Raw genomic sequence first — 133,280 nt, 5'->3', positions numbered from 1 at the left:
AAGGCTCGAGCTAGTTACAGTATACAGTGGCTAGAAAAAGTATGTGAACCCTTTGGAATTACCTGGATTTCTGTATAAATTGGTCATAAAATTCGATCTGATCTTCATCTAAATCACAACAATAGACAAACACAGTCTGCTTAAACTAATAATACACAAATCATTGTATTTGTCTTGTCTATATTGAATACATAATTTAAACATTCACAGTGCAAAGTGGAATATGTATGTGAATCCCTAGGCTAATGACTTCTCCAAAAGCTAATTGGAGTCAGGAGTCAGATAATGAGACAAGATTGGAGGTGTTGGTTAGAGCTGCACTGTCCTATAAAAAACAATCACAAATTTTGAGTTTGCTATTCTCAAGAAGCATTGCCTCTGGCACCAAGACGTTAGCAGCAGATCCTTTAAGTCCTGTAAGTTGCGAGGTGGGGCCTCCATGGATCGGACTTGTTTGTCCAGCACATCCCACAGATGCTCGATTGGATTGAGATCTTGAGGAATTTGGAGGACAAGTCAACACCTTGAACTCATTGTTGTGTTCCTCAAACCATTCCTGAACCATTTTTGCTTTGTGGCAGGGCGTTTATCCTGCTGAAAGGGGCCAATGCCATCAGGGAATAACGTTTCCATGAAAGGGTGTTCATGGTCTACAACAATGCTTAGGTAGGTGGTACATGTCAAAGTAACATCCACATGGATGGCAGGACCCAAGGTTTCCCAGCAGAACATTGCCCAAAGCATCACACTGCCCTTCTTGCCTTCTTCCCATAGTGCATCCTGGTGCCATGTGTTCTCCAGGTAAGCGACGCACACACACTTGGCCATTCACACGATGTAAAAGAAAACATGATTTATCAGACCAGGCCACCTTCTTCCATTGCTCCGTGGTCCAGTTTTGATGCTCACATGCCCATTGTAGGCGCTTTCGGCAGTGGACAGGGGTCAGCATGGGCACCCTGACTGGTCTGTGGCTACGCAGCCCCATACGCAACAAACTGCGATGCACTGTGTGTTCCGACACCTTTCTATCAGAACCAGCATTCACTTTTTCAGCAATTTGAGCTACAGTAGCTCGTCTGTCGGATTGGACCAGACGGGCCAGCCATCGCTCCCCACGTGCATCAATGAGCCTTGGCCGCCCATGACCCTGTCGCCGGTTCACCGCTTTTCCTTCCTTGGACAACTTTTGATAGGTACTGACCACTGCAGACCGGGAACACCCCACAAGAGCTGAAGTTTTGGAGATGCTCTGACCCAGTCGTCTAGCCATCACACTTTGGCCCTTACACTTGCCCATTTTTCCTGCTTCTAACACATCAACTTTGAGTACAAAATGTTCACTTGCTGCCTAATATATCCCACCCACTGACAGGTGCCATGATAACAAGATTATCAGTGTCATTCACTTCACCTGTCAGTGGTCATAATGTTATGGCTGATCGGTGTAAGTTATGCTCTAGAAACCTGCCATCAATCAAACCTGCCTTGGGTGTAGTAGAAAAAAATTGAATAACAAAATTAGGATTGCAACGCAACCAAATTATACTAGCGAAAAAAAAAAAAACAAGAACGCACCAATATGGCACACAAAAACAAGCACAAGAGAAAGGTATTGTAATATTATATTATTATTTTTATTGCTGTACAACAATATGTCGATGACATTAGGTGTGTAGATAAACCTAGCTGGCTGTATGTTTTTTTTTTCTTTCTTTTTACTTTAATTGAACTGGACAGTCCAAGTTCACCTAAATGAAATCTCCAAATGATTTGCAGATATCTCAAAATGATTTATAGATATCTCAAAATGATTTAGAGATATCTGGAAATAATTTAGAGATATCTGGAAATCATTTGGAGATATCTCTAAATGTACTTTTAAATAAGATATCTCTAATTGATTTGCAGATATCTCTAATTGATTTGCAGATATCTTTAAAAGTTTTTGATGTATCTTGAAATATTTGAAGATATCTTTAAATGATTTAGAGATATCTCTAAATGATAATTTGGCTTGCCATACACGTTGTGCTTAAAGAGAAGTTGTTGTGAGAAATGTATTGTTTTGTGAGAAAGGGAGAATTGCATCCAATACATCAGTGGAGGTTCCGGCAAAACGCAAAAGCTGAAAATTTGACAAAGCTTATTTAAAACTGGGATTTACATGTAGCGGCTTCTCGACATTAACTGCAATTATAACTAAATATCACTTAATTCGGAAGATGACTTATGTGTCTAAAATTGCAACCCCAAATCCCATTACTTTGGCCATTGAGGAAACAAACACACCCCTCCCACTGATCAGGTAGGAAAAATGAATATTATATGGAATTAATCTATCATTGGTTTGTGTCATGTTTCTTAAATTGTTGTAAAGTTTTATTTTAGCGGTTTCCATTTCTACTGTTTTTGATCTCAAAATGTATAGCCTATTTCTGCAACTCATACGGATCTCTATATTGATCAAATCCCTACTTTTTTATTCATGATTTTCCAAATATTGCTGTATTGTTCTTATAAACTATGAGGAGGCGCAGTAATTTTTTGTCATTGATCAGAGAGGCTCAAGATAAAGTCTGAGAACCCCTGGTCGAGATACACTTATTTAAATCTGCAATATCTGTCAGGACCTTTATTGACTGACAGACTTCAGACTACAGGTGCTGCTGACTATGACTGAGCCTGGGGCAAAAATGTGTAAGACACTAAACCTATGTCATTGAAAAAAATGGGATGAGGAAAAAAAGTGAGGGGGGGGCAAATCAAATCCTGCTTAGGGCCCCCAAAAGGCTAGAAATGACCCTTGGGACAGACCATACACAACATTCAAACGAGTATTAGATTACTGAATGGTAAGTGATATACCAACAGATGTAATTCCAGCCTGCAGACGCTAGAGTGCGATAGCGATGTCACAGTGATTTTGCATTTTAGGTTTTTCTCACAGACAGAAAATAGAGAATGACATCGTTTCCCGTTTTCAGTTTGGATATTACTGCTCCTGGTGAAACCTCAGAAATCTCATCCCTGCTGAAAAAGGAATAGGGACGCTTTGCTTTCTAGGCAGTTTCGGTCCACAGTCCAGTTAACATCCAGCTGTGTATATGGTCCGTGTTTTGGTCATTCAATTTTCGTTCCACAATAAGCAATTGGAAAACTAAAATATTTGGGGGTTTTGGGCCACTCATGAACCCTACCGAGTTTTATAAACACTTCTGGCAAACAATCTCACCATTATTTACCAAAATGGCATCCAAATTAAAACAATCTTCTACAGTTCCTCCACATATGAACACAGCCCTTCTCAGTATTACTTAAACCAGACAAGGACCCAACACTATGCTCTAGCTATCGCCCCCTATATCTAATAAATACAGACCTTCAGATAATCAGTGAAGCTCTAGCCACCTGATTAGAATCGGTAACTCCACTGCTTATCTACCCCGACCAAACTGGTTTCTTCAGAGGTAGACGCTCTTCAAACAACATGCGTCGCCTACTCAATTTAATTAACATAACAAAACACAATACAGTAAAAACAATAATTGTATCATTAGCTAAAGAAAAAGCCTTTGACACAGTGAACTGGAAATTTCTACTTTGGTAATTGGTTTTTGAATCGTTCATTCACTGGATAAAGACATTATACACTTCACCTATGGCAGCAGTCACTAAGAATGGGATAACATCACAAAGCTTCACATTGAGCACCAGACAAGGATCTCTCTCCCTCCCCTCTCTCTCTCTTTCTCTCTCTCTCTCTCTCTCTGTCTCTCTCTCTCTCTCTTTCTGCTCTATTTCTTGAACCACTAGCTGCTGCAATAAGACAGAATTCAAAGTCTCAGTACAAACCACAAGATCAGCGTTTATGCAGATGATGTATTGTTCCTCCAAAATCCCTCAGATTCAATACAAAAAGCGATTGAAGTCATAAATGCATTCTCTATTATGGACTACTCCATAAACTGGACTAAATCTCCAATGCTTCCCTGATGCGGAGACTCCCAGAATGCTGCAGGCCAGACACCTGCTCTCCCTTTCAGCACTGGATTATCAAATACCTAGACATCAATATCTCAACAAATCTGTCAGTTATTCCATCTACATTTTACTCCACTCATACAAATCATACAAGATGATCTGAACCGATGGATGAACCCACCACTGTCCATCACTGACAGAATGGGAACAATTAAAATGTCCATTCTGCCCTAAATTAACTACCTTCTCGCCATGGGTCCAGTACAACCTACAACCACATGGTTCCCGACATTAGACTCAATAATTACAAAACTGTACTGGAAAAATAATCAACCTCGGATTAAGTTAACCACATTACAGGAAAGCAAAGTCCAAGGAGCCCTAGAGGCACCAATGTTGTTCAATACTACCTGGCTAATCAACTACAATATATTAGAAAATGGCTACACTCAAATAAACACATCAACCTATGGATACAAATCAAACAGGCTGTATGTAAAGACATTTCAGTTAATGACTTACCCTTCATAACCCCAACTGTAAAACATCATAACACTGTAATCTCCTCAACTTTGTGGAAAATTAACAGAATCACTCAGTTTACAATGACGCCCAATATGGTCGAATCCTGACTTCCTTATTATAAAAATGCCAATATTGTTTAGCACATGGAAAAGGAAAGGTATTACACATTTATATCACATATTTGAAAACAATCTCCTCAGCTTCACTGATTTGGAACAGAATTTAGTTTCCAGACCACTGCGGTCTTCCAGTGCCAGAAGACTAACTCGGCCTCCTCTCCACTCTCCTTCCTCCAGAGCTGCTCCTTCTCATCCCTGGCCCCTAAATGGTGGAACAACCTTCCCACCGAAGTCAAAACAGCAGAGTCCTGCGCCTCATTCCAGCGCTTACTCAAGACACATCTTTTCAGACAGTACTTGTAATATTAGTCCTGTTTAATCCCCGTTAGATAGCACTTCATAGCATTTTATCATGCTTCTTGCGTTATTGATTGATTTCCTCCTTGCTCCCTTTCCCGTAACCCTTGACTGTGACCTTACATCTTGACGGCACTTAGCTTTACTTTCCAGTATGTATGTCCGCACTTACAGTACTTAACTGTATAAATTGGAAATTGTGAAATGTATCTTGAATTGCTTCTTTTAATGTAAATTTGAATTTGCAGTGTTTGATGCCTTGTACTTAACTGTATTGTTGCATTTTGTATTGCACTTATGTTGTAAGTCGCCCTGGATAAGGGCGTCTGCCAAGAAATAAAAATAATAATAATAATAATATAATATGGGCAGTAGGGATGTGCTCTCCTATCTGCTCCACTGATGTGAAGGCTGTTTGTCTGCCGCCTGCCTTTAAAACACACGTCACTGCAGTGCATGCTGGGACTGGAGTTGGTCAAGCGTTTCACTGCCAGATCAAATGTACCGATGTGTCTGATCCGGATCAGAGATGGCCGTGTAAATGTGCCTAATGTCTCAGAGAGGAGAGAGAGACGGTGGTACTCTCACACACAGACAGTGTCTCAGAGAGGAGAGAGAGACGGTGGTACTCTCACACACAGACAGTGTCTCAGAGAGGACAGAGAGACGGTGGTACTCACACACACACACAGTGTCTCAGAGAGGAGAGAGAGACGGTGGTACTCACACACACACACAGACAGTGTCTCAGAGAGGAGAGAGAGACGGTGGTACTCTCACACACAGACAGTGTCTCAGAGATGAGAGACAGACGGTGGTACTCACACACACAGTGTCTCAGAGAGGAGAGAGAGACAGTGGTACTCACACACACAGTGTCTCAGAGAGGAGAGACAGACGGTGGTACTCACACACACAGTGTCTCAGAGAGGAGAGAGAGATGGTGGTACTCACACACACAGACTCTCAGAGAGTAGAGAGAGACGGTGGTACTCTCACACACAGACAGTGTCTCAGAGAGGAGAGAGACGGTGGTACTCTCACACACAGACAGTGTCTCAGAGAGGAGAGAGAGACGGTGGTACTCTCACACACACACAGTGTCTCAGAGAGGAGAGAGAGACGGTGGTACTCTCACACAGACAGTGTCTCAGAGAGGAGAGAGAGAGACGGTGGTACTCACACACACAGTGTCTCAGAGAGGTGTGAGACGGTGGTACTCTCACACACACAGTGTCTCAGAGAGTAGAGATAGACGGTGGTACTCTCACACACAGACAGTGTCTCAGAGAGGAGAGAGAGACAGTGGTACTCACACACACACAGACAGTGTCTCAGAGAGTAGAGAAAGACGGTGGTACTCACACAGCACAGCGCACAGAGTAGCGGCTCCCATACTGCCTGCAGGAGAGTGACACTAAGAGACACAGGACATTGGCTTACACAGACACACACACACACACATTCACACATACAGAGACTCACACACACCTCAGCTTCCTCAACTGTGCCAGCTCAGCCCCGCCTTCAATTGCCTCTCAAGATAAAACTGACACACAAACTACCACACACACTCACACAAGCCCTTGAAACATCACCCTTAAAAATAATGTTCCTGTCTTTCCGAGCCAGGCCGCTTCTTTGCAAGAAGTTCTTGTTTCTGTGTGCGTGAGTCAGAGGGAGAGAATATTTCATGCAATCATACACACACAGATACACACACTCCAACAATCACACACACACACTGGGAGATGTGGGACTCGAAGCATGTTTTGAGTAAAGTGTAAAGTGTACATACATTTCAATAATGATAATAATTACAACAATCTACTATTAATAATAATAGAAAAATACTAATGATAATAACAATCTGAGGGGAGTCTGGCACAGAGCTCACAGGGGTAGACATGGACAGGGGCCACTGCGGCCGGCTGGCTGCAAACAGCCACGGCCTTCAAATCTAACAATAGCGATGCAGCTCTGTGGGCCCGGTGCACAGGTCACTGCCGAAACTGAAACAAACCGACTGAGGAGGAAGAAAGAGGAAGGGCAGTTGAGGTTTTCCTGGCTAATTAAAGCTGACCCCTGACCCCTGCAGTTTCCATCACTTGAGAATCAGGTGCTACACTATCTGAGGAGGGTAGGCGGGAGAGAGAGAGACAGAGGATGAGGGAGAGGCGAGAGGTGAAAGGTGCAGAGAGAGAGAGAGAGAGAGAGAGAGAGAGAGAGAGAGAGAGAGAGAGGTGAAAGGTGTATGTGGGGAAGCGCAAGAGAGAGAGAGAATGAGATCAAAGAGGCAGAGGGCAGTGTTGTGGGAGGTGGGGCACCACCGCATCAGAGAGGAAGTAACTGAGGCTCGAGAGAATAAAGACAGTAGAGGCACTTTCTGTCACAGGCCTGTAGTCACTGGGGCTCTGAGTTTGTCACTTCCCTGAAGAGACAGTTGAGCTGTGAAGAGCAGAGCTTCAACAGGAAGACACTCCCACACACACACACACACACACACACAAACGAGTGTATAGAGCTCAGGGCAGTGTGTGTGAGTGAGAGTGAGGTTAGTGACAATAGTACCACTATACATGACTGACTGAATGAACGCAACACAGCCACGCACTTTGAAAAGTGATAAAATTGCTTTAGCTCAAACAGGAGTGAGTGAGAGTGAAAGAGAAAGTAAAATGTGTGTGTGTATGTGTGTGTGTGAGAGAGAGAGAGAGAGAGAGAGAGAGAGAGAGAGAGACAGAGAGAGAAAAAAGAGTCCCCTTAAGCTCATTCTGACCCCCACTAACACTGCGAACACTGACCAGCTTCAGGTCAGCACTCCTTTCCTGCCTCCAATCAGAGTCAACCAGATTATAAAGATCAAACCTCCTGTCTGGATCATTGGGACACAGAATCTAAATCCCACAGTGAACTGGATCAATTTTGGACCCTAAACAGCGAGTCCACCCTGCAGAGTCTCTTCACTGTCAGAGATACGAAGCAGAGACAGATCTGACCCAGTACCGGCTCAGTGACCACAGCCTGGACAGACAGACGGGCCGACACAGGCAGAGCTGGCTGCCCAGAGAGACAGGAGAGGTGGACACAGAGAGGACCGGCACTGTGGTCACTGAGAGACAGGAGAGGTGGACACAGAGAGGACTGGCGCTGCGGTCACTGAGAGACAGGAGAGGTGGACACAGAGAGGACTGGCGCTGCGGTCACTGAGAGACAGGAGAGGTGGACACAGAGAGGACCGGCGCTGCGGTCACTGAGAGACTTCATTTTTGCAGGGGAAGCTAGAGAAATGAGCGGGAAAGTGCAGAAGGAGCAGCGGTATGAGCTGCTCATTTAAGAGGTTTCTTTCTGCAGGTTTAGGATAAAAGCTAAGCGTTATTGTAAAGACAAGTACAGGATGTGAAGAGTGTTTCGTGAATGTAAACAACTAGAAAACACATTTGAGGAATAGGTTGTGTAGGACACAGTTAACCTGCGTTAACCTGTTTGAGAGACTGTGTCCCGGTGCAGGAGGACTGGAGACCGGAGGTGCGCCGGATCCATCCTGGGCTCTTTCAAGAGGAGTATGTTCCGGTACTACAGAGGAGGAAGCTCATCCTGCTCGTCGAGGGATCATCATTTTTTTGGTTCCCCCCACCAACAGTAGGCGCTGTCGGTGATTGGATCAGATGTACCTCTTATACCTCTTATGTCCGCAGTTATGCGCAGATCTGCGCTGTGCCACCAATGGGATCAGAAGATTTCTGCAGATCTGTGCAAGATGCGGAGCGGAGCTGGAGCTGGCATTGCTGGAGCCGGAGCTGAGGTCATGGAGCTGCTCCACTCATTCCCCCATCATTAAACTCACCAAGATATTAAGTCCAGATTTCTTAAATTAACAAAATATGTAACTTCATAGGTATTGTTGTGTGTTGGGGGTTATAAAATTAGATCAGTTCCCACTCCAGCTATTAGTACATAATACATTATTTTGTATTAATTGTAATTATATGACACCTTCACTTTCTCACACCTCTCACTTTCTAGAAGTGATTCTATAATCTCAGGGCATCTCTCATAAACCTCTTGCAAAAGAAGTAAAGTCCACTTTAACTGTAAAGTTTTAAGTATTTCCAAATTATTTTATTCCAACCAAATTCTTCATCTACCTAAATGAACCTCATTTTATAGCCATCTGTTATCTGAAATGACCAAAAGATGGTTGCCAGGGAGTTAAGGTCACATGCAGGAGTCATGCCCCCTGCACCTTGTTTGCCACTTTTGAGATATGAAAATAACGGACCCCTGGTGGGGGGGTTTGCGAAATGTCAACCTAGAGGGGGTGCTGGCAATTAGACGTTGATGGTTGTGGGGTTGAGGGCAAATTGTAGACTGATACAATTCTTAACGACATATTCAAAATACTGGACAGGGGGTCAAAGTACATACACTACATTGTCAAAAGTATGTGGACACCTGCTCGTCAAACATCTCATTCCAAAATCATGGGCATTAATATGGAGTTGGTCCCCCCTTTGATACAATAACAGCCTCCACTCTTCTGGGAAAGCTTTCCACTAGATGTTGGAACATTGTTGAGGGGATTTCAGCCACAAGAGCATTAGTGAGCTCTGATGTTGGGTGATCAGCCCTGGATCACAGTCAGCGTTCCAATTCATCCCAACGGTATTTGATGGGGTTGAGGTCAGGGTCAGGTACAAGCCACTCAAGTTCTTCCACACCAATCTTGACAAACTATTTCTGTATAGACCTCACTTTGTGCTGAAACAGAAAAGGGCCTTCCCCAAACTGTTGCCACAAATTTGGAAGTGCAAAATCATCTAGAATGTCATTGTAGGCTGTAGCATTAAGATTTCCCTTCAGTGGGAGTAAGTGGCCGAGCCCTGAGACCATTATTCCTCCTCCAAAATAAGTTGGTCTATGCATTTGTGCAGGTAGCGTTCTCCTGGCATCCGCCAAACCCAGATTCCTCTGTCGGACTGCCAGATGGTGAAGCGTGATTCGTCACTCCAGAGATCGCATTTACACTGCTCCCGGGTCAAATGGTGGCGAGCTTAACACCACTCCAGCCGACGCTTGGCATTGCGCATGAAGATCTTAGGCTTGTGCAACTGCTCGGTAGAGGTCTTCACGGGTCCACACGAACCCGAGGACCCGGGACCCGACCCAGGACCTGTATGGGTTTGGGTCCATATTTTATACGGTCAGCCGAGTCCGGCTCAGGTCCCATTCTTGTACTTCGGGTCCCGGGTCTGTTTAACATTGTGTGTAATACCCGAGTGACGCAATGACTTTACCAATTGACGATTCGCTCTTTTATTCAGAAGCCCGGACTTATTCCGGCATATTCCGGCATATGTCCGAAGTGCATTATTGGCGTCGGCACGATTTTTGAGATTTCGTGAATTGGAGTTCTTTCGCTTTGTATCTAAAAAAAACTATTTTTATGAGCTACATACTTCAGCACTCAACAGTCCCGTTCTGTGAGCTTGTGTTGCCGACCACGTGGCAGCTGAGCTGTTGTTGCTCCTAGATGTTTCCTGTTAACAATAACAGCACTTACAGCTCACCAGGGCAGCTCTAGCAGGGCATCCTATGACGATGCCATGTTGAAAGTCATTGAGCTCTCAGTAAAGTTCATTCTACTGCCAATGCTTGTGTAAGGAGATTGCTGTGTGGTTTCATTTTAGTGGCTCTCAAAAGTATTCACCCCTCTTGGTCTTTTCCACATGTCATTGTGTTACAACTTGAAATCAGAATAGATTTAATCAGTCAACATGTAATCAACGCCGAAAATGTCCATAATGTCAAAGTGAAAAATATGATCTGCATTTTTTTCTAAATTAATTACAAATACAAAACAGAAAATAATTGAATGCATAAGTGATCACCCCTTCAGTCAATATTTGGTAGAGGCACCTTTGGTAGCAATTACAGCCATGAGTCTACGTGGAAAAGTCTCTATCAGCTTTGCACATCTGGACACAGCAATGTTTGCCCATTCGTCTTTGCAAAATTGCTCAAGCTCCATCAAGTTGGATGGGGCCATTGGTGAACAGCAATGTTCAACTCTTTCCACATATTCTCAATTAGATTGAGGTCCGAGCTTTGACTCGGCCACTCCAGGACATTGGCCTTTTTATTTTTAAGGCACTCCAGTGTGGCTTTGGCTGTATGTTTGGGGTTTCTGCCCTGCTGGAAGATAAATCTTCTCCCAAGTCCCAGGTCTCTTGCAGACTTCGTGTTAAGGTACAACGCTTCAGTTGAAGCAAGCCTTCAGGTCCCAGTGAATCAGGCACCCCAGTTTGCGGTTCCAGGAACAGTGTAGACTCTCAGCAGGAGACAGGCCCAGGAAGTAAAGTCACTGACACAATGTCTGTTCGTTTATCTTCATTTATTGAACATTTCACAACAGCCTTTTATACATCTACAAGCAATATTTCAAAGGAGGTTCGGGGCAGTCCCAAACCTGGATGATATTTTCTTGGCATATGTCCTGGGGCAGTTCCGAGACACGGGAAGCAATAATTCATTAGGTATTCTTTATAATTCGGAAAACACTATTTCATCCAGACATGGAAGCACTGGTACCAAGGACACAGCACACACTATAATGATAAGAACGTGATATATATATTTTCAGTTCGTTACCTAAGGCCAGAAAGCTCTATTTTGGTCTCATCAGACCATAGAATCTTCCTCTACTTGGTCTCAGAGTCTCCCACATGCCATATACACTAGTTAGAAGGGGTGTCCACATACTCTTGGCCATGTAGTGTACAAATGCCGGACAGTCCGCTAGAATACTGGCCGGCTAGCAACCCTAATTGCCACAGACATCTTTACAAGTTTCTACTTTTTCATGTTTGAATGGTTAAAAAGATGTTTGTTATTCATATTTTGGTTTTGTTAAACAGTTATTTACATAAAAAAGTAAAAAATGAATCATTATTTATAACATTCGCATCCTAGTTTGCACTGTTTTTTGTGGCTGGTGGAAACCTCTGTGTTCTAAAGGACTTATGTAATGCATGCATCTAATCAGGGCCGGCCCTAGCCTTTTGGGGGCCATAGGTGAGGTCTGAATGTGGGAGCCCCCACCTCGCTGCAAAACATTTTAGTGCTGCCCATCTTTATGTTTAGGTAAAACTAAGAGAGACACAAACATTTTCATAGTGCACATTACAGAACATGTATTGCACTTTAACATACACTGAAATGGATTTAGTAATACATACAAATGTAAATAGTGCACTGTGCACATTAAAATAACAGCAACAACTAATAAAGTGTTTATGTAAAAAACACCCACGCCATAAATACACAGTACTGAAAATTCTACATTACACAGTGTACATTAAAAAATAAAATGTATTGAAAATACAATACTATCAAAAATCATTAGCTGACAACGGGCAAACTATTGTAGAGGAAAGCTCTGCGGTTTCTAACTGCACCAGTGAAGTCCAGAACCATTCGGCCGCACAGGGTCGCCTTGCAAAGCTCGGTGTCCCACAACTCTGCTGCGCCCCGAGAAATGGTGAACCCTACAGAGGTGACCGGAGGGGATCAAGGACAATAGCCTATCTGTAATAATTAAAATATTTAAATCCCATTAGTGCACGGCAAATCATGCTGAAGCGCCCGAGAAAACCAGACCAGATTGTATCAAGCAGCAAATATGGAAATATGTGTTTTTATTTGTTCACAGGTTTTGATGTGTTGCATAATTTTTTTCCTATAAAAAACTCAACTTATTTGAATAATAATAATAATAATAATAATAATAATAATAATAATAATGTTTTTATTCCAATACTATACGCGGTTTGATTGCATTGTGTATTGATATGTCCTTGATCGTGTCTGCTCATCTCCTGGCTTAATCATGTTTTGCTGTCGCCAACTGGACTTTTTTGTCTTTGATCTCTGGGCGTCAGCTAGTGCCAGCGGGCAGGTTTAGTATGTGATCTCCGGGCGCTTTCGGGCGCTTTTGGACAGGTTTTAGGAGCCGATTCTGCCTGAAAATGAGGTCGAGAATAGATGGCTTGTTGCATTGAGGTCACACACAAGCATCACTCGACACAACTAGTGAGGTGAAATGATGAACAGCGGCTGATCCAGGCCTCTATCTTGCGCCTGCTAGTCCTCGTCCTTTTTTCCACCCTCTCTTTTAAAGGATGCCGTCTTTCTTCCTCCTCCTCAGCAGCCCCGCTGTGGCCGCGCCTCACCTGCCCCTCCCCACTAGCTCACTACATCTCTGTCACTGCGCTCATGTTGAATTTTTTATTTTAAATAATATCTATGTCATATTTTAGTGGCCCGTTGATATTCTGGGGCACTAGGCACCCGCCTAGTTCGCTTGTACATCGGGCCGGCCCTGCGAGGGGGAGGCGCGGCCCTTGCGTAATTTGTGGGGCCCTACGCAACTTGCGTAGTGAGCGTATAGGGCCACCCGACTCTGCATGTAATTAATGTTGGACTTGGTGCTGGTGCGCAAGCGAAACCCCTGTGGCGGCTGAAAGCTGATCCTGTTTAAATGGCAGTATAAACGCAACACCACTGATCCTGATCAAATGGCAGTGTAAACGCAACACCACTGATCCTGATTAAATGTTCCGATGCACTTGATCTGGATTAGAATTGGCCGTGTAAATGCACTACTGCTGCACTGCTCAGTCATGCCAGAGCGACTGGAGACCGAAGCCGAGGCCCGGGGCCCCATCGCTCCCAGCGCTGCTCTGCACCGGAGACTTAAACAACGCAGTGAGGCGCTTCTCCCGCTCCCTCTCTGAGTGCCGGGTCAGAGCCACAGAGCCACAGACTCTTGAGCTTTGTGTTGCTGTTCATCTGCAGCTCCGGTTCCTCATTTCTGTCCTCCTGAGTGTGACTCCATTCCTGTACTGCTTCCCTTCCTGCTCACATTGCTCTCTTTCTTTATTACTTCTTTCTCTCTTTTTCCTTCTTTTTCTTAATTGTTTCCTTCTTTCTAACTTTACTTTTCTTTCTTTTCCTTCTTTCTGTCTTTATTTATCTTTCTTTGTTTCTTCCATATTTCCTTTGTTTCTATTCTTTCTTTCTCGCTCTTCCTTCCTTTCATTCTGTCTGTCTTTCTTTTCACTCACAACCACTCACAGAGTGATAATAGAGCTCAGGGCAGTTTTAGTGTACAACACCCAGAGGTGTACAGACACACACAGACAGACACAGAGACACACCCCAAGGTGTACAGAGACACAGATGCAGGACACACTGCGCTGGACAGACTGGACTGCAGGATGCACTGCGCTGGACAGACTCCATTAAGAGCCTCAGGAGAATGAAATGGTTTTAAATTGAAGAAGTGGTTTGATGCTCAAGAGGGCTGTGAGAAGAGGAGGTCGATGCCTGAGCGCGGGGCCGAGGAGCTTGATCTATATTAATAGATGTCGTTACCCATCCTGTGCAGCTGAGGGTTTATACTGTGGGTTTGTGCCAGAGCAGCCAATGAGACAGAGAGAGAGAATGAGAGAGAGACAGAAAGAGGCTGAGAGAGAGAAAGAGAGACTGAGAGAACCAGCAACAGAGTGACAGGCAGCAGAATGCAAGTGTGGGGAGTTGCCGTGGCGCTGTGTGAGTATCTTTGGTTCAGCTTTACTATGTTTTGATTGGCCACACAGGTGTTCTGTCCTACTCTGCCTTCAGGCCACACATACTACAGGTGGAGCTGTTTGGGGGGCAGTGTGACTGACAGACAGACACTGCACTGTAGACAGTGGGAGACAGACAGACAGACAGACACAGCACTGTATTTTATTGGTACACATTTGAGATTGGTGTCTTCAACAAGACTGGATTTTTCTGTCATTCTGCCCTCCCTTTTGCTGACACTTCCTGCTGTATCATTGCTGTGAGAGACAGACAGACAGACAGAGAGACAGATGGACAGAGAGAGAGATAGAGAACAGGAAGTACAGAGCAGTGTGGGTTTGGATGATGTCTCTTATTGAGGTGTTGATGCTCTGGAGTACATTCTGTATAGAGCCAGTGGGAGCCTGTAGCTTTAGAGATGTGTGTGTGTGTGTGTGTGTGTGTGTGTGTGTGTGTGTGTGTGTGTGTGTGTGTGTGTGTGTGTATGTGTGTGTGTATGTGTGTGTGTGTGTGTGTGTGTGTGTGTATGTGTGTGTGTGTGTGTATGTGTGTGTGTGTGTGTGTGTCTGTATGTGTGTGTGTGTGAGTCTCTCTGTGTGTGTGGGTGTCTGTGTGTGTGTGTGTCTGTGTATGTGTGTGGGTGTCTGTATGTGTGTGTGTCTGTGTGTGTGTGGGTGTCTGTATGTGTGTGTGTCTGTGTGTGTGTGTGGTTGTCTGTGTGTGTTTGTGTCTGTGTGTGTGTGAGTCTGTGTGTGTGTGTGTGTGTGTGTGTGTGTGTGGGTGTCTGTATGTGTGTGTGTCTGTCTGTGTGTGTGGTTGTCTGTGTGTGTTTGTGTCTGTGTGTGTGTGAGTCTGTGTGTGTGTGTGTGTGTGTGTGTGTGTGTGTGTGTGTGTGTGTGTGTGTATGTGTGTGTGTGTGAGTCTCTCTGTGTGTGTGGGTGTCTGGGTGTGTCTGTAGGTGCTTTTACACGGCCATTTCTGATCCGGATCAAATGCACTCGATCAGGATCAGTGGTGTTGCGTTTACACTGCCATTTGATCAGGATCAACTTTCAGCACCACAGGGGTCTCGCATGCGCACCAGCACAAAGTCCAACATGAATGATAAGCATGAATTAAATTAGTCCCTTAGAACACAGAGCTATATCAAAAACTGTTGTTTTATCTCATTATGAATTATTATAACAAGTAAAACCAACGCACTTGAATATTTTTTGTCGGGGTGTCTGTGTGTGTGTGTCTGTGTGTCTGTGTGTGGGGGGTGTCTGGGGGTGTCTATGTGTGTGTGTCTGTGTGTGTGTGTGTGGGGGGTGTCTGGGGGTGTCTATGTGTGTCTGTGTGTGTGTGTCTGTGTGGGGGGGGTTTCTGGGGGTGTCTGTGTGTGTGTGTGTGTGTGTCTGTGTGTGTGTGTGTGTGGGGGGGGGGTGTCTGGGGGTGTCTGCTATAGACAGTAGCTGCCGGCCTCCTCACTCTACAGCCTCTCTGATTCAGTGAATGGCTGCTGTGGAAACAGAGGACTGAGCACAGGCTGCGTGAGAGAGCAGACTGTCACTGACGAACTGGGCCTCAGACCCGGGACCGGCCCATCAGTGCCTCTGTGTGTCTGTTGGAAGTGGATACGTGTGTGTGTGTTGAACGGCACCTGTTCCCCAGTGTGATGGGGGCGGTTTGTGTTTTCATGTCTTCGGTGAGTTCAGTGTGTTTGGTCAACAGCCACAGAGGATATTATTGCGCTTCCCGGCTACAGTGGGATCCACAGTTCACAGCCATTAGGGGTTTGTTTCGGGGTTTCTTTTAAGCTGGCTTTTGATACTTTTTGGATTTTTTATGGTTCGTACACGTTTGTTTATAATGTGTAATTGATGTTCTTAATTACATTGTATGAGTTTGGGCTCCTCTATATTTAGTGAGTGTTCTCCTGTGGCTTGTTACAGGCGGGTCCCACACAGAGATTAGTTTGTATAGGCAGGGTAGGCTAGGGATTGTGTATTTTACTAGTGGCTGTTTCAAATCTGAACAAACTGTTCATTTAGCTTCTGTCTCCTTATGTCTGATTGACCTGCTGTCCGTTGCTCTCTCTCTCCTCTTCCCCCCAGACTCCCAGAGGTGGAGGCAGCAACCTGTTACCCTGCTGATGAAATTGTCTTTCAGATTAATTCACTTCTGATGTGAATGGCGGTCGATGGGGCCGATAATCATTTTAGTTGCCCAATCTGTTCTTTGTTCTGGAAGTTGTGAGATAAGAGTGTCAAGAAGTGCAGCGTGAATTGAAAATGCACAGTGATACGTCTTGAGTGTGCGAGAGAGAGCTGTCATCTGAGAAGGATATCGAAGGAGTGCAGAATGGAATTGAAAGCGTAAAATAAAAACCACAAGTGTAGACAAGTCTGTGTACGCTTACAATTAGTATTGCTGCACTCTCTCATTTTGAAAGTGAATTCACTCCATAACTTCCTTCCACTGTCTCTGTCCCTCACACACAGCCACTTCCTCCCTCTATCTCTGACACACAGTCACACAGTCACACACACAATCGCACATAGTCAAACACACACACTCACACACACACTCGCAAATAGTCAAATACACACACACACACACTCGGACATAGTCAAACACACACACACACACACACACTCGGACATAGTCAAACACACACACACACACACTCGCACATAGTCAAACACACACACACACACACACGGACATAGTCAAACACACACACTCACACACAGACTCGCAAATAGTCAAACACACACACACACACTCGGACATAGTCAAACACACACACACACACACTTGCACATAGTCAAACACACTCACACACACTCGCACATAGTCAAACACACACACACACTCGCACATAGTCAAACACACACACACACACACACACACACACACACACACACACACACTCACATATAGTCAAACACACACACTCACACAGCCACTTCCTCCCTGTGTCTCTGACACTCACAGAGTCTCACACACACACACGCACACAGGGACCCTGGCCAATAGCATTTCTGCTGCCCAGCTCTGTTCACAGTGATTGATGTCACTCTGCTGCGAGAAAATAGGAAGTGCTGCACAGACACTGAGCGGATATCTGATAAAACACAGCGACACGCACCTACACTGTGTCTATACTATTATAATGTACAGTATTAACACACTGAGCTCTACACTGTCTATACTATTAGAATGTACAGTATAAACACACATCCCTGCTAACCCAAAATGTTGTGGCAACGTTGTGTGTTAGCTGGGATTCTCCCAGTGGAAATGTCCTGTTTGCCAAAGTAAATATGGAATCTGAGCAGGAGATCAGCTGGTATCCCTGTGTCTGCAGCAGTGAGGGCAGATTCCCCACATGCAGTTGAGGATAATTCTGCCGGCAACTCGGATTCTGATGTAGAGAGGATGGCATGAGCAATCTACAAATGTAAAATAAATATACAGACAATTAATGGAGCAAGACTTATAGAACCTACAGCCAGTGATTTATTTGAGATGACGGAGTCAGTTGTGTATTAGACGTCTCCATAGTAAAACACATCTCCTTTGATTACACTTGTACATGTTTTCATGGGTTCAACGCAACGATTTTAGACCTAATGTTATTGTGTGTATCTCATAATCGTATTGTATGTCAGGGCTTGTATAACCTTGTAGATAAAGGCACCCTCTAACTTAAATAATAATAATAATTTTCATTAGCAGCATTATAACCATAATAATAATCATAATATTGTGATACAAAAGTCGTTTGTCTGGTAATGTAATCATTCTTAGGTCAAGGATGTTGTTATAGTTAAGGAATTTAATCATTTTAATAGAAATTATCAAATATCATTAAGAGCAGACTAGTAAATGTTTTTGATGTTAGTAAAGGTGTTTTTAAAATCAGGAAGAAAGAAAACCTGTATACATATCAATGGAGTGGAGTTTCTTTGACTTCAAAACAGACAGTTCAAACATGAGCATGTTCACACGCACACACACCTACACATACACATCAATGTACACCACAGTTATGTGGGTGAAGCACCGTGCCTTACACGTTATAACGCACACAGCGTTCTCTCTAAGATTCGTTCCTCTTTCCTGGGATGTGTGCCTCTCTGAAACACGGGGCTCAGCTCAGTGTCTACAGGCACAGCACTGCTCTCTATCAGTTTTCAATCCTCTTGAATAAATCGGTCACTGCACTGAAGCTGGTCTGATGTCAGAGCTGGTGTCTGTGGGAGGCCGTGTGTGGTAAAGTGTCAGTCTGTGATTGTGTAGCAGGCCTGAATACACGTGTCTCCCATGGCTGTGAGGCAAGAGCAGGGACTGGCCAGGGCTCAATCGCAGACCCAACATGGTGGTGCTGAGTGTTGCAATGGCAGTATAGTGGATGGCCTTCCCTGGCGGTCACAGTCCGGCCTGCTGCCCCCTCCCGCCTGCTCTCAGCAGAGGAGACTGTGATCTGAGCGCTGTGTCCCCACAGCCCTACCTTGGGGTTGTGACTGAGTGCAGTCCCACAGGGGGCGCCAGGGGGCTCTGTGTGAGTGAGTGTCCCCTCAGACATTTGCTCTGTCCGTGATCACAGTCCGGGTGTCCACCTCATGTGTGGCCTACTTCTATTCACTGATTGATTGATTGTCTTGTGTATTGATGTGTTTTAATTGCTGGTCTGTGTTCTTCTCTCTGTGTCTCAGGGCTCAGCACAGCGGTCACATCTGGACAGTTTCAAGGTAAGAGTTCACACACCACTGACCGTCAGCCTTGAGACAACCTAATTCTCTGTGTGTCTGTGTTGCGTTTTTAGAATAAAGAAAACCAAGACCATCCCTGTGCAACATATTTATTGTTTCTGTAAACACAGTCAAAGGGTATTATTTTATGGTTTCATCTCACATCTTCTATTGACTTAGTTCTGCATCACTCACGCTTTCCAGTGAAAGAAGACTAAAACTATTGGCAGCGATAGTCAGAAGCTGAAACAACACAGTCAATTGTATTATACAAATGTTAAGTGCTGTACCATGAGGGTGCAATGTTTTCCATAATGTTCAGCACACACAGTGCCACATCTGTGTCTGTGTTGATCTGTGTGTTGTAAGAAAATGGAACCTCCTGTAGCAGTGACTGGAACTAAGACAGTTCGGGTTCAATGTGATTTATTACAGAGTCCAAAATATAGCTCACAGTATACAAGTACACTAGGTAGGCAAAATGGATACCCAGACCTTATGGAAAAGTCAGCATTTATGAGTTGAACCTCTGTCCAACTCCACCTTCCAGTGACCACCCCACCCACCAAACTCACTCCTCCCAACAGAGATGGACTGTCTCCTTACTCGTCCTTATCAATAGCTTTTGATATGCTATTGATACAAGACTAGTAAGCAAACTGTGTCCTTTTCAACCTTCTGTTCCCATTGATACCCGGGACCCCACCTTTGGTCAGCCATCTGCGTTTACCTTCTGTGAATTAGGACAATACCCAAGAACATTTAGGGAGTCGACTTTAAACTGTTGAATTTTATCATGGTGGGATTTGCCCAGCTTCAGCAATTACATTATTCCTTACATTGTGTGTGTCTGTACAGCTTTGTATCCTTAGATGAATATGTTTGCTGGCCTTAGACCTATAGGATGACCGCTATAAAAATATGGGTCACATTTTATAATAAGGTGCCGTGATTCCTCATGAAGTAATATAATGTGACCCCATTGTGTTGTGTAAGTGTGGAGCCTTGTGCCTTTGTAATGAAGGGGAGATTTTATTTTATACTAACAAGACACAGACAGACTGCACTGATACTGTCATTGTGATCCAGTTGAAGGAATACTTGTACATGATGTTTGTTCCTCTATTAATTATCATTATTGCTGTGTGTGTGTGTCTGTGCAGTGAGACCCTGGGCTGTGCTGACCCTGCAGCCTGACTGGACATCTGTCTTTACTGGAGAGACGGTCACTCTGCGCTGTCAGGTCCAGGGGGCAGGAGACACTGACCGGAGGTACAGATGGTACAGAGGAGAGACACAGGTCCACCAGACTGACTCCTCCACTCAAGATGAAGGCAGATACACCATCAGCTCTGTCAGTTATTACCACAGTGGAGACTATACCTGTGAGGGAGTGAGGAGTGGAAACCCATCACACTCTGACCTCAGCAGCCCAGTGACTCTGACAGTGTCAGGTGAGTCGACTCAGCTCAGCCTGTCCTGACTGTGTGCTCTGTGTTACAGGAGCTCAGCCTGTCCTGACTGTGTGCTCTGTGTTACAGGAGCTCAGCCTGTCCTGACTGTGTGCTCTGTGTTACAGGAGCTCAACCTGTCCTGACTGTGTGCTCTGTGTTACAGGAGCTCAGCCTGTCCTGATTGTGTGCTCTGTGTTACAGGAGCTCAGCCTGTCCTGACCGTGTGCTCTGTGTTATAGGAGCCCAGCCTGTCCTGATTGTGTGCTCTGTGTTATAGGAGCTCAGCCTGTCCTGACCGTGTGCTCTGTGTTATAGGAGCTCAGCCTGTCCTGACCGTGTGCTCTGTGTTATAGGAGCTCAGCCTGTCCTGACTGTGTGCTCTGTGTTACAGGAGTTCGGCCCCAGCCTGTCCTGACTGTCTCTCCACTGGGACAGATATTCGAGGGAGACTCAGTGACTCTGCGCTGTGAGGTCACAGGGTCGTCTACAGGCTGGAGGTATTAATGGTACAGAGCTGGACAGAGCTGGGCTGGACTGGACTATGTGAGGTACAATGGCAGATTGATCTATCTGCAGCCCCTCTCTGACAGCAGCAGCGGAACTGGAGGCAACTTCACCACCAGCGCTGACTGGGACACACACAATGTCAGGTGAGTGATGCAGTGTGTTAATAGGACACACTCTGGACAGTACTGGTGTGTAGCTGGGAGAGGAGACGCACCCAGGGGGTGGGTCAGGGGGGCAAATCGGTCAAATCACACACCACCCACACACAGTTCTGAAACGAATCCTTGACACGCATTAATGGGGTATTCCACCGAAAATCCATACTTCCTCAGGTTATTCTATAAGTAGAAACACATTGTGTGGAGTGAGTTTCTTATGTCCAGCTCATTCTATTTACCAGAAATCAGAGATCGAATGATTGTGTCTTTCAAAAAGTTTGTGTGTGGGGGCAATTTGACATGCCCCCCACCCCTTAAATTATGCCTATGCCTCATATAACTATGTTATCTATCATGTTTGGATTTATTCTTCTCAATCCAAAGAGAAACAGGATCAAACTGTTTCTTTGTGTGAAATGCCTAATTTGGCGTAGTCTAATAACTGATTGCTTGGCACATGTAGTTCTGTACTTGCATCGTGGGCACTGCCACATTTAGATATATTGTGTGTCAATGAGAAACAAAGTCCCAGTCAAACACGTATATTATGTATTTTCAAAAACCACCTTCAATCATTTAAAACAGAGAGGCTTGGTGAGAATGCTTTTGAATTATTTTGGTCATAGTTGTAGACAATGTAAAGTTACTACATTATGTGTGTATTTGATGTAATTGTGTTTACATACATTACCAGCCTAAATGTTTCCAGTTTGTATTGAAATGTACACAGTTTAATGTCTCCATGGAACTCAAATATTGTTCAGAAAGTTCTTCCCAACACTGTTGCTGAAGTTCCCACAAATGTTTTTCACTTGTAGGTTGCTTTGCGTTCACCCTTCTGTCCAGTTCATCCCATGTTTTGGGTCATTATCTTGCTGTAGGATGAACCCCTGACCAGCTAGGCGCATACCAGAGGGTATTGCATGGCGCTGCAAAATGCTGGGGTAGCCGTTTTGGTTCAGGGTGCCACTCACTCTGTGCAAGTCGCCGACCTTGCAGTGTAAACGCAGTGTCACACATACACAGTGCTTTAGACCCAGTGAGTCATACATACAGACACACACACACACACACACACACACACACACACACACACACACACACACACACACAGACCCACCAGGACAGTGTGGCTCAGACATTCACACATACAGAGACCCTCCAGGGATGGTGTGGGGCGCCCCCTGCTGGCTGTGTAGCTACTCCCTGTCTCTCAGTCCCACCTGTTAAAGGACAGCTGAGTCACATAGGGAATTGCACACATAATGATACACACAGAGACACACACATACTCACACACAGACTCACACAAACACACAGACACACACACTCTAAAACACACAGACCCACCTATACACACACTCACAGACACTGACACAGTCACAGACACAATTAGCAGATCATCTGTCCGTGCAACAGTGACGCAATGACTGACAGCACTGTGCTGGATGCTGTGTACAGTGACTGGTCAGGGAATGTGTGTCCAGACTCACGGGGACAGTGTGCAGCTCTTCAGCACTGAGGGAGTGTCCAGATGGAGCCGGAGAGACAGCAGTCTCTAACACACATCCCAGAGACAGATACAGATGGACAGAGAGAGACAGACAGACAGAGAGAGAGATATAGCTGGCAGGGAGGGCTGGGGGCTGGGTGCCTGTATGTCTTTCAGCCCAGTCCAGCACAGGGGCGTCTCACCTCTCACTGACACCCAGCTCTCTGGTGACTCTCCCCAGTCGGAGTGTTTACAGCTGTAGGAGCCCTGGTCTGTCACAGACACGCTGGCGATGGTCGTCTCTCTAACCGTCTGCGGCTGTAGCTCCACACCGTCCTTATAGAAGACTGCACTGTAGATCTGTAGCCACGGAGACCACAGCGCAGAGTCAGAGTGTCATCAGTGCTGTCAGTGTGTCAGTGTGGTGCAGTGTGTTACTCACTCTGTGCTGGTAGTGTGTCAGTGTGGTGCACTGTGTTACGCAGTGTGTGCTGTCAGTGTGGTGCAGTGTGTTACTCACTGTGTACTGGTAGTGTGTCAGTGTGGTGCAGTGTGTTACTCAATGTGTGCTTCAGTGTGTCAGTGTGGTGCAGTGTGTTACTCATCGGTTACTCTCAGTGTGACAGCGCTGCTGCGTTCTGCTCCAGACTGACACCAGTACACTCCACTGTCAGACTCTGAGGTGTATCTGATGACGCAGCCGTCTGCAGTTGTTTCTCCCCTGTGAGACGAGCAGCTTGGCTCCACCTGCCCCTTTGTGTAGCGCTTCACTGTCCACCCAGCAGAGCCCCCCGGCCCCCCACACTTCAGAGTGACCTTACTGCCTGTAAAGTGCTGAACTCTGGGGGGATCCACAGACAGACTGACCCGAGGCAGCAGCTCTGAGAGAGAGAGAGAGACAGACACAGTGAGGACAGTCCTCTCTCGGGACGCAGCCCTGATACTGACCACTGACACACAGCAGCCTGACAGCAGCGCTGCCTGACACTGACACACTGTAACACAGTAGCTGAGCGGCGCTGGTCCAGGACTGACCTGAGATGGAGAGATTGAGACCATCAGAGCGCTGAGAGACAAATGACTTGCTCCCCCTCATGCCCTCACACTGATACTGCCCCCCATCAGACACAGACACTGCAGTGATGGAGAGCCTGTCCCCGGTCATAGTGTGTCCATCAGTCTGGGACACCGCAGTGGGAGAGCCATCTCTGTACCAGCGGTATGTCCAGCCTGTAGGGGCCCCTGACAGCCCACACCTCAGAGACACTGGCTCCAGGGCGTACAGCTGCGTCCAGGGCAGCTCCAGGGTCAGTGTGGCTGCAGGCCGGCCCTCTGGAGGACAAGGGACAGGAGGTGTGATTAGAGACAGAGGTCACTGCAACTCATTCACACACACACACACACACACACACACACACACACCTCTCAAACAGACACAGACAACGACAAACTCTCACATACACATCTGCAGACAAGCTATCTGTGTAAGATCTGATCTTGCCTGAAAACATTTATCTGATTTTGTGTGCGTTTAAAACTACACTGGCCAATGAAACCAGACTAGGAAGACGCTGGACTGATGCAGTGCCTGTGTGTCCTTCATGGACACAAAGAACAGCACGATAAAGCAGCTGAGAACAACAAGGACACCAACAACAAAGACAATATATGCAGAGCTGTTGCCCTGGAGCTGGGCATGAAAGCTACAGATTCATTTGAATCCCCACAGTTAGAGGACCCAGCTCCAGTCTGTTAAGTGCTGCTGTGTGTTGATCACGCTGTGTATCTGGTGTGGCTTTAACACATCCACTGTGCAATGCACAGGACAGACCAGCTCTCTGATGAGGGACTAAATGGTGTATCGGACACAGAGATGCAGTGACGGCCTTAACAGTGATGCAGTGACAGGCAGCACTGTGCCGGATGCTGGGCTGGACACTGGGCACAGACTGCAGAGACTGGGCAGGGATTGAGTGTCCAGACTCATAGGGACAGTGTGCAGCACTTCAGCACTGAGGGAACGTCCAGACGGAGCCAGAGACACAGCAGCTTCAGACACACATGCAGCTGGAAGAGACGCAACACCTGACACAGCCCCTCAAAGCAGCCCACCTGACACAGTCACCCTCACAGCGTCACTCCTTCTCTTCATACTCGTCCCCTCAGCCTGCGCCTGTACACTGTACACTGTACACTGGTACAGTCCAGAGTCCCCTCTCGTCACGGACGCTGTGCTGACTCTGTGCAGTCTCTGCTCTCAGGGTCTCGGTGTCTCTGGTGAATGTGTAGCTCAGCTGTGTGTCAGCTCTCAGTACCTCAGTGTCGCACTGCAGAGTCACTGTCTCTCCCTCCCACACTGACCCTGCAGGGCTGACTGTCAGAGCGGGCCTGGAGAACATCTCTAGAGAGAGAGAGAAAGAGGGAGAGAGAGAGAGAGAGAGAGAGAGAGAGAGAGAGAGAGATGGGGAATTATTCATAAATAATATAGTGCTGCAGTCACAGAGATGAACACAGTCCAGAGTGTGTCCTATTAACACACTGCATCACTCACCTGACACTGTCAGAGTCACAGCCCCGCTGTACTGAGTGTAATAGGGTGCGTCTCCTCTCTCAGCTCTGCACCAGTACTGTCCAGAGTGTGTCCCAGTCACAGCGCTGATGGTGAAGTTGCCTCCAGCTCCGCTGCTGCTGTCAGAGAGGGGCTGCAGATAGACCCATCTGGCATTGTACAACACATATTCCAGTCCAGCCCTGCTCTGTCCAGCTCTGTACCAGTAATACCTCCAGCCTGTAGATGCCCCTGTAACCTCACAGCGCAGAGTCACTGAGTCTCCCTCGAATATCTGTCCCAGTGGAGAGACAAACAGGACAGGCCGGGGCCGAACTCCTGTAACACAGAGCACACAGTCAGGACAGGCTGAGCGCCTGTAACACAGAGCACACAGTCAGGACAGGCTGAGCGCCTGTAACACAGAGCACACAGTCAGGACAGGCTGAGCTCCTGTAACACAGAGCACACAGTCATGACAGGCTGAGCTCCTGTAACACAGAGCACACAGTCAGGACAGGCTGGGCTGAGTCGACTCACCTGACACTGTCAGAGTCACTGGGCTGCTGAGGTCAGAGTGTGATGGGTTTCCACTCCTCACTCCCTCACAGGTATAGTCTCCACTGTGGTAATAACTGTCAGAGCTGATGGTGTATCTGCCTTCATCTCCAGTGTACAAGTAAGTCGGGTAGACCTGTGTCTCTCCTCTGTACCATCTGTACCTCCAGTCAGTGTCTCCTGCCCCCTGGACCTGACAGTGCAGAGTGACCGTCTCTCCAGTGAAGACAGATGTCCAGTCAGGCTGCAGGGTCAGCACAGCCCAGGGTCTCACTTCACTGCACACACACACACACACACACACACACACACACACACACATGTTGGTGCTGCTATCATTATGAGGACTCTCCATAGACATAATGACTTTTATACTGTACAAACTATATTATATCCCCTAACCCTAACCCTAAACCTAACCCCCATAAAAAACTTTCTGCATTTTTACATTTTCAAAAAAACATAATTTAGTATGTTTTTTAAGTGTTTTCAATGATGGAGACATTGGCAATGTCCTCATAAACCATTTTTGCATAATAACCTTGTAATTACCAGTTTGTAAATTAAAAAGTCCTCGTAAACCACATAAACCAACACCCCCCCCCCACACACACACACGTCATTAGTAACCATTGGATGACTTAGTTATAAAGTGAAGCAGGAACAACAGTCACACACAAAGGGCAGCAATAATAATATGTCTCTTAAAGCCACGTACTGTTTGTTGTGCAGCATGTTTACCATGGTTGGATCCGCCGACCATCATTATAATTTTACTGCACAAAATGGGAGTTGGCAAACGAGTGCGCGTGTTGGAGGAGCACGTAGATACTCTTACAAAGACAAAAGAGTCCACAAATTGGCTGGACTCAGTCTGCACAAACCCAGATTCAGAATTAATAAATTCCTCCTCTAGTTCTCCTGGCCCCACTGTAGCCAGCGAGAGGCCCACTCCGGCGGCTCCACAGTCACAGCAGGACCACTGGATCTCGGTAAAAAGGGGCTCTAGAAGCATGAAACCAGCAGCTCCGGCGCACCTGTCTCCCATTCAGAGCACGAACAGATTCGAAACCCTCAGCGGCACACCTGCTGAGATTGGGCTCATTATTGAGACTCCATAGTTACAATGTCACCAGCAGTAGCAGTAAAATGCCTCCCGGGAGCCAGAAAAACAAAATGACCACATCACTCCAGTATGAAAGTTCTCTTTCTAGCATTTAAAACACTAAAGGGTCTGGCACCCCTAACTTAAAATATCTCCTTATCGAATAAAATACACAAGAAAAACGTAGGTGGTTGAGCATTTAGTTATAGGGCCCCGAAACTGTGGAACGATCTTCCAACCCATGTAAGAGATGCCCCCTCTGTCTTAGCCTTTAAATCACGGCTGAAGACTCATCTGTTCAGTCTCTGTTTTTCTAGCCCATAGTGCCGCCGGTGTGCCATGGACATGCAATGCACAATTGCTTTTGGAAATGTCCTGCATTGCATGACCAGTATTTGAGCACAACTGTCTTTTTGTCTTCCAGCAACAGCCCCCTCTGAGGGTCCGATGAGGCACCTTTTCCCTCACCGTGGAAGTCTGATGAGGCACAACCCCCCCACCCCCGAAAGCCAGAGAGAACCTGTTGAGCACAATGTTTAACTGGTGTTGAGTATGTGTGTTAATCACAGTGTCGCAGGTCTGCTCAGACACACACTCACCCGTCTGGTTGCCCTGTCGGGTTACAGATCTGGTCTCCTCCAGGGATCCTTTGGGGGTTACAGCTGCAGAACCAGAGAGCACAGATTTATAATCACACCAGAGCTCTTCACAGACAGAGGAGTATGGTATTTATTTCTTGTTTAAGATTAAGGCCCAACTGATATACCAGAGCACCGATATTATTGGCCGATATTGGCCTTTTACAGAAATATTGGTATCGGCACATATTCCTCTGATAATGCACCCATACATTTTCAAAATATTTTTTTCAAATTACCATAAAATCCTTCATCAGACTTCAGACAAAAAACTAATGTGTTTATTTGGTTTTACAGTCATTATTATATTTATTTACCATAGTTGTTTTAACATAGTTATGGTGTTTGAGTTTTCTGCTGGGAGCGGAATGACAAGCAGGCTCAGATCACAGAACAAGCTACAGAAATGAGTGAAAGACGCTCCTCAGACAATGCTGGATAAAACTGAAACTATACAGAATATTTATCAAACTATTTTAAACCCTACATCGTGTTGTGGCTGGGATTCGTACTGCAATACTTTTACAGACACAGTAAATAGGTTACACTTTTGAGGGCATTTAAAATGCATGTAAGGCAGGAACATGTAACCTTTATCAACCGCAGTCCTGTCCGCTGTATTAAAATGATATTGTGGCGATCCTGGCAGGAGTCTGCAGGGCGAGTGTGTGTGTGTGTGTGTGTGTGTGTGTGTGTGTGTGTGTGTGTGTCAGTGTGTCAGTGTGAGTCAGTGTGTGTATTACTGCATGTTTGTGTGTGTGTGTGTGTTTATATATATATATATGTGTGTCAGTGTGAGTCAGTGTGTGTATTACTGCATGTTTGTGTGTGTGTGTGTGTGTGTGTTTATATATATATATGTGTGTCAGTGTGTCAGTGTGAGTCAGTGTGTGTATTACTGCATGTTTGTGTGTGTGTGTGTGTTTATATATATATATATATGTGTGTGTCAGTGTGAGTCAGTGTGTGTATTACTGCATGTTTGTGTGTGTGTGTGTGTTTATATATATATATATATGTGTCAGTGTGAGTCAGTGTGTGTATTACTGCATGTTTGTGTGTGTGTGTGTTTATATATATATATGTGTGTCAGTGTGAGTCAGTGTGTGTATTACTGCATGTTTGTGTGTGTGTGTGTGTGTGTGTGTGTGTGTTTATATATATATATGTGTGTCAGTGTGTCAGTGTGAGTCAGTGTGTGTATTACTGCATGTTTGTGTGTGTGTGTGTGTTTATATATATATATGTGTGTCAGTGTGAGTCAGTGTGTGTATTACTGCATGTTTGTGTGTGTGTGTGTGTGTGTTTATATATATATGTGTGTCAGTGTGAGTCAATGTGTGTATTACTGCATGTTTGTGTGTGTGGCTGCTCTCTTACCTTCAGTCTGTCCAGGGCTGATGGCAGCACTGAGCACTGAAACACAATAAACACCAGTCAGAGTGTATAGTACACAAGTCAGAGTATACACAGTGCCTATAGAAAGTCTGCAAAACTACTCACATTTTGTGTCAGTGCCTCAGAGTTTCATGCTTTTAAGTATGTTTCCCACTTACTGTACCTGCACACCATAATTCACACTGTTAAGGGGAAAATGTTTATTGTGAAAAAATATCTGAAATCTCATACTTGGATAACTCTCCACCCCCCTGAGTTCGTATTTGTTGGAAGCACCTTTGGCAGAAGTTACAGCTGTGAGTCTGTGGAGATCAGTCTCAACTCTGCACACCTAGATTTGGTAAGATTTGACTATTTTTCTTTACAAAAATGTTCAAGCTCTGTCCAGTTCCTTGGGGAGCGTTGATGGACAGCGATCTTCAAGTCATGCCACACATTTCAGATTGGATTGAGGTTGGGACTCTGACTGGCCCACTCGGCGCTCTTCCAACGGCACGGTGCTGGTGCTGGTGCAGGAGGCGGAGCCTAATCTGCGCATTCTGCGCATTTCCACCGCAAACAAAATGGTTCTCAGCCAGCAAAAGTGGCTCTGTGCCGGCACCATAAACCTGCTGGTCTGGAACCAAGGAACCCGTGACACCAGGGGCTGGGGGCGTTTATTTTCTTCTCAGTTAAGTAGTGAGAAATCATGTACCGGTATTTAAAAAATAGAACAAAAGCATGTACATGTAAATACTTTCTGCAGGTGAGCCGAGCTGGGCTGTATTGGACTATCTTTTGTGCCAAAATAAAATAAATAAATAAATAAATAAACAACATAAATATAATAAATAAATAAATAAATAAAAGATGATCTCTCTCTCTCTACTACGCACTTGATACAGTACAAGGTTTCAAATAAACAAAAAATAAACTGATGGCTGAGCACTGTATTGCAAGTGCTTTTCTGTTTCCCTGGTGCCATTTTAATTTCTGTCATTATGAATCACTCCCATTGGTCACCAGGGTGTAGTGTATACTAGTGTGTCAGTGCAGTGTGTAGTATCAGAGCCAGTTCTAGGCATAAGCAACATAAGTGGCTGCTTAGGGCCCCCTAGCAAAAAAATATAATTAATACATTGAATATATTTTCAATTATTTTCTATAATCACAGTGATCAGTTTTATGGCTGGATTTTATGTTTGCTCATTGAATCAAAAATAAGTTACACTCTAAAAACCTGCCATCAATCAGGTTTTGGTATGCGTTGGTGCAGCAGAAAAAAAACTCTAGCAGTTCTAAAACTTTTGACCAGTAGTGTAGATATAGATATTGGAACTGCAAGAGTTTGTTTAGCCTCTATACTGCTACCTACTTCTCCAGCATAAATTATCAAGTTATCTAATTAGCTAGTACTTTAAAATCAGTAAGTGGGATTTAGTAATTGTAGTTTGTGTCAAACTGTGGGGCGTACCTTCGAAGGGGGGTGCGGGCATGTGTCAAGGAAGGCTCGAGCTAGTTACAGTATACAGTGGCAAGAAAAAGTATGTGAACCCTTTGGAATTACCTGGATTTCTGTATAAATTGGTCATAAAATTCGATCTGATCTTCATCTAAATCACAACAATAGACAAACACAGTCTGCTTAAACTAATAACACACAAATCATTCTTTTTTTCTTGTCTATAGTGAATACATAATTTAAACATTCACAGTGCAAGGTGGAATATGTATGTGAATCCCTAGGCTAATGACTTCTCCAAAAGCTAATTGGAGTCAGGAGTGAGATAATGAGACAAGATTGGAGGTGTTGGTTAGAGCTGCACTGTCCTATAAAAAACAATCACAAATTTTGAGTTTGCTATTCTCAAGAAGCATTGCCTCTGGCACCAAGACGTTAGCAGCAGATCCTTTAAGTCCTGTAAGTTGCGAGGTGGGGCCTCCATGGATCGGACTTGTTTGTCCAGCACATCCCACAGATGCTCGATTGGATTGAGATCTTGAGGAATTTGGAGGACAAGTCAACACCTTGAACTCATTGTTGTGTTCCTCAAACCATTCCTGAACCATTTTTGCTTTGTGGCAGGGCGTTTATCCTGCTGAAAGGGGCCAATGCCATCAGGGAATAACGTTTCCATGAAAGGGTGTTCATGGTCTACAACAATGCTTAGGTAGGTGGTACATGTCAAAGTAACATCCACATGGATGGCAGGACCCAAGGTTTCCCAGCAGAACATTGCCCAAAGCATCACACTGCCCCCGCCGGCTTGCCTTCTTCCCATAGTGCATCCTGGTGCCATGTGTTCTCCAGGTAAGCGACGCACACACACTTGGCCATTCACACGATGTAAAAGAAAACATGATTTATCAGACCAGGCCACCTTCTTCCATTGCTCCGTAGTCCAGTTTTGATGCTCACATGCCCATTGTAGGCGCTTTCGGCAGTGGACAGGGGTCAGCATGGGCACCCTGACTGGTCTGTGGCTACGCAGCCCCATACGCAACAAACTGCGATGCACTGTGTGTTCTGATACCTTTCTATCAGAACCAGCATTCACTTTTTCAGCAATTTGAGCTACAGTAGCTCGTCTGTCGGATTGGACCAGACGGGCCAGCCATCGCTCCCCACATGCATCAATGAGCCTTGGCCGCCCATGACCCTGTCGCCGGTTCACCGCTTTTCCTTCCTTGGACAACTTTTGATAGGTACTGACCACTGCAGAACGGGAACACCCCACAAGAGCTTAAGTTTTGGAGATGCTCTGACCCAGTCGTCTAGCCATCACACTTTGGCCCTTACACTTGCCCATTTTTCCTGCTTCTAACACATCAACTTTGAGTACAAAATGTTCACTTGCTGCCTAATATATCCCACCCACTGACAGGTGCCATGATAACAAGATTATCAGTGTCATTCACTTCACCTGTCAGTGGTCATAATGTTATGGCTGATCGGTGTAAGTTATGCTCTAGAAACCTGCCATCAATCAAACCTGCCTTGGGTGTAGTAGAAAAAAATTGAATAACAAAATTAGGATTGCAACGCAACCAAATTATACTAGCGAAAAAAAAAAAAAACAAGAACGCACCAATATGGCACACAAAAACAAGCACAAGAGAAAGGTATTGTAATATTATATTATTGTGCTTCATTTTTATTGCTGTACAACAATATGTCGATGACATTAGGTGTGTAGATAAAGCTAGCTGGCTGTATGTTTTTTTGTTTTGTTTTCTTTTTACTTTAATTGAACTGGACAGTCCAAGTTCACCTAAATGAAATCTCCAAATGATTTGCAGATATCTCAAAATGATTTATAGATATCTCAAAATGATTTAGAGATATCTGGAAATAATTTAGAGATATCGCTAAATGATAATTTGGCTTGCCATACACGTTGTGCTTAAAGAGAAGTTGTTGTGAAAAATGTATTGTTTTGTGAGAAAGGGAGAATTGCATCCAATACATCAGTGGAGGTTCCGGCAAAACGCAAAAGCTGAAAATTTGACAAAGCTTATTTAAAACTGGGATTTACATGTAGCGGCTTCTCGACATTAACTGCAATTAAAACTAAATATCACTTAATTTGGAAGATGACTTATGTGTCTAAAATTGCTACCCCAAATCCCATTACTTTGGCCATTGAGGAAACAAACACACCCCTCCCACTGATCAGGTAGGAAAAATGAATATTATATGGAATTAATCTATCATTGGTTTGTGTCATGTTTCTTAAATGGTTGTAAAGTTTTATTTTAGCGGTTTCCATTTCTACTGTTTTTGATCTCAAAATGTATAGCCTATTTCTGCAACTCATACGGATCTCTATATTGATCAAATCCCTACTTTTTTATTCATGATTTTCCAAATATTGCTGTATTGTTCTTATAAACTATGAGGAGGCGCAGTAATTTTTTGTCATTGCTCAGAGAGGCTCAAGATAAAGTCTGAGAACCCCTGGTCTAGATACACTTATTTAAATCTGCAATATCTGTCAGGACCTTTATTGACTGACAGACTTCAGACTACAGGTGCTGCTGACTATGACTGAGCCTGGGGCAAAAATGTGTAAGACACTAAACCTTTGTCATTGAAAAAAATGGGATGAGGAAAAAAAGTGAGGGGGGGGCAAATCAAATCCTGCTTAGGGCCCCCAAAAGGCTAGAAATGACCCTTGGGAAAGACCATACACAACATTCAAATGAGTATTAGATTACTGAATGGTAAGTGATATACCAACAGATGTAATTCCAGCCTGCAGACGCTAGAGTGTGATAGCAATGTCACAGTGATTTTGTATTTTAGGTTTTTCTCACAGACAGAAAATAGAGAATGACATCGTTTCCCGTTTTCAGTTTGGATATTACTGCTCCTGGTGAAACCTCAGATATCTCATCCCTGATGAAAAAGGAAAAGAGACGCTTTGCTTTCTAGGCAGTTTCAGTCCAGTCCAGTTAACATCCATCTGTGTATATGGTCTGTGTTTTGGTCATTCAATTTTCGTTCCACAATAAGCAATTGGAAAACTAAAATATTTGGGGGTTTTGGGCCATTCATGAACCCTACCGAGTTTTATAAACACTTTTGGCAAACAATCTCACCATTATTTACCAAAATGGCATCCAAATTAAAACAATCTTCTACAGTTCCTCCACACATGAACACAGCCCTTATCTCAGTATTACTTAAACCAGACAAGGACCCAACACTATGCTCTAGCTATCGCCCCCTATATCTAATAAATACAGACCTTCAGATAATCAGTGAAGCTCTAGCCACCTGATTAGAATCGGTAACTCCATTGCTTATCTACCCCGACCAAACTGGCTTCATCAGAGGTAGACGCTCTTCAAACAACATGCGTCGCCTACTCAATTTAAACAATAATTGTATCATTAGCTACAGAAAAAGCCTTTGACACAGTGAACTGGACATTTCTACTTTGGTAATTGGTTTTTGAATCGTTCATTCACTGGATAAAGACATTATACACTTCACCTATGGCAGCGGTAACTAAGAATGGGATAACATCACAAAGCTTCACATTGAGCACCAGACAAGGATCCCCCCCCCACCCCCAAACAGAAAAATGCAAATATTTTGCATTTATCTTGTAATTAATGCCTCACACACGCGGACACACACACAACTCAAAACACTAGTCTGTAGTACTCACAATACTCAATGCTTCACTTTTTATTGCCTTGATCCTTTTTTCTCTCTTTACATTTTCTGTTCCTTTATATCTTCATACATGAATATAATTATGACATTTCTACTTGAATCTCAAAAGTATAAAAATGTAACTTAGGTGTCTGTTTTTTGGCTGTCCAATCTGTTCCTTGGTTTTTCTGATTGTCTGCCTGCCTGCCTTCTGTCTTTTGATATATTGACTTCTCTGTTTGTCTGTCTATAAATTATTGGAAGAAGATATCCTGATGCTGGGATGGTCAGTAAAATATCATCTGCAAATTGTTCTAAATGAATTACAAATACAAAACAGAAAGTAATTGAATGCATAAGTCATCACCCCCTTTGCTCTGATACACCTGATTGAGCTGTGCTGAAACCAATTGTCTTTAGAAGTCACGTAATTAGTTGAATGGAGTCCAGCTCCACTGATGTGAAGGGTGTTTATCTGCCTCCTGCCTGTAACACATACGCCGCCGCAGTGCATGCTGGGACTGGAGCCAGTCGAGCATCACATGGCCAGGATCTATCGTACCGACGAGTATACCATCTACCTGAGAGGAACATTTGATCTGATGGCTTTACACTGCTCAGCGGATTACTATTATTCTGTCATTACTGTTATTATTAGTCTTTTCACCGAATTTGTATTATTTATTATGATTTTTGCTGTTCTTGTTATTCAGATATATTGTATTATTTGAATAAAAATAATTGCTTTGTCAACACTGCCTATGTTAGTCATGGAATCAGAAATGAGAGAGAGAGAGAGAGAGAGAGAGAGAGAGAGAGAGAGAGAGAGAGATACAATACAGGAAATTTAACCTAAATATATTGAATAAGAAGCAAAGGAACTTCAAAATATATATAAACATTTGCACATATCTCTATATAGAGAAATAGACACAGACATCACTACACGGTAGATGGTATCAACAAACAGAAAAACACAAATTAAAAGAAGAGAAAAGACAAAGAAGAGAAGGCTGAAAAGGAAAGGAAAGAAAAGAAGCCAAGAACAGCTGATAAGGTAGGCCTCTGTACCCCAGCTAGAGAAACACACCACATATATAATAATTTAAATAACAAGATAACACATTAAAACATAACACATATAAGGATAGGATCCCAAGACACACTTTTTCAGTTGTGACAGCAGCACAGCCGCCCCCCCCTCACACACACACAAAGCAGTTCAAAGACCAAGAAAGACTTCAAGAGCAAAGAGCTCAGGAATTCCCCAGAGACGTTGATGGCTGAGCACTGCCTGACTGGGACCTCAGCACTAAACACATATGAGAAACACGGGCACTCATCACAGCGAGTGAAGACAGCAGCCCAGATGACACATGTGCAATATACTAATCTATCAGAACAGGACAAGGATGGTGCAGGGCAGTGAGGTCATTGAGTTTTCATTTTAACAGTATTTCATTAGTAATAAGGGAAGTAGGGAAGGGTCTCTGATCTGCTCCACTGATGCATGTCTGCCTCCTGCCTTTAAAACGCTGCTAGACCAAGCTGAATTATACATGTATATTAAATACGTCTTTTAGAACACAGGGCTGCATCGGAAATTGCGAAGTCTCGTTACGAATTATTCTAACAAGTAAAACCAACGCACTTGAAGCATTGAAAATAAAAATACAATTATACATTTTTGCTAACATAAAATTACAAGCCATTTAGTGTTAGTTTTAACAATATATGTATAATTATAATCCACCTGGACTACTGCAACTCCCTCCTGGCCGGCCTTGCCTGCAACTACTACCTGCCTGCTTCAGCTTATCCAGAACTCTGCGCTACTCCACTGCTCCGCTCCCTCCACTGGCTCCCGATAGCGGCACGCATTCAGTTCAAGACATTGACCCTCACCTACCACTGTCTCGACCAAACTGCACCAAGCTACCTTCAGACACTCGTCTCTCCATACATCCCCTCCAGACCACTGCGCTCCTCCAGTGCCACAAGACTAACTCTGCCTCCTCTCTACTCTCCTTCCTCCAGAGCCGCTCCTTCTCATCCCTGAACCCTAAATGGTGGAACGACCTGCCCACCGAAGTCAAAACAGCAGAGTCCTTGACCTCATTCCGGCGCTTACTCAAGACACATCTTTTCAGACAGCACTTGTAATATTAGTCCTGTTTAATCCCCGTTAGATAGCACTTCATAGCATTTTATCATCCATCTTGCATTATTGATTGATTTCCTCCTTGCTCCCTTTCCCGTAACCCTTGACTGTGACCTTATATCTTAGCTTTACTTTCCAGGATGTATGTCTGCACTTACAGTACTTAACTGTATAAATTGGAAGTTGTAAAATGTATTATATCTTGAATTGCTTCTTTTAATGTAAATTTGAATTTGTAATGTTTGATGCCTTGTACTTAACTGTGTTCTTGCATTTTGTATTGAACTTATGTTGAAAGTCGCCCTGGATAAGGGCGTCTGCCAAGAAATAAAAATAATAATAATATAATATGGGCAGTAGGGATCTGCTCTCCTATCTGCTCCACTGATGTGAAGGCTGTTTGTCTGCCACCTGCCTTTAAAACACACGCCACTGCAGTGCATGCTGGGACTTGAGTCAGTCAAGCGTTTACACTGCCAGGATGAAATGTACCGATGTGTCTGATCCGGATCAGGGATGGCCATGTAAATGTGTCTAATGTCTTAGAGACGAGAGAGAGAATGTGGTACTCTCACACAAAGACAGTGTCTCAGAGACGAGAGAGAGAGACGGTGGTACTCACACACACACACACAGACAGACAGTGTCTCAGAGAGGAGAGAAAGACGATGGTACTCTCACACACACACAGTGTCTCAGAGAGGAGAGAGAGACGGTGGTACTCACACAGCACGGCACACAGAGTAGCGGCTCCCATACTGCCTGCAGGAGAGTGACACTGAGAGACACAGGACATTGGCTTACACAGACACACACACACACACATTCACACATACAGAGACTCACACAAACCTCAGCTTCCTCAACTGTGCCAGCTCAGCCCCGCCTTCAATTCCCTCTCAAGATAAAACTGACACACAAACTACCACACACACACACACACAACACACTCACACAAGCTCTTAAAAATAATGTTCCCGTCTTTCCGAGCCAGGCTGCTTCTTTGCAAGAAGTTCTCGTTTCTATGTGCGTGAGTCAGAGGGAGAGAACATTTCATGCAATGACACACTCAAACACACACAGATACACACACTCAAACAATCACACACACACTGGGAGATGTGGGACTCGAAGCATGTTTTGAGTAAAGTGTAAAGTGTACATACATTTCAATAATGATAATAATTACAACAATCTACTATTAATAATAATAGAAAAATACTAATGATAATAACAATCTGAGGGGAGTCTGACACAGAGCTCACAGGGGGTAGACATGGACAGGGGCCACTGCGGCCGGCTGGCTGCAAACAGCCACGGCCTTCAAATCTAACCATAGCAATGCAGCTCTGTGGGCCCGGTGCACAGGTCACTGCCGACACCGAAACCAACCAACTGAGGAGGAAGAAAGAGGAAGGGCAGTTGAGGTTTTCCTGGCTAATAAAAGCTGACCCCTGACCCCTGCAGTTTCTGTCACTGGAGAATCAGGTGCTACACTGAGGAGGGGAGGCGGGAGAGAGAGAAAGGATGAGCGAGAGGCGAGAGGTTCAAAGAGAGAGGTGAAAGGTGCAGAGAGAGAGAGAGAGAGAGAGATAGAGGTGAAAGAGATATGTGGGGAAGCGCAAGAGAGAGAGAGAATGAGATCAAAGAGGCAGAGGGCAGTGTTGTGGGAGGTGGGGCACCACCGCATCAGAGAGGAAGTAACCCTCGCTGCGGGAGTGCGTGTCTGTGGTGCAGAGGCTCGAGAGAATAAAGACAGCAGAGGCACTTCCTGTCACAGGCCTGTGGTCACTGGGGCTCTTCACTTGCATCTTTCACTTCCCAGAAGAGACAGCTGAGCTGCGAAGAGCAGAGCTTCAACAGGAAGACACACACGCACACACACACACACACACACACACACACAAACGAACGTGTATAGAGCTCAGGGCAGTATGTGTGAGTGAGAGTGAGGTTAGTGGCAATAGTACCACTATACAGATGACTGACTGAATGAACGCAACACAGCCACGCACTTTGAAAAGTGATAGTATTGCTTTAGCTCAAACAGGAGTGAGTGAGAGTGAAAGAGAAAGTAAAGTGTGTGTGTGTGTGAGAGAGAGAGAGACAGAAAACAGACCCCTTAAGCTCATACTGACCCACACTAACACTGTGAACACTGACCGGGTTCAGGTCAGCACTCCTTTCCTGCCCCCAATCAGAGTGAACCAGATTATGAAGATCAAACCTCCTGTCTGGATCACTGGGACACAGAAACTAAATCCCACAGTGAACTGGATCACTATTGAACCCTAAACAGAGAGTCCACCCTGCAGAGTCTCTTCACTGTCAGAGATACGAAGCAGAGACAGATCTGACCCAGTACCGGCTCAGTGACCACAGCCTGGACAGACAGACGGGCCGACACAGGCAGAGCTGGCTGCCCAGAGAGGAGCGGCGCTGCAGTCACTGAGAGACAGGAGAGGTGGACACAGAGAAGAGAGGAGCTGCGGTCACTGAAATACAGGAGAGGTGGATCGAGGGATCATTGTTTTTTAGGTTCCCCCCCACCAACACTAGACCCTCTCGGTGATCGGATTAGATGTACCTCTTATACCTCTTATGTCCGCAGTTATGCGCAGATCTGCGCTGTGCCACCAATGGGATCAGAAGATTTCTGCAGATCTGTGCAAATCTGCAGAAATCTGCGCAACAAACACAAAAAGCGGAGAGAAAAGTGTGAAGTAGGTTTGGCCGCTCCCGGAGCGGAGCTGGAGCTGGCATTGCTGGAGCAGGAGCTGAGGTCATGGAGCTGCTTCACTCTTTCCCCCTTCATTAAACTCACCCAGATATTAAGTCCAGTTTTCTTAAATTAACAAAATATGTAACTTCATAGGTATTGTTGTGTGTTGGGTGTTAATATCAGTTCTCACTCTAGCTATTAGTACATAATACATTATTTTTTATTAATTGTAATTATATGACACCTTCACTTTCTCACACCTCTCACTTTCTAGAATTGATTCTATAAACTCAGGGCATCTCTCATAAACCTCTTGCAAAAGAAGTGTAGCGTTATGTTGGGTGTATTTGGATAAGAGCATTTGGGCTCTGAGCTGAAGCACTGATCTAAAGAAAACCTCTCCCCCCCAAAGTTATCAGATTCCCTTAGCTCATCAGCTTGGAACTGGTTTGCATCAAAGTGACAGTTTTGGGGAGGATGGCACCGAGAAGAGGCCAAATAGTTTGGAATTCTGCTATGAGATGTCTGGAGAAAGGGGCCTGTAGGTGATAAAAACTCTTTGAAGTGGACGAGAGCCGAAATCCCGACATAGAGCCACGAACCCAGGCCAACCGGCATTTCCAAAAGATGGCATGGATTGACATCAGTCATAAATCAAGCCCCCCTCCAATAGGACACTGGGGGCTGAAACCGAAATCCAATCTCAAGAACTCAGGGACCAATCACCTGTTGATTTGACAGACTATAAGGAACAGCAGACAGTCTTTCTCTCTCTCTCTCACCTGAACCAGTAACTCGCTGCCACAGCTCAACCTGTGGCTCTGTTGCCAGAACCGGAACCAGAAACCAACCAAGTCTTTGCCGGCAACAGAAGAGTTAAACTGGGAGAAGGAGATTGAGCCGTACGAAGAATTCTTTTAAAGGACTTTATTAAATAAAGAACTTTACAGACTGCGCTGCCCGCCTGTGCCCACCTGATCAGTGGAGTTTTACAGCTGGACAATTGACTAAGTCGACTGTATACGAAAGTGTCAGTCATTTAAATAGCTATTGAGTCTTAAGAAACTTGACCCTTGGAACGAACAGGGCCCTGCTTTCCTCAAAGACTTTGTCTTCAAATAAGTACGGTGAGAGACCCTGCTTGCCAAGAAGATTTTGTGCACAACCTTGGAGCCTTCAAACCAGTGGAAAATCTGTTTGGAAAAGACTCTACTTTCGCGAAACCCCAACTTCCAGGTGCATCGACTGAGTGGAAGTTCTTGGACAAAGCCGAACCGGACTGCCTTTGTTCCAAAACACACGGACCTCGTGCCGTGTGCTGTTATCTGAGCCCGAAGCCAGAGAGGCCTCTCTGCGACGAAGTTCAGATAAGTTTAACAGTTTGGAGTTCATGATTCATGACATTTGAGAAATCAATTAGAAATGTTAATCTGTGATTCATAACTCTAGAATGTGTAATATCATTTAGTTTTCTTAAATATAAATGTGTGTTGCATTAAACTGTTTTGTTGATAATTTTAGAAATAAAATCTGTCAACGCCGAGAAATATCTTCTCATTCCTGTTTAACTGTTTAGTCTGAAATTGACACAAGTTAATAGACATTAGATTATTGGTGGCCCTGCCTATCCTTAATCATTGAATAATAATCAGTTAAGGGAAATTGTGGTAACAAGTAATGATAGGATCTTTCTCGGCACCTAAACATAAATGAGACTGATATATATATAACGAGAAGTTACCTGACATTAAATACTAACCTGCGTAGTTATTTAATGTCTGACTAACAATACTAATGAGAGACTCACCTTTGTCTTACTAATCGGTATTGTAGTCAATGTGTTTATAACCTTTTTTGTTTAACGATTTGTGTTATCATATGCGATCCCATGGTCTTTGATCTGGTCACGGAAGTGATTTGTCTTTGATTTGTTGATCTAGAGTTGAATTTTAATTAGTTTTTCCCTTTTGTATAATTAGTGTAGTGCTACATTTAGTCTTTGTTTTGAATAAATTTGACAATTTATATCTTTGGAATTGGTGTCTGCGTCCAATTATTACAGAAATTGAGTTCTACAAGATTCCAGGATTCGTGATAAGGTGATACTATAAATTCACTTCTTTAATTGAAATTTATAAGTGTACCTTACACTACAGAAGTAAAGTCCACTTTAACTGTAAAGTTTTAAGTATTTCCAAATTCTTCATCTACCTCATTAACCTCATTTTATAGCCATCTGTTATCTGAAATGTCCAAAAGATGGTTGCCAGGGAGTTAAGGTCACATGCAGGAGTCATGCCCCCTGCACCTTGTTTGCCACTTTTGAGATACGAAAATAACGGACCCCTGGTGGGGGGGTTTGCGATATGTCAACCTAGAGGGGGTGCTGGCAATTAGACGTCAATGGATGTGGGGTTGAGGGCAAATTGTACACTAATACAATTTTTAACGACATATTCAAAATACTGGACAGGGGTCAAAGTACATACACTACATGGTCAAAAGTATGTGGACACCTACTCGTCAAACATCTCATTCCAAAATCATGGGCATTAATATGGAGTTGGTCCCCCCTTTGATGCAATAACAGCCTCCACTCTTCTGGGAAAGCTTTCCACTAGATGTTGGAACATTGTTGAGGGGATTTCAGCCACAAGAGCATTAGTGAGCTCTGATGTTGGGTGATCAGCCCTGGATCACAGTCAGCGTTCCAATTCATCCCAACGGTATTTGATGGGGTTGAGGTCAGGGTCAGGTACAAGCCACTCAAGTTCTTCCACACCAATCTTGACGAACTATTTCTGTATAGACCTCACTTTGTGCTGAAACAGGAAAGGGCCTTCCCCAAACTGTTGCCACAAATTTGGAAGTGCAAAATCATCTAGAATGTCATTGTAGGCTGTAGCATTAAGATTTCCCTTCAGTGGGAGTAAGTGGCCGAGCCCTGAGACCATTATTCCTCCTCCAAAATAAGTTGGTCTATGCATTTGTGCAGGTAGCGTTCTCCTGGCATCCGCCAAACCCAGATTCCTCTGTCGGACTGCCAGATGGTGAAGCGTGATTCGTCACTCCAGAGATCGCATTTACACTGCTCCCGGGTCAAATGGTGGCGAGCTTAACACCACTCCAGCCGACGCTTGGCATTGCGCATGAAGATCTTAGGCTTGTGCAACTGCTCGGTACAGATCTTCACGGGTCCACCCATACGGATTTGGGTCCATATTTTAAACGGTCAGCTGAGTCCGGCTCGGGTCCCATTCTTGTACTTCGGGTCCCGGGTCTGTTTAACATTGTGTGTAATACCCGAGTGACGCGATTACTTTACCAATTGATGATTGGCTCTTTTATTCAGAAGCCCGGACTTATTCCGCCATATGTCAGATGACGTAAACAGAAGGGCATTATTGGCGTTGGCACGATTTTTGAGATTTCGTGATTGGAGTTCTTTCGCTTTGTATCTAAAAAAGACTATTTTTATGAGCTATGTACTTCAGCACTCAACAGTCCCGTTCTGTGAGCTTGTGTTGCCGACCACGTGGCAGCTGAGCTGTTGTTGCTCCTAGATGTTTCCTGTTAACAATAACAGCACTTACAGCTCACCAGGGCAGCTCTAGCAGGGCATCCTATGACGATGCCATGTTGAAAGTCATTGAGCTCTCAGTAAAGTTCATTCTACTGCCAATGCTTGTGTAAGGAGATTGCTGTGTGGCTTCATTTTAGTGGCTCTCAAAAGTATTCACCCCTCTTGGTCTTTTCCACATGTCATTGTGTTACAACATGAAATCAGAATGGATTTAATCAGTCAACATGTAATCAACGCTGAAAATGTCCATAATGTCAAAGTGAAAAATATGATCTGCATTTTTTTCTAAATTAATTACAAATACAAAACAGAAAATAATTGAATGCATAAGTGATCACCCCTTCAGTCAATATTTGGTAGAGGCACCTTTGGCAGCAATTACAGCCATGAGTCTACGTGGAAAAGTCTCTATCAGCTTTGCACATCTGGACACAGCAATGTTTGCCCATTCGTCTTTACAAAATTGCTCAAGCTCCATCAAGTTGGATGGGGCCATTGGTGAACAGCAATGTTCAACTCTTTCCACATATTCTCAATTAGATTGAGGTCCGAGCTTTGACTGGGCCACTCCAGGACATTGGCCTTTTTATTTTTAAGGCACTCCATTGTGGCTTTGGCTGTGTTTGGGGTTTCTGCCCTGCTGGGCACAAACATTTTAATAGTGCACATCACAGAACATGTATTGCACTTTAACATACACTGAAATTGATTTAGTAATACATACAAATGTAAATAGTGCACTGTGCACATTGAAATAACAGCAACAACGAATAAAGCATTTATGTAAAAAACACCCACGCCATAAATACACAGTACTGGAAATTCTACATTACACAGTGTACATTAAAAAACAAAATTTATTAAAAATACGATACTATCAAAAATCATTAGCTGACAACGGGGAAACTACTGTAGTAGGCTAGCTATCAAAATGTGACCCTCCACCACAAAACCAGTCACATCACCAACACTTAAAAAAATGATATATAATTTGTTAAGATATGTTAATTCCTCACAAAGTTATGACATTTTATAGTCCCACTACTTGGAAAATACAAAACGGTTTTTAAAGTTCCGCTGACATTCTCTTCATAAACTCCTCAGCAGTATACACTTATATCCATCATATTTCCATGACATTTAGCACACACATATCCCTGACTGGTATTCTGACCTCACTCGTCTAGACACTATGCTCCAGTCACAGATTAAATGCCCCTCTCCCTCTCGGGCTGACATGGTCTTCTGCCCCGTTTCCAGTGGGCTGTCGAGCTGCCCCTCAGCGCGGCCAGGCTGTAACCGTACCCTACACTGCACCCGCAGCGCCTCCACTCAGTGTCTGAGACACGGAGGGCAAAACCAGTCTGGGACCCTCGGCACTCTGGGACTGGAATACCGCTAAAATTACAGTGCAGTAAACTTTGGGCTGAAATGTTTTTACCATATCTAACACAGTTATACCAGATATTCAACAGTACAAACCGGGACACATTGAAACAATATATAAATTACATTTATTTCGTTTATTTTGTTTACCAGCACATCGTAAATAACTGTGTTGCTTCTCCCTGTATCACTGACAATATAGATTCATTTAAGTATCCTAGATATTCACCCTTATTATGTATCTGTGGAGAATGAGCTGCGTTGCATTATGAAATACAGTGTGCTGGGTTCAAATCTGTCCCGTGCAGCCACTACATGTCTATTGGTCCTCTCGGTTGAGTCAGCCTTCTTACAGCTCAAAATTAAGTATAACACAAAGGAGGGGCAGTAAGTACAACAAACATAAAATAGCTGATTGAAGAAGAAAAGAGAAACAGGAAGACTAAACATGACAGGAGGATTAGTGTCACGGGAGGTGTGTGATGAGCCAATTAATCACTGATTAGTTAATTATTGTATTTGTTTCTTTCACTTTTATATTGTTGCGTGCACTTTGATTTATTTTCATTTATGAAGTATGTTCTTTGACTTCCTTATTTTGCTTTCTGTCGAGCCTGCCGGGGAGAACATTAGAGTGGGTTGATGAGTTCCTCCCTCATATGCCAAAGGAGGTGGCGTGGTCTGTTGCATAGTGGCCCCTAAGCACCCACTAGGGTGTGGCACGCGATTTCCATATGTAATTGTGAAAATACTTGAAATAACAATAGTTGTTTCAGGGCAAGTTATTTAAAAATACTATAATATTTTCAAATACAAATACCAATTAGTATCTGTAATTGACCCAGGTCTGTGCAAACTATCAGTCCCTACAAAGCACTGTGGAGCAGTGGTCAGTGCTCAGGGTTTCTAACTGGAAGGTGGTGTGTTCAAATCCTGTCTGGGTACTTCACTTGGGTAAACCTGAATGTGTACAATATGTAATTTACTCTGGATAAGGGTATCTGCTAAGTAATTGATCATAATAAGGTGATGATCATACTGTGGGATGTATATGGTCTGTGACTGTTGCTCAGCTCCAGCTCTTGCATACAGTCTTCACACTAGGGTTGGCTCTGGCTCCAAAGGTTCAGCTCTGGAGTTAATGGAGACTGATGTGGCTGTGCTGGCAATGAACTTTTGGACAAACTAGTCTGGACTTTTCAGATAACAGATGGCTAGAAAATGAGGTTAATTTAAGTTAATTTACAGTTAAAATGGACTTTACTTCTTTTGCAAGACGTTTATGAGAGATGCCCTGAGATTATAGAATCCCTTCTAGAAAGTGAGAGGTGTGAGAAAGTGAAGGTGTCATAATTACAATTAATAAAAGAGAATGTATTATGTACTAATAGCTGGAGTGAGAACTGATCTTATTTTATAACCCCCAACACACAACAATAGGTTTGATCTTTATAATCTGTTTGATTGGGGGCAGGAAAGGAGTGCTGACCTGAAGCTGGTCAGTGTTCGCAGTGTTAGTGGGGGTCAGAATGAGCTTCAGGGGACTGTTTTCTGTCTTGCTCTCTCTCTCACACAATTTACTTTCTCTTTCACTCTCACTCACTCCTGTTTGAGCTAAAGCAATACTATCACTTTTCAAAGTGCGTGGCTGTGTTGCGTTCATTCAGTCAGTCATCTGTATAGTGGTACTATTGTCACTAACCTCACTCTCACTCACACATACTGCCCTGAGCTCTATACACGTTCGTTTGTGTGTGTGTGTGTGTGTGTGTGTGTGCGTGTGTGTCTTCCTGTTGAAGCTCTGCTCTTCACAGCTCAGCTGTCTCTTCTGGGAAGTGAAAGATGCAAGTGAAGAGCCCCAGTGACCACAGGCCTGTGACAGGAAGTGCCTCTGCTGTCTTTATTCTCTCGAGCCTCTGCACCACAGACACACACTCCCGCAGCGAGGGTTACTTCCTCTCTGATGCGGTGGTGCCCCACCTCCCACAACACTGCCCTCTGCCTCTTTGATCTCATTCTCTCTCTATTTTGGGCTTCCCCACATCTCTCTTTCACCTCTATCTCTCTGCACCTCTTGCCTCTCTCTCATCCTCTGTCTCTCTCTTCCGCCTCCCTTCCTCAGATAGTGTAGCACCTGATTCTCCAGTGATGGAAACTGCAGGGGTCAGAGGTCAGGGGTCCGCTTTTATTAGCCAAGAAAACCTCAACTGTTCTTCCTCTTTCTTCCTCCTAAGTCGGTTTGTTTCGGTGTCGGCAGTGACCTGTGCACCGGGCCCACAGAGCTGCGTCGCTATGGTTAGATTTGAAGGCCGTGGCTGTTTGCAGCCAGCCGGCCGCAGTGGCCCCTGTCCATGTCTACCCCCTGTGCCAGACTCCAATCAGATTGTTATTATCATTATTATTTTACTATTATTATTAATATTGTTGCAATTAATATCATTATTTAAATGTATGTACACTTTACACTTTACTCAAAACATGCTTCGAGTCCCACATCTCCCAGTGTGTGTGTGATTGTTTGAGTGTGTGTATCTGTGTGTGTTTGAGTGTGTCATTGCATGAAATGTTCTCTCCCTCTGACTCACGCACATAGAAATGAGAACTTCTTGCAAAGAAGCAGCCTGGCTCGGAAAGACAGGAACATTATTTTTAAGGGTGATGTTTCAAGGGCTTGTGTGAGTGTGTGTGGTAGTTTGTGTGTCAGTTTTATCTTGAGAGGGAATTGAAGGCGGGGCTGAGCTGGCACAGTTGAGGAAGCTGAGGTTTGTGTGAGTGTGTCTCTGTATGTGTGAATGTGTGTGTGTGTGTGTGTGTGTGTGTGTCTGTGTAAGCCAATGTCCTGTGTCTCTCAGTGTCACTCTCCTGCAGGCAGTATGGGAGCCGCTACTCTGTGCGCTGTGCTGTGTGAGTACCACCGTCTTTCTCTACTCTCTGAGACACTGTCTGTGTGTGTGTGAGTACCACTGTCTCTCTCTCCTCTCTGAGACACTGTCTGTGTGTGTGAGTACCATCGTCTTTCTCTCCTCTCTGAGACACTGTCTGTCTGTGTGTGTGTGTGTGAGTACCACCGTCTCTCTCTCTCGTCTCTGAGACACTGTCTGTGTGTGAGAGTACCACATTCTCTCTCTCGTCTCTGAGACATTAGACACATTTACATGGCCATCCCTGATCCGGATCAGACACATCGGTACATTTGATCCTGGCAGTGTAAACGCTTGACTGACTCAAGTCCCAGCATGCACTGCAGTGGCGTGTGTTTTAAAGGCAGGTGGCAGACAAACAGCCTTCACATCAGTGGAGCAGATAGGAGAGCAGATCCCTACTGCCCATATTATATTATTATTATTTTTATTTCTTGGCAGACGCCCTTATCCAGGGCGACTTTCAACATAAGTTCAATACAAAATGCAAGAATACAGTTAAGTACAAGGCATCAAACATTACAAATTCAAATTTACATTAAAAGAAGCAATTCAAGATATAATACATTTTACAACTTCCAATTTATACAGTTAAGTACTGTAAGTGCAGACATACACTCACCTAAAGGATTATTAGGAACACCATACTAATACTGTGATTGACCCCCTTTCGCCTTCAGAACTGCCTTAATTCTATGTGGCATTGATTCAACAAGGTGCTGAAAGCATTCTTTAGAAATGTTGGCCCATATTGATAGGATAGCATCTTGCAGTTGATGGAGATTTGTCGGATGCACATCCAGGGCACGAAGCTCCCGTTCCACCACATCCCAAAGATGCTCTATTGGGTTGAGATCTGGTGACTGTGGGGGCCAGTTTAGTACAGTGAACTCATTGTCATGTTCAAGAAACCAATTTGAAATGATTCGACCTTTGTGACATGGTGCATTATCCTGCTGGAAGTAGCCATCAGAGGATGGGTACATGGTGGTCATAAAGGGATGGACATGGTCAGAAACAATGCTCAGGTAGGCCGTGGCATTTAAACGATGCCCAATTGGCACTAAGGGGCCTAAAGTGTGCCAAGAAAACATCCCCCACACCATTACACCACCACCACCAGCCTGCACAGTGGTAACAAGGCATGATGGATCCATGTTCTCATTCTGTTTACGCCAAATTCTGACTCTACCATCTGAATGTCTCAACAGAAATCGAGACTCATCAGACCAGGCAACATTTTTCCAGTCTTCAACTGTCCAATTTTGGTGAGCTTGTGCAAATTGTAGCCTCTTTTTCCTATTTGTAGTGGAAATGAGTGGTACCCGGTGGGGTCTTCTGCTGTTGTAGCCCATCTGCCTCAAGGTTGTACGTGTTGTGGCTTCACAAATGCTTTGCTGCATACCTCGGTTGTAACGAGTGGTTATTTCAGTCAAAGTTGCTCTTCTATCAGCTTGAATCAGTCGGCCCATTCTCCTCTGACCTCTAGCATCAACAAGGCATTTTCGCCCACAGGACTGCCGCATACTGGATGTTTTTCCCTTTTCACACCATTCTTTGTAAACCCTAGAAATGGTTGTGCGTGAAAATCCCAGTAACTGAGCAGATTGTGAAATACTCAGACCGGCCCGTCTGACACCAACAACCATGCCACGCTCAAAATTGCTTAAATCACATTTCTTTCCCATTCAGACATTCAGTTTGGAGTTCAGGAGATTGTCTTGACCAGGACCACACCCCTAAATGCATTGAAGCAACTGCCATGTGATTGGTTGGTTAGATAATTGCATTAATGAGAAATTGAACAGGTGTTCCTAATAATCCTTTAGGTGAGTTGTACATCCTGGAAAGTAAAGCTAAGATATAAGGTCACAGTCAAGGGTTACGGGAAAGGGAGCAAGGAGGAAATCAATCAATAATGCAAGATGGATGATAAAATGCTATGAAGTGCTATCTAACGGGGATTAAACAGGACTAATATTACAAGTGCTGTCTGAAAAGATGTGTCTTGAGTAAGCGCCGGAATGAGGTCAAGGACTCTGCTGTTTTGACTTCGGTGGGCAGGTCGTTCCACCATTTAGGGTTCAGGGATGAGAAGGAGCGGCTCTGGAGGAAGGAGAGTAGAGAGGAGGCAGAGTTAGTCTTGTGGCACTGGAGGAGCGCAGTGGTCTGGAGGGGATGTATGGAGAGACGAGTGTCTGAAGGTAGCTTGGTGCAGTTTGGTCGAGACAGTGGTAGGTGAGGGTCAATGTCTTGAACTGAATGCGTGCCGCTATCGGGAGCCAGTGGAGGGAGCGGAGCAGTGGAGTAGCGCAGAGTTCTGGATAAGCTGAAGCAGGCAGGTAGTAGTTGCAGGCAGGCCGGCCAGGAGGGAGTTGCAGTAGTCCAGGTGGATTATAATTATACATATATTGTTAAAACTAACACTAAATGGCTTGTTATTTTATGTTAGCAAAAATGTATAATTGTATTTTTATTTTCAATGCTTCAAGTGCGTTGGTTTTACTTGTTAGAATAATTCGTAACGAGACTTCGCAATTTCCGATGCAGCCCTGTGTTCTAAAAGACGCATTTAATATACATGTATAATTCAGCTTGGTCTAGCAGCGTTTTAAAGGCAGGAGGCAGACATGCATCAGTGGAGCAGATCAGAGACCCTTCCCTACTTCCCTTATTACTAATGAAATACTGTTAAAATGAAAACTCAATGACCTCACTGCCCTGCACCATCCTTGTCCTGTTCTGATAGATTAGTATATTGCACATGTGTCATCTGGGCTGCTGTCTTCACTCGCTGTGATGAGTGCCCGTGTTTCTCATATGTGTTTAGTGCTGAGGTCCCAGTCAGGCAGTGCTCAGCCATCAACGTCTCTGGGGAATTCCTGAGCTCTTTGCTCTTGAAGTCTTTCTTGGTCTTTGAACTGCTTTGTGTGTGTGTGAGGGGGGGGCGGCTGTGCTGCTGTCACAACTGAAAAAGTGTGTCTTGGGATCCTATCCTTATATGTGGTATGTTTTAATGTGTTATCTTGTTATTTAAATTATTATATATGTGGTGTGTTTCTCTAGCTGGGGTACAGAGGCCTACCTTATCAGCTGTTCTTGGCTTCTTTTCTTTCCTTTCCTTTTCAGCCTTCTCTTCTTTGTCTTTTCTCTTCTATTAATTTGTGTTTTTCTGTTTGTTGATACCATCTACCGTGTAGTGATGTCTGTGTCTATTTCTCTATATAGAGATATGTGCAAATGTTTATATATATTTTGAAGTTCCTTTGCTTCTTATTCAATATATTTAGGTTAAATTTCCTGTATTGTATCTCTCTCTCTCTCTCTCTCTCTCTCTCTCTCTCTCTCTCTCTCTCTCTCTCTCTCTCTCTCTCTCTCTCTCATTTCTGATTCCATGACTAACATAGGCAGTGTTGACAAAGCAATTATTTTTATTCAAATAATACAATATATCTGAATAACAAGAACAGCAAAAATCATAATAAATAATACAAATTCGGTGAAAAGACTAATAATAACAGTAATGACAGAATAATAGTAATCCTCTGAGCAGTGTAAAGCCATCAGATCAAATGTTCCTCTCAGGGAGATGGTATACTCGTCGGTACGATAGATCCTGGCCATGTGATGCTCGACTGGCTCCAGTCCCAGCATGCACTGCGGCGGCGTATGTGTTACAGGCAGGAGGCAGATAAACACCCTTCACATCAGTGGAGCTGGACTCCATTCAACTAATTACGTGACTTCTAAAGACAATTGGTTTCAGCACAGCTCAATCAGGTGTATCAGAGCAAAGGGGGTGATGACTTATGCATTCAATTACTTTCTGTTTTGTATTTGTAATTCATTTAGAACAATTTGCAGATGATATTTTACTGACCATCCCAGCATCAGGATATCTTCTTCCAATAATTTATAGACAGACAAACAGAGAAGTCAATATATCAAAAGACAGAAGGCAGGCAGGCAGACAATCAGAAAAACCAAGGAACAGATTGGACAGCCAAAAAACAGACACCTAAGTTACATTTTTATACTTTTGAGATTCAAGTAGAAATGTCATAATTATATTCATGTATGAAGATATAAAGGAACAGAAAATGTAAAGAGAGAAAAAAGGATCAAGGCAATAAAAAGTGAAGCATTGAGTATTGTGAGTACTACAGACTAGTGTTTTGAGTTGTGTGTGTGTCCGCGTGTGTGAGGCATTAATTACAAGATAAATGCAAAATATTTGCATTTTTCTGTTTGGGGGTGGGGGGGGGATCCTTGTCTGGTGCTCAATGTGAAGCTTTGTGATGTTATCCCATTCTTAGTTACCGCTGCCATAGGTGAAGTGTATAATGTCTTTATCCAGTGAATGAACGATTCAAAAACCAATTACCAAAGTAGAAATGTCCAGTTCACTGTGTCAAAGGCTTTTTCTGTAGCTAATGATACAATTATTGTTTAAATTGAGTAGGCGACGCATGTTGTTTGAAGAGCGTCTACCTCTGATGAAGCCAGTTTGGTCGGGGTAGATAAGCAATGGAGTTACCGATTCTAATCAGGTGGCTAGAGCTTCACTGATTATCTGAAGGTCTGTATTTATTAGATATAGGGGGCGATAGCTAGAGCATAGTGTTGGGTCCTTGTCTGGTTTAAGTAATACTGAGATAAGGGCTGTGTTCATGTGTGGAGGAACTGTAGAAGATTGTTTTAATTTGGATGCCATTTTGGTAAATAATGGTGAGATTGTTTGCCAGAAGTGTTTATAAAACTCGGTAGGGTTCATGAATGGCCCAAAACCCCCAAATATTTTAGTTTTCCAATTGCTTATTGTGGAACGAAAATTGAATGACCAAAACACGGACCATATACACAGATGGATGTTAACTGGACTGGACTGAAACTGCCTAGAAAGCAAAGCGTCTCTTTTCCTTTTTCATCAGGGATGAGATATCTGAGGTTTCACCAGGAGCAGTAATATCCAAACTGAAAACGGGAAACGATGTCATTCTCTATTTTCTGTCTGTGAGAAAAACCTAAAATACAAAATCACTGTGACATTGCTATCACACTCTAGCGTCTGCAGGCTGGAATTACATCTGTTGGTATATCACTTACCATTCGGTAATCTAATACTCGTTTGAATTTTGTGTATGGTCTGTCCCCAGGGCCGTTTGTAGCCTTTTGGGGGCCCTAAGCAGGATTTGATTTGCCCCCCCCTCACTTTTTTCCCTCATCCCATTTTTTTCAATGACATAGGTTTAGTGTCTTACACATTTTTGCCCCAGGCTCAGTCATAGTCAGCAGCACCTGTAGTCTGAAGTCTGTCAGTCAATAAAGGTCCTGACAGATATTGCAGATTTAAATAAGTGTCTAAACCAGGGGTTCTCAGACTTTATCTTGAGCCTCTCTGATCAATGACAAAAAATGACTGCGCCTCCTCATAGTTTATAAGAACAATACAGCAATATTTGGAAAATCATGAATAAAAAAGTAGGGATTTGATCAATATAGAGATCCGTATGAGTTGCAGAAATAGGCTATACATTTTGAGATCAAAAACAGTAGAAATGGACACCGCTAAAATAAAACTTTACAACCTTTTAAGAAACATGACACAAACCAATGATAGATTAATTCCATATAATATTCATTATTCCTACCTGATCAGTGGGAGGGGTGTGTTTGTTTCCTCAATGCCCAAAGTAATGGGATTTGGGGTTGCAATTTTAGACACATAAGTCATCTTCCAAAGAAAGCGATATTTAGTTTTAATTGCAGTTAATGTCTAGAAGCCGCTCCATGTAAATCCCAGTTTTAAATAAGCTTTGTCAAATTTTCAGCTTTTGTGTTTTGACTGAACCTCCACTGATGTATTGGACGCAACAACTTATACATTTCTCACAACAACTTCTCTTTAAGCACAACGTGTATGGCAAGCCAAATTATCATTTAGAGATATCATAAATCATTTAAAGATATCTTCATATATTTCAAGATATATCGGAAACTTTTAAAGATATCTGCAAATCAATTTGAGATATTTGAAAATCATTTAAAGATATCTTATTTAAAAGTACATTTAGAGATATCTCTAAATAATGTAGAGATATCTATAAATCATTTTGAGATATCTTCAAAACGTTTAGAGATATCTGCAAATCATTTAGAGAATTCATTTAGGTGAACTTGGACTGTCCAGTTCAATTAAAGTAAAAAGAAAAAAAAAAAACATACAGCCAGCTAGGTTTAGCTACACATCTCATGTCATCGTTATATTGCTGTACCTTTCTCTTGTGCTTGTTTTTCCTTCAGTTTATTTTTGTGTGCCATATAGGTGCGTTCTTGTTTTTTTTTCCGCTACTGTAATTTGGTTGCGTCGCAATCCTAATTTTGTTATTCAAATTTTCTACTACACCCAAGGCAGTTTTGATTGATGGCAGGTTTCTAGAGCATAACTTACACCGATCAGCCATAACATTATGAGCACTGACAGGTGAAGTGAATAACATTGATACTCTCATTATCATGGCACCTGTCAGTGGGTGGGATATATTAGGCAGCAAGTGAACATTTTCTCCTCAAAGTTGATGTGTTAGAAGCAGGAAAAATGGGCAAGCGTAAGGGCCAAAGTGTGATGGCTAGACGACTGGGTGACTAAATCCCACTTTTAAATTACTAGCTAAGTAGATAACTTGAATATTTATGCTGCAGAAGTAGGTAGCAGTACAGTATAGAGGCTAAACAAAAAAAAGTGCAAACTCTTGCAGTTCCTATATCTATATCTACACTACTGGTCAAAAGTTTTAGAACTGCTAGAGTTTTTTTTCTGCTGCACCAACGCATACCAAAACCTGATTGATGGCTGGTTTTTAGAGTGTAACTTATTTTTGATTCAATGAGCTAACATAAAATCCAGCCATAAAACTGATCACTGTGATCAATTATAGAAAATAATTGAAAATATATTCAATGTATTAATTATATATTATTGCTACGGGGCCCTAAGCAGCCGCTTATGTTGCTTATGCCTAGAACTGTCTCTGATACTACACACTGCACTGACACACTAGTATACACTACACCCTGGTGACCAATGGGAGTGATCCATAATGACAGAAATTAAAATTGCACCAGGGAAACAGAAAAGCACTTGCAATACAGTGCTCAGCCATCTGTTTATTTTTTTTGGTTATTTGAAACCTTGTACTGTATCAAGCTAGTGCGTAGTAGAGAGAGAGAGAGAGAGAGAGAGAGAGAGAGAGAGAGAGAGAGAGAGAGAGAGAGAGAGATATCATCTTTTTTTTATTTATTTATTATATTTATTTTGTTTGTTTATTTATTTATTTATTTATTTTATTTTGGCACAAAAGACCCTTCAATACAGCCCAGCTTGGCTCACATGCTTCTGTTCTATTTTTTTAAATACTGGTACATGATATCTCATAACCTTTTACAACTTAATTGTGAAGAAAATAAACTCATGTGCCTTCAGCTTAAAAACAGACTTGGTTATTTACAATTTTACATTACAGAATGTTGACCCTCTATAAAATCCATATGATTATATTATTGTAGTGGATTGGAGTAGTGATTCAGTAAAGAAACAGAGATGTCATTGGTGAGGCATGTGTGAGACATTGGGAGAATTTGTTTATAGATTTCTCTTTGTGAGCCATCACTGAGATTAACCATAACTGTCTTACACTTTTCTCATTGAAAGGTTATTCAGCTAAGACTTGAGATAAGTAGTATACATATGAGGCATTAAGAGTTGCAGCATAGTTTGGTTTTGAATCTAGTATTTTTCTCATTTTTTTGGATGATAGACATACATGAGTAAAGATTAACTTGAGATAAACTTCAGAAGAATTTAAGAGCTAATGTTCTGATCAGAGTAACAATCCAAGGGTTGTTTCTCAGGAGCAGAAATATTATAAAAATTGTTTCAATCTCACACTGATTTCAAATAGGACTCAACTATATCTAGGAGAAGTTCATGAGATTAAGAGGCGATCTTATTTTGAATATTTCTTTCCTCTGGGTTACCCCGCCCCCCATCCCCTGGTGTCACGGGTTCCTTGGTTCCAGACCAGCAGGTTTATGGTGCCGGCACGGAGCCACTTTTGCCGGCCAAGAACCATTTTGTTTGCGGTGGAAATGCGCAGAATGGTTCGAGATTAGGCTCCGCCTCCTGTACCAGCACCAGCACCGTGCCGGTGGAAAAGCGCTGAGTGGGCCAGTCAGAGTCCCAACCTCAATCCAATCTGAAATGTGTGGCATGACTTGAAGATCGCTGTCCATCAACACTCCCCAAGGAACTGGACAGAGCTTGAACATTTTTGTAAAGAAAAATAGTCAAATCTTACCAAATCTAGGTGTGCAGAGTTGAGACTGATCCCCACAGACTCACAGCTGTAATTTCTGCCAAAGATGCTTCCAGCAAATACGAACTCACGGGGGTGGAGAGTTATCCAATTATGAGATTTCAGATATTTTTTCACAATAAAACATTTTCCCCTTAACAGTGTGAATTATGGTGTGCGGGTAAGTGGGGAAATATTCTTAAAAGCATGAAACTCTGAGGCACTGACTCAAGGTGGTGTAGACTTTCTATAGGCACTGTGTATACTCTGACTTGTGTACTATACACTCTGACTGGTGTTTATTGTGTTTCAGTGCTCAGTGCTGCCATCAGCCCTGGACAGACTGAAGGTAAGAGAGCAGCCACACACACACACTGATACACACAAACATGCAGTAATACACACACTGACCCACACTCACACTGACACACTGACACACACACACACACACACACACACACTCGCCCTGCAGACTCTTGCCAGGATCGCCACAATATCACTTTAATACAGCAGACTGCGGTTGATAAAGGTTACATGTTCCTGCCTTACATGCCTTTAAAATGCCCTCAAAAGTGTAACCTATTTACTGTGTCTGGAAAAGTATTGCAATACAAATCACAGCCACAACACAATGTAGAGTTTGAAATAGTTTGATAAATATTCTGTATAGTTTCAGTTTTATCCAACATTGTCTGAGGAGCGTCTTTCACTCATTTCTGTAGCTTGTTCTGTGATTTGGAGACACCATAACTATGTTAAAACAACTATGGTAAATAAATATAATAATGACTGTAAACCAAATAAACACTTTTTTTTTTTTTTTCTGAAGTCTGATGAAGGATTTTAGGGTAATTTTAAAAATATATTTTGAAAATGTATGGGTGCATTATCAGAGGAATATGTGCCGATACCAATATCTCTGTAAAAGGCCAATATCGGCCAATAATATCGGTGCTCCAGTATATCGGTTGGGCCTTAATCTTAAACAAATAATAAATACCATACTCCTCTGTCTGTGAAGAGCTCTGGTGTGATTATTAATCTGTGCTCTCTGGTTCTGCAGCTGTAACCCCCAATGGATCCCTGGAGGAGACCAGATCTGTAACCCAACAGGGCAACCAGACAGGTGAGTGTGTGTCTGCGCAGACCTGCGATACTGTGATTAACACACATACTCAACACCAGTTAAACATTGTGCTCAACAGGTTCTGTAACCCAACCCAAGCACAAACAACAAGGTTAATCAATCAATCAATTTGTAACAACTATACTGCCCGGAGGGGAGGCAACAGTTAGGCCTGGGGCCTAAGCCATGGACCCCCAGAGAGTTATTTTCTCCTACATGCCATCCATTTGGCATGTATTTGTTGTAGTATGTTTATCACTCTGTAAAGTGCTCTGTGGTTATAGCAAAGCTCTAAATCGGTGCTGCTGGCTGTGGTCTTCCCTCTGGTGGGGGCCTCTCGCTGGCCCTCGAGGGTGGGGGGGTTGTGCCTCATCAGACTTCCACGGTGGGGGAAAGGTGCCTCATCGGACCCTCAGAGGGGGCTGTTGCTGGAAGACAAAAAGACAGTTGTGCTCAAATACTGGTCATGCAATGCAGGACATTTCCAAAAGCAATTGTGTATGTCCATGGTACACACCGGCGGCACTATGGGCTAGAAAAACAGAGACGGAACAGATAGTGAACAGAGTCTTCAGCTGTGATATAAATCTGTTACATGGGTTGGAAGATCGTTCCACAGTTTTGGGGCCCTATAACTAAATGCTCGACCACCTACGGTTTTCTTGTGTATTTTTAGGGAGCACTAAGTAACCGGCTTCCTGGGATCACAATGACTGACCTGGACTGTATTCAATATTTTAAGTAGGGGGTGCCAGACCCTTTAGTGCTTTAAATGCTAGTAAGAGAACTTTAAAGTCTATCCTGTAGCACATGGGCAGCCAGTGAAGAGAAGCTCATACTGGAGTGATGTGGTCATTTTGTTTTTCTGGCTCCTGGGAGGCATTTTACTGCTAATACTGGTGACATTCTGACTATGGAGTCTTAATAATGAGCCCCTTCTCAGCAGATGTGCCGCTGAGGGGTTCGAAATCCAGAAAAACACATTTCAAAAAAGTTATAAATTGATTTGCATGTTAATGAGGGAAATAAGTATTTGACCCCTTTGACTTAGTACTTGGTGGCAAAACCCTTGTTGGCAATCACAGAGGTCAGACGTTTCTTGTAGTTGGCCACCAGGTTTGCACACATCTCAGGAGGGATTTTGTCCCACTCCTCTTTGCAGATCCTCTCCAAGTCATTAAGGTTTCGAGGCTGACATTTGGCAACTCGAACCTTCAGCTCCCTCCACAGATTTTCTATAGGATTAAGGTCTGGAGACTGGCTAGGCCACTCCAGGACCTTAATGTGCTTCTTCTTGAGCCACTCCTTTGTTGCCTTGGCTGTGTGTTTTGGGTCATTGTCATGCTGGAATACCCATCCACGACCCATTTTCAATGCCCTGGCTGAGGGAAGGAGGTTCTCACCCAAGATTTGACGGTACATGGCCCCGTCCATCGTCCCTTTGATGCGGTGCAGTTGTCCTGTCCCCTTAGCAGAAAAACACCCCCAAAGCATAATGTTTCCACCTCCATGTTTGACGGTGGGGATGGTGTTCTTGGGGTCATTCCTCCTCCTCCAAACATGGCGAGTTGAGTTGATGCCAAAGAGCTTGATTTTGGTCTCATCTGACCACAACACTTTCATCCAGTTCTCCTCTAAATCATTCAGATGTTCATTGGCAAACTTCAGACTGGCCTGTACATGTGCTTTCTTGAGCAGGGGGACCTTGCGGGCGCTGCAGGATTTCAGTCCTTCACAGCGTAGTGTGTTACCAATTGTTTTCTTGGTGACTATGGTCCCAGCTGCCTTGAGATAATTAACAAGATCCTCCCGTGTAGTTCTGGGCTGATTCCTCACCGTTCTCATGATCACTGAAACTCCACGAAGTGAGATCTTGCATGGAGCCCCAGACCGAGGGAGACTGACAGTTATTTTGTGTTTCTTCCATTTGCCAATAATCGCACCAACTGTTGTCACCTTCTCACCAAGCTGCTTGGCGATGGTCTTGTAGCCCATTCCAGCCTTGTGTAGGTCTACAATCTTGTCCCTGATATCCTTGGACAGCTCTTTGGTCTTGGCCATGGTGGAGAGTTTGGAATCTGATTGATTGATTGCTTCTGTGGACAGGTGTCTTTTATACAGGTAACGAGCTGAGATTAGGAGCACTCCCTTTAAGAGAGTGCTCCTAATCTCAGCTCGTTACCTGTATAAAAGACACCTGGGAGCCAGAAATCTTGCTGATTGATAGGGGATCAAATACTTATTTCCCTCATTAACATGCAATTCAATGTATAACTTTTTTGAAATGTGTTTTTCTGGATTTTTGTTGTTGTTATTCTGTCTCTCACTGTTAAAATATACCTACCATTAAAATTATAGAGTGATCATTTCTTTGTCAGTGGACAAACAAACAAATAAGCAGGGGATCAAATACTTATTTCCCTCACTGTATATTTTGTAAGTCACCCTGGACAAGGGTGTCTACTAAGAAATACATATTATTATTATTATTATTATTATTATTATTTCTTGGCAGATGCCCTTATCCAGGGCGACTTACAACATAAGTGCAAACAAAGTGCAAAAATACAGAAGTACAAGGCATTATCAGGTTACTGTTAGTGTTCAGGTGACTGTCTTGGTGATCAGGTGACTGGCTGTGTCTCTCTCTGTGATGGGTGAGTGGAGGAGCCCTGGGCGTCCCAGAGTCATTGTGTGCGTCTGTGTGTTGCTGTGGTGAGTTTGCGGTTTGTCACAATGTCACAACGGTACAGGGGACCCTCAGCCTCCCTCCTCCAGCTTCCTCTACCTGCCTGTGTGCTTGTATCTGAGACTGAACAGATTAGTAATTCATGCTGCTGGGTGTAGAGCTGACCAGGCTTGTGAGTCTTTTTACTGTATATATACAGTCATACAATAGATTACATTACATTACATACAGCTCGGCCCACTGCCACTGTGTCTGTGTCTCCAAAGAGACCCTGGTACCCTGGAGAGACGCTCACTCTGCGCTGTCAGATATCAGGGTCTCTCTCAGGCTGGACCTATCTCTGGTTCAGTGGCACACAGAGGACTCCTGTGGAGTCGAGTCCCAGATATAACAACACCCTCACTGTGTCTGCTGTGTCTCAGCAGTACTGGTGTCAGGGTCAGAGGACAGAACGACCACAGACCTCACAGCCCAGTGCTCCTCTTGGAGTGACTGTGACTGGTGAGTGCACTGTGTCTATCACTGTGTGTGCGTGTGTGTGTGTGTGTGTGTGTGTGTGTGTTTGTGTGTGCATGTGCGTGTGCGTGTGCGTTTGTGCGTGCGTGTCTGGTCAGTTCACTGCAGCTCCTTTACAGTGTACAGAGACAGGAGATCGAACTGTAACATGTGCTCTGTCCACAGCTCTGCCCCACGCCTCCCTGACCGTAGAGCCGCACTGGAGCCCCATCTACACTGGAGAGACAGTGTCTCTGAGGTGTGGGCTCTCAGGGGGCTACACGGACTGGCAGTATCACTGGTATAAAGATGGGAAACGCATTGAAGATGCCCAGCCTGCTGGACACACTGTGACTGGGGACAAACTCTCCATAACTGCAGTGTCTGTGTCTGATGGGGGGCAGTATCACTGTGAGGGACAGAGAGCAGACAGACCCCTGTCCTCACAGCGCAGTGACCCAGTCTCTCTCTCTGTGTCAGGTGAGTGTCTCCTCAGTCCTGCATTACAGATTAACTGAAACTCACTTGCAGAACGCGGTGGTCACAAATGTGCACTTATCATTTATTTAGGACAGTGTTCATGTAAAACTAATATAATTTGATTACATTCATATGCAACAACTTCTGTTGAGTTACAGGAGAGGAACAGATAATCCCTGCTCTTCTACCTGCCCCTCCAGACACGGGACAGTCAGTCTCTGTTGGCAGCAGGCAACCGGGTGTGTCTTTGTCTTCTGCTCTTCTTCTCTCTCCTCCTTCTTTTTTATCTTCAGTTGTAGACTTTTACAAGTTATAACCCAGACACTCAGATTATCATCCAATAATATTGATGCCATTTGCCCGATCTTGTCTAGCTCAGGTCGTGCCGTGAGACACAAGACTGCGCTGCCCTCGTCTGTGAGATTGTTCATTCATTTGAGATGAATGAGTTTGTAAATAGTATTAAAAACACTGATGTATGGTGCAGGTCTGACACTTCCACTCACTGTCCCTCGGTCTACAGGGAGGTCATAGTGCCTTTGCTGAAACACAGCAGGGTCCGGCACGGCAGAGACTCTGGGGGAATTATCATTTGGTATAAAGCAGAGCTAACCAAATCTATCCAGCCCATAAATAAAGGAGAATCACATATGTGGTTAAAAATGTCCTGGTCAGGGTCGCGGAATGTAAGACATTTTGAAAACAACTTTGATAATTATCAAATAATAAACACAGACAACCAGACATCAAAGATCTACGCCTTAGTTACTACAAACTCACAATCAAAAAGAAAAAGAACAACCACATCAATAAACAACTGACAGAGATTGAGGAACAGATTCTGGGAAAATTGGAATAAGCTGAATAAATCAAAACCTGATGAATTCACTATTGAAAATGGAAACACATGGAAAGAACATTTTGAAAAAATATACAAAACAACAACACAAAATGATCAAACTAAAACAAATGGAATTGTCAATTAAAGACAATCAGAAGCCCCTGGACTCCCCGATCACTGAGTGGAACTGAAGGAGAAATTTAGGCCCTCCAGAACAGAAAAGCCAGCGGGGCAGACAGCCTCTCCAGTGAGATGCTGAAACACAGCAGCCCCAAGCTGCAGGAAGCCCTGCTCAAACTCCTTAACACAACTCTAAAGGTGGGACATTTCCCTGACATCTGGAATCAAGGGTTAATTACCCCCTTACATAGAAATGGAGACAAATTCGACCCCAACAACTACTGGGGCACCTGTGTGAGCAGTAACCTGGGGAAGGTGTTCTGCAGCATCATCAACACCCGGATACTGGCTTCAAGACTGGATTCTGGATTCAAGTCTTCAAAATCATGAACGGCATCGACCACATCAAACCAGAGGAGCTTTTCCAGATCAACAGGGACACACGCACCCGGGGACACAAATGGAAATTGGGCTTCAAGGCATTAAGACAGAAAACAGGAGACACTTCTTCACACAGAGAGGCGTCACAATCTGGAACAAACTCCCCAGCGATGTGGTTGAAGCTGAAAATTTGGGAACATTTTAAAACAGACTGAATAGGATTCTTGGATCACTCAGTTATTAATGGACACCAAACGAGCACGATGGGGTGAATGGCCTCCTCTCGATTGTAAACTGTCTTATGTTCTTATGTTCCTCGCCACAGTGTCCTGAGTATGAGTCAAATTGGCTTCCTCCTAAAACACTCAAAATTTGACTCAGTTTGACACGAAGGATTATTTTATAAATGTATTCAGAGTGTTGTAGGGGGTAAAGTATACAACGTCATCAAGTCTATGTATACAGATATGCGGGGTTAAAATTGGCAATAAAAGAACGCAATTTCTCCCACAAGGGTGGGGAGTGAGAAAGGGCTGCAGTCTGAGCCCAACACTGTTCAACATGTACATCAGTGAATTGGCCATGGTGTTGAGCAGTCTGACACCCCCGGCCTCACCCTACATGACACTGAAGCTAAATTCCTGCTCTACACAGATGACCTGGTGCTGCTGTCGCCCACAGAGCAGAGCAGCACTGTCAGACCTGGGCCCTGGAAGTAAACATGAATAAAACCAGTCATGATATTCCAGAAGTAAGACAGATCTCAGGGAAACAAGTACTACTTTACCCTTCACAAGAACACGTTAGAACACGGCACAGACTACACCTATCCAGGCGTGAAAATAAGCACGTCAGGGAGTTTCAATCTGGCAGAGAATGAACTCATTGTATGATATTAAGAGGAACATCCATAAAAAGATCCCAATTTAAACTTGGCTGAAATGTTTGAAAGTGTCTTACAACCCATTGCCCAGTATGGCAGTGAAGTGTGGGCTCCGCTCACAGAGCAGGGTTTACAACATGGGAAAAACACCCAACAGAAGCCCTGCACACAGAGATCTGCAAAAGTATGTTGCAGATACATCGGAAAACTGCAAACAATGCATGCAGGGCTAAATTTGGCCAAAATTACTGTGGCCCTGAAGTGCAACTACTGAAAAAATAAAGCAGCGGCTGTGAGATTTGAAGTGCTGAAGAAATAAAGCAGGGGCTGCGAGATTTGCAGTGGCTGTGAGATTTGGAAGTGCTGAAAAATAAAGCAGCTGCTGCAGCATTTTCAGAAGCAATTACGGAAAGGGAGGGACATTGTAAAATATATTTGACTGATGCCATTGGACAGCAAGCAAGTCATGTCGGCTGAGCTGCTTCTCCAGAAGAGTCAACAGAATCTGAGAAACGCAGAGCGCGAAGTGTCATATTAATATTGCTGTGATCTTCTGCTCTCTATCCACTTTGTGGTCACATATTAAGAGTTATAGGGCTGTCCTAAAATATAAATTAATGAAAGCTTAGGTAGGAGACAGAATGGGGTTAAAAGTAGCTATATTTACTAAATTAACAAATGTACTTAATTATTACAATGCAGTATGACAGTGCTTTCTTTTTTATTATTATTCTTAAACACTAACAGAAAACATTGGTTAACAATTCCATCAGAAGGAGCAGTTAATAGACAAGAGCAGGAGCTAATTTGGGAAATGCAAAATTAGAGAGACGGCTTTAACAAATATGAATAACTGCACAACATCTAAGAACTTGTACTTACTGTATTTTTGCACATATGTTGTAAGTCTGCCAATAAATAATAATAATAATAATAATAATAATAATAATAATAACAATAACAATAATAATAATAATAATAATAATAATAATAATAATAATAATGATAATAATACGGATTTGGATGCGAATTGTTTTGATGACTTTAAATAAAGCGACGAACTTGGTTCGGACTTCAACCCCACTTTCCCCTGTTTGTGTGTTTTGACGGGTTTCTTCCCTCAGCTACCCACAAAGTCTAGACGTCCCTACACCTCAACCCGCTACAATATATACACACACACACACACAGCTATATTTTTATTCAGTATACTGTATATATGTTATAATGTGGTTGATTATTTATATTGTGATGTTTTGGTACATTTTATTTCTTGTATTGACTTCTGTCTTAATTTATGTTAATTGTTGATAGAATGTTCTATCATTGCTTTGGCAATATTGTCTCAAGCAGTCATGCCAATAAAGCTCCAGCAATTGAAAATTGAATTGGTTCAGATCACATGTGGGTGTGGATGGTACAACTGCAGTGAGAGACCCAGGATAATTATTATTATGATAAATAACTGCTGTGTGTGTGTGTGTGTGTGTGTGTGTATCTGTGCAGTGAGACCCCGGGCTGTGCTGACCCTGCAGCCTGACTGGACACCTGTCTTCACTGGAGAGACGGTCACTCTGCGCTGTCAGGTCCAGGGGGCAGGAGACACTTACTGGAGGTACAGATGGTACAGAGGAGAGACACAGGTCCACCAGACTGACTCCTCCACTCGAGATGAAGGCAGATACACCATCAGCTCTGTCAGTTATTACCACAGTGGAGACTATACCTGTGAGGGAGTGAGGAGTGGAAACCCATCACATTCAGACCGCAGCAGCTCAGTGACTCTGACAGTGTCAGGTGAGTCGATTCAGCCCAGCCTCTCCTGACTGTGTGCTCTGTGTTACAGGAGCTCAGCCTGTCCTGACTGTGTGCTCTGTGTTACAGGAGTTCAGCCTGTCCTGACCGTGTGCTCTGTGTTACAGGAGCTCAGCCTGTCCTGACTGTGTGCTCTGTGTTACAGGCGCGTTACTGGCCTGTACATGTGCTTTCTTGAGCAGGGGGACCTTGCGGGCGCTGCAGGATTTCAGTCCTTCACAGCGTAGTGTGTTACCAATTGTTTTCTTGGTGACTATGGTCCCAGCTGCCTTGAGATAATTAACAAGATCCTCCCGTGTAGTTCTGGGCTGATTCCTCACCGTTCTCATGATCACTGAAACTCCACGAAGTGAGATCTTGCATGGAGCCCCAGACCGAGGGAGACTGACAGTTATTTTGTGTTTCTTCCATTTGCCAATAATCGCACCAACTGTTGTCACCTTCTCACCAAGCTGCTTGGCGATGGTCTTGTAGCCCATTCCAGCCTTGTGTAGGTCTACAATCTTGTCCCTGATATCCTTGGACAGCTCTTTGGTCTTGGCCATGGTGGAGAGTTTGGAATCTGATTGATTGATTGCTTCTGTGGACAGGTGTCTTTTATACAGGTAACGAGCTGAGATTAGGAGCACTCCCTTTAAGAGAGTGCTCCTAATCTCAGCTCGTTACCTGTATAAAAGACACCTGGGAGCCAGAAATCTTGCTGATTGATAGGGGATCAAATACTTATTTCCCTCATTAACATGCAATTCAATGTATAACTTTTTTGAAATGTGTTTTTCTGGATTTTTGTTGTTGTTATTCTGTCTCTCACTGTTAAAATATACCTACCATTAAAATTATAGAGTGATCATTTCTTTGTCAGTGGACAAACAAACAAATAAGCAGGGGATCAAATACTTATTTCCCTCACTGTATATTTTGTAAGTCACCCTGGACAAGGGTGTCTACTAAGAAATACATATTATTATTATTATTATTATTATTATTATTTCTTGGCAGATGCCCTTATCCAGGGCGACTTACAACATAAGTGCAAACAAAGTGCAAAAATACAGAAGTACAAGGCATTATCAGGTTACTGTTAGTGTTCAGGTGACTGTCTTGGTGATCAGGTGACTGGCTGTGTCTCTCTCTGTGATGGGTGAGTGGAGGAGCCCTGGGCGTCCCAGAGTCATTGTGTGCGTCTGTGTGTTGCTGTGGTGAGTTTGCGGTTTGTCACAATGTCACAACGGTACAGGGGACCCTCAGCCTCCCTCCTCCAGCTTCCTCTACCTGCCTGTGTGCTTGTATCTGAGACTGAACAGATTAGTAATTCATGCTGCTGGGTGTAGAGCTGACCAGGCTTGTGAGTCTTTTTACTGTATATATACAGTCATACAATAGATTACATTACATTACATACAGCTCGGCCCACTGCCACTGTGTCTGTGTCTCCAAAGAGACCCTGGTACCCTGGAGAGACGCTCACTCTGCGCTGTCAGATATCAGGGTCTCTCTCAGGCTGGACCTATCTCTGGTTCAGTGGCACACAGAGGACTCCTGTGGAGTCGAGTCCCAGATATAACAACACCCTCACTGTGTCTGCTGTGTCTCAGCAGTACTGGTGTCAGGGTCAGAGGACAGAACGACCACAGACCTCACAGCCCAGTGCTCCTCTTGGAGTGACTGTGACTGGTGAGTGCACTGTGTCTATCACTGTGTGTGCGTGTGTGCGTGTGTGTGTGTGTGTGTGTGTGTGTGTGTTTGTGTGTGCATGTGCGTGTGCGTGTGCGTTTGTGCGTGCGTGTCTGGTCAGTTCACTGCAGCTCCTTTACAGTGTACAGAGACAGGAGATCGAACTGTAACATGTGCTCTGTCCACAGCTCTGCCCCACGCCTCCCTGACCGTAGAGCCGCACTGGAGCCCCATCTACACTGGAGAGACAGTGTCTCTGAGGTGTGGGCTCTCAGGGGGCTACACGGACTGGCAGTATCACTGGTATAAAGATGGGAAACGCATTGAAGATGCCCAGCCTGCTGGACACACTGTGACTGGGGACAAACTCTCCATAACTGCAGTGTCTGTGTCTGATGGGGGGCAGTATCACTGTGAGGGACAGAGAGCAGACAGACCCCTGTCCTCACAGCGCAGTGACCCAGTCTCTCTCTCTGTGTCAGGTGAGTGTCTCCTCAGTCCTGCATTACAGATTAACTGAAACTCACTTGCAGAACGCGGTGGTCACAAATGTGCACTTATCATTTATTTAGGACAGTGTTCATGTAAAACTAATATAATTTGATTACATTCATATGCAACAACTTCTGTTGAGTTACAGGAGAGGAACAGATAATCCCTGCTCTTCTACCTGCCCCTCCAGACACGGGACAGTCAGTCTCTGTTGGCAGCAGGCAACCGGGTGTGTCTTTGTCTTCTGCTCTTCTTCTCTCTCCTCCTTCTTTTTTATCTTCAGTTGTAGACTTTTACAAGTTATAACCCAGACACTCAGATTATCATCCAATAATATTGATGCCATTTGCCCGATCTTGTCTAGCTCAGGTCGTGCCATGAGACACAAGACTGCGCTGCCCTCGTCTGTGAGATTGTTCATTCATTTGAGATGAATGAGTTTGTAAATAGTATTAAAAACACTGATGTATGGTGCAGGTCTGACACTTCCACTCACTGTCCCTCGGTCTACAGGGAGGTCATAGTGCCTTTGCTGAAACACAGCAGGGTCCGGCACGGCAGAGACTCTGGGGGAATTATCATTTGGTATAAAGCAGAGCTAACCAAATCTATCCAGCCCATAAATAAAGGAGAATCACATATGTGGTTAAAAATGTCCTGGTCAGGGTCGCAGAATGTAAGACATTTTGAAAACAACTTTGATAATTATCAAATAATAAACACAGACAACCAGACATCAAAGATCTACGCCTTAGTTACTACAAACTCACAATCAAAAAGAAAAAGAACAACCACATCAATAAACAACTGACAGAGATTGAGGAACAGATTCTGGGAAAATTGGAATAAGCTGAATAAATCAAAACCTGATGAATTCACTATTGAAAATGGAAACACATGGAAAGAACATTTTGAAAAAATATACAAAACAACAACACAAAATGATCAAACTAAAACAAATGGAATTGTCAATTAAAGACAATCAGAAGCCCCTGGACTCCCCGATCACTGAGTGGAACTGAAGGAGAAATTTAGGCCCTCCAGAACAGAAAAGCCAGCGGGGCAGACAGCCTCTCCAGTGAGATGCTGAAACACAGCAGCCCCAAGCTGCAGGAAGCCCTGCTCAAACTCCTTAACACAACTCTAAAGGTGGGACATTTCCCTGACATCTGGAATCAAGGGTTAATTACCCCCTTACATAGAAATGGAGACAAATTCGACCCCAACAACTACTGGGGCACCTGTGTGAGCAGTAACCTGGGGAAGGTGTTCTGCAGCATCATCAACACCCGGATACTGGCTTCAAGACTGGATTCTGGATTCAAGTCTTCAAAATCATGAACGGCATCGACCACATCAAACCAGAGGAGCTTTTCCAGATCAACAGGGACACACGCACCCGGGGACACAAATGGAAATTGGGCTTCAAGGCATTAAGACAGAAAACAGGAGACACTTCTTCACACAGAGAGGCGTCACAATCTGGAACAAACTCCCCAGCGATGTGGTTGAAGCTGAAAATTTGGGAACATTTTAAAACAGACTGAATAGGATTCTTGGATCACTCAGTTATTAATGGACACCAAACGAGCACGATGGGGTGAATGGCCTCCTCTCGATTGTAAACTGTCTTATGTTCTTATGTTCCTCGCCACAGTGTCCTGAGTATGAGTCAAATTGGCTTCCTCCTAAAACACTCAAAATTTGACTCAGTTTGACACGAAGGATTATTTTATAAATGTATTCAGAGTGTTGTAGGGGGTAAAGTATACAACGTCATCAAGTCTATGTATACAGATATGCGGGGTTAAAATTGGCAATAAAAGAACGCAATTTCTCCCACAAGGGTGGGGAGTGAGAAAGGGCTGCAGTCTGAGCCCAACACTGTTCAACATGTACATCAGTGAATTGGCCATGGTGTTGAGCAGTCTGACACCCCCGGCCTCACCCTACATGACACTGAAGCTAAATTCCTGCTCTACACAGATGACCTGGTGCTGCTGTCGCCCACAGAGCAGAGCAGCACTGTCAGACCTGGGCCCTGGAAGTAAACATGAATAAAACCAGTCATGATATTCCAGAAGTAAGACAGATCTCAGGGAAACAAGTACTACTTTACCCTTCACAAGAACACGTTAGAACACGGCACAGACTACACCTATCCAGGCGTGAAAATAAGCACGTCAGGGAGTTTCAATCTGGCAGAGAATGAACTCATTGTATGATATTAAGAGGAACATCCATAAAAAGATCCCAATTTAAACTTGGCTGAAATGTTTGAAAGTGTCTTACAACCCATTGCCCAGTATGGCAGTGAAGTGTGGGCTCCGCTCACAGAGCAGGGTTTACAACATGGGAAAAACACCCAACAGAAGCCCTGCACACAGAGATCTGCAAAAGTATGTTGCAGATACATCGGAAAACTGCAAACAATGCATGCAGGGCTAAATTTGGCCAAAATTACTGTGGCCCTGAAGTGCAACTACTGAAAAAATAAAGCAGCGGCTGTGAGATTTGAAGTGCTGAAGAAATAAAGCAGGGGCTGCGAGATTTGCAGTGGCTGTGAGATTTGGAAGTGCTGAAAAATAAAGCAGCTGCTGCAGCATTTTCAGAAGCAATTACGGAAAGGGAGGGACATTGTAAAATATATTTGACTGATGCCATTGGACAGCAAGCAAGTCATGTCGGCTGAGCTGCTTCTCCAGAAGAGTCAACAGAATCTGAGAAACGCAGAGCGCGAAGTGTCATATTAATATTGCTGTGATCTTCTGCTCTCTATCCACTTTGTGGTCACATATTAAGAGTTATAGGGCTGTCCTAAAATATAAATTAATGAAAGCTTAGGTAGGAGACAGAATGGGGTTAAAAGTAGCTATATTTACTAAATTAACAAATGTACTTAATTATTACAATGCAGTATGACAGTGCTTTCTTTTTTATTATTATTCTTAAACACTAACAGAAAACATTGGTTAACAATTCCATCAGAAGGAGCAGTTAATAGACAAGAGCAGGAGCTAATTTGGGAAATGCAAAATTAGAGAGACGGCTTTAACAAATATGAATAACTGCACAACATCTAAGAACTTGTACTTACTGTATTTTTGCACATATGTTGTAAGTCTGCCAATAAATAATAATAATAATAATAATAATAATAATAATAATAATAATAATAATAATAATAATAACAATAACAATAATAATAATAATAATAATAATAATAATAATAATAATAATAATAATAATGATAATAATACGGATTTGGATGCGAATTGTTTTGATGACTTTAAATAAAGCGACGAACTTGGTTCGGACTTCAACCCCACTTTCCCCTGTTTGTGTGTTTTGACGGGTTTCTTCCCTCAGCTACCCACAAAGTCTAGACGTCCCTACACCTCAACCCGCTACAATATATACACACACACACACACAGCTATATTTTTATTCAGTATACTGTATATATGTTATAATGTGGTTGATTATTTATATTGTGATGTTTTGGTACATTTTATTTCTTGTATTGACTTCTGTCTTAATTTATGTTAATTGTTGATAGAATGTTCTATCATTGCTTTGGCAATATTGTCTCAAGCAGTCATGCCAATAAAGCTCCAGCAATTGAAAATTGAATTGGTTCAGATCACATGTGGGTGTGGATGGTACAACTGCAGTGAGAGACCCAGGATAATTATTATTATGATAAATAACTGCTGTGTGTGTGTGTGTGTGTGTGTGTGTATCTGTGCAGTGAGACCCCGGGCTGTGCTGACCCTGCAGCCTGACTGGACACCTGTCTTCACTGGAGAGACGGTCACTCTGCGCTGTCAGGTCCAGGGGGCAGGAGACACTTACTGGAGGTACAGATGGTACAGAGGAGAGACACAGGTCCACCAGACTGACTCCTCCACTCGAGATGAAGGCAGATACACCATCAGCTCTGTCAGTTATTACCACAGTGGAGACTATACCTGTGAGGGAGTGAGGAGTGGAAACCCATCACATTCAGACCGCAGCAGCTCAGTGACTCTGACAGTGTCAGGTGAGTCGATTCAGCCCAGCCTCTCCTGACTGTGTGCTCTGTGTTACAGGAGCTCAGCCTGTCCTGACTGTGTGCTCTGTGTTACAGGAGCTCAGCCTGTCCTGACTGTGTGCTCTGTGTTACAGGAGCTCGGCCTGTCCTGACTGTGTGCTCTGTGTTACAGGAGCTCAGCCTGTCCTGATTGTGTGCTCTGTGTTACAGGAGCTCAGCCTGTCCTGACTGTGTGCTCTGTGTCATAGGAGCTCAGCCTGTCCTGACTGTGTGCTCTGTGTTACAGGAGCTCAGCCTGTCCTGACTGTGTGCTCTGTGTTACAGGAGCTCAGCCTGTCCTGACTGTGTGCTCTGTGTTACAGGAGCTCGGCCTGTCCTGACTGTGTGCTCTGTGTTACAGGAGCTCGGCCCCAGCCTGTCCTGACTGTCTCTCCACTGGGACAGATATTCAAGGGAGACTCAGTGACTCTGCGCTGTGAGGTTAAAGGGGCGTCTGCAGGCTGGAGATATTACTGGTACAGAACTGGACAGAGCAGGGCTGGACTGGACTATGTGAGTTACAATGACAGATGGGTCTATCTGCAGCCCCTCTCTGACAGCAGCAGCGGAGCTGGAGGCAACTTCACCATCAGCGCTGTGACTGGGACACACAGAGGGCCGTACTGGTGCAGAGCTGAGAGAGGAGACGCACCCTATTACACTCAGTACAGCGGGGCTGTGACTCTGACAGTGTCAGGTGAGTGATGCATTGTGTTAATAGGACACACTCTGGACTGTGTTCATCTCTGTGACTGCAGCACTATATTATTTATTCATAATTCCCCATCTCTCTCTCTCTCTCTCTGTATCTCTAGAGCTGTTCTCCAGGCCCACTCTGACAGTCATCCCTGCAGGGTCAGTGTGGGAGGGAGAGACAGTGACTCTGCAGTGCGACACTGAGGCACTGAGAGCTGACACACAGCTGAGCTACACATTCACCAGAGACACCGAGACCCTGAGAGCAGCGGCTGCACAGAGTCAGCACAGCGTCCCTGCAGTGATGAGAGGGGACTCTGGACTGTACCGGTGTGAGGCGCAGGCTGAGGCGACGAGTGTGAAGAGACAGAGTGACGCTGTGAGGGTGACTGTGTCAGGTGGGCTGCTGTGAGGGGGACTGAGTCGGATGGGCTGCTGTGAGGGGGACTGTGTCGGGTGGGCTGCTGTGAGGGGGACTGTGTCAGGTGGGCTGCTGTGAGGGTGACTGTGTCAGGTTGGCTGCTGCTCTGGAAGTGAGATTCTCTGTGCGTATACAGCCTGCAGGGAAGAGCATGTACACTGGAGATAGAGTGTCTCTGAAGTGCAGGGTTGTGGGGGGCTCTACAGGCTGGAAGTACCTCTGGTATAAAAACCTATAAAAATCAGCCTGATAGACACAATGTGATTGGGGACACACTCTACATCAGTGCAGTGTCTGTGTCTGACGGGGGGCCGTATCAGTGTGAGGGACAGAGAGCAGGCAGACCCCAGTCCTCACAGCGCAGTGGCCCGGTCTCTCTCTTTGTGACAGGTGAGTATCTCCTCAGCCCTCCCACAGCTGAAGATTGTGTTTGTGTGTTTTTGCTGGGGCTTTTTGCTCTACTCAGCAGTTACTCTCTGAGCTTCAAGAAAAGTATGTTTGTGACCCAAATGTACTGATACTGTCATTGTGACCTAACTGAAGGAATCCTTGCACATGATTATGATTGTCCCTCTATTAATTATCATTATGTTGTGTGTGTGTCTGTCTTTCTGTCGGTGTCTGTGTATGTGTGTGTGTGTGTGTGTGTGTGTGTGTGTGTGTCTGTGTGTGTGTCTGTGTGTGTGTGTGTGTATCTGTGCAGTGAGACCCTGGGCTGTGCTGACCCTGGAGCCTGACTGGACACCAGTCTTCACTGGAGAGACGGTCACTCTGCACTGTCAGGTCCAGGGGTCAGGAGACACTGACTGGAGGTACAGATGGTACAGAGGAGAGACACAGGTCCACCAGACTGACTCCTCCACTCGAGATGAAGTCAGATACACCATCAGCTCTGTCAGTTATTACCACAGTGGAGACTATACCTGTGAGGGAGTGAGGAGTGGAAACCCATCACACTCTGACCGCAGCAGCCCAGTGAGTCTGACAGTGTCAGGTGAGTCGACTCAGCCCAGCCTGTCCTGACTGTGTGCTCTGTGTTACAGGAGCTCAGCCTGTCCTGACTGTGTGCTCTGTGTTACAGGAGTTCAGCCTGTCCTGACCGTGTGCTCTGTGTTACAGGAGCTCAGCCTGTCCTGACTGTGTGCTCTGTGTTACAGGCGCTCAGCCTGTCCTGACTGTGTGCTCTGTGTTACAGGAGCTCAGCCTGTCCTGACCGTGTGCTCTGTGTTACAGGAGCTCAGCCTGTCCTGACTGTGTGCTCTGTGTTACAGGAGCTCGGCCCCAGCCTGTCCTGACTGTCTCTCCACTGGGACAGATATTCGAGGGAGACTCAGTGACTCTGCGCTGTGAGGTTAAAGGGGCGTCTGCAGGCTGGAGGTATTACTGGTACAGAACTGGACAGAGCAGGGCTGGACTGGACTATGTGAGTTACAATGACAGATGGGTCTATCTGCAGCCCCTATCTGACAGCAGCAGCGGAGCTGGAGGCAACTTCACCATCAGCGCTGTGACTGGGACACACAGAGGGCCGTACTGGTGCAGAGCTGAGAGAGGAGATGCACACTATTACACTCAGTACAGCGGGGCTGTGACTCTGACAGTGTCAGGTGAGTGATGCAGTGTGTTAATAGGACAGTGTTCATCTCTGTGACTGCAGCACTATATTATTTATCCATAATTCCCCATCTCTCTCTCTCTCCCCCTCTCTCTCTCTCTGTATCTCTAGAGCTGTTCTCCAGGCTTGCTCTGACAGTCATCCCTGCAGGGTCAGTGTGGGAGGGAGAGACAGTGACTCTGCAGTGCGACACTGAGGCACTGAGAGCTGACACACAGCTGAGCTACACATTCACCAGAGACACCGAGACCCTGAGAGCAGCGGCTGCACAGAGTCAGCACAGCGTCCCTGCAGTGATGAGAGGGGACTCTGGACTGTACCGGTGTGAGGCGCAGGCTGAGGGGACGAGTGTGAAGAGACAAAGTGACGCTGTGAGGGTGACTGTGTCAGGTGGGCTGCTTTGAGGGGCTGTGTCAGGTGTTGCGTCTCTTCCAGCTGCATGTTTGTCTGAAGCTGCTGTGTCTCCGTCTCCGTCTGGACGTTCCCTCAGTGCTGAAGTGCCGCACGCTGTCCCTGTGAGTCTGGACACTCAATCCCTGCCCAGTCTCTGCAGTCTGTGCCCAGTGTCCAGCCCAGCGTCCGGCACAGTGCTGCCTGTCACTGCGTCACTGTTAAGGTCGTCACTGCTGTGTCCGATACGCCATTTAGTCCCTCATCAGAGAGCTGGTCTGTCGAGTGCATTGCACAGTGGATGTGTTAAAGCCACACCAGATACACAGCATGATCAACACACAGCAGCACTTCACCGACTGGAGCTGGGTCCTCTAACTGTGGGGATTCTTATAAGACAAATTCATCTGTAGCTTTAATGCCCAGCTCCAGGGCAACAGCTCTGCATATACAGTGGGGGAAAAAAGTATTTGATCCCCTGCTGATTTTGTACGTTTGCCCACTGATAAAGAAATTATCAGTCTATAATTTTAATGGTAGGTGTATTTTAACAGTGAGAGACAGAATAACAACAAAAAAAATCCAGAAAAACGCATTCCAAAAAAGTTATACATTGATTTGCATGTTAATGAGGGAAATAAGTATTTGACCCCTTTGACTTGATGGCAAAACCCTTGTTGGCAATCACAGAGGTCAGACGTTTCTTGTAGTTGGCCACCAGGTTTGCACACATCTCAGGAGGGATTTTGTCCCACTCCTCTTTGCAGATCCTCTCCAAGTCATTAAGGTTTCGAGGCTGACATTTGGCAACTCGAACCTTCAGCTCCCTCCACAGATTTTCTATGGGATTAAGGTCTGGAGACTGGCTAGGCCACTCCAGGACCTTAATGTGCTTCTTCTTGAGCCACTCCTTTGTTGCCTTGGATGTGTGTTTTGGGTCATTGTCATGCTGGAATACCCATCTACGACCCATTTTCAATGCCCTGGCTGAGGGAAGGAGGTTCTCACCCAAGATTTGATGGTACATGGCCCCGTCCATCGTCCCTTTGATGCGGTGCAGTTGTCCTGTCCCCTTAGCAGAAAGACACCCCCAAAGCATAATGTTTCCACCTCCATGTTTGACGGTGGGGATGGTGTTCTTGGGGTCATTCCTCCTCCTCCAAACACGGCGAGTTGAGTCTCATCTGACCACAACACTTTCACCCAGTTCTCCTCTGAATCATTCAGATGTTCATTGGCAAACTTCAGACGGGCCTGTACATGTGGATTCTTGAGCAGGGGGACCTTGCGGGCGCTGCAGGATTTCAGTCCTTCACGGCGTAGTGTGTTACCAATTGTTTTCTTGGTGACTATGGTCCCAGCTGCCTTGAGATCATTAACAAGATCCTCCCATGTAGTTCTGGGCTTATTCCTCACCATTCTCATGATCATTGAAACTCCACGAGGTGAGATCTTGCATGGAGCCCCAGACCGAGGGAGACTGACAGTTATTTTGTGTTTCTTCCATTTGCCAATAATCGCACCAACTGCTGTCACCTTCTCACCAAGCTGCTTGGCGATGGTCTTGTAGCCCATTCCAGCCTTGTGTAGGTCTACAATCTTGTCCCTGACATCCTTGGACAGCTCTTTGGTCTTGGCCATGGTGGACCGTTTGGAATCTGATTGTTTGATTGCTTCTGTGGACAGGTGTCTTTTATACAGGTAACGAGCTGAGATTAGGAGCACTCCCTTTAAGAGAATGACCCTAATCTCAGCTCGTTACCTGTATAAAAGACACTTGGGAGCCAGAAATCTTGCTGATTGATAGGGGATCAAATACTTATTTCCCTCATTAACATGAAAATCAATGTATAACTTTTCTGAAATGCGTTTTTCTGGATTTTTTTGTTGTTATTCTGTCTCTCACTGTTAAAATACACCTACCATTAAAATTATAGACTGATCATTTCTTTGTCAGTGGGCAAACATACAAAATCAGCAGGGGATCAAATACTTTTTTCCCTCACTGTATTGTCTTTGTTGTTGGTGTCCTTGTTGTCCTCAGCTGCTTTATTGTGCTGTTCTTAGTGTCCATGATGGACACACAGGCACTGCATCCATCCAGCATCTTCCTAGTCTGGTTTCATTGGCCAGTGTAGTTTTAAATGTACAAAAAAATCTGATAAATGTTTTCAGGCAAGACATTGACCTCTGACATTGACATTGACAGTGACCTCTGTCTCTAATCACACCTCCTGTCCCTTGTCCTCCAGAGGGCCGGCCTGCAGCCACACTGACCCTGGAGCCACCCTGGACGCAGCTGTACCCCCTGGAGCCAGTGTCTCTGAGGTGTGGACTCTCAGGGGCCTCTAAAGGCTGGACGTATCGCTGGTACAGAGATGGCTCTCCCACTGCGTTGTCCCAGAGTGATGGACACACTGTGACCGGGGACAGGCTCTCCATCACTGCAGTGTCTGTGTCTGATGGGGGGAAGTATCAGTGTGAGGGCATGAGGGGGAGCCAGTCATTTGTCTCTCAGCGCTCTGATGGTCTCAATCTCTCCATCTCAGGTCAGTCCTGGACCGGCGCTGCTCAGCTACTGTGTTACAGTGTGTCAGTGCCGCGTCCTCACTGTGTCTGTCTCTCTCTCTCTCTCAGAGCTGCTACCTCGCGTCAATCTGACTGTGGATCCCCCCAGAGTTCAGCAATTTATAGGCAGTGTGGTCACTCTGAAGTGTGGGGGGCCGGGGGGCTCTGCTGGGTGGACAGTGAAGCGCTACACAAAGGGGCAGGTGGAGCCAAGCTGCTCGTCTCACAGGGGAGAAACAACTGCAGACGGCTGCTTCATCAGATACACCTCAGAGTCTGACAGTGGAGTGTACTGGTGTCAGTCTGGAGCAGAGCGCAGCAGCGCTGTCACACTGAGAGTAACCGGTGAGTAACACACTGCACCACACTGACACACTGAAGCACACAGTGAGTAACACACTGCACCACGATGACAGCACACAATGAGTAACACACTGCACCACACTGACACACTGACAACACACAGTGAGTAACACACTGCACCACACTGACACACTGAAGCACACAGTGAGTAACACACTGCACCACACTGACACACTGACAACACACAGTGAGTAACACACTGCACCACACTAACACACTCAAGCACACAGTGAGTAACACACTGCACCACACTGACACACTGACAGCACACAGTGAGTAACACACTGCACCACACTAACACACTCAAGCACACAGTGAGTAACACACTGCACCACACTGACACACTGACAGCACACAGTGAGTAACACACTGCACCACACTGATGCAGTGTGTTGTGATACTACAGTGTGCTGATGTGTTGTGTTGCTGTGTTGTTCAGGTGGTCATGTGATCCTGGAGAGCCCCCCCCAGCCTGTGACTGAGGGAGACACTCTGACTCTGCGCTGTGGTCTCCGTGGCTACAGATCCGACAGTGCAGTCTTCTATAAGGACGGTGTGGAGCTGCAGCCGCAGACGGTTAGAGAGACGACCATCGCCAGCGTGTCTGTGACAGACCAGGGCTCCTACAGCTGTAAATACTCCGACTGGGGAGAGTCACCAGAGAGCTGGGTGTCAGTGAGAGGTGAGACGCCCCTGTGCTGGACTGGGCTGACAGACATACAGGCACCCAGCCTAATTACTAATTGTAATTTAATCTGTGAAACTAAGTGCTGCTAATATCCAGAGGTCTGACAGTGAGACAGACTGGACAGTGAAGGAGCTTTATTGGCATGACAAACTAATTTGTGTTGCCAAAGCAATTGAATATCACATACATGTATGGATAATAAATACATAAAATAATAATAAATCACAATGACTTAAAGTATGTATTAAAGTACAGTGATAAGAAAAGGACAATATAAATTATATTTTATACATGGGGAGAAAGAAAGAAAATAGATTGTAATCTTAATATATAACCCCAAATCCAAAAAAGTTGGGATAGTATGGAAAATGATTATAAAAACAGTGTGATTTGTAAATGTGCTTTGGAATGGAGCAACAAAGAACAGAAAGGGGAAGAGGTACTTCTTCTTTACTAACTGTGTTGGATTATTTTTGTTTTCCGACATGAATCTTCCATTTTGATGAGAGTTTTATTTTTCTAAACACAGTGTTTTCTTAATGCTTACTGTGAGCAACTGATATGATACAATTATGCATGATTCTGACCCAATTACTTGATTTTGAGGGCTCTATATATAGTTTTTAGGCCAGAATTTCATTTTTCCCCATGTGTGTAAGGTTTTGCAAATGTCACTTTTTATAATGGGGATTGTGTTAATAGTTTAGCGGTATTGGAGTATTATTCAGAGAACAGTGTGAATGCAATTGGGAAAAAACTGTATAACCGCTACAGGGAGTACTTGTGCTTTTGAAAATAAATCCCTGGGTTCCACCCGTGGTGGGTGTGCTGTTCTGTGTACCATGGTGGTGTCCTTCCCGGGCGCTGGGCCTGAGGTCAGCAGTCTGGAGCACAACACTGAGCAGCTGCTTGATCTCACTGAATTTGAATTTGAATTTGAATTTGAAAATTCAAAACAAGTTTTATTGGCATGAGATGTTTACACACAAGTATTGCCAAAGCAATTGGGTACATTGAAATTATATACAATAACATTAAGAACTTTACAAATATAAAATAAAATATTGTTATTTACATATATTTTACATGGTTAATGTGCTGTGTTAGTGGTTTGGAAACATGGTTGCAGTTCTCTGGCCGTATGGCAGGCTGTGCTCTACTCTGCTGTGATCACAGCGCAGTCTCTGTGCTCCCCCAGCACCACTCTGAGCCGCGCCTCTGTGCTGAGCTGGGGGAAGTCGGGGACTCTGCTGTGAATCTGGGGAAGAAGGTGTCTCTGACCTGTGTGTGTTTGGAGCAGGTCAGGGTGAAGTGCGCCTCTGTCTCTTTCTCCCCAGACCCACACTGTCTGCACAGGCATCTGTCTCTAGGGGTCCAGGTCTGCCTGTGCCGTCCGGTCTCCACCTCCATGCTGTGGTCACTCAGTCTGTATCTGGTCAGAGTACATCTCTGCTTCAGCCCAGTGCTCGATGTAACTGCAGTGCAGCGCTGCAGTGATGTGCTGGAGCTGGGGGGACTGTCTCCTGCCTTCAGCTGCTCAGCAGCTCCGTGCTGTTGGTGTGGCTCTGGGCACAGAGCCTCAGGGCCAGCTGGCCGAGGGTGTCTGTGTGGGGGGTGCGTTCCTGCTGCATCAGGGCGCTGTGCTGGAGGGTCTCTGGGCTGCTGTGTTTCAGGTGCAGCCAGTATTTCAGGGCTCTCTTCTGCACTGCACAGCGGCAGGCGCCCCAGTTTGGCTCGGTAGCCATTGTTTGGGCTGCTCCTGTGGAGCTTCAGCACGTCCCAGCAGAACTCGGCATGCACGGCTTCTGTGGGGCTCCTCTCCCATTTGTCGAAGTCGTTGCTGATAACCGGGCCCCAGACCTCATACAGCAGGATGGGCAGGATCACTCTGTCAAAGAGCTTCGTCCACAGTGGCACAGAGGGGGTCAGGGAGCTGATCCTCTTCCTGATGGTGTAGTACACCCTGCGTGTTTTGTCAGCGAGGGTCTTGACAGTGAGGGTGAAGCTGCCTGAGGAGTTTATTAGCAGGTCCAGGTAGGTGTAGCTGGCTGTGTGCTCTATTGTGGTGCTGTTGAGGGTGAAATTGTATTTTCTGCTTTGGATCCTGGCTTTCTTCTGGAAGATCATGATTTTAGTTTTGTCCATGTTGACCTCCAGGACCCAAGCTCTGCAGTAGCACTGCAGTGTGTCCAGCTGCTGCTGGAGCCCTTGCTCTGTGGGTGACAGACAGTCTCAGTCTCTCTCTCTCTCCAGAGCTGTTCTCCTCAGTGACACACACTCTCTCTCTCTCTCTCTCTCTCTCCAGAGCTGTTCTCCTCAGTGACTCTGAGCGTGTCTCCAGGGGGGACAGTGACTGAGGGACAGGCTCTGAACTTCAGCTGTGAGGCTGTGGTCAACACACAGTCTGCAGCTCCACTGACCTGCAGCTTCCTGAGGGACAACCGCTCCCTGGACAACAGCTCTGAGTCTGGGCTCCTCCAGTCTCTCTCCCAGCCTCTGTCTTTCATGCCCCAGGCTGCTGTGTTCACCCTACTGATCAGCAGCCCTGACAGGAGCCACACTGGCAGGTACAGGTGTGTGGTCTCCTCTCACACTGGAGTGAGCAGGGAGAGCGGCCACGTGGACGTCCAGGTGCAAGGTGAGGGGCTGTGTGTGTGTGTGTTCACATTTTCACTCTCTGAGTCTTTTGTCTCAGTGACTGGTCAGACTGTGTCTCTGTACAGTAGTTCAGGTGGTAAAGTAGTGTGGAGTAGTGGTCAGGGCTCTGGTCTCTGCAGTGGAGAGGTTGTATGTTCAGTCCCAGGTAGGGCACTGCTCTTGTACAATTAATACATGGACAATATAAAATTGTTAACCATTTCAATATTTATAAAGATTACTATTAGTTAAATTTGTATTGGTAGTACAGCTCCCTCTCTTTTTCAGGTCCACATGAATGTATAACATGTATTGCTTCATAAATGTACTTTATTATAAATCCATGCCTTAATAGTAAGTGGCGCAGTGGGTAAAGGCACAAAATGAAAGATTAGGAGATGTTCTTGTATCTTGTATATGTCAACACCTGCATGTGTTAGAGTTCTTGTGATTGAATCCTGCTGAAACCTTGGCTTGATGGTTGAGTTTCATTGTCTGTGTTTGATAGATGTGCTATTTAAGTGGATTACATTACGTTTGTGAAGGTACAGACAAATTTAGTTTTATAAATCTTTTTCTATGAATTTACATTTACAAATCTGATTATAGGTCACGAAGTCATGCACCAAGTTTCACATCCGTCCCATTAGTGCTTTTGGAGAAGAAGATGATTGAATATTGCCTAATAATTGTCATTAATCCAATATTGGCACCAAACAATAAGGCATATGACCTCCTCCATTGTTGAGTGACAACATTATATAGGCATCTACCAGCATACCAAATTTGGTGAGATTCTGTGGAGTAGTTTTCATTTTATGGTAATTTGAAATATTTGGTGTAATAATAATAATAATAATAATAATAATAATAATAATAATAATAATAATAATCCAACCAATTACAAAAGGTTGTCCAGCAACTTAGTTGTTTGGCCCCCTAATAAAAGATTGAACAAAAGAGAAATAAGTAAAGAGGACAGCAAACTTGTGGAATGGCACCAGGACACAGGTAGTAATTGCACTGCAATAGAAAGTGAAGATAGAGAGGAAAGATCACATGACCTGTACCCTGTGCCAGCTAGCCAGAGCACAAGACCCACTGGGTCAATAATTGCAGACAGATATGAAGTTCACAATGATCCACAACACGCAACTGTATAACATGAAACATTTATTAAGTGAAAAGAGAAACACAAATGCAATAAATACAATATCCGAAAATCTAAATCCTTAAAAGATTTAACAAAAAATTTCCCGGTTAAAACAAATGAAAATGTTCAATGATAAATAGTGGGAATAACAAAACAAAGTGATCAAAACAACCAAATGCATTCAATTTCAGTTTAAATGTAAATTCTCCCCTTAGTTGACCTCAGCATAAACCGTAATAACCCATACAGAAGATTTACAAACTAGCAATAATAGCAACAAAAAACGGACACTTGTCAGACAAGACATACAAAGTTGGAAAATATGAAAATGAAACAGGATTACACAAAATAAAGTATTGATGGGGAAAAGAAAGAGGGAAAAAACTAATTAAGCTTCTGGAGTATAGTAATAAGAAAAGTAGCTGGACTCCAAAGCATGCAAACAAAATAGAGAAGGAAAACAGTTGCAAACAGATTAGAAAATACGTAGAATATGCACTATAAAAAGAAACAAGGAAGTCGAAAAGAAATCAAAACTAGCAAAAGAGCCCAGCTTCCCCAAAAACTAAACGGTAGCAATAGCAACTTGAAAATAATCCAAGCAAGAATAGAAACAAAGGGATAGAATAATAGCAATAACAATAATAGACGCCAATGACAACGGGGTGCAGGGAATGGTAGAGGCAGTCATGGAAAACAATACAAAAAAGGAAAAATTAACTGCAGCAGGAGTCAGAATTCAGGTCCGCTTCCAGCCGTACACAGCACAGCAACGATCCTCTTTGAAAGACTAGAAGCAATGTCCACCAGCGGCATAGAGATGTCCCCTTCAATCTGTACTCGTTATTAACATGCCTATAATAGCCATAACACACATTCAAGAAAAATAATGGAAAAAACACTCTTGACAAAACACTGCAGCCACGTCACTTCGCCTTCTCGCCTGCACCTCCATGAACTAAACAGTCCGTCTGAGAAAAAGTTATTCATTTCCCATTTCCACTTACTTTTAGTTCCTATCTATTCCTCTTTCCCATTCTTGGTTTATCCCCTTCTTATAGGGAAACCCTAGAGGCCAATAGCAGCATGGCAGGTACATTTGTATTTAAAGGAAAAAGGACAGAAAGACTCTCTCTCCTCCAAACTGTTACACTTCCCCTTCTTCGCTGTCCTCCACAAAGATGTCCAGCACTTTTTGGCGTTCTTGGGCATCGAGTTCGGCTGCTGAAGGAAAACACGGTTTAATCTGAAAGACATGAATATTCTGTAAATCCTCTCCAGTTTCCTCTTTCACCACTTGGTAATTTACAGGACCCAACTGCTGCACAATCCTATATGGGCCTTTCCATCGGGGAGCAAGTTTAGCTGAGAACTTCTCCGAAGCTTTAGACAGAACATGGGACTGATCCACACAAGATCCTGGCGGTGTCGCTTGTTGTAATTCTTTTCCGGGCTTTCTCCAGATGGTCGGATGCTAGTTCATGGAATTGGCTTAGTTTGGAGAGGAGTTTGTAACTGCCAGACTCAGGAGTAATGCAGTTCCCTTCAAGAATGCTGTCTAAGGGGCTTCTCAGGCATCTACCCAAGTTGAGCTCTACTGGGGTAAAACCAGCAGATTCCTGGACAGCCGAGTTGATGGTGAACCGGAATTCTGGGAGAAACTGATCCTATTTCTGATGTTTCACTCCTACATAGGATGACAGCATGGACTTTAAGGTACTCTCTCCGTCAAGTTGGTTTTTGGGATGATAGGCAGTGGTAGTCTTGTGTGAGACCTGCCATTGATTACGCACTTCCTGGAACACTGAGGATATGAATTGGGACCCTTGGTCTGACAGTAGGTAATCCGGGGTGCACCATCGAGTGAACATTTCCTGAACCAAGATCTGTGTGATGACAGCAGCAGAGGCCTTCCTTAGAGGGTAAAGTTCAACCCACCGGGTAAAGTAGTCAACGAACACAAGAAGATAGATATTCTGGTGAGAACTACAAAGCAAATGGCCCATCAGATCTAAGTCCACCATTTCCCAGGGTCTCTGAATGATAGTTTGCTGTAGTTTCCCTGCAGGTCTTTTGGTTTCAGGTTTATGGACCTGGCACACCGTGCAACACTTAACATACCGTTGGACCTCCTTCCACATTCCTGGCCAATAGGCAACGGCTTAGACACGTTTAAGGGTCTTGTATCTTCCAAAGTGAACACTTAGAGTATCATTGTGAAAAGCTGCCAGGACCTGCTCATGCAAGGAGTGAGGAACATAAATGTGGTAGTATGTCTTGTTCCTCTGCTGGGTTTTCTGAAATAGCTTGTCCTCTACAGTGAGGGAAAAAAGTATTTGATCCCCTGCTGATTTTGTACGTTTGCCCACTGACAAAGAAATGATCAGTCTATAATTTTAATGGTAGGTGTATTTTAACAGTGAGAGACAGAATAACAACAAAAAAATCCAGAAAAACGCATTTCAAATAAGTTATAAATTGATTTGCATGTTAATGAGGGAAATAAGTATTTGACCCCCTTCGACTTAGTACTTGGTGGCAAAACCCTTGTTGGCAATCACAGAGGTCAGACGTTTCTTGTAGTTGGCCACCAGGTTTGCACACATCTCAGGAGGGATTTTGTCCCACTCCTCTTTGCAGATCCTCTCCAAGTCATTAAGGTTTCGAGGCTGACGTTTGGCAACTCGAACCCTCAGCTCCCTCCACAGATTTTCATTGGGATTAGGGTCTGGAGACTGGTTAGGCCACTCCAGGACCTTAATGTGCTTCTTCTTGAGCCACTCCTTTGTTACCTTGGCTGTGTGTTTTGGGTCGTTGTCATGCTGGAATACCCATCCACGACCCATTTCCAATGCCCTGGCTGAGGGAAGGAGGTTCTCACCCAAGATTTGACGGTACATGGCCCCGTCCATCGTCCCTTTGATGCGGTGCAGTTGTCCTGTCCCCTTAGCAGAAAAACACCCCCAAAGCATAATGTTTCCACCTCCATGTTTGACGGTGGGGATGGTGTTCTTGGGGTCATTCCTCTTCCTCCAAACACGGCAAGTTGAGTTGATGCCAAAGAGCTCGATTTTGGTCTCATCTGACCACAACACTTTCACCCAGTTCTCCTCTGAATCATTCAGATGTTCAGTGGCAAACTTCAGACGGGCCTTTACATGTACTTTCTTGAGCAGGGGGACCTTGCGGGCGCTGCAGGATTTCAGTCCTTCACGGCGTAGTGTGTTACCAATTGTTTTCTTGGTGACTATGGTCCCAGCTGCCTTGAGATCATTAACAAGATCCTCCCGTGTAGATCTGGGCTGATTCCTCACCATTCTCATGATCATTGAAACTCCACGAGGTGAGATCTTGCATGGAGCCCCAGACCGAGGGAGACTGACAGTTATTTTGTGTTTCTTCCATTTGCCAATAATCGCACCAACTGCTGTCACCTTCTCACCAAGCTGCTTGGCGATGGTCTTGTAGCCCATTCCAGCCTTGTGTAGGTCTACAATCTTGTCCCTGACATCCTTGGACAGCTCTTTGGTCTTGGCCATGGTGGAGAGTTTGGAGAGTTTAAAGTCCCTTTAAGAGAGTGCTCCTAATCTCAGCTCGTTACCTGTATAAAAGACACCTGGGAGCCAGAAATCTTGCTGATTGATAGGGGATCATATACTTATTTCCCTCATTATCTTGCAAATCAATTTTTAATTTTTATGAATAACATTTTTCTGGATTTTGTTGTTGTTATTATGTCTCTCACTATTAAAATTCAACTACCATTAAAATTATAGACTGATCTTTTCTTTGTTAGTGGGCAAACGCACAAAATCAGCAAAATCTAATGTCATCGTCATTAAAAGTATGCAAGCAAGCTACTCTACAGCAATAAAAACTAAGCATAATCATATACTATTACAATACCGCGACTTTGACACGGGCCAAATTGTGATGGCTAGATGACTGGGTCAGTGCATCTCCAAAACTGAAGTTCTTGTGGGCAGTGGTCAGTATGTATCAAAAGTGGTTCAAGGAAGGAAAAGCGGTCAACAGGGTCATGGGCGGCCAAGGCTCATTGATGCACGTGGGGAGCGAAGGCTGGCCCGTGTGGTCCGATCAAACAAACGAGCTACTGTAGCTCAAATTGCTGAAAAAGTGAATGCTGGTTCTGATAGAAAGGTGTCAGAACATACAGTGTATTGCAGTTTGTTGCATATAGGGCTGCGTAGCCGCAGACCAGGCAGGGTGCCCATGCTGACCCTAGCGGCTGGGGGACCTAAGTGACCACTTATGCCTAGAAACGGCTCTGGGTGTCCCTTTTCCTTTATATCCCACTTTCCAGGTGCCACAATAATAATGTATTTAGAAGTGCCTTTCAGGATACCCAAGGACACTGTACAAAACTAGTATATTTGAGTTATTTTACAATATGTTTAATATATATATATTAATCAACACTTATACAGTGGCAAGAGAAAGTATGTGAACCCTTTGGAATTACCTGGATTTCTGCATTCACCATTCCTCTTTACAAAATGGTTTCAGTTTAGCAATATTCTTGCGCTGTCTGGTGTGAATCGCTCTCTTGAGGTCATGCCACAGCATCTCAATCGGGTTGAGGTCAGGACTCTGACTGAGCATATTTTCTTCTGTTGAAGCCATTCTGCATTTGATTAGATAACTTGATCATTGATGCTGCAGAAGTAGGTAGCAGTACAGCAGTAGTCTTGCAGTTCCTATATCTATATCACACTACTGGTCAAAACTGCTATAGTTTTTTTTTTTGCTGCACCAACGCATACTAAAACCTGATTGATGGCTGGTTTTTAGAGTGTAACTTATTTTTGATTCAATGAGCAAACATAATATCCAGCAATAAAACTGATCACTGTGATCAATTATAGAAAATAATTGAAAATCTATTCAATGTATTATATTTTTTTGCTAGGGGCCCTATGTTGCTTATGCCTAGAACCGGCTCTGATACTACACACTGCACTGACACACTAGTATACACTACACCCTGGTGACCAATGGGAGTGATTCATAATGACAGAAATCGAGAGAAGACTCTCATGATGCCGTTCAGCTCTACAAGCTGTGCTTCACAATAAAATGGCACCAGGGACACAGAAAAGCACTTGCAATACAGTACAGTTTATATTTAGTTTATTTGAAACCTTGTACTGTATCAAGCTAGTGCCAGATCTGCTGACAGACAGGAGGCTGTGGCGGGGGGGTTCTTTGTGAACACAGCAATTATTGACTAAGCCACCCATTTTGCTTTAGAGAAATGGGGAGCCTCTATACACCCTCTGATCTTACCTTCCCCAGGCAGATTACAGACCAATCCCCACATAGTAGAGAGAGAGAGAGAGAGAGAGAGAGAGAGAGAGAGAGAGATCATATTTTATTTATTATATTTATTTTGTTTTTTATTTTGGCACAAAAGACCCTTCAATACAGCCCAGCTCGGCTCGCCTGCAGAAAGTCTTTGCTGCCTACACTTGTACATGCTTCTGCTCTTTTTTTTTTTTTAATACCGGTACATGATATCTCATAACCTTTTACTACTTGTGAAGAAAATAAACTCATGTGCCTTCAACTTAAAAACAGACTTGGTTATTTACAATTTTACATTACAGAATGTTTACCCTCCAAAAAATGATTATATTGTTGTGAGTAGTGATTCTGTAAAGAAACCGAGATGGCATGTGTGAGACATTGGCATAATTTGTTTACAGATTTCTCTTTGTGAGCCATCACTGAGATTATGTCACTATCTCTCAAGGAGGACCGCAGAGAAGAGCAGCTAAGGACCCAGGTGCAGCGCTAGCGAGGCAGCTGGCAGGACAAAAGGGCTAGACAAGGATGTAGTCGAGGTCACGAGCGATGGTCAGAAACGGGAAGGCTGAGCCACAGGGCGCACAGGGCTAGGTGAAGCTGGTGGAACTGACGACACTTCGCCTCGAGTGAGGGCAGTGAGGGGTTTAAGAAGGGAAGCAGAAACTGGGAAGGCAGGGGCAGGGCCAATGTGAGCAGAGGAAAGGAAGAAGGTGTGGAGGAATGTTAACTGTAAGAGTTACAGATGAAAGCAGTGAGAAGAGAAGGGAAAGGCAGGGGAACAATGGCGGCCTCTAGTGGGGATAGAGGGTCAAGGCTAGGGAACCATTACAGATTAACCATAACTGTTTTACACTTTTCTCTTGAAAGGTTATTCAGCTAAGACTTGGGTGAGATAAGTCATATACATATGAGGCATTAAGAGTTGCAGCATAGTTTGGTTTTGAATGTAGTATTTTTCTAATTTTTGGATGATAGACATACATGAGGAAAGATTAATTTGAGATTAAATTTAAGAAGAATTTAAGAGCTAATGTTCTGATCAGAGTAACAATCCAAGGGTTGTTTCTCTGGAGCAGAAATATGAGAAAATGTTTTAAATCTCACACTGATCTCAAGTAGGACTCAGCTATATCTAGGAGAAGTTCATGAGATTAAGAGGCGATCTTATTTTGAATATTTCTTTCCTCTGGGTTACCCCGCCCCCATCCCCTGGTGTCACGGGTTCCTTGGTTCCAGACCAGCAGGTTTATGGTGCCGGCATGGAGCTGTTTTTGGCGGCCGAGAACCATTTTGTTTGTGGTGGAAATGGTTCGAGATTAGGCTCCGCCTCCTGTACCAGCACCAGCACCGTGCCGGTGGAAAAGCGCCGAGTGGGCCAGTCAGAGTCCCAACCTCAATCCAATCTGAAATGTGTGGCATGACTTGAAGATCGCTGTCCATCAACGCTCCCCAAGGAACTGGACAGAGCTTGAACATTTTAGTAAAGAAAAATAGTCAAATCTGACCAAATCTAGGTGTGCAGAGTAGAGACTGATCCCCACAGACTCACAGCTGTAACTTCTGCCAAAGGTGCTTCCAGCAAATATGAACTCACGGGGGTAGAGAGTTATCCAATTATGAGATTTCAGATATTTTTTCATAATAAAACATTTTCCCCTTAACAGTGTGGAATTATGGTAAGTGGGGAAATATTCTTAAAAGCATGAAACTCTGAGGCACTGACACAGCAAAATGTGAGTAATTTTCAAGGTGGTGTAGACTTTCTATAGGCACTGTGTATACTCTGACTTGTGTACTATACACTCTGACTGGTGTTTATTGTGTTTCAGTGCTCAGTGCTGCCATCAGTCCTGGACAGACTGAAGGTAAGAGAGCAGCCACACACACAAACATGCAGTAATACACACACACACACACACACACACACACTGACCCACACTCACACTGACACACTGACACACACACACACACTGACACACACACACACACACACACACACACACACACTCGCCCTGCAGACTCCTGCCAGGATCGCCACAATATCATTTTAATACAGCGGACAGGACTGCGGTTGATAAAGGTTACATGTTCCTGCCTTACATGCATTTTAAATGCCCTCAAAAGTGTAACCTATTTACTGTGTCTGTAAAAGTATTGCAGTACGAATCCCAGCCACAACACGATGTAGGGTTTAAAATAGTTTGATAAATATTCTGTATAGTTTCAGTTTTATCCAGCATTGTCTGAGGAGCGTCTTTCACTCATTTCTGTAGCTTGTTCTGTGATCTGAGCCTGCTTGTCATTCCGCTCCCAGCGGAAAACTCAAACACCATAACTATGTTAAAACAACTATGGTAAATATAATAATGACTGTAAAACCAAATAAACACATTTGTTTTTTGTCTGAAGTCTGATGAAGGATTTTATGGTAATTTGAAAAAAATATTTTGAAAATGTATGGGTGCATTATCGCACCATCTGTTGTCACCTTCTCACCCAGCTGCTTGGCGATGGTCTTGTAGCCCATTCCAGCCTTGTGTAGGTCTACAATCTTGTCCCTGACATCCTTGGACAGCTCTTTGGTCTTGGCCATGGTGGAGAGTTTGGAATCTGATTGATTGATTGATTGCTTCTGTGGACAGGTGTCTTTTATACAGGTAATGAGCTGAGATTAGGAGCACTCTCTTAAAGGGAGTGCTCCTAATCTCAGTTTGTTACCTGTATAAAAGACACCTGGGAGCCAGAAATCTTGCTGATTGATAGGGGATCAAATACTTATTTCACTCATTAACATGCAAATCAATTTATAACTTTTTTGAAATGCGTTTTTCTGGATTTTGTTGTTGTTATTCTGTCTCTCACTGTTAACATACACCTACCATTAAAATTATAGACTGATCATTTCTTTGTCAGTGGGCAAATGTACAAAATCAGCAGAGGATCAAATACTTTTTTCCCTCACTGTATATATATATAATATACACTCACCTAAAGGATTATTAGGAACACCATACTAATACTGTGTTTGACCCCCTTTCGCCTTCAGAACTGCCTTAATTCTACGTGGCATTGATTCAACAAGGTGCTGAAAGCATTCTTTAGAAATGTTGGCCCATATTGATAGGATAGCATCTTGCAGTTGATGGAGATTCGTGGGATGCACATCCAGGGCACGAAGCTCCCGTTCCACCACATCCCAAAGATGCTCTATTGGGTTGAGATCTGGTGACTGTGGGGGACAGTTTAGTACAGTGAACTCATTGTCATGTTCAAGAAACCAATTTGAAATGATTCGACCTTTGTGACATGGTGGATTATCCTGCTGGAAGTAGCCATCAGAGGATGGGTACATTGTGGTCATAAAGGGATGGACATGGTCAGAAACAATGCTCAGGTAGGCCGTGGCATTTAAACGATGCCCAATTGGCACTAAGGGGCCTAAGGTGTGCCAAGAAAACATCCCCCACACCATTACACCACCACCACCAGCCTGCACAGTGGTAACAAGGCATGATGGATCCATGTTCTCATTCTGTTTACGCCAAATTCTGACTCTACCATCTGAATGTCTCAACAGAAATCGAGACTCATCAGACCAGGCAACATTTTTCCAGTCTTCAACTGTCCAATTTTGGTGAGCTTGTGCAAATTGTAGCCTCTTTTTCCTATTTGTAGTGGAGATGAGTGGTACCCGGTGGGGTCTTCTGCTGTTGTAGCCCATCCGCCTCAAGGTTGTACGTGTTGTGGCTTCACAAATGCTTTGCTGCATACCTCGGTTGTAACGAGTGGTTATTTCAGTCAAAGTTGCTCTTCTATCAGCTTGAATCAGTCGGCCCATTCTCCTCTGACCTCTAGCATCAACCAGGCATTTTCGCCCACAGGACTGCCGCATACTGGATGTTTTTCCCTTTTCACACCATTCTTTGTAAACCCTAGAAATGGTTGTGCGTGAAAATCCCAGTAACTGAGCAGATTGTGAAATACTCAGACCGGCCCGTCTGGCACCAACAACCATGCCACGCTCAAAATTGCTTAAATCACCTTTCTTTCCCATTCAGACATTCAGTTTGGAGTTCAGGAGATTGTCTTGACCAGGACCACATTTAGGACCCCTAAATGCATTGAAGCAACTGCCATGTGATTGGTTGGTTAGATAATTGCATTAATGAGAAATTGAACAGGTGTTCCTAATAATCCTTTAGGTGAGTGTATATACACACACACATACACAGCTATGTATTAATTCAATATGCTTTATATATGTTATAATGTGGCTGATTAGTTTATTTATATTGTGATGTTTTCGTACATTTTATTTCTTGTATTGACTTCTGTCTTAATTTATGTTAATTGTTGATAGACTACTCTATCATTGCTTTGGCAATATTGTCTCAAGCAGTCATGCCAATAAAGCTCCAGAAATTGATAATTGAATTGGTTCAGATCACATGTGGGTGTGGATGGCAGAACTGCAGTGAGAGACACAGGATAATTATGATTATGATTAATAACTACTTATGGTGTGTGTGTGTGTGTGTGTGTGTGTGTGTGTGTGTGTGTGTGTGTGTGTAGTGAGACTCTGGGCTGTGCTGACCCTGCAGCCTGACTGGACATCTGTCTTCACTGGAGAGACGGTCACACTGCGCTGTCAGGTCCAGGGGGCAGGAGACACTGACTGGAGGTACAGATGGTACAGAGGAGAGACACAGGTCCACCAGACTGACTCCTCCACTCGAGATGAAGGCAGATACACCATCAGCTCTGACAGTTATTACCACAGTGGAGACTATACCTGTGAGGGAGTGAGGAGTGGAAACCCATCACACTCTGACCGCAGCAGCCCAGTGACTCTGACAGTGTCAGGTGAGTCGACTCAGCCCAGCCTGTCCTGACTGTGTGCTCTGTGTTACAGGAGCTCAGCCTCTCCTGACTGTGTGCTCTGTGTTACAGGAGCTCAGCCTGTCCTGATTGTGTGCTCTGTGTTACAGGAGCTCAGCCTGTCCTGACTGTGTGCTCTGTGTTATAGGAGCTCAGCCTGTCCTGACCGTGTGCTCTGTGTTATAGGAGCTCAGCCTGTCCTGACCGTGTGCTCTGTGTTACAGGAGCTCAGCCTGTCCTGACCGTGTGCTCTGTGTTATAGGAGCTCAGCCTGTCCTGACCGTGTGCTCTGTGTTACAGGAGCTCAGCCTGTCCTGACTGTGTGCTCTGTGTTACAGGAGCTCGGCCCCAGCCTGTCCTGACTGTCTCTCCACTGGGACAGATATTCGAGGGAGACTCAGTGACTCTGCACTGTGAGGTTACAGGGGCATCTACAGGCTGGAGGTATTACTGTTACAGAACTGGACAGAGCAAGGCTGGACTGGACTATGTGTGGTACAATGCCAGATGGGTCTATCTGCAGCCCCTCTCTGACAGCAGCAGCGGAGCTGGAGGCAACTTCACCATCAGCGCTGTGACTGGGACACACAGAGGGCTGTACTGGTGCAGAGCTGAGAGAGGAGACGCACCCTATTACACTCAGTACAGCGGGGCTGTGACTCTGACAGTGTCAGGTGAGTGATGCAGTGTGTTAATAGGACACACTCTGGACTGTGTTAATCTCTGTGACTGCAGGACTATATTATTTATTCATAATTCACCATCTCTCTCTCTCTCTCTCTCTCTCTCTCTCTCTCTCTCTCTCTAGAGCTGTTCTCCAGGCCCACTCTGACAGTCAGCCCTGCAGGGTCAGTGTGGGAGGGAGAGACAGTGACTCTGCAGTGCGACACTGAGGCACACAGAGCTGACACACAGCTGAGCTACACATTCACCAGAGATACCGAGACCCTGAGAGCAGCGGCTGCACAGAGTCAGCACATCGTCCCTGCAGTGACGAGAGGGGACTCTGGACTGTACCAGTGTGAGGCGCAGGCTGAGGGGACGAGTGTGAAGAGATGGAGTGACGCTGTGTGGGTGACTGTGTCAGGTGGGCTGCTGTGAGGGGCTGTGTCAGGTGTTGCGTCTCTTCCAGCTGCATGTGTGTCTGAAGCTGCTGTGTCTCTGGCTCCGTCTGGACGCTCCCTCAGTGCTGAAGTGCCGCACACTGTCCCTGGACACTCTGGACACTCAATCCCTGGCCAGTCATTGAAGTCTGTGCCCAGTGTCCAGCCCAGCGTCCGGCACAGTGCCGCCTGTCACTGCATCACTGTTAAGGCCGTCACTGCATCTCTGTGTCCGATACACCATTTAGTCCCTCATCAGAGAGCTGGTCTGTCCTGTGCATTGCACAGTGGATGTGTTAAAGCCACACCAGATACACAGCGTGATCAAGACACAGCAGCACTTCACAGACTGGAGCTGGGTCCTCTAACTGTGGGGATTCAAATGAATCTGTAGCTTTCATGCCCAGCTCCAGGGCAACAGCTCTGCATATATTGTCTTTGTTGTTGGTGTCCTTGTTGTCCTCAGCTGCTTTATTGTGCTGTTCTTAGTATCCATGAAGGACACACAGGCACTGCATCAGTCCAGAGTCCAGTGTGTGTGTGTGTGTGTGTGTGTGTGTGTGAATGAGCTGCTGTGTGTGTGTGTGTGTGTGTGTGTGTGTGTGTGTGTGTGAATGGGCTGCTGGGCTCTACAGTGACCTCTGTCTCTAATCACACCTCCTGTCCTTTGTTCTCCAGAGGGCCGGCCTGCAGCCACACTGACCGTGGAGCCACCCTGGAGGCAGCTGTACGCCCTGGAGCCAGTGTCTCTGAGGTGTGGGCTGTCAGGGGCCCCTACAGGCTGGACATACCGCTGGTACAGAGATGGCTCTCCCACTGCGGTGTCCCAGACTGATGGACACACTATGACCGGGGACAGGCTCTCCATCACTGCAGTGTCTGTGTCTGATGGGGGGCAGTATCAGTGTGAGGGCATGAGGGGGAGCCAGTCATTTGTCTCTCAGCGCTCTGATGGTCTCAATCTCTCCATCTCAGGTCAGTCCTGGACTTCAGCTACTGTGATACAGTGTGTCAGTGTCAGGCAGCGCTGCTGTCAGGCTGCTGTGTGTCAGTGGTCAGTATCAGGGCTGCGTCCCGAGAGAGGACTGTCCTCACTGTGTCTGTCTCTCTCTCTCTCTCTCTCTCAGAGCTGCTGCCTCGGGTCAGTCTGACTGTGGATCCCCCCAGAGTTCAGCACTTTACAGGCAGTGTGGTCACTCTGAAGTGTGGGGGGCCGGGGGGCTCTGCTGGGTGGACAGTGAAGCGCTACACAAAAGGGCAGGTGGAGCCAGGCTGCTCGTCTCACAGGGAAGAAACAACTGCAGACGGCTGCGTCATCAGATACACCTCAGAGTCTGACAGTGGAGTGTACTGGTGTCAGTCTGGAGCAGAACGCAGCAGCGCTGTCACACTGAGAGTAACCGGTGAGTAACACACTGCACCACACTGACACACTGAAGCACACAGTGAGTAACACACTGCACCACACTGACACACTACCAGCACACAGTGAGTAACACACTGCACCACACTGACAGCACACACTGCGTAACACAGTGCACCACACTGACACACTACCAGCACAGAGTGAGTAACACACTGCACCACACTGACACACTGACAGCACTGATGCAGTTTGTTGTGATACTACAGTGCTGGACTGGGCTGACAGATATACAGGCACCAAACCCGCAGCCCTCCCTGCCAGCTGTATCTCTCTCTCTGTCTGTCTCTCTCTCTGTCCATCTGTATCTGTCTCTGGGATGTGTGTTAGAGACTGCTGTCTCTCCGGCTCCATCTGGACACTCCCTCAGTGCTGAAGAGCTGCACACTGTCCCCGTGAGTCTGGACACACATTCCCTGCCTAATCACTGTACACAGCATCCAGCACAGTGCTGCCAGTCATTGCGTCACTGTTGCACGGACAGATGATCTGCTATTTGTGTCTGTGACTGTGTCAGTGTCTGTGAGTGTGTGTATAGGTGGGTCTGTGTGTTTTAGAGTGTGTGTGTCTGTGTGTTTGTGTGGGTCTGTGTGTGAGTATGTGTGTGTCTCTGTGTGTGTCATTATGTGTGCTTCTTCCTATGTGACTCAGCTGTCCTTTAACAGGTGGGACTGAGAGACAGGGAGCAGCTACACAGCCAGCAGGGGGCGCCCCACACCATCCCTGGAGGGTCTCTGTATGTGTGAAGGCCTGAGCCACACTGTCCTGGAGGGGCTCTGTGTGTGTGTGTGTGTCAGTGTGCGAGAGTGTGTGTCTGTATGTACGACTCACTGGGTCTAAAGCTGTGTGTGTGTGTGTGTGTGTCACTGCATTTACACTGCAAGGTCGGCGACTTGCACAGAGTGAGTGGCACCCTGAACCAAAACGGCTACCCCAGCATTTTGCAGCAACATGCAAAAATGGTATACACCTAGTTGGTCAGGGGTTCATGCTACAGCAAGATAATGACCCAAAACATGGGATGAACTGGACAGAAGGGTGAAAGCAAAATGAAAGTGAAAAACATTTGTGGGAACTTCTGCAACATTGTTGGGAAGAACTTTCTGAACAATTTTTGAGTTCCATTGAGACATTAAACTGTGTACATTTCAATACAAACTGGAAACATTTAGGCCGGTAATGTATGTAAACACAATTACATCAAATACACACATAATGTAGTAACTTTACATTGTCTACAACCAAAATTATTCAAAAGGATTCTCACCAAGCGTCTCTGTTTTAAATGATTAAAGGTGGTTTTGAAAAATACATAATATACGTGTTTGACTGGGACTTTGTTTGTCATTGACACACAATATATGTAAATGTAGTGGTGCCCACGATGCCAGTACAGAACTACATGTGCCAAGCAATCAGTTGTTAGACTACCTTGGGCATTTCACACAAAGAAACAGTTGAATCCTGTTTCTCTTTGGATTGAGAAGAATAAATCCAAACATGATAGATAACATAGTTATATGATGCATAGGCATAATTTAAGGGGTGGGGGGCATGTCAAATTGCCCCCACACACACTTTTTGAAAGACATAATCATTCGATCTCTGATTTCTGGTAAATAGAATGAGCTGGACATAAGAAACTCACTCCACACAATGTGTTTCTACTTATAGAATAACCTGAGGAAGTATGGATTTTCGGTGGAATACCCCATTAATGCGTGTCAAGGATTCGTTTCAGAACTGTGTGTGTGGAGGTGGGGGTGTGTGTGATTTGACCGACTAATATTACAAGTGCTGTTGCGTAGGAGACATCTACTGTCAGGGCCTCATCGACACAGGAGCCTCAGGCACGGTCTTGTGTGCTGATGTGCTGCACAGAGGCGGTCAGAGATGGAGAAATAGGCTGCGCCCTGTGGATGGAGAACTGCTTACAGCAACAGGCAAACCGGCTCCAGTGACGGGGCTGTGGCTCTGAAGTTTAGTCTCAGGGAGCTGTCAGTCGCGCATGAAGCCTGGGTTGCTGATGTGGAAGTCAAAAGGATCCTGGGCCTTGGTTTTCTGTCTACTACTCAGTGCTGCCTGGACCAGGGCCAGGACAGGCTGATAATAGGGCCCCAAGGACAGCAGCTTCACGTCGGGTTAGTGAGATCCCAGCGAAGAAAGCCACACTATGCTCCTGCTACTCATATGACGCCGGCAGTGACGCAGATGTGTGAGCGAGGGAACTGCTGCCTGAACGAGGAACAAGCGGGAGCCATGCGTCACCTAGTGGAGGAATGTTGCGATGTCTTTCCCGAAAGTGAAAGCAACAACGGACACACAGGGCTAGTGCAACACCACATCGACACTGGAGCTGCTGCACCCATCTGGCTGCCACCCTGCCACATTCAGTGGACGGAATGAACACCCGAGTCTGCATTATGTCCAGGAAAAATAATTGTATTTACATATACAAGTGCTTTCGTTCTTGAGATTATGGTCATGAGTTCTTCCATACCCTTTGCCAAATTTACCACTAGATAAATCTACCACTACACTTTTCACAGTTTGCTGCTTTTTAATCCTAGTCTTGCCCCTCCTCTACTAATCCAGTTTGCTAGATCTCTCAACCTTTTGCCAGGTTACTGACCACATCTCCTGCCTCCTCTGTCCTAGTTGCCGGCCTCTGACCACTCACTTGTCTTGACCATCCTTTTCTTCTCTGCACTTGGGTCTGTACCCTTTATGTCGACCAGTGGTAGAATTATAAATGACACAATCGGAGCCCAATAGTGCGCAGGCTGTGCTTTGCGTCTAGTAGTGTAAACTTCATTTTATTGATCACTGAGGGAGCTGCCAGGCGGACATATACTGTGCCTTTGCGAAGGTATTCACGCCCCTTGTCATTTTTCCTAATTTGCTGCCTTACAACCTGGAATTAAAATGGATTTTGGGGTTTGTATCATTTGATTTACACAATATGTCTACAACTTTGATGATGCAACATATTTTTTTATTGTGAAACAAACAAGAAATAAAACAAAAAACAGTCATTGTCCGTCCTGCTGGAAGATGAACCTCCGTCCCAGTCTCAAATCTCTGGAAGACTGAAACAGGTTTCCCTCAAGAACATCCCAGCATTTAGCGCCATCCATCATTCCTTCAATTCTGACCAGTTTCCCAGTCCCTGCCGATGGAAAAACATCCCAACAGCATGATTCTGGTGGTGGCAGAATCATGCTGTGGGGATGTTTTTCCCTCGGCAGGGGCCAATGTTCTCGGGGGCCTCTGGGGCCTTTCAGAACAGGTGTATATATACTGAGATCATGTGGCAGATCATGTGACACTTAGATTGCACACAGGTGAACTTTAATGAACTAATTATGTAACTTCTGAAGGTAATTGTTTGCACCAGATCTTATTTAGGGGCTTCATAGCAAAGGGGGTTAATACATATGCACGCACCACTTTTACGTTTTTTATTTTTTTTATTTCACTTCATGGAATGCGCACACTGACAGCCTGCGAGGTATGCAGCCGGACACTGAACGCAGTGACCATGCAGCCATGACAGACTGCTGGGGTGGAAGTCGTGGACAGCTGCCGGATATGCGTCTATTTTTATTCTTCTAACTCATTTATGCCCAAACCACGCCCCGTTTCGGCTAGGGGCAGGTTCTAGCCTTAGGTCCGCGTCATTGGTCAACAGCTTGAGAGCGCTGATTGGATAGACTCTGAGAGACTCAACACACAGTGAGAGCCAGCCTGAGACTCACAGTACAGCTACTGGTTCTGGTGTTTTATACTTTATTATTATTATTTTTATTTCTTGGCAGATGGCCTTATCCAGGGCAACTTACAATATAAGTGCAATACAAAGTGCAACAATACAGTTAAGTACATACATCAAACATTACAAATTCAAATTTACATTAAACAGAGCAATTCAAAATATAATACATTTTACAACTTCCAGTTTACACAGGCAAGTACAGTAAGTGAGGTCCTACATCCTGGAAAGTAAAAGCTAAGTGCTGTCAAGATGTTAGGTCAAAGTCAAGGGCTACGGGAAAGGGACCAATGGGGAAAATCAATCAATAATACAAGTATTAGTAGCGAAAGAAGCATGATAAAATGCTATGAAGTGCTATCTAACAGGGATTAAAAAGACTAATATTATAAGTACTGACTGAAAAGATGTGTCTTGAGTAAGCGCCGGAATGAGGTCAAGGACTCTGCTGTTTTGACTTTGGTGGGAAGGTTGTTCCACCATTTGGGGGCCAGGGATGAAAAGGAGCGGCTCTGGAGGAAGGAGAGTGGAGAGGAGGCCGAGTTAGTCTTGTGGCACTGGAGGAGCGCAGTGGTCTGGAGGGGATGTATGGAGAGACGAGTGTCTGAAGGTAGCTTGGTGCAGTGTGGTCGAGACAGTGGTAGGTGAGGGTCAATGTCTTGAACTGAATGCGTGCCGCTATCGGGAGCCAGTGGAGGGAGCGGAGCAGTGGAGTAGCGTGTGTGAATCGGGGCAGAGAGACACTAGACGAGCCGCAGAGTTCTGGATGAGCTGGAGCGGCGGGTAGTAGATGCAGGCAGGCCGGCCAGGAGGGAGTTGCAGTAGTCCAGAGGGGAGAGGACCAGTGACTGGACGAGCTGCTGAGTCCAGTAGTCGGTGAGGAAGGGACGGATTCCGTGTATGCTGCTCAGGAAGAATCTGCAGGAATTGTAGCACTGCTGACAGTGTACATTGTCACAATACACCTGAGTGATGTCCCTCATGAGATTAAACAGTCAAACACTTCCATTGAAATCTCTCAAAAACATGCCTTGTTTTTCCCACTTGATAGATAAATGTGTGTCCCTCTGTAAATTATGATACCGTAATTTTCTGTTTTCTCTATGGATTGCTCAACTCTGTCTCTCAATCTAAACTATATATTGTTCAATTAAATAATGTGGATACCTACCAGAATAAACATTATGCTGCTTTCATCTCAAAGGTTGCGATTTTGTGGTGTTTCTACAGTGTTTACAAATGTGCATGTCGAAACTGAGCTGAAGTGTATTTCAGAATTGAGCCATAGGATGCCACCAAAGTACCTCAAATCGATGAAATGCTTCCTACTTAAAAACAACAAACAATCCTGTAAATACATTCATTCAAAACATAAAACGTAAGTTTATGAACCATGCCTGGAATCATAGTTTAAAATCAATACTTTGAAAAAGACGCACATTTCCTTAAGCCAAATTGCGGAATGATTTACTCTGGCGGGTGCAGGGGGTGTGAGGACCTGAGAAGGGTGTAGCTTTAATTGTCCTCCTCTTTTTTCTGGATTCTTTTGGCAGGTACTTGCCTATTTTTATATAAATAGACAGCAAGATAATGTTAGTCCCCCAGAAATGTTTCTTTGTTGAAAAGAGAAAAAAATAAGTACAACAGCTTTTGAGGTATATTTTACTTAGTTGTCCTCTCCCCCAGTTTGACTCCAAGTGGACAGTTCAAAGTTGGGCACGGATTCGTCATAATTGGTCTGACTACCTGGGAGAGACCAAATGGTAAAATTGAGGAAGAAACTCGGGTCAAGAGTTACTCAGTCTACGTCGAAGTCAATTAAATGTGTACTATACTGGACCTCAGTGCAGCAAATACCCCTACATAAAAACTGTCCTTTTTTCTTCTAACCAGGCTTTTGATGCAAAATCTGTTGTGTGGAGTTCAAAGACCATGCAGCACACAAAGTCACACGTTTTTCAATGGGGGTTGCTGACTGTCTCAGCTCCAGTCCAGCACTCCTCCAACCCAATCTAAGCACTTCCACTTTTCCACCACTAGATGTCACCATCGCCTTTTCTTAAAAAGTCACTTCTCCCAGCTTCAATCAATCAATCATTCAATCAACATTCCTGAAACCCATGTGTACTGATTATTTAACCTACTGTATCCATGTAACTCATTGTATTGTATTCTTATTGTAGGATTAGCCTTTAACAGAAGTTGCAGAGTTAACATTGTCATATCTCACTGGAAATGTTGCCTTGGCAAGGAGGGCTGAAATTGTGTCATTATTGCAGAAATAACATAAATAACATACTTGCGCATAACTATTTCTGTGAAAGTCTATTCACTTGAACTCACGGCCATCCCCTCACCTCTATTTTGGAAATGTCAAACCACAATCTCCCTATATTTATATTATATTTTGAGGAACAACTCAGAGCTCACAACATAAACAATATACATGCTGCTCTTCAGACAAACCAGAAATAAGATAGAGTCCCACGTCATCTACTGCTAGGCAAACCGTGCAGACATGTCAACCGAAAGTCTTGAGTGTGTTAGGAGTTATGATATCGGACACATTCCATGTCTGCCTAGCAACTAAATCTGTAGTATGTCCTGCCCCGAAACGGACTTCTTAAAACTGTGTGCTGTGGCAGAAATAAACTGAAGACAAACGATCTGGCATTGTGTCGGTGACTTTTTTCTTCCCGAGCTCGTCTCCTGCGGAGGATCCACCATCCTGCACTGACGGCTCTGGGTTATCCTAGTCCAGGGAACCTGAAGGGTTTACTTCAGGTGAAGTGGTTGTACCTTAACACCATGTGCACTTGTTCAGTCACCCTCTGCTCCTATTCACCCTGCACCTCCCAACCTGGTTTTCTGCTCCACAAATGTACCCTTCACTAACTCTCAGACTTCGTAAAGTTTTGTTGTACTACAAGCAGTGTTTTGCTTGTGCCTTGTTTATACCTTGAAACCTTGACCCCTTTCTTTGACCCTCGACCTCAACCTCTGACTCTCTTTGACTGATCGCCTGACCCCCCGACCCTTGATTGTGACCATGATGACCCCTTTTGCCCAGCCTTTGATTGCCCCGTCCTGCCGGTATTTGACCCACGCCTGACTGACAACCTCCACAACGCACCACAGCTGGGTCCCCCTGTTCCCGTGTCCCGCACATCGTGACACTGATACTGTCCATGTTGTAAATGGATGTAGCTGAACTGGTTGCAAGGGCATCCCTCACCAGTTGCTGGTTGTAGACCTTACTATGTTTTATCTTTCTTTCTAAAATCACCAGCAAAAAGTGTTTTTATATTCAAAGTGGTGTAGTAATATATCTGGTTTAGGACTGGCTGTTCACATGCTGTTATAGGTCGTGGTTAATGTGATGCCGATATTCAGATCACAATACTATGCAAAGCTTTCAATCATAATCTTTAGCTGTGGGCAAATCCTATTTTCCAGGGAACTGTGCATTTCCAAATATTCTATAATGTCTCTGTCAATACTAGCCACTGCTGCGGTCTTCCCAATCATCCCGCTGTTCAAGGCAGTAATTTGTCCCTCAACCCAGTTGCACGATTTTCAACTTTTTCTATTTTTATTCGGTTTACACTTTTCAATGGATATCTTCCTAGGCCATCCCTGTGCATTGTTTTGCTGTTTTAAATCAATCAATCAATCAATTGTAACAATATAAAGCTCTGAAAAAGAAGGAAAAACAATCTGATTTTATTAAAATGCAGATTGGTGCAACAGTCAGGACAAATAGACCTTTGCAAAAGGCTGCCATAGACACTTGTACTTCATCAACCTTAGGGTCATATGTGTGAAATATGGTCAGTTGGCAGCTGATGTGAAAAAGATAAATTCCCCAGAGCTTTGATACAAATAGATGGGTGATCAGATTTGACTTCTGCTGATTACAGTGACTTTAGTCATTATTCTACTACAAACTCCTGCAAGGAATGTCACTAGATATACTATTCAACTAAAAGCCCCTGCTGTCTCATTGCACTAATGGTGCACTCAAATCTACTTGCAATGTGTTATTATACTGTATCATGGGCACACATAGCCTATAATGGGCACTGTGGGTGTTTATATGCATGAACGCCTGGGGTTCTTGTTAGAAATAGTGCATCACAGATTAAGGGGAAATACAATCTGTTTCTGGGCTTGTGCTTTCCAGAGAGAGAAGGAAAATGAAGAAACAGTCAGCATTGTTCTGTTGTGTGTGTGTGTGTGTGTGTGTGTGTGTGTGTGTGTGTGTGTGTGTGTGTGTGTGTATAAGCAGCTCTGTTGAACTGCATGGGTTGATACATTACACAAACTACTGAATTCTGTATTTAATCATACTCGATTACTGTCCACAAATACCTTAGTGGTCTATATTGTATTAGTCTTCTCTCTATTATTATTACTACAAGGATTCCATCTATCAAAATCCAATGTGTAATAATTACAAGTCAAACAATATTAACGACATGAAGCCCAGAGATGCAGAGAGCAATACAAGGTGGACTAGTTAACTGTCAGGCAAACGCAATACAGTACCTGGTCAGGAGGTTTATTATTAGCTGTCGGAGGACCAAAAGCCCTCGTCTAGCAAATTCTGTCAATGGTCTTAATTATAATTAGCTTTTAAGTAAACTGGGGTGATGAAGACCAATTCACAGCAGTGTAGGTGGATTACACGCCTTTAAAGTAAGCCTAGTTTGAACCGAAACCGATTTGATCATTCTACAGGGGATAGCGTTCTATAAAGGCTATGCAGAGCTTCTTGAGAATAGACACTGCATATTATGTATGTACTTGCAGTTCATGATTATTTAATTTTTTATTAATTTCAGGCAAGCTATCCTAGGAGAGCCATTCCAGGCATTTTGTAAGGTTAGCAAAGTTCAATGCTGTGCCTGGAAAAAATATCTACTTGACCATGCTGTAGCGTTATGTTGGGTGTATTTGGATAAGAGCATTTGGGCTCTGAGCTGAAACACTGATCTAAAGAAGACCTCTCCCCCCCAAAGTTATCAGATTCCCTTAGCTCATCAGCTTGGAACTGGTTTGCATCAAAGTGACAGTTTTGGGGAGGATGGCACCAAGAAGAGGCCAAATAGTTTGGAATTCTGCTATGAGATGTCTGGAGAAAGGGGCCTGTAGGTGATAAAAACTCTTTGAAGTGGACGAGAGCCGAAATCCCGACATAGAGCTACGAACCCGGGCCAACCGGCATTTCCAAAAGATGGCATGGATTGACATCAGTCATAAATCAAGCCCCCCTCCAATAGGACACTGGGGGCTGAAACCGAAATCCAATCTCAAGAACTCAGGGACCAATCACCTATTGATCTGACAGACTATAAGGAACAGCGGACAGTCAGTCTCTCTCTCTCTCTCACCTGAACCAGAAACTCGCTGCCACAGCTCAACCTGTAGCTCTGTTGCCAGAACCGGAACCAGAAACCAACCAAGTCTTTGCCGGCAACAGAAGAGTTAAACTGGGAGAAGGAGATTGAGCCGTACGAAGAATTATTTTAAAGGACTTTATTAAATAAAGAACTTTACAGACTGCGCTGCCCACCTGTACCCACCTGATCAGTGGAGTTTTACAGCTGGACAATTGACTAAGTCGACTGTATACGAAAGTGTTCAATCATTTAAATAGCTATTTGAGTCTTAAGAAACTCGACCCTTGGAACCAAACAGGGCCCTGCTTTCCTCAAAGACTTTGTCTTCAAATAAGTACGGTGAGAGACCCTGCTTGCCAAGAAGATTTTGTGCACAACCTTGGAGCCTTCAAACCAGTGGAAAATCTGTTTGGAAAAGACTCTACATTCGCGAAACCCCAACTTCCAGGTGCATCGACTGAGTGGAAGTTCTTGGACAAAGCCGAACCGGACTGCCTTTGTTCCAAACCACACGGACCTCGTGCCGTGTGCTGTCATCTGAGCCCGAAGACAGAGAGGCCTCTCTGCGACGAAGTTCAGATAAGTTTAACAGTTTGGAGTTCATGATTCATGACATTTGAGAAATCAATTAGAAATGTTAATCTGTGATTCATAACTCTAGAATGTGTAATATCATTTAGTTTTCTTAAATATAAATGTGTGTTGCATTAAACTGTTTTGTTGATAATTTTAGAAATAAAATCTGTCAACGCCGAGAAATATCTTCTCACTCCTGTTTAACTGTTTAGTCTGAAATTGACACAAGTTAATAGACATTAGATTATTGGTGGCCCTGCCTATCCTTAATCATTGAATAATAATCAGTTAAGGGAAATTGTGGTAACAAGTAATGATAGGATCTTTCTCGGCACCTAAACGTAAATGAGACTGATATATATATAACGAGAAGTTACCTGACATAAATACTAACCTGCGTAGTTATTTAATGTCTGACTAACAATACTAATGAGAGACTCACCTTCGTCTTACTAATCGGTATTGTAGTCAATGTGTTTATAACCTTTTTTGTTTAACGATTTGTGTGTTATCATATGCGACCCCATGGTCTTTGATTTGGTCACGGATTTGATTTGTTGATCTAGAGTTGAATTTTAATTAGTTTTTCCCTTTTGTATAATTAGTTTAGTGCTTCATTTAGTCTTTGTTTTTGAATGAATTTGACAATTTATATCTTTGGAATTGGTGTCTGCGTCCAATTATTACAGAAATTGAGTTCTACAAGATTCCAGGATTCGTGATAAGGTGATACTATAAATTCACTTCTTTAATTGAATTTTATAAGTGTACCTTACGCTACAATGCAAGACTAAAAAGCATATTTCATCACAGACTACTCATCAAAAATATCTTACGAGAGATTCTCCTATTCATGACACATCTTTATTTTTGTCTTAATTTTGTATTTTTTATTTGCCATACTGTGTAAATGTCATATCCACAAGTCAAACCTCTCCTGTCCGTCTCCAGAGATCACAGTCTTCTGAGTTTTGGTCCATCTCCTCGTAGTTAAGTTAATGAATCCTTGTTTTCTAATTAAATTCACTCACCTGCTCTCCACTGCCCTAGCTCAACAGTGTGACCTATATAATCCCCTTGTTTCCCGGCTGTTTTCTCACCTTGTAGTCAAGTCTTGTATTCTCACCAAGTTGCATTTCTGCAGAGCCGGTTTCAGTGTGAAACCCAAACGTAAGGCCATTATATATATATATATATATATATATATATATATATATATACACTCACCTAAAGGATTATTAGGAACACCATACTAATACTGTGTTTGACCCCCTTTCGCCTTCAGAACTGCCTTAATTCTACGTGGCATTGATTCAACAAGGTGCTGAAAGCATTCTTTAGAAATGTTGGCCCATATTGATAGGATAGCATCTTGCAGTTGATGGAGATTTGTGGGATGCACATCCAGGGCACGAAGCTCCCGTTCCACCACATCCCAAAGATGCTCTATTGGGTTGAGATCTGGTGACTGTGGGGGCCAGTTTAGTACAGTGAACTCATTGTCATGTTCAAGAAACCAATTTGAAATGATTCGACCTTTGTGACATGGTGCATTATCCTGCTGCAAGTAGCCATCAGAGGATGGGTACATGGTGGTCATAAAGGGATGGACATGGTCAGAAACAATGCTCAGGAAGGCCGTGGCATTTAAACGATGCCCAGTTGGCACTAAGGGGCCTAAAGTGTGCCAAGAAAACATCCCCCACACCATTACACCACCACCACCAGCCTGCACAGTGGTAACAAGGCATGATGGATCCATGTTCTCATTCTGTTTACGCCAAATTCTGACTCTAAATGCATTGAAGCAACTGCCATGTGATTGGTTGATTAGATAATTGCATTAATGAGAAATTGAACAGGTGTTCATAATAATCCTTTAGGTGAGTGTATATATATATATATATATATATATATATATATATATATATATATATATATATATATATTTACTTTATACACTGCAGATTATTTATGTTTACACAGCATTCTGCTCATTTGCATATGACTGCATATTAACACTCAACACCTGTTGTTTTCCATCATTTCATGTCAATATTGTAAAAACAAATATTAAGATGGTTTAGGTCCAAATCTAGAGGTTTAAAGCATCTGGCAACACTGCCCTCAACACTCAAAACCGACAGACAGACACACGCAGTCCCAGATCACAACAATATGCTTGTTTTTCTTATACACAATACCATAAGAGAATTCATCCTATATATTCAGATGTCTCCTTCCAAGGTCTCCATTTGGGTGATAGCTGCTGAGGGAACCAGTATTTACTTTTAAAAGAAATTAACATTACAAATGTGCTTAAAAGTAATTAATTGTATGTGCTATGTCAAAAGAGTTGAAGCACTAAGTGTATAGTGGGTCTGATATATCTGCAGAGCTTGAGGTAACCCCGTTAGCCAGCTATTCATGTTGCACAATGGGGGGAATGTCGGCCATTGTAACTCGCTGGGGCTACACTGTCTGTCAGTGGTTTATGATTATCTTACTCTTCTTGATAAAGACTTGGAGAAGAGGGCTCCATTGTGTTCACAACCTTCAGCTTTGCAAAAGTGTGCTTTACTGGACACTACATGTGAATAGGTTTGTGTGGGATTCAATGCACTGAGCTGAGTATTTGAAAATGTTTTGTGATGTATTGAAGTTGTCACAGTAACCTAATGCTCAATTGAAATAAAAAATAATAATAATAAAATAGTTTTACTTGTAAAGCAAGATTATGCCAATTTAATGTGTGTGTGTGTGTGTTGTGTGTGCATGTGTGTGTGTGTGTGTGAGAGAGACGGAGATAGATAGAGAGGGGTAGAGGGGTGTTGGTGTCAAATTCCAATTGTTGCCCAATATTTCACAGCACCTCATCATATTAACTACCTTCCCTGTGTGAATTACAATCAATCTCAAATTGTGCTATTCTGAATACTTTTTAATCCAATACAAATGTAGATGGTGAGGCCGGCTTTGTGGGAGCTTATACAATGTGACTTGTCACTTCGAAAAGCTAAATTGCACACAAAACCACCAACAAGAGAGTAGATTGGCAGGAATGAACATTAGGATGGCAAATATGTAATACAGTGTATTTTTGGGACTTATTGTAATATGCATCATATACATTTTGTGCCAATTGTAAGTCAGTTCTCTCAGTCTTCTAATAAATACATAATTCTTCCGTCCAAGTGTATCTGTCAAAAACTAGAACCCTAATTCTCACTTACAGTTTCCTGCTTTATAAGACCCAATTAATCCAATTAAATCAGTTCAGCTTTGGGTGGTCATTTTTAATTGTAAAAAATATAATGTCGAATCACTAACAAGTGATAATCAAGACTTAGGAAGTACGCTCTCTATATAACTTTCTCTCTATTATCATTATCATTATCATTATTATTATTATTATTATTATTATTATTAGTAGTAGTAGTAGTAGTATAAGCATTTTGTGTGATTGGGCACCTTCTTGTGGAATAAAGTTATATTACAGTATTGTCTTATCTACATTATATTGGATCTAGTGATTGAGGTGATTGATTATTTTATTACATGTGTTTGAGGTCTTTTCCATGCCATTGAAAACAAAGCAGAAATGTCAGACAACAAAATGGTGGAGACCATGAAGCTTTCCCCAGAGAGTCGACTTTCAAAGTATGAAGCAATTAAATGCTTTCAGTTGGCCACATGCCTGGACTCACACTTTAAAATGGATTGGTGTTGCAGTGATGAAGTGGAGACCATGAGAGAACTGCTCTTCACAAAGGTCAGCTGTCTCCTGAGGAGAACTCAAATAATCAAATAATAGTAATAATACTGCACTTAAAACAGTCAACACAAAACACCCAAGACCAAGAATCCCAGCAAAGTCATTCAACTCCAGCCCAGGTATGAAGATGTGAAGATACAACAAGGCTTCTCCAGCTCCCATCCTGAGTTCTTCTCTTCACTTTGTGTGAGAGGAGGGCTCCGGGTTCACCTGTATTTATTATTTTGTGATAAACTTGTTACTTCGTCATCTGTGTATCCTGAGAATTCATGAAACCACTTCACACACACACTGCTGAGTGTGATATAGACGCCCAGAGAGCCATGGGGGGCCGCAGCGCGAGTTCAGTGGAAGGATCACGGCAGACACAGTCTTAATTAATAATTTTTTTATGTTTTTTGGTTGTAGAGGGAAGGGATTAAAAGTTCATATTTACAGGCCATACTAAAGACAAGGAGGAGTGAGAGAGTCTTTATGAAGGCATCTTCACTGCAGAGATACCATCGCAGTCTGTGCTTGCTCTCTCCATCACACTCTTCACTCGAAAGCCACGTCTGGGATCTTCCCTTGAGCCTGAAGGGGAAGAGGGAGAGAGAGAGAGAGAGAGAGAGTGAGCAAGAGGGAGAGACAGAGACAGAGCGTGGGAGAGAAAAAGAGAGAGGGTGTAAAAGAGAGACTGACCTGGAACTGGCTGAAGATCTGTGCGGCTCTGTCGAAATCCCACTCGTTCTCCTGCAGACACCTGCAACACAAACACTACTGTTAACAAGACGCAAGACACATCAGGACACACACTACTGCATATATCAACACACACTGCTGTGAACACACTAGTGTGCACATCAATGTGGAGCAGTGGTCAGTGTGGTCGGCAGTCAGCTTCAGCACTACGCACTTCTGTGACCACTCCGGGTTCATGCCGGACTGCAGGCAGAAGATGGAGCGCATCTCTTGCTGGGCAGCGGTCAGCGTGGGCATGGGGCTGCTGGACGGCCTGAGCCTGGTCGTAACGAACGCCCGTTTGATCTCCTCCAATGTCTCTCAGAATACAGAGCCTGGGAGAAAGACGGAGAGGGCTCATCACTCACTATGCACAGCCTGGAGAGAAGGATGGAGGGATGAGGGGCAGAGATGGAGGGATGAGTGGAGCTCTTACCCAGCATTTGCTGCAGCGATAGTGATGAACTTGCGAGAGAATGCGTTCACAGTGTCCTGACACTCCCCGTCCACTGAGAGAGGGAGAGAAGAGGAGAGGGAGAGTTAGTACCAGTCACTGCAGAATAGAAGAGACCTCAGACTGTATAGTCCACTATAATTTCCTGTAGTCTAGCTCAGCACTATACTGTCCCGCCGCGCCCTCAGTCCAGCCCCACTCACCTTCTTTAAACACTCCACTGACGGTGAAGGACTGTAATGTGTTCTGGAAGAGAGAGAGACACCTGTCAATCAATCAATCAATCAGCTGGTCAATACATCAATCATTGAAACACTCCCTCTCTATCTTACACACACTATGACACCCAGAGAGAGAGAGACAGACAGACGCATGCGGTTCAGTGGGCACTCACAGTGTAGGCATGGACGTCCACCACGAAGGAGCTGGTGTCGTGCTGCGTATTGGGCAGCTCGTTAAGGAAGGCCGTCGCTCTCTGGCGTGTGGGCTTCAGTAGCTGGAACCACGGGGCTGTAGCTGGAGGGGCAGGGGGCACAGGTTAGAGGGGCGCACAGGAGTCCATCACACTGCACACACAACACAGTACAATACATATACAATAGCCACCATTCGCACTATCGATGGCTTGTAGTGCATCAGATCAGCTTGTATTGTACATTTGCAAGCCGCCAAATGCTGTGTATTATCTGGAATGCTGACATATGAACTGTCTATTCTATTACATACATCTGTCCTGTGACTTTGTACTGTGTCCATATTACTGTGTATATATAGGAATATAACTTAAAAACATCCGTGCACTACAGCGTCTTCACTTCTATGAGGTGCTGGCCCAAATAAAGCAAAAATATATAAAGAAAATTCATATATATATATCATATATATATCATATATATATATATATATATATATATATATATATATATATATATATATATATAAAACACTACTGTTTCGACACTACCTGATGAAGACACAGTAGTGTCAAAACGCGTTGTGAGTGATTCAATAAAAAAAAAAATTATAATAATATAAGTCTGGTCTAAATAACTAATAAGTGAGAGGGCGGCTACAATTTTTTTTTTTATATATATATATATATATATATATATATATATATATATATATATATACAGTTTCCACTTCTAGTGTAGTGTATATTCCTGGATTGGTGTGGTTGATATTGTTACAGTGTGTTTGTTCAGTGTCTCGTTGTGCGTGTCTTCAGTGCCTGTGTGTGTGTGTGTGTGTGTGTGTGTGTGTGTGTACAGGTTTTTTGTCATATATGGGGACTTTTTTATGGTTACAAACTGGTATAAGGTTATTATGCCATAAATGTGAAATGTGGGGACTTTGTCTAGAGTCCCCATGAGTCAAATGGCTTAAAAAACATACTAAAATGTAAAAATGTAGAAAGTTTTTTGTGAGGGTTAGGTTTAGGGGTATGGTTAGGGTTGGTGACCAGAGTGAACTGACTGACAGACACACATATACTGCAATTCCCTGTACTATTAGCAGCAGCAACACAAAGGATCTTCAAATATTCACAACAGAGCAACACGCCATGTACTGCCAAATGTGAAGACTGAGAAGAAATCAAGACACACCAACACACACACACTCACACTCACCAATACACACATACAAACATATACATACACACACACACTCACACACACACACACTCTTGTGGTACCTGAAGGTCAAGGGCATGTTGAGGGTGAAGGAGGCACTGTCGTGATACGCCTCGTGGAGTGGCCGTCTGTCCCCTGAATCATACACACTGTAGTAGCTGCCAGACAAACAGACAGACAGAAGCATGAACACAATGATAGCAGACAGACACACACATTAGCTCTCTCTAGCCACAGACAGAGGGACGACGTTAATATAAAGAGGCACACAAAAAGTCACAAACACTGTCTGACTGAGACACTCACTCGTGCAGGAAGGGCAGAATGACGCGCTTAATCTCCTCAACAGAGTGACTGACCTGCAGAGAGAGGGAGAGAGAGAGTGTGTTAGGCGGACCTGTTTTCACTCTGGGACATCAGCTGTAATCTTTATGGGGGGCATGGAAGGGGGGGTTGTCACTCACCTCGCAGGCCGGGGCTGCGGCTGGCGTTTGGGCTTCAAGCACTGTGGGCCTGGGCTTGTTCACCGGGAGGGAGGGGTTCATGATGATGGACACCTGCGGGGAGGCGGGGCAACAGAGCGGTCACACCCCTGAGCTCATTAACCATTACGATTAACCCACAGACAGACACACAACCACAGACAGCTCTGCTCACCTTGTTTCCCTCGGTGTCGGTGAAGCTCTCGGACACTTTGGCCAGCGCGTTGGCTGTGGTGGCTCCCTCTACATAGAACACAATCTTACTCCCCCTGTTGCGATACTGAAGAGAGAGGGAGGGAGGTCAGTACACTGTCCCTCACACACATGTTTTAAAGCTGCTAGTTTCAGTCGCTGTGCTGTCCTGGGTCACAGATACAAACACAGGCAGAGAGAGCGGGACGCACCTGTACAGGGGTGAAGGGCACCGTGCAGACGCCCTGCAGGGCAGAGAGCAGCCACGTCCTGTCGTAGTTCTTCGCTTTGGGGATCTGTAGCCGGAGACAGCAGCACAGAGTGTTAACAGCATCACACACACACAGTGTCACCCACACCGCCACACAATGACTTGCACTGCTCTGCTCTGCTCTACTCACCATGATTCTGAACCAGCTCTTTTTGGGGGGCCCCCCTGTGCCAGGGCAGTGCCCCATTGCTTTGCCACCGCCTCCCCGGCCGCTGTCCTTGCAGGTCCTAGGTACCAGCTCCCCTGCGCCCCCCCGGTGCCCCTGCTGACCCCCAGCCTTCCTGCTTGTGACCTTGGGGTCATCGTGCTCTGGAGGGAGAGAGAGACTGAGTCAGTATAATGGGCAATAATGTGTAATAAGGTGCGTTCAGTATCTACCATACTGGAAGAGGAAGAGAGGCATAAGGGGGCAGCTGAAATTCCCAGCAGCAAAACAAAGGATCTTCAAATTTTCACGACCGAGCAACACACCCACCATGAGTGTGTGTGTGTGTGTGTGTGTGTGTGTGTGTGTGTGTGAGTGTGTATGTGTGTGAGTGTGTGTGTGTCTGTCGGGTGGACAGTTGATCTGGTCGGTGCTCGTCCTGTCCTCTTGGGATCACAGCGCCTTCAGTCACGTGTGACACTATTTGGGGATTTTGACACTCTCTCTGTCTTGCGCCCTTGTCGGAGTGCCCCCCCCCCCCACACGATTTATTATTCAGTAACTCAAAATCGAGAAAGAAAAATAAACCTTTCGACGAGTAATACTCACGTTGGCCTCGTCGGTGCCTGTAACTGTTTCCATTGGTGAGACAACGCATGTTCTCCACAGTACAATAGCAATTTGCGTGTCTTTCTCTTAGCAATGTGTCTCTCTCTCTCGCAGCAATTTCTGTCTCTCTGATCAATTTGCGTGTCTCTCTGATCAGTTTGCGTGTCTCTCTCTCTCAATTACAGATCCACTGAGAATCCCTACGCACAACATTCCATTACTGCCCTGCTTTCTGGCTTCTAGTATGATGTAATGACGCTACATGACATCATACTCAGGCGCACACCCAGCACACATTTGTGTTCATAAAGCACCGCCTCCACCAGTGATACCTGGTGTGTTCGTGTAGAAAGTGCTGCCGTTCAATATACCAAACTCCAATCACTAAACTCAACACACTGGGACCTGCTCATCAAAGTGTGGCTGTTCAGAACTGCTTAATGATTTTTTTAAGACAAGTTCTTTTTTTACAGCTTTTCCTGAAATCAGGAGAGATTAATCAAACTTCCAGGTCCAAATAGCGACAGATCTACAGCCATTTCTGTCCGAATTTCATGCATAAATTATAATAGGGACAACCTACGGATCGACCGCCTAGATAGCACAATCCCAAGAGAAAGGGAGCAAAGTCGATGCACAAATTGTGGATGACGGATGAAAAAAAGAGGCACTAAACCAATGAAGCAGCCGATTCTAAGCAACAAACAATCCCGTAAAGTTTTTGCAACAATCTGCAAGGTTCAATACTGGTGTTCACTGAACCACAAATATTAAAGATTTACTTTTATGTTGGTGTCTTTGAATAAGATTTAAAGGTTTAAGTAAATTTGGGGAAGATGTTATTTCATCTCGTTTCCTCTTAAAATGTTGCGATATTTCAGGAAGAAAATAAATACATAAAAAATAAACCATTGGAATAAGTAACGTGTTTTCCCATATGAATCCCCGGTATAGTAGTGCTCTTACATGTATGCACACACACTAGCTGAGCTCCGAGGTGCTATCAGGGGCTGCTGTGAGAAGTGTGTGGTCAGCGGCGTGGGGCGCTGGAGGATCCGCAGGCCTGTTGTGGTGGCCAGTCTGGGTCAAAGTACAGAACTGTCCCTGGGTGAGGTCCAGGCCATATTTTTCCAAGAACAACAGCTACACAGCAACATCAGGTTGTGCTTATAGGACAGACAGGAGCTCCAGACAGGTTTCTTAGCAGGACACGCCAGACCACCCCAGCTAGCACACAGACACAGTAGAGTCAACCCATAGCACTGCACAGAGGGGCTCATTGAATTTGCTGTGGAAGGTGTGCAGGGGGTCAGTGTGTCAGAGAAGACGCTGTGAAATGACACATTTCCAGCTGGCCAGTCCAGATACACACCTACCCTTTGGGAGGGGTAGACATCTATGACAGTCTTACTGTTATTGTGCATAGCTGTGCAACTGGTAGCCACACAGGTCAAACTCCAGGACTTGTCACTGTGCCCAAGTCCACAGATATCACCGTTTCCTTTCCTGCTGATTATATGCAACTCCTATAGCAGCCCACTTTCCACTCCACTCAGCCTCCTGGAAGCAGCGGCCAGTGAGGCCCTCTGTGCACAGCACTTGGGCACAGCCGTCACATCTCTCTGGGTGATCAAGACCTTGCTGCTCCCTTACTGTCCGTTTCACCTTTCTGTTCCCCTCAGACAGAGACAGGTATCTGTATACTATGTTGGGGTCCAGTATGAGCCAACAAGAGGGAGTCTAGACAAGAGGGAGGTTAATCTCAATTAGAAACAATCCGAGCACAACATGGAGTCCAAAAATATTGCACAGGGTGCAAGGCACAGGACCCCAGTTCCTCACAGGGCTTCACAGACACACACACACCGCACTCACATGACTACAGGAGCAGCCAATCAACCTAAGCAGCCTGTTGTGGCAGGAAATCTGAGAACCAGGAAAAATCCGACTGCAGATTGGGGAAAACATGTGTAGCATTATGATGGGTTATTTTGATAAGAGCATTTTAGCTCTGAGCTGAAGCACTGATCCAAAGAAGACCTCTCCCCCCAAAATTATCAGATTTCCTTAAAGCGTGGGACTGGTTTATATCAAAGTGACAGTCTGGGAGGATGGCACCGAGAAGAGGCCAAATAGTTTGGATTCCTGCTGTGAGATGTCTGGAGAAGGGGGCCTGTAGGTAATAAAAACTCTTTGAAATAGAAGAGACCCGAAATCCCGACACAGAGCTATGAACCCGGGCCAAACCGGCATTTCCAAAAGATGGCATGGATTGACATCAGTCATAAATCAAGCCCCCCTCCAATAGAACACTGGGGGTTGAAACCAAAATCCAATCTCAAAAACTCAAGAACCAATCACCTATTGATCTGACAGGCGTATAAAGAGCAGCGCACAGTCTCTTTCTCTCTCTCTCTCACCTGAACCAGAAACTCGGTGCCACAGCTCAACCTGTAGCTCTGTTGCCCGAACTGGAACCAGAAACCTTTGCCGGCAACAGAAGAGTTAAACTGGGAGAAGGAGATTGAGCCGTACGAAGAATTCTTTTAAAGGACTTTATTAAATAAAGAACTTTACAGACTGCGCTGCCGCCTGTGCCCACCTGATCAGTGGAGTTTTACAGCTGGACAATTGACTAAGTCGACTGTATACGAAAGTGTTCAATCATTTAAATAGCTATTTGAGTCTTAAGAAACTCGACCCTTGGAACCAAACAGGGCCCTGCTTTCCTCAAAGACTTTGTCTTCAAATAAGTACGGTGAGAGACCCTGCTTGCCAAGAAGATTTTGTGCACAACCTTGGAGCCTTCAAACCAGTGGAAAATCTGTTTGGAAAAGACTCTACATTCGCGAAACCCCAACTTCCAGGTGCATCGACTGAGTGGAAGTTCTTGGACAAAGCCGAACCGGACTGCCTTTGTTCCCAACCACACGGACCTCGTGCCGTGTGCTGTTATCTGAGCCCGAAGCCAGAGAGGCCTCTCTGCGACGAAGTTCAGATAAGTTTAACAGTTTGGAGTTCATGATTCATGACATTTGAGAAATCAATTAGGAATGTTAATCTGTGATTCATAACTCTAGAATGTGTAATATCATTTAGTTTTCTTAAATATAAATGTGTGTTGCATTAAACTGTTTTGTTGATAATTTTAGAAATAAAATCTGTCAACGCCGAGAAATATCTTCTCATTCCTGTTTAACTGTTTAGTCTGAAACTGACACACGTTAATAGACATTAGATTATTGGTGGCCCTGCCTATCCTTAATCATTGAATAATAATCAGTTAAGGGAAATTGTGGTAACAAGTAATGATAGGATCTTTCTCGGCACCTAAACGTAAATGAGACTGATATATATATATATATATATATATATATATATATATATATATATATATATATATATAACGAGAAGTTACCTGACATAAATACTAACCTGCGTAGTTATTCAATGTCTGACTAACAATACTAATGAGAGACTCACCTTTGTCTTACTAACCGGTATTGTTGTCAATGTGTTTATAACCTTTTTTGTTGAACGATTTGTGTGTTATCACATGCAATCCCATGGTCATGATTTGGTCACTATAATTAGTGTAGTGCTACATTTAGTCTTTGTTTTTGAATAAATTTGACAATTTATATCTTTGGAATTGGTGTCTGCGTCCAATTATTAAAGAAATTGAGTTCTACAAGATTCCAGGATTCGTGATAAGGTGATACTATAAATTCACTTCTTTAATTGAAATGTATAAGTGTACCTTACGCTACACATGTTAACTCCACACAAGCAGTCCCCAAGGGGCTATGACTGTTAACCATTGTGCTACCATGCAGCACCCTAATAATAATAATTAATAATAATAATAATAATAATAATAATAATAATAGTAATAATAATAATGAGATAGAGAAAGATGATGAACACAGTGGACAATAGGAGAGGGAGAGAGACAGAGAGAGAGAGAGAGAAAGAGAGAGAACAAGATTACAAATAATAATTATAGTATCTGTGACTATTTTGGTCCATTCTATCATTGTAGTAAAACATTTTGTTTTAAGGAATATTTTAATTATAAAATTACCTCCATCAGTTTTTCAGGATTTCACCACTTTTGCCTACATTGTAACATTGTACTGTTCTCTGGCCCTTGACCTCCTACTAGCCTGACCTGCCTTGTCGCTCTGCAGCTGGGTTCACTAAGAACTTTACAAACATACATTTAAAATGTAGTTATTATATAGTATGAATACATGGTATATTGCATGTTTTCATACTTTTACCTTATATTTATATTATATTAACCACTTATGAACCATACGTTTAAAATGTATTTATTATCTAGTATGAATACATGGTATCATGTCAAGTTTAATACATGTTATTATATACACTCACCTAAAGGATTATTAGGAACACCTGTTCAATTTCTCATTAATGCAATTATCTAACCAACCAATCACATGGCAGTTGCTTCAATGCATTTAGGGGTGTGGTCCTGGTCAAGACAATCTCCTGAACTCCAAACTGAATGTCTGAATGGGAAAGAAAGGTGATTTAAGCAATTTTGAGCGTGGCATGGTTGTTGGTGCCAGACGGGCCGGTCTGAGTATTTCACAATCTGCTCAGTTACTGGGATTTTCACGCACAACCATTTCTAGGGTTTACAAAGAATGGTGTGAAAAGGGAAAAACATCCAGTATGCGGCAGTCCTGTGGGCGAAAATGCCTTGTTGATGCTAGAGGTCAGAGGAGAATGGGCCGACTGATTCAAGCTGATAGAAGAGCAACTTTGACTGAAATAACCACTCGTTACAACCGAGGTATGCAGCAAAGCATTTGTGAAGCCACAACACGTACAACCTTGAGGCGGATGGGCTACAACAGCAGAAGACCCCACCGGGTACCACTCATCTCCACTACAAATAGGAAAAAGAGGCTACAATTTGCACAAGCTCACCAAAATTGGACAGTTAAAGACTGGAAAAATGTTGTCTGGTCTGATGAGTCTCGATTTCTGTTGAGACATTCAGATGGTAGAGTCAGAATTTGGCGTAAACAGAATGAGAACATGGATCCATCATGCCTTGTTACCACTGTGCAGGCTGGTGGTGGTGGTGTAATGGTGTGGGGGATGTTTTCTTGGCACACTTTAGGCCCCTTAGTGCCAATTGGGCATCGTTTAAATGCCACGGCCTACCTGAGCATTGTTTCTGACCATGTCCATCCCTTTATGACCACCATGTACCCATCCTCTGATGGCTACTTCCAGCAGGATAATGCACCATGTCACAAAGGTCGAATCATTTCAAATTGGTTTCTTGAACATGACAATGAGTTCACTGTACTAAACTGGCCCCCACAGTCACCAGATCTCAACCCAATAGAGCATCTTTGGGATGTGGTGGAACGGGAGCTTCGTGCCCTGGATGTGCATCCCACAAATCTCCATCAACTGCAAGATGCTATCCTATCAATATGGGCCAACATTTCTAAAGAATGCTTTCAGCACCTTGTTGAATCAATGCCACGTAGAATTAAGGCAGTTCTGAAGGCAAAAGGGGGTCAAACACAGTATTAGTATGGTGTTCCTAATAATCCTTTAGGTGAGTGTATATATACAGATAAACGCACACACACGGTAATAAAATACATGTTTAACAATGAAACAGTTACACTATCTTTCTGACGATTTAAGATTTTAATTTGGTATATATATTTACTTGCTTTTTCATACTGAGGATTATTTCTCTTTCACAATTTTTTTTATGTTGAAATGTATTATAAGGATACAGTTTCTGGAGCAAACAGCTGCATGCTCAGTACAGAGAGCAGAGCATCTGTGAAGAGCCCAGGACACAGGCTCTCTATGCAGGTCCCCACTTTGTAGGGTAGATGTCCTAGGTCCCCATTTGGCTTTTTTTTTTTTTTTATATTTGTTAAAATATTTAAAATATATATTATCAATACTGAGCTCAGAACATAATTGTCTATGTATGTTCTGTTTTATAAAAGTGTTGGGAAAGTGAGGTCCCCACTTGGTTGTGAAAAATGATAGTCCCCACTTAGTCCCCACTTAGTGTGTGTGTGTGTGTGTGTGTGTGAGAGTGTCTGTCTGTCTGTCTGTCATGTAACTTGCACATCTGTGAGGGCACCATTAATGCAGAAAGATGTACACATTTTGGAGCAACATATGCTGCCATCCAGACATCGTCTTTTCCAGGGACATCCCTGCATTTTCCAGCAGGACAACGCCAAACCACATTCTGCACAGATTACAAGCGCATGGTTGTGTAGGCAGAGAGTGTGGGTTCTGCATGGCCTGCCTGCAGTCCTGACCTGTCTCCGATTGAGAATGTGTGGCGCATTATGAAGTGCAAAATCAGGCAACGAAGGCCCTGTCAGCGCAGCTGAAGAAATGCATAATGGAAGAATGGGGGAAAATTCCACTTGCTTAACTTAAGGTTAGAGTTATATGGCTTTATGTTTATAGTGTTACAGGGCTGTAGGGTTAGGGGTATAGGGGTTTAGGGTTAGGGTTATATGGTTATGGTTAGGGTTATAGGGTTATAGGGATAGGGTTGGGGGGTTAGGAGCACAAATCCTTGGGGGAAATTCGAATAAATACATTCACTATAGTAGTCTAGATGGCGGCATCACTTACTATTTTGACAGCCGGAAGTCCCGCCCTCCCTACGTACCATAGACCGGAAGGCCCATCTCACCTTCCGGTTACCCCCACCTTTGAACCGGAACTTCTCTCTCCTTCCCATCACCCCCAGGGTTACCCTTTGACCGTCCCTTGTCAGCCATCTTGGATGATATGGGCCATATTGGATGTCAGCCATCTTGGATGATATGGGCCATATTGGATGTCAGCCATCTTGGTTGATATCGGCCATTTTGGATGGCAGTCATTTGTAAGGTCATAGGTCATCTGGTAAGATGGCAGCCATTTGTAAGGTCATAGGTCATCTGGTAAGATGGCAGCCATTTGTAAGGTCATAGGTTATCTGGTAAGATGGTAGCCATCTTGCTAGGGTGACATCCATCATGGTGAGGGTCCGTGGGTACCTCACCCTGCTGGTGTGGAGGTGTAATGTTTAATAGCATAAACTGTGTTTTTAAGGTTATAATGTTGTATGATGTTTTAGTAAATTACAAAATACAAGTTTTAAATACACACATATATATTAGGTTATATTGTTTTATGATACTGTTTTAGTAAATAAAAAAAACAAGACTCAGTTCAGACTCTTTTTATTGTGTTTTAGTAAATAAAAAAATAAGAAAAGTTTGAAATACATATATATTAGGTTATATTGTTTTATGATACTGTTTTAGTAAATTAAAAAATCATAAAAATTTTAAATACATATATATTATATTTAGTTTATATTGTTTTATGATACTCTTTTAGTAAATTAAAAGAGAATACGAAAAGTTTTAAATATATATATTTTTTTAATTTATATTGTTTTATGATACTGTTTTAGTAAATAAAAAGAGAATAAGACAATATTTTTATATATTTTATTTTAGGTTATAATGTTTGATTATACTGTTTTAGTAAATTAAAAAAATAAGAAAAATAAACGATTTATATATATTCAAGGTTATATTGTTTTATGATACTGTTTTAGTAAATTAAAAAAGAAAAATGAATATTTACCCAGAGTGGGATTTGAACCCACATGGACATACGTCCATGTGTTTTTAGTTTATATGTTTTATGTTAGGCTTAGGATGATACTGTGTTGGCAAAATAAAAAGGTAAGAAAAAATCAATTAAGAAATGTATAGACTTACATATAATGCATGTCATTAAAAAAATATTTAAGCAAACACCGATAAACACACGCCTATATCTCTTTAGTTTATATTTATCAATAGACACTAAAGACAAATACACCACTTTTCTTAGAGAACAACAGTGAAATGTATAGAATTTATCTGTACATTTTGACCAGCCCTGTACTTATTATATTTGTTACATTAGTGAATGCTCAAACATAGCCTTAACATGTATCATATTTAAGAATATATTGCATTTAATTTTATTACACACACACACACACACATATATATATATATATATATATATATATATATATATATATAATGTTTTATTTATCAATAGACACTAAAGACATGTACACCACTTTTATTAGAGAGACACAGTGAAGCACTATTTGTGAGTACTCATATGTATAAAATAATATATAATATATGTATATATAATATCATTTGTTTGTGCTCAAATGTACAGAATTAATAAAATACACAAACACACACACACACAATGGTGACTTTTATTGTGACAAACAAGCATTTTACAACATGGAACATAGTCAGAAGTAGAAAAAGATACTCCAAAAAATGTTGTACAGATACTTGTAATTAATTTCTGGTTCACAACACCAACATTGGACAGAAAGAAACACTGACCTGTACGGAGTAATGTCATTCCATAACATTTCCAGCATATTCCATATATATTCTATTAAGTCTTTCACTGTTGGCTCCTTTTTCAAAGTTATACCTGACTCTGGCAAAACAAAGTACATCAGGTATCTATTGTAAATAAAGTGAGAAACACTTAAGTTTCTATTCCTTTGGAAATACCTTATTTTTCAAACCTACAAATACATGGTGACAACTGCAAGCATGAAACACATACAAAACACAGAAATAGGGACCACATTGCAAGGATATAATAAGCACAAATGGTATTTTACTGCAAATTTTAAGTTTTGTAAAATTATTTATATAACTTCTAGGAGTAATCTGCAAACTACATTGTGAAAATGCAATCAGTTTTCAGGAAACACACACAGCAGACAGAAATAAGCACAACGTCATATTTATACGACCCAAAACTGCTTCAACTAAACCCTGAAACTCACTACAAACTCTATGTTTTGTAAAATGGCTTATTTCACAGACACAGGGCCAAATAGGCTCACCCTCAACATAGTCCAACACTTACACAAAGTATGATGTAAACGTACAGGTTTACCAGTAGCACAGGGGCATTATTAATCTATTCATGCAACTTTTAGACACTTGTCTAATACAGAGCCAACAACTGCATTGACAGCAGGTAGCAGGGCTTAGACAATGCTGTGTGCTGGGGTTTAAAATGACTGTAGGCCAGGGCTCAAAACCTTACCCCATTTTAACATTGTCAAATTAGCCTCCAACCCCTAAAATACTAAGACATGTTTTTTGTACCATATGTATCATGTTGTATTACTATGTACATTAATGTGGTTTATACTTTTGATTTAATTTGACATAATGTTATCATATTGTTAATTACAAATTAATAAATACAAATAACAAATACTATATAATAATAAATAATAATAATAATAATGCAAAAACATTAAACAATCATATTTTTACTTACAAAATAATATATATAAAATAACAATATAATAATTTAATAATAATAAAAGTAAGAAGAAGAATTTAAAAACATATTAAACAAAACTCACCCCGACTTTGTCACAACCGCAGGATGGGGAACCTCTGCTGTAGACCCTCATCCACTCTGTCAACAGTTTGTAGGTGACTTGTAACACAAGTGCAGAAACATGAAAACTCAGTCTTGGTGGGGTGTTTCTGTCCAGTTGTCTGATCTGATACAACTTTCTGCTACATTTCATATTCTATTAAAATAGAACAAATTAGTAGTTCATAAAAAAAAGTGTTAAATCTGCTACTCTTATGAGTGTCTCTACAGCCCCTAAATTGCTCCCTTGCATTACAGAGCATGACACGTGCTCTTCACATTGAAATTCACATTCATGTTGATGTAGGACTCGTCAACACAAAACTGTACAAAAATACATGAAATACGTAAACAATACAAACATTAAGAACAGAAACCACTTTCAATCTGACATTTCACAGTATAGAAATTAAATCAATTTGAATTACCTCATGGCTTTCCTCAGGCTCGGAGCCAGGCCCGGTCTTGCCATCAGCGTCAGAAGCTGAGCGCTCTGTGTAAGATTCAGACTATAGTTCAACTGTGAGCGGTGGAGAGGGGAAAGGGAGATGCAGAGCAGGCAGGGTGTCTGTGAGATGGGTCTCTGTCCTTCTTGTCCTGCAGAGCCTCTCTTATCTGAAATGGCACTGGACACACTCAAAGTAGCAATGCCCCCAGACAGCAGCTCCTTAAGAGAGGACTCTGTCGAATTTAGCATTCAATAAAAGTTATAAGTCAGAATAATTAGACATCTATATTTCGACCCGGGCTTGATTATGTTGACAGTTTATGGCTGTGCTTTGCCATTAATCCAGATTTCACCTTGTTCTCTATGGGTTGGTGTCACAGAGCTTGATTAGCACTAGTTTAAGTACATTACTCAGAATATGGCACACACCATTGTTTGGTATACAAAATGATTTAGCCTGAAGGACAATAAACCATTGGTATATAGTACTATGCTAGATTAGCAAAAGTAATTTACCCATGTACATACACAACTTACAGTCTGAATTAAACCTTCTTGGCTCTGTCTCACATGTACCAACTTTTAAAATCTCAATTTGACTTACTAGTAAAAGTTACAAAGTGAGAGGGATTTAACCAAAGACAAAGAACTATTTTTTTTTAATTAAACCTTAATCATTTTTGCCATTATCAATATGTTGAATACCTAAAATGTGCACATAACAGAAATATTTACACAGGCATGTGTTTCCTTATGAGACTAGTGAAGGCTTAAAAGTGATAATAATAAAAAGAAAGAAATGTGTCAATATTGGTCTCTTAAAGGGAACTGTATAGAAAGAACTCATTTGTGCTATTAAAATTAAAACATATTAAACTGAATATGGCACACAAAGACTGTGCGGCAATAATTAAACTGTTCTGTAGTAAAAGCCATGAAACCGGGTCTGATTTAATATTCCTTCTTTTATTGTTTTCTCTCTGGATTAGTGTCCTGGAGGAGGACAGCACATACTTATCAGATTGGGTGTGAAGAGCCCTGAATGTGGTTATCAGTCGCAAGCGATGGCTACGTTCTAGATAAGGCCCTACATTTATATTGATACATGTACATTAAGTAAAAAAATAAACACACTTTGATTCTGTGGTATTGCATGAGCATTTCACTTCTTTTCTACGGATTATATCTGCTTAGAAATGTTCAGTCCTGATCATTTAGACAATCTCATTCTTAAACATGAACTATTTATCTAATTTGTGTATATATGGATTACCTTTAAATATATGTATATCTTACTGTCTGTCTGTCTAAATGGAATGAGTATGTTGTACTTTATTATTTTACCATGCTACACTTACTATGCTCTCTTGTAATCTTAGTCTGTATTGCAGTTTGGTGTGTACAGTATTTCACCCTATTCAAACAAAACAGTTATTCAGTTATGAAATCTTCAGATGACCATTTTTTGTTCTAAAACAATGTAAACAAGTTGAAATCTTTTTTAAAAACATGTCAAGGTAAACATGTTTGTACTGGTTTTTCCACAGAGAGATATATGACTGGCACAGGTATTCGTCTAGCACATGTACACTTAACAAAGAACCATAACATGGCATGATGATAAAACCCCTCAAAGTCCCCCTGCTCAAGAAAGCACATGTACAGGCCCGTATGAAGTTTGCCAATGAACATCTGAATGATTCAGAGGAGAACTGGGTGAAAGTGTTGTGGTCAGATGAGACCAAAATCGAGCTCTTTGGCATCAACTCAACTCGCCGTGTTCGGAGGAGGAGGAATGACCCCAAGAACACCATCCCCACCGTCAAACATGGAGGTGGAAACATTATGCTTTGGGGGTGTTTTTTTGCTAAGGGGACAGGACAACTGCACCGCATCAAAGGGACGATGGACGGGGCCATGTACCATCAAATCTTGGGTGAGAACCTCCTTCCCTCAGCCAGGGCATTGAAAATGGGTCGTGGATGGGTATTCCAGCATGACAATGACCCAAAACACACAGCCAAGGCAACAAAGGAGTGGCTCAAGAAGAAGCACATTATGGTCCTGGAGTGGCCTAGCCAGTCTCCAGACCTTAATCCCATAGAAAATCTGTGGAGGGAGCTGAAGGTTCGAGTTGCCAAACGTCAGCCTCGAAACCTTAATGACTTGGAGAGGATCTGCAAAGAGGAGTGGGAAAAAATCCCTTCTGAGATGTGTGCAAACCTGGTGGCCAACTACAAGAAACGTCTGACCTCTGTGATTGCCAACAAGGGTTTTGCCACCAAGTACTAAGTCGAAGGGGTCAAATACTTATTTCCCTCATTAACATGCAAATCAATTTATAACTTTTTTGAAATGTGTTTTTCTGGATTTTTTTGTTGTTATTCTGTCTCTCAATGTTAAAATACACCTACCATTAAAATTATAGACTTATCATTTCTTTGTCAGTGGGCAAACGTACAAAATCAGCAGGGGATCAAATACTTTTTTCCCCCACTGCATATATACACTCACCTAAAGGATTATTAGGAACACCTGTTCAATTTCTCATTAATGCAATTATCTAACCAACCAATCACATGGCAGTTGCTTCAATGCATTTAGGGGTGTGGTCCTGGTCAAGACAATCTCCTGAACTCCAAACTGAATGTCTGAATGGGAAAGAAAGGTGATTTAAGCAATTTTGAGCGTGGCATGGTTGTTGGTGCCAGACGGGCCGGTCTGAGTATTTCACAATCTGCTCAGTTACTGGGATTTTCACGCACAACCATTTCTAGGGTTTACAAAGAATGGTGTGAAAAGGGAAAAACATCCAGTATGCGGCAGTCCTGTGGGCGAAAATGCCTTGTTGATGCTAGAGGTCAGAGGAGAATGGGCCGACTGATTCAAGCTGATAGAAGAGCAACTTTGACTGAAATAACCACTCGTTACAACCGAGGTATGCAGCAAAGCATTTGTGAAGCCACAACACGTACAACCTTGAGGCGGATGGGCTACAACAGCAGAAGACCCCACCGGGTACCACTCATCTCCACTACAAATAGGAAAAAGAGGCTACAATTTGCACAAGCTCACCAAAATTGGACAGTTAAAGACTGGAAAAATGTTGTCTGGTCTGATGAGTCTCGATTTCTGTTGAGACATTCAGATGGTAGAGTCAGAATTTGGCGTAAACAGAATGAGAACATGGATCCATCATGCCTTGTTACCACTGTGCAGGCTGGTGGTGGTGGTGTAATGGTGTGGGGGATGTTTTCTTGGCACACTTTAGGCCCCTTAGTGCCAATTGGGCATCGTTTAAATGCCACGGCCTACCTGAGCATTGTTTCTGACCATGTCCATCCCTTTATGACCACCATGTACCCATCCTCTGATGGCTACTTCCAGCAGGATAATGCACCATGTCACAAAGGTCGAATCATTTCAAATTGGTTTCTTGAACATGACAATGAGTTCACTGTACTAAACTGGCCCCCACAGTCACCAGATCTCAACCCAATAGAGCATCTTTGGGATGTGGTGGAACGGGAGCTTCGTGCCCTGGATGTGCATCCCACAAATCTCCATCAACTGCAAGATGCTATCCTATCAATATGGGCCAACATTTCTAAAGAATGCTTTCAGCACCTTGTTGAATCAATGCCACGTAGAATTAAGGCAGTTCTGAAGGCAAAAGGGGGTCAAACACAGTATTAGTATGGTGTTCCTAATAATCCTTTAGGTGAGTGTATATATACAGATAAACGCACACACACGGTAATAAAATACATGTTTAACAATGAAACAGTTACACTATCTTTCTGACGATTTAAGATTTTAATTTGGTATATATATTTACTTGCTTTTTCATACTGAGGATTATTTCTCTTTCACAATTTTTTTTATGTTGAAATGTATTATAAGGATACAGTTTCTGGAGCAAACAGCTGCATGCTCAGTACAGAGAGCAGAGCATCTGTGAAGAGCCCAGGACACAGGCTCTCTATGCAGGTCCCCACTTTGTAGGGTAGATGTCCTAGGTCCCCATTTGGCTTTTTTTTTTTTTTTATATTTGTTAAAATATTTAAAATATATATTATCAATACTGAGCTCAGAACATAATTGTCTATGTATGTTCTGTTTTATAAAAGTGTTGGGAAAGTGAGGTCCCCACTTGGTTGTGAAAAATGATAGTCCCCACTTAGTCCCCACTTAGTGTGTGTGTGTGTGTGTGTGTGTGAGAGTGTCTGTCTGTCTGTCTGTCATGTAACTTGCACATCTGTGAGGGCACCATTAATGCAGAAAGATGTACACATTTTGGAGCAACATATGCTGCCATCCAGACATCGTCTTTTCCAGGGACATCCCTGCATTTTCCAGCAGGACAACGCCAAACCACATTCTGCACAGATTACAAGCGCATGGTTGTGTAGGCAGAGAGTGTGGGTTCTGCATGGCCTGCCTGCAGTCCTGACCTGTCTCCGATTGAGAATGTGTGGCGCATTATGAAGTGCAAAATCAGGCAACGAAGGCCCTGTCAGCGCAGCTGAAGAAATGCATAATGGAAGAATGGGGGAAAATTCCACTTGCTTAACTTAAGGTTAGAGTTATATGGCTTTATGTTTATAGTGTTACAGGGCTGTAGGGTTAGGGGTATAGGGGTTTAGGGTTAGGGTTATATGGTTATGGTTAGGGTTATAGGGTTATAGGGATAGGGTTGGGGGGTTAGGAGCACAAATCCTTGGGGGAAATTCGAATAAATACATTCACTATAGTAGTCTAGATGGCGGCATCACTTACTATTTTGACAGCCGGAAGTCCCGCCCTCCCTACGTACCATAGACCGGAAGGCCCATCTCACCTTCCGGTTACCCCCACCTTTGAACCGGAACTTCTCTCTCCTTCCCATCACCCCCAGGGTTACCCTTTGACCGTCCCTTGTCAGCCATCTTGGATGATATGGGCCATATTGGATGTCAGCCATCTTGGATGATATGGGCCATATTGGATGTCAGCCATCTTGGTTGATATCGGCCATTTTGGATGGCAGTCATTTGTAAGGTCATAGGTCATCTGGTAAGATGGCAGCCATTTGTAAGGTCATAGGTCATCTGGTAAGATGGCAGCCATTTGTAAGGTCATAGGTTATCTGGTAAGATGGTAGCCATCTTGCTAGGGTGACATCCATCATGGTGAGGGTCCGTGGGTACCTCACCCTGCTGGTGTGGAGGTGTAATGTTTAATAGCATAAACTGTGTTTTTAAGGTTATAATGTTGTATGATGTTTTAGTAAATTACAAAATACAAGTTTTAAATACACACATATATATTAGGTTATATTGTTTTATGATACTGTTTTAGTAAATAAAAAAAACAAGACTCAGTTCAGACTCTTTTTATTGTGTTTTAGTAAATAAAAAAATAAGAAAAGTTTGAAATACATATATATTAGGTTATATTGTTTTATGATACTGTTTTAGTAAATTAAAAAATCATAAAAATTTTAAATACATATATATTATATTTAGTTTATATTGTTTTATGATACTCTTTTAGTAAATTAAAAGAGAATACGAAAAGTTTTAAATATATATATTTTTTTAATTTATATTGTTTTATGATACTGTTTTAGTAAATAAAAAGAGAATAAGACAATATTTTTATATATTTTATTTTAGGTTATAATGTTTGATTATACTGTTTTAGTAAATTAAAAAAATAAGAAAAATAAACGATTTATATATATTCAAGGTTATATTGTTTTATGATACTGTTTTAGTAAATTAAAAAAGAAAAATGAATATTTACCCAGAGTGGGATTTGAACCCACATGGACATACGTCCATGTGTTTTTAGTTTATATGTTTTATGTTAGGCTTAGGATGATACTGTGTTGGCAAAATAAAAAGGTAAGAAAAAATCAATTAAGAAATGTATAGACTTACATATAATGCATGTCATTAAAAAAATATTTAAGCAAACACCGATAAACACACGCCTATATCTCTTTAGTTTATATTTATCAATAGACACTAAAGACAAATACACCACTTTTCTTAGAGAACAACAGTGAAATGTATAGAATTTATCTGTACATTTTGACCAGCCCTGTACTTATTATATTTGTTACATTAGTGAATGCTCAAACATAGCCTTAACATGTATCATATTTAAGAATATATTGCATTTAATTTTATTACACACACACACACACATATATATATATATATATATATATATATATATATATATATATATATATATATATATAATGTTTTATTTATCAATAGACACTAAAGACATGTACACCACTTTTATTAGAGAGACACAGTGAAGCACTATTTGTGAGTACTCATATGTATAAAATAATATATAATATATGTATATATAATATCATTTGTTTGTGCTCAAATGTACAGAATTAATAAAATACACAAACACACACACACACAATGGTGACTTTTATTGTGACAAACAAGCATTTTACAACATGGAACATAGTCAGAAGTAGAAAAAGATACTCCAAAAAATGTTGTACAGATACTTGTAATTAATTTCTGGTTCACAACACCAACATTGGACAGAAAGAAACACTGACCTGTACGGAGTAATGTCATTCCATAACATTTCCAGCATATTCCATATATATTCTATTAAGTCTTTCACTGTTGGCTCCTTTTTCAAAGTTATACCTGACTCTGGCAAAACAAAGTACATCAGGTATCTATTGTAAATAAAGTGAGAAACACTTAAGTTTCTATTCCTTTGGAAATACCTTATTTTTCAAACCTACAAATACATGGTGACAACTGCAAGCATGAAACACATACAAAACACAGAAATAGGGACCACATTGCAAGGATATAATAAGCACAAATGGTATTTTACTGCAAATTTTAAGTTTTGTAAAATTATTTATATAACTTCTAGGAGTAATCTGCAAACTACATTGTGAAAATGCAATCAGTTTTCAGGAAACACACACAGCAGACAGAAATAAGCACAACGTCATATTTATACGACCCAAAACTGCTTCAACTAAACCCTGAAACTCACTACAAACTCTATGTTTTGTAAAATGGCTTATTTCACAGACACAGGGCCAAATAGGCTCACCCTCAACATAGTCCAACACTTACACAAAGTATGATGTAAACGTACAGGTTTACCAGTAGCACAGGGGCATTATTAATCTATTCATGCAACTTTTAGACACTTGTCTAATACAGAGCCAACAACTGCATTGACAGCAGGTAGCAGGGCTTAGACAATGCTGTGTGCTGGGGTTTAAAATGACTGTAGGCCAGGGCTCAAAACCTTACCCCATTTTAACATTGTCAAATTAGCCTCCAACCCCTAAAATACTAAGACATGTTTTTTGTACCATATGTATCATGTTGTATTACTATGTACATTAATGTGGTTTATACTTTTGATTTAATTTGACATAATGTTATCATATTGTTAATTACAAATTAATAAATACAAATAACAAATACTATATAATAATAAATAATAATAATAATAATGCAAAAACATTAAACAATCATATTTTTACTTACAAAATAATATATATAAAATAACAATATAATAATTTAATAATAATAAAAGTAAGAAGAAGAATTTAAAAACATATTAAACAAAACTCACCCCGACTTTGTCACAACCGCAGGATGGGGAACCTCTGCTGTAGACCCTCATCCACTCTGTCAACAGTTTGTAGGTGACTTGTAACACAAGTGCAGAAACATGAAAACTCAGTCTTGGTGGGGTGTTTCTGTCCAGTTGTCTGATCTGATACAACTTTCTACTACATTTCATATTCTATTAAAATAGAACAAATTAGTAGTTCATAAAAAAAAGTGTTAAATCTGCTACTCTTATGAGTGTCTCTACAGCCCCTAAATTGCTCCCTTGCATTACAGAGCATGACACGTGCTCTTCACATTGAAATTCACATTCATGTTGATGTAGGACTCGTCAACACAAAACTGTACAAAAATACATGAAATACGTAAACAATACAAACATTAAGAACAGAAACCACTTTCAATCTGACATTTCACAGTATAGAAATTAAATCAATTTGAATTACCTCATGGCTTTCCTCAGGCTCGGAGCCAGGCCCGGTCTTGCCATCAGCGTCAGAAGCTGAGCGCTCTGTGTAAGATTCAGACTATAGTTCAACTGTGAGCGGTGGAGAGGGGAAAGGGAGATGCAGAGCAGGCAGGGTGTCTGTGAGATGGGTCTCTGTCCTTCTTGTCCTGCAGAGCCTCTCTTATCTGAAATGGCACTGGACACACTCAAAGTAGCAATGCCCCCAGACAGCAGCTCCTTAAGAGAGGACCCTGTCGAATTTAGCATTCAATAAAAGTTATAAGTCAGAATAATTAGACATCTATATTTCGACCCGGGCTTGATTATGTTGACAGTTTATGGCTGTGCTTTGCCATTAATCCAGATTTCACCTTGTTCTCTATGGGTTGGTGTCACAGAGCTTGATTAGCACTAGTTTAAGTACATTACTCAGAATATGGCACACACCATTGTTTGGTATACAAAATGATTTAGCCTGAAGGACAATAAACCATTGGTATATAGTACTATACTAGATTAGCAAAAGTAATTTACCCATGTACATACACAACTTACAGTCTGAATTAAACCTTCTTGGCTCTGTCTCACATGTACCAACTTTTAAAATCTCAATTTGACTTACTAGTAAAAGTTACAAAGTGAGAGGGATTTAACCAAAGACAAAGAACTATTTTTTTTTAATTAAACCTTAATCATTTTTGCCATTATCAATATGTTGAATACCTAAAATGTGCACATAACAGAAATATTTACACAGGCATGTGTTTCCTTATGAGACTAGTGAAGGCTTAAAAGTGATAATAATAAAAAGAAAGAAATGTGTCAATATTGGTCTCTTAAAGGGAACTGTATAAAAAGAACTCATTTGTGCTATTAAAATTAAAACATATTAAACTGAATATGGCACACAAAGACTGTGCGGCAATAATTAAACTGTTCTGTAGTAAAAGCCATGAAACCGGGTCTGATTTCATATTCCTTCTTTTATTGTTTTCTCTCTGGATTAGTGTCCTGGAGGAGGACAGCACATACTTATCAGATTGGGTGTGAAGAGCCCTGAATGTGGTTATCAGTCGCAAGCGATGGCTACGTTCTAGATAAGGCCCTACATTTATATTGATACATGTACATTAAGTAAAAAAATAAACACACTTTGATTTTGTGGTATTGCATGAGCATTTCACTTCTTTTCTACGGATTATATCTGCTTAGAAATGTTCAGTCCTGATCATTTAGACAATCTCATTCTTAAACATGAACTATTTATCTAATTTGTGTATATATGGATTACCTTTAAATATATGTATATCTTACTGTCTGTCTGTCTAAATGGAATGAGTATGTTGTACTTTATTATTTTACCATGCTACACTTACTATGCTCTCTTGTAATCTTAGTCTGTATTGCAGTTTGGTGTGTACAGTATTTCACCCTATTTAAACAAAACAGTTATTCAGTTATGAAATCTTCAGATGACCATTTTTTGTTCTAAAACAATGTAAACAAGTTGAAATCTTTTTTAAAAACATGTCAAGGTAAACATGTTTGTACTGGTTTTTCCACAGAGAGATATATGACTGGCACAGGTATTCGTCTAGCACATGTACACTTAACAAAGAACCATAACATGGCATGATGATAAAACCCCGCAAAGTCCCCCTGCTCAAGAAAGCACATGTATGGGCCCGTCTGAAGTTTGCCAATGAACATCTGAATGATTCAGAGGAGAACTGGGTGAAAGTGTTGTGGTCAGATGAGACCAAAATCGAGCTCTTTGGCATCAACTCAACTCGCCGTGTTCGGAGGAGGAGGAATGACCCCAAGAACACCATCCCCACCGTCAAACATGGAGGTGGAAACATTATGCTTTGGGGGTGTTTTTTTGCTAAGGGGACAGGACAACTGCACCGCATCAAAGGGACGATGGACGGGGCCATGTACCGTCAGATCTTGGGTGAGAACCTCCTTCCCTCAGCCAGGGCATTGAAAATGGGTCGTGGATGGGTATTCCAGCATGACAATGACCCAAAACACACAGCCAAGGCAACAAAGGAGTGGCTCAAGAAGAAGCACATTAAGGTCCTGGAGTGACCTAGCCAGTCTCCAGACCTTAATCCCATAGAAAATCTGTGGAGGGAGCTGAAGGTTCGAGTTGCCAAACGTCAGCCTCGAAACCTTAATGACTTGGAGAGGATCTGCAAAGAGGAGTGGGACAAAATCCCTCCTGAGATGTGTGCAAACCTGGTGGCCAACTACAAGAAACGTCTGACCTCTGTGATTGCCAACAAGGGTTTTGCCACCAAGTACTAAGTCGAAGGGGTCAAATACTTATTTCCCTCATTAACATGCAAATCAATTTATAACTTTTTTGAAATGCGTTTTTCTGGATTTTTTTGTTGTTATTCTGTCTCTCACTGTTAAAATACACCTACCATTAAAATTATAGACTTATCATTTCTTTGTCAGTGGGCAAACGTACAAAATCAGCAGGGGATCAAATACTTTTTTCCCCCACTGTATATATATATACACCAATTTATTTATTTAAGCAGTTGTGATCACCCAGGTCTGTGTGCTACTCTTTCTTAAACACAAGGGACAACCACCATTCTACCCCTGTGTAGACCTTCCACTAGCAGCAGACACTAAGGAAATTAAAAGAAAGGCTCCAACATGGCGATGGGTGAAGGAAGACACCCAGAGAACCCACTTTTGACAGACATAGCGGTATTAAAATTCCAACTGAATATTTAGCAGACACTCTTATCCAGAGCAACTTAGATTTGTACCTATTTATACAGCTGGGCATTTTACTGGAGCAATCTAAGTGAAGTACCTTGCTCAAGAGAAATAGTCGCCATTGACTGCCCAGCTGTGGTTTCTCTGTACAATGCTAACATGGGTTGGGCAGATCTAAGCAATATGCTGACACATCTGTACAAGACCCCAATGAAGGCTGAAAGATGGTATTTGCCTGTCTTTGCTATGTGCTAGATCTAGCAGTCTGTAACAGCTGGCAGGTGTACAAACATGATTTGTGGACTTCTTTCAGAAAAGGCAATTCCCATGACAGATTTCCGCCTTAGCATCAGTGATAGTTTGCGCAAGTCAGTTGGACCTCTGTCTGTCCTCAGAAAGAAACTGCTTTGTTTCATATCATACCAATTAATGCATAATCTTCAAAATGTGTTGAAAATGCACTTACTTGAAGAAGTATAGAAAGGAGTATACAGTTATGACTTCGTTATTACAATTTCGTTTTTATTCCTTCAATACACTGTTTTAACCCATCAATCAGTAATTATTTATTCCATATTATAGACATGGAGATTTTTAGTGTTAGTGTTATTTGATTGGATGCTTCAAAATCCCCAAACATGAATTTTCCACTTTTATACAGACTGTTGTTTTTTTCTTTATGCTCAAGATGTAATGTATAATAACATGACACATGT

At 43.3% G+C, this 133,280-nt stretch overlaps 3 protein-coding genes across 3 annotated transcripts in view; 1 reads left to right on the top strand and 2 right to left on the bottom strand.

Moving 5' to 3' along the window:
• LOC136767579 (Fc receptor-like protein 2) overlaps nucleotides 1-6,409 on the bottom strand; it is a 31,809-nt gene extending 25,400 nt beyond the window's left edge. The window contains exon 1 of the mRNA XM_066721462.1: nucleotides 6,291-6,409. Coding sequence (XP_066577559.1) covers nucleotides 6,291-6,321 — 31 coding nt within the window. The 5' untranslated portion in view covers nucleotides 6,322-6,409. The remainder of the gene's footprint in view (nucleotides 1-6,290) is intronic.
• Nucleotides 6,410-23,168: 16,759 nt separating this feature from the next.
• LOC136767581 (high affinity immunoglobulin gamma Fc receptor I) lies at nucleotides 23,169-25,779 on the bottom strand. The gene is made up of 4 exons (XM_066721463.1): nucleotides 25,457-25,779; nucleotides 25,018-25,306; nucleotides 23,941-24,237; nucleotides 23,169-23,786 (listed from the first exon to the last, which is right to left on the bottom strand). The coding sequence occupies exons 2-4, from the start codon at nucleotides 25,055-25,057 to the stop codon at nucleotides 23,503-23,505; spliced, it is 621 nt and encodes a 206-aa protein (XP_066577560.1). The 5' UTR covers nucleotides 25,058-25,306; nucleotides 25,457-25,779; the 3' UTR covers nucleotides 23,169-23,502.
• Nucleotides 25,780-46,938: 21,159 nt separating this feature from the next.
• LOC136767370 (basement membrane-specific heparan sulfate proteoglycan core protein) lies at nucleotides 46,939-94,499 on the top strand. The gene is made up of 21 exons (XM_066721136.1): nucleotides 46,939-47,051; nucleotides 55,736-55,771; nucleotides 56,486-56,548; nucleotides 59,919-60,212; nucleotides 63,944-64,234; nucleotides 66,115-66,408; nucleotides 70,170-70,460; nucleotides 70,852-71,187; nucleotides 71,306-71,584; nucleotides 72,311-72,601; nucleotides 72,879-73,214; nucleotides 73,334-73,612; nucleotides 75,865-76,161; nucleotides 76,250-76,525; nucleotides 76,983-77,225; nucleotides 79,537-79,869; nucleotides 91,566-91,901; nucleotides 92,036-92,314; nucleotides 93,009-93,305; nucleotides 93,458-93,726; nucleotides 94,419-94,499. The coding sequence occupies exons 1-21, from the start codon at nucleotides 46,940-46,942 to the stop codon at nucleotides 94,497-94,499; spliced, it is 5,313 nt and encodes a 1,770-aa protein (XP_066577233.1). The 5' UTR covers nucleotide 46,939.
• Nucleotides 94,500-133,280: the final 38,781 nt, after the last annotated feature.

This window comes from Amia ocellicauda, chromosome 14 (assembly GCF_036373705.1).
Source record: "Amia ocellicauda isolate fAmiCal2 chromosome 14, fAmiCal2.hap1, whole genome shotgun sequence".
Taxonomy (NCBI): domain Eukaryota; kingdom Metazoa; phylum Chordata; class Actinopteri; order Amiiformes; family Amiidae; genus Amia; species Amia ocellicauda.
Note: the sequence above shows the minus strand (reverse complement) of the source record. Positions and strands in the feature narration are given on the sequence as shown.

Coding starts and splice junctions, on each gene's coding strand:
- LOC136767581 (XM_066721463.1), bottom strand. CDS start 25,057: ATGAAGAGAAGGAGTGACGCTGTGAGGGTGACTGTGTCAG. Junction 24,238..25,017: donor TGTGAGGGTGACTGTGTCAG/GTGGGCTGCTTT, acceptor CTTGTCCTCCAG/AGGGCCGGCCTGCAGCCACA. Junction 23,787..23,940: donor TCTCAATCTCTCCATCTCAG/GTCAGTCCTGGA, acceptor TCTCTCTCTCAG/AGCTGCTGCCTCGGGTCAGT.
- LOC136767370 (XM_066721136.1), top strand. CDS start 46,940: ATGTGTGTGTGTGTGTGTGTGTGTGTGTGTCTGTGTAAGCCAATGTCC. Junction 76,162..76,249: donor TCTCAATCTCTCCATCTCAG/GTCAGTCCTGGA, acceptor TCTCTCTCTCAG/AGCTGCTACCTCGCGTCAAT. Junction 79,870..91,565: donor CGTGGACGTCCAGGTGCAAG/GTGAGGGGCTGT, acceptor TCTGTGTTACAG/GAGCTCGGCCCCAGCCTGTC.